Source organism: Parambassis ranga, chromosome 21 (assembly GCF_900634625.1).
Source record: "Parambassis ranga chromosome 21, fParRan2.1, whole genome shotgun sequence".
NCBI lineage: Eukaryota > Metazoa > Chordata > Actinopteri > Ambassidae > Parambassis > Parambassis ranga.
Genome location: NC_041041.1, coordinates 8096856 through 8223748, shown reverse-complemented (window position 1 = coordinate 8223748; position 126893 = coordinate 8096856). Strand labels below are relative to the sequence as shown.

General features: G+C 41.4%; 4 protein-coding genes across 7 annotated transcripts in view; 3 read left to right on the top strand and 1 right to left on the bottom strand.

Moving 5' to 3' along the window:
* The first annotated feature begins 10473 nt into the window (after positions 1 to 10473).
* Positions 10474 to 14186, top strand: abhd13 (abhydrolase domain containing 13). The gene is made up of 2 exons (XM_028394457.1): positions 10474 to 10649; positions 11607 to 14186. The coding sequence occupies exon 2, from the start codon at positions 11641 to 11643 to the stop codon at positions 12694 to 12696; it is 1056 nt and encodes a 351-aa protein (XP_028250258.1). The 5' UTR covers positions 10474 to 10649; positions 11607 to 11640; the 3' UTR covers positions 12697 to 14186.
* A 1316-nt stretch (positions 14187 to 15502) lies between these two features.
* Positions 15503 to 18385, top strand: tnfsf13b (TNF superfamily member 13b). 3 transcript variants are annotated; one of them, XM_028393550.1, is made up of 7 exons: positions 15503 to 15580; positions 15888 to 16171; positions 16255 to 16369; positions 16812 to 16868; positions 17049 to 17173; positions 17465 to 17615; positions 17824 to 18385. In XM_028393550.1, the coding sequence occupies exons 2-7, from the start codon at positions 15938 to 15940 to the stop codon at positions 17934 to 17936; spliced, it is 795 nt and encodes a 264-aa protein (XP_028249351.1). In that variant the 5' UTR covers positions 15503 to 15580; positions 15888 to 15937; the 3' UTR covers positions 17937 to 18385. The 3 variants fall into 3 exon arrangements, with proteins under 3 accessions (XP_028249351.1, XP_028249350.1, XP_028249352.1); XM_028393549.1 differs by lacking the exon at positions 15503 to 15580 and adding an exon at positions 15731 to 15817; XM_028393551.1 differs by lacking the exon at positions 15503 to 15580 and having other exon boundaries at positions 15732 to 16171; positions 17073 to 17173.
* A 4081-nt stretch (positions 18386 to 22466) lies between these two features.
* On the top strand, positions 22467 to 100237 carry myo16 (myosin XVI). 2 transcript variants are annotated; one of them, XM_028393506.1, is made up of 35 exons: positions 22467 to 22593; positions 40362 to 40631; positions 49586 to 49656; positions 49931 to 50074; positions 55358 to 55466; positions 56931 to 57055; positions 57183 to 57308; positions 59632 to 59707; positions 61543 to 61693; positions 61843 to 61993; positions 62265 to 62375; positions 64454 to 64519; positions 65914 to 66041; positions 67373 to 67478; positions 68412 to 68529; positions 69102 to 69249; positions 69759 to 69876; positions 71072 to 71189; positions 71932 to 72003; positions 72234 to 72375; positions 72965 to 73037; positions 75776 to 75928; positions 76278 to 76478; positions 76637 to 76712; positions 77772 to 77968; positions 78924 to 79004; positions 79981 to 80186; positions 84429 to 84531; positions 85267 to 85363; positions 85451 to 85724; positions 87541 to 87923; positions 88046 to 89278; positions 91490 to 91642; positions 92373 to 92458; positions 97362 to 100237. In XM_028393506.1, exons 2-35 carry the CDS (start codon positions 40397 to 40399, stop codon positions 97527 to 97529), a joined length of 5799 nt encoding a protein of 1932 aa, XP_028249307.1. In that variant the 5' UTR covers positions 22467 to 22593; positions 40362 to 40396; the 3' UTR covers positions 97530 to 100237. The 2 variants fall into 2 exon arrangements, with proteins under 2 accessions (XP_028249307.1, XP_028249306.1); XM_028393505.1 differs by lacking the exon at positions 22467 to 22593 and adding an exon at positions 36062 to 36115.
* Positions 100238 to 124840: 24603 nt separating this feature from the next.
* The window catches only part of irs2b (insulin receptor substrate 2b), an 11628-nt gene continuing 9575 nt past the window's right edge, over positions 124841 to 126893 (bottom strand). The window contains exon 2 of the mRNA XM_028394049.1: positions 124841 to 126162. Coding sequence (XP_028249850.1) covers positions 126158 to 126162 — 5 coding nt within the window. The 3' untranslated portion in view covers positions 124841 to 126157. The remainder of the gene's footprint in view (positions 126163 to 126893) is intronic.

Below are 126893 nucleotides of genomic sequence, written 5' to 3'. Positions count from 1 at the left end.
ACCAAAGATCAAGTGGTCATTGGAACTCCTGGAGAATCAGAGCAGTGATGGAGATACAATCATGCAGTTCAAGCACCCACAACAGCCATCACCACCTCTGCTATGCCTTAGGGTTTTTGCTCTCCGGATCGATTGACTCACCCCATTTCCATTCCAGGAATCCCTAAGCAGCTTATCAACGCAACTCACTTTCCCAAGGACACTACCCATTCCCATACCCTCCATAGTGAATTCCTGGCCTATATTCCCATTGTGCAATCTAGATCTCTGCGTTCACCCAGCCTCCACCTTCAAAAGGAGATGTGCATGTCAAGGGAGACAGCTTTTGCCCTGGCAAAGAAACATACAGAATACAAATACACAGTGGAGCGGGCTTGTTTGTCTCAGTCTTTGCATTATTTTAGTGTGTGTATTTTTAGTACTGCATTAACAGGAACACAATCAGACCTCTTTGTCCATGTAATTTATAGTATTGTACAAACCACAATGACTAAAACATAGCATTTGAGAAAACTCTCGATCATAACAGTCTACAGTGGGTTATATGCATAAAAAAACACGAAGGAATATGTGCACAGGATTAAAAATATTTCTCTGTATAAGTGAGCGCATTTCCTCTCTTACCCTGCTGTTACATCACTGATAGCCTCAGACTGTATCCTGATGCTCTCAGAGTCTCTTCACAGTGTTTTACATGGGGAATGAGTGCTCTCTCTCCAGAAAAAGACCAGAAGGTTGTAGAAATGAAAACCACACAGTGGATTTAACACTTCATATTTACGCTTTGGAGCTGTGGATTACAAATTAGAATAGGAAATATTTTGTTTTATCGTTACAAAGAACTTGTGTTAATATTATCTTCTGTATAATATTTGACTTCGATGCACAGATTTAAATGTTTTTACCTTTAGCCATGCTCTGGCCAACAGATTGGCATGTTAAGAACTGTGAGTGTGATCAAATTAGGAATCACATCCAATAAATCTTTTGGTTATTTCATGACATTTTTTTCCATCTATCCATCTATCCATCCATCCATTTTTTACCGCTTATCCAGGGCCGGGTCGCGGGGGCAGCAGTCTAAGACTTCCTCACTAGACACTTCCTCCAGCTCGTCTGGGGGAATCCCGTTCCCAGGCCAGCTGAGAGACATAGTCTCTCCACCACGTCCTGGGACTTCCCCGGGGTCTCCTCCAATTTTTTTCCAGTCCCACCCAAATTGCAGGGAATATTCTTGTAATTAACACATATGTAATAAGGCTTAAATTATTCATAATTAAACACATGTCTGACATGTGAGTGTCATCACCCTTCAACTTTAGCTCCACCAACTTTCCACCTGTTACCATTTTTAGATTTGCTGGGATGTAGTATAAATCAGTCACTGTTTCATACTAAAAATTTTAGTCTCAAAGCCGAGCGCCATAATAGCACCAGCGTCACACTGATATAAATGTTAAAACTTAATAACACATGTCTTGAAGAATTTGCTGTTTGCTGAATAAAGTGATGTAAATATATTACTGAGGAGATCTTAAACTGTAGGAGAGCCTCAGTCAACCTCAAACCCATGGGCCAGATGGAGAGCGCGTGGCCTTTAACATCAGATTTAGCCTAAGTGTAAACAACAGAAGGCAGGGTTTACAGGAACTCCGGGGCTGAGACTGAGACGCCACACTCCAGCTGAGAAAACTCAGGCCCAGCCCACAATGTTTATGTCACCAAGCCTCCCCACTGTCATCGGCATTCTGAGATGACCCAGTACCTCATGTGTCCTCTATTTCTATCTCCTCACATCAGATTCAACTTAGAAAATAAATCCATCTGAAGTGGCCGGTCTTCAGCACCTGCACAGAGCTGAAGGCACAGACTCAGTATTCCTTGTGCACTGTGAGTGAACATACTTTTTTGATATGCTGAATATAATAAGACAACAAATAGAAGACCTCGGATGAACCATTTATTACTGAGGCTTTACCATGCAAAGCGTGGAAAAGGCTCAGTGTGGGAGAAAGGAAAATGAGCCTGGCATTTCTAAATGCATTTTCCCCTCACTAATCTGTGCTGTCAGAGAAAAGCACCTTCTGATGAAAGGGATATGTCTACCTCTGGATCCAACAGGAAAGTGAAAAAGAAGTATATTCCATCCTTTGAAGAACTGGGGGTGAAGTCAAATCCTGGCTAACATGGAATCTGAGTAGCATTCAGTGCAGATATCTGGTCAACCCCCCCTGAATGTTCTCAGGAAAAACCCTAGCTATTACCCAGATTGTGTTAGGGATGGGGCTGGAAGAGGGCCAGTTCAGCTCTGCTCCAATCCCCCCCCGCTTCATCTCTTGTTCCATTTCCTCCCCTCTCATTTGTTTGGGGTGTTTAGTATGCTGAGCCTCAGAGCATCACTGAGCATTGCCACTGTGTTAAAACACAGCTCACAGGGTTAATCACACAGGTCCATACCAATTTCTTCTCGTCAATCTCTGTCTCATTCATGTCATCACTGTCTCACTGTGTAATTGCAAAAAAGATCCAAACTGGAAATTGCTTAAATCAGCTACAATATATCAGCAAAACACGATTTTTGTTTAAAAATAAACGGGCCATTGCAGCTTCTTTTGGCGGCCTTATTGCTTCTTGTATGGCCACTTTAGTTGTCATTGTCGTCCGTGCTAGTGCTGTCCGTCTATCAATCAGTCGGTGGATCGCCACTTTGATCAAAAATAAAACATAATACTATCATTGCCATGAAAAATATATCACACAGAATAAAACAATTTTCTAGTTTTTTCCCATTTCTATCAGCTGTTTAGAGTTTTTACTTCAACATTTATTATGAATTAAATAATAAATGAACAATTCAAATCAATTCCCACGGGGACATCATGACTTCTTCAAGCGGTCTGCATTTTTTATTGTCAAAATTTAGTACATTTGTGTTCTCCACAGGGTAAATCAACATCACCACTAGATACTTATGTCTATTAGATAACCTGTACTATTGTTGGAGCCACTTAGGCATGATGTAGTCCTTAAAGCAGCAGTATAAATGTGTCTGTATGTGATGAAGAGATATGACTTTTACAGTCCTGATAACAAGTAAAAACCTGGGCTTTGTTTGTAGGCAGACAAAAAAAACCCATTCCCTTTGCAGATATTGCACACAGTGGTCTCACTTCATGTTGCTAATCTATATGTTTGTAGCAACAGATGCCATTATGTTATATCTGATGTAGCTCTTTAGTCAATATAAGGGCCGATATCTACCATTTATGATGGATTATGATGGCTCCTGGGGTGGCACGGTGGTGCAGTGGTTAGTGCTGTAGCCTCACTGCAAGAAGGTTTGCGGTTCTAACTGGGGGTGACCTGCCTTTCACCCGTAGATAGCTGGGATAGGCTCCAGCCCCCCTGTGACCCTGCGCTGCAGGACAATGCTGGTTCAGATGATGGATGATGGATCCTTTATTGGGAAAAAGTAGACAAGACATCTTCCTATATATATCTGTTATATTATGATACACACATTATTATACACAATGGCTCACCTTATCTATTTATGCATCTGTTTTGTATTATCCATATTGTTTTCATACCCAAAACTATAATCCTAATTCAGGAAAGTAGGTCTTCCAAGGAGCACATGCATGTACTATAAATCCAGTTTTGGTCATTTGCTTAATACTCAGTGTGTCTCTCTGGTTTGTAAATAAAGCCAGGGTTCAATCGTTATCTCATCTACTATGCAAAGTGTGAAGCCTGGGCCTGTGTGGCACTGTGCTGTACTCAGCCCGGGCCTTTACTCTGCGTCATCTCATCACACAGACTGGCCGACCTCAGATGACTTTGCAGACACACTCTGCAGTCTACCAGTCACGTGCGAATCTCTCTCTCTCTCTCTCTCTCTCTCTCTCTCTCTCTCTCTCTGTCTCTCCCCCTGTGGTGGATTGCTCCACTTCTGATCACAGCACACATCTGTGCCTCTCCTGACAATCTAAAATCTAAGCCTAAGTGAGACAATCAAAGCAGGAGTGCCATCCATTAGCAGCAGTTCACAAGTTGTTTTTTTTAAAGATGCACCATTGTAAATTCAGTTAGCCTGAGGCCATGTTAAATATATAGATTGTGTCACTGTAAATTGTGTTATCTGCCCATTTGCAGCTCTGCAAACTGATCCCTAAAAGCAGCTTAGACGTGAAGGAGGCGAGCGTTTTTTTTCTGGAGCAGTTAAGTCTAAGACACTCATAACTTCCCTCTCCCTAAACCACCCTCCCCTTTGCTCACTTGGACACTTATTCCTCTTTCTCCATCAGTCATGCTCCTTTCTGCGAGTCTCTGTAAATATCTGCCACAGACAGAGTAAAGTTCAAGAAAAGGTCAAAAATGATAAATTCTGTGCTAGCAGGGTCTACTCCGTCTCACTGTAAAACCAGATTTTAAGAACGTGGTCTGTGTTCTACCTCAGTGTATCATGTTTTCAGTAGCTAAGACTTTAAGATGGCAGTAATGTGATTTGTTTATATTTTCCCACACCTTTCTGTGAAGCATGTAAACCATCTCTGTAACCAATAAACAAACCCTCTAAGGCACAATACATGGAAGAACATCAATCCTTCTTGCTGTGCTCCTTTAGGCTCACCACAGCTGTGATGCATTGCACCACAGAGATTTGAAGGGAGAAGACCCAGCCAGCATAAATGATATGCTGAAATTACGTCTGTAGTTACATCAATCAGCTCAAGTAGATCGGCATCATCTGATTTTGCGGGCTCCTATCATACAGTGGGACTAATTTATGGAGGGTCAAAGGGGGGCCGAGGCAGTCGCAGCCGTGATACTGTAATCAAGCCGAGGTCCAGAGAGCTGAAGCTAGGGGGAGATAAATCAGTTGGATGAGCTGTGGGTACACACTGTATATCCTGCTGGGTGGTGAACGAGCACACACATGACGCACACACAATGTGGTACAAATAAGCTGCTGTGACTCATTTAACCAGGTAACACACTCTGCCATCAGGATGCACATGTTCACACACAGATACAGAACAGCCTGCTCTCTGTTAATTCCTCCCATTAACAGTGACATTTAAAGATATCTCCCCAGTGCACCGCTGCCAGTGTAAAGTACCTTTTCATTAAGCTCTTACTGTGTGGGCCCCAGGGGTGAGGAGGGAAGGTGCCTGGGAGTGTGTACCTGCGATGTGTGTGCATGTGTGTGTGTGTGTTAGAGAAACAGAGGAAGAGAGTGGGAGAGATAGCTCGAAACAGACAACAACTAAGAGCCAACTGTGGCGATAAAGAGAGGAGGACGACGAGGAGAGGCAGTGATATATTGTCCAGAATCACAGGTTGAAACTCTTGTCTTTAAATCACAAGGCTGCCCTGCAAGGGCTATTGCACTGACTTACTACAGGGTCATACAACTGAAAGTGGAGAGATATAAGAGGCTGGATTTCACTACTTGTTTGCCGGCACCTCCTCTCGATCATTATCACTCACTCTGTAACACAATCTTTTTTGTACACACTGATTTACACACAGCAGACATGTACATGAGGTAAACATGTTGGGAAATTGCACGTTGTACTGCAGTTTTCCAGCATTCACTTTAAACTGTATGATTTTAAGTGAATGGTTAATTGTAGTGACTGAGAAGGCATGTTTAGTGTTACACTTATTTGCTCCTGATCAGGCTATTAGTCTTTCCTTGTGACACACAGAGCAGCTGGATCTGTTAAGAGCGTAACCTGCTGACACACACAATGATGAATAAGTACCTCCGTCTTCCACTTGCACCACATAAAGCATTGCTTTCAAGGCAATACCACACTTAAGAAAATGACAGTGTATATGTTACTAACAAAAGCCATTATTGTCACAGTGTATGTACAGAAATGTTCTTACAGAGCTCGTAAGCATTTATTCCGGAGTGAAAGTGATGAAAGGAGCTATTTGTGAGAATGTAATTTTAAAAAAAAATCAAAACGTGAACTAAAACTTTCAACAAAAAGAAACAAAATCAGAGCTATGCCAAGAGGGCGGTGTATTGTTTTGCAAGTAGAAGATGCATGTTAACTAACTTCATAACTACCAGAAAATCCTCACAGGATGCTAATATGTCCAGACCAATTGGCCACATACGCATTGCTTGTACAGTGGAATTGTGAGCTAACAAATCTTTGCTACATGGATGCTACATGGATGTGTGAGGCAGCCAGTGTAGCATTTGCTAGCCTGCTGGACAGTTTAAGTGGACTCAGCTCTCTGCAGGGACCAGAGTGGTGTTCCACTGTGCTGCCTTATGCTGGTGGCTAGGAGAGTGCTGTGCGAGGAAGCAGAAGGCCAGAAAAAGGTTGTCCACCCACCATGCCAGAATTGGTTCCCTGGACAATAAACTGGGTAATTTATACCTAGGGGTCTACTACAGGTTGTGGCATCTTCATTTACACAGAGATGGAGCTCAGCATCAGAGTTCTGGGTGCATCCATTTAGACAAATGCAGCTCTGTACTGTAATGCTCACAGTGGCGGTCGATGACCTTAATCAACTCTTCGCTAGTTACTTCTCAGAACCCATAAAAACAATGAGCAAAGATCCCTTCAAAAATCCATTTTGTCCGGCCTTGTTAAGTTCAGTTCTTCTGTTCAGTTTTTGAAAGTTTAAAAACACAACATTTGGGAGATAATATTCACAGTCTCTTTTTAACATTCTATTTTCTTGATAAAAACATGTCAACTCACACACACACACTTATGTATGTATAATGAGAAATGAAAGATGGCCTTTCCATCCCCACAGGATAAAACAGTAACATTTAATCTGGACCACAACCCTGTCTGTTTCTACTGGCGACCAGACTCTACATGTCCTCTGCTATCAGCTTAGTGAGGAGTGATCGCCCAAAACAACTCAAACAATCACTTATTACTGGATTGACTGACCTTCACAAAGTGACTGAGCTTTCCCTAAACTGACTGAATTTGCTCTTTAAGTGAATAGCCATTACTGACATGATCCTGATGCATGCACTCAAAGTCCAACACTTTGTGCCACCTTCAGAAACTTCTTGACTCCACTCAAAACAATGTGGCTGCATTTTTCAAGGACAGTGGATTCTACTTCTCTGCAGAGACTGAAGTCTCCACAGGCAGAATCGAACACTTTGTAATTACAGCATGCCCTTGATATCACACGTTTTCAAAACTGCCTTACTGCCTATACTACTACTTGCTGCTTTCATGGTTTCAGAAAAGATATGGTCCTTCACTGTGAGACATGCTTTTGGTTTTGGTGGTGAAAATATTGGTGATTGGTTATAATGGTGATGAGGACAATGATTACTGGTGTGGTGGCGGCTGCCTTGGAAGAATATTTTTGACATTTCATGGAACATGATTATTTGCCTTCAAGCAGATCAATAGCACTCTCATGTGTGATTAGTTTAACATAAAGGCTTGAAGCAAAGGAAGGAGCGAGCCTATTCAGTGTCTACTAGTGCATCTATCCTTTCCTGTTTAACATCCCAGGTTGTTATCAACCAAAATAATGCAAAAATTATACCACATAAAAATGCATATTGCTGTTTAACACAGTGACATCTGCTTCTCAGAGTGAGACTGCTTTTGTAGACGTGGCTCAGCAACAAAGTTCTGGATGGTACCATTAAGCCTGCTGTGTTTACTCACAAAAATCCTTATTCAACTGAGAGATGACAGACTGACAAAGACAAATGCTGGCATTTTCTTAAATAAATATTAAGGGGGAAAGCATACTGAATTAATAAACTACATGAAGACTGCTCAGCAGCTCTGCTTGGTTATATTTCCACCCTTTCAAGGGTCTGGAGAGGCAAAGAAAGTTTTCTCTCAAAGTCATCTTTTTCTATTTTTGGCACAATCACTAAATGTGCTAATTATCTATTTCTGCCATCAAAAGAAAAAAGGTTGGGCACCAGAACTGTGATGACAGCCCAGATAAAATCATTCACACTTTAAAGATGCTGAAGATTAAATGGTAACCACTTTCCCTTGATGCTCTATTTACGATGGTGAGCATGCAGTAGGCAACAAAACAAAAAACAGCTACAAGAAAAGTTTTCAACTCCACCTCCACCTTAGCAAGGTGAGCACCATATGACACATAGATGCACAAACCTGTAGGGTAATTAGAGTAACACATATTAACAAAGGAATGTGTGGCTCCTATTGAATGTCTACCTCCTAAATGCTGCCTGAGATCTATACAGTCTGCTGCGTACCCACAATTCCAGGTAGGCCTGTCAGTTTCTCCCCTAATCTGTGTTGTGGGTAAAATAGTTGTCTTTATGCAGCTGTCCTCTCTGACTCAAAGCAATGCTCTGTCTCCAAGGTGACAACACATTTACATTGTAGCCATGGATACCACCATCTATCACCTTATGTATGGTATTCAGTGACTTCAGTGACGAGAAACAAAGAGGCATCACTTATGATAAAAACCAACTATGTCTTTCACAGAGGGAAAAAAAAGAGATGGCCAAAACATTTAAAGTGACAGCAGTCATAAAAGGTGCCGGCCAACAGACATATATGTCACATATCAATGGCTGTATACCGGCAGCCATTGATATCAGAGTGCAGTTTCTTAGTTTTCAACATCAAGAATTGTGGCCGTCTTGTATAGGGTCATACTCTGCTGCTTTGGTGTCCCCAGCCCTGGCGTGAGGTGAATGATAAGCATGTCCTTTGGCCTGATGATATGATATTCCCAGCTGGGTCATCACGGCCCCTCCTCATCCTATAGCGGCTCTACTTTCTGTTATTGAGCCTGGGCCCTCCAGCTGTTAAGAGTGCTATATTTCAAATAATTGAGTCACAAGCTACAAGAGTGGAGCCACAGAGTGAGCAAGTGTGTGTGTGTGTGTAATAGATGTTTTGACTGATATGTCAAAGGTAATTGAGTCTTAGGTGGTGGAGAGTGAACTTGCCACCTGTCAGTCTCATATAAGCAGAACCTGTCAGAATGCAGCTCTCCCTATAACCTAAAGAGACACGTGTGAGAGAGCGTGTGCACGAGTGTTTACCACTGTTGCACAATTTGCACTACAATACAGCATCTCCTATTGTATCAGTGCAGGGCTGCATCCTCTCCTTATTTTTGCTACATAATCTAAACAATGAATAGAATCTGAACATGGAAACATATATCTCTTTTAAAGAAGTGTGAATATTTGAAACCAGCCATTTTTCTATTGTCCAAGTGGATTCTTACGAGGCACCCTCACTGTTTCCTTTTTTCATAGATGAAGAAGAAAATCAGCAGTTGTCACTTTTTAAAACATGCTGACTTCCACAAAAAATACCCACTACTGTCTTAGAGTGTAAATATAGAGGAGGATATTGTTGACATTTAGGCAACAAATATATCAATCATCCCTGGTGTTGCATTCAATCTCGTTTTTGATAGCTTATGAAGTTACTATCAACAGAATAGACCAGCATGCTTCATCTAAGGGTTTTGATCCTGACTCGGACAACACAGAAAATCAAATCAACGGACCTCAAGGACACAGCTGAACAGCCAACAGCTGTGCTTGTCGGCACATAATCTGTCTGTCTCCTCCAAGGTCACACTGAGTGTGAGCAAGATGCTAAATACAGTACAGCTAATAGTGAGATAGAGGCTTTATGACTTGTTTTCCAAGATAAACAGGAAGATTGTTTTTAAGTTGACATGCTTCCCGCCTTAACTGTTCTTTCATTGAAGGAGATTTTATGATTATAGGACTTTTCTAACAGCACTTTACACTACCTAATGTTATGGTTGTCACATCATTAATTTGACACACTCTTGTAGACTGTGAGGTTTCCTTATTTGTTTTTTATAGTCTGTAGTTGAGATCACAACAAGCAACCATTTATTTTAAGATCATTTTTATTGTGTGTTATGTAACATACCAGTCTTCACCTCCACCAACAGATTCTCTGTTACAGAAATGCAGTTATTCAGTAGGTATTGATGATTCCTGAAGGACCCCATTTAAAAAAAAAACACAACTTTATCTGATGTACAATATTTTGATTCTACAATTCTATCCTTATGTGTGTACAGGTTATGGGCCATGATCATCAGCAAGCAAAGGAAGCCAGCAACTTTAATTACTTTTAACCTAAAGTAAAAATTTAGCTTATTTTGTTGACTTTTTCATATTATTATCTTTCCAAGAGCACCATCTGCTGGACGAAAAATTGAATAGCACAATAATGATTGGAGAGTTAAAAATCATACCGCTGTTTAAAATAGTTTTGTGTTGCGCATGACACCTTTACATCCATTATTATATCTGTCTTGACATTAGTACGTGCTAGTGCGCATTTTTATTAGTATAATTAACGCGTTACAACACCGTTAAAATGTTTGAGTGTGTACGACTGTTTTACCCGGAACTCTCTTCCTTCTACCCTTCCATCCACACGGACTCTAAATAAGACTACACCAGTAATGCTAACCAGCTGTGCAGCTAGCTTCGCCGGCTGTTGCTGACATTTAGTCACTTAGCTCGCTTCTGTTACTAATTTTCTTAGCTTTCGTAAAGCTGAATGACAGAGGCCGTGGTGTCTATGAATCACTGTTCGGTAAACATTTCATGCAGCTGAGACGTTAAAAATGAGAGAAGGGTGAGTAGGTGGCTGTCTTGCTAACCACTTATAAGATAGCTAGGTGGCTAACTTAAAAAGCTATATGTGACAGCGCTAACTTAGCTTAGGTGATAGCATGCATGTTACGATAGCAGCTAACGTCGGTTTGGATAGTTCAGCATTCTAATAAATAACTTTAATGCTGGCGTGCTCGTATCTTTGAACCTATACTGTGTGGTGACAGTGTCCAACGCCCCACGGTAGTTAACGTTAGCTAGCTTGTTAGACCTCTCAAATCGTGAGTCGTAAGAGTTTTTCATCTGACTGGCAGCAGCTGTCATCATTTCTTGTGGGTGGGGTCGAGGCATTTTTCCATTCTTGTTTGATATTTATAGTGTTAGTTAGCATTTAGTAATGTAATTTACCGTAGTGTTGGGGTCCCGCACCACATAGTCATTGCCTATACTGCCAATTACTGATGAGTTTATTGTCAGCTCATCTGGAGTTGGGTTAGTACACCTGAATTAGCTAATTGTAGACTGGGTCAGCAGCAAAAAGTGGGAAAGGGCAATGCTGTGACTTCACAGAATCAGCCGTGAGCACATATGGGGATTTTTTCACTTGCTTATGATAAGATTGTTAGATAAGAGTATAGTCTAGTATAGTGTGATTAACTAGTCACTCACTATTACTGTTTTTAAAGAATCAGCAGCGCTCCTTCAAAGTTCAGTGACAGAATATAGCCAGTGGCCTGAGGTGGAAGGATATGAGTTATACTGCTTCTGTCAACCTAAGATGGAGGTTGGCTGGAATGATAATAATGCAGAGTCTTTTGTCGTATTGCAAGTCAGGACTGCCTCAGCTATTGATGCAGGAAAAATATTTTGTAATTTACCTATTTCTTTTCCTTAAATAGATCACAGTTCTTTACAGACAGGCTCACTCCAGATTTACTAAAACATTCCCTCTTTCTCCTCTCTGTCTATGTATTTGCAGAGTGTGTGTCTTGTGACTCAGCTCTTGTGTAGCCATGGAGAAGCCCTGGAGACTGTGGGGGGCAATGGAGCGCTGTACGTTGACACTGGCCTCCTGGTCCTGGGGTGCCTGTCGAGTCTCTCTTCTGGCCCTCATCCTCACCTTCCACCTGTATGGAGGATTTTTTCTCCTTGCTCTCATCTTAGCATCTGTGGCGGGTATCCTCTACAAATTTCAGGATGTTCTCCTCTACTTCCCTGACCAGCCCTCCTCCTCTCGCCTTTATGTTCCCATGCCAACAGGAATCCCACATGAGAATGTGTACATTCGCACTAAGGACGGTGTGAAGCTCAACCTCATACTCCTCCGGTACACCGGAGGAGATGCACCTCCTGGAGTCACCTCTAGCAATCAAAGCAGCCCCACTTCCTCTGCTCCACCTACCATCCTTTATTTCCATGGTAATGCAGGTAATATTGGCCACAGGGTGCCAAACGCCCTGTTGATGCTGGTCAATCTAAAAGCTAACGTGGTGCTTGTGGACTACCGTGGCTATGGAAAAAGCGAGGGTGAGCCCAGTGAGGATGGGCTGTACCTGGATGCCGAGGCAACGCTGGACTATGTCATGACCCGCCCTGATCTGGACAAGACAAAGGTGGTGCTCTTTGGTCGCTCATTAGGTGGTGCTGTGGCTGTGCGTTTGGCCTCGGTCAACCCTCACCGTGTAGCTGCCATTATTGTTGAAAACACCTTCCTCAGCATCCCCCACATGGCAGCAACACTCTTCTCCTTCCTGCCCATGCGCCTGCTGCCCTTATGGTGTTATAGGAATCAGTTCCTGTCCTATCGGCAGGTGGCGCTGTGCCGCATGCCTTCACTGTTTGTGTCTGGTCTGTCAGATCAGCTTATCCCACCAGTTATGATGAAGCAACTGTATGAGCTGTCTCCTGCGCGGACTAAACGCCTGGCTATCTTTCCAGAGGGCACACACAATGACACGTGGCAGTGTCAGGGCTACTTCGCTGCTTTGGAGCAGTTCATGAAAGACCTGCTGAAGAGCCATGCCCATGAGGAGAGTGCTCAGCCTTCATCTAGTGTCACCATCATCTAAAACAACAGTCACAGATGGACTGTTGACTGCACATTGTGGGCTGGAGAAGAGATTAATTGGAGGGACTTTATTGGTTTTTGGAAAGAATGTACATTTTTTAAAAGATATTTTGTCTTGAGTTTTTGTTTTAGTTTCTCTTTTTACCTTTCTGTAATTAACATGTTGAAATATTTTCACTTTTTCAAGGTTTTAAGAGAGGCTGACGATGTTCTGCTGGGTTTTTGTGTTGCAGCTATGAATGCATGTATTTATGACCGTTTAATGTATGGAGCCAGAGCACACAGGCCCACAACACAGAACATGTCGCAGCCACAAAAGAATTCGCTGTTATGAGTCAGTTGATACAAATTATAGCCAGTGAGACAGCTTCACAGTTAAGGGCCTATGGCGGTTCAGGAAAAATCAATACTGGAATTGATTTTTCTTGTATACAAAATCAGACACTGATGAAGGATTATACTGTAAATATATACAGATCTTTGTTAATAAATTGCACTTTTCTGTTCAGATTTGTGTAGGCTGACATCTTCTGAGCAATATTTTGAGGAGCATAAGGACACATTTTTCTTTCCCCCCTGAACTGACATTAATATATATGTACAGCATCCTGGCATATTATAATATTGCGGTAAATATTTTGTAATGTTCCCCTGAAAGGTTTGTCCACCACAAAAGCATAAAGCTCACTGTGGAAAAATTATATTCGGTCACAAAAGTGTGTGCTTGTGGTCGGAGAGACAAGGTGACACATTTGATACTTAGGGTGTCAAAATAAATGTCTTCAATCTTGCTTCCAGTCAGACTACTTACATCTCATTGTAGTTTGGATGATCTGTCCTCCCTGTTTTAGTGTCTAAGTGTAAAAACACAACTAGCACACACAGGCGAGGCATTGCTACTTTGACTTCTGTAGTTCTGAAAGGAGTGTTTGCTCTTTGTGTTTTGTTATTTACAGTGTGTCAGGTTTATTCAAAGCTGTCTTAGTATGGTACTGTAATACATGTCAGTGTACTGAAAAAGTTATTGGTTGCTATAAGCATGTCCTTACTGACCATTAGAAGATGCATTCCTTCAGCATTTTGTGAAAAAAGTATCAGAAAGTAAAACTAATAAGGTAACATGGCCTTAATGTCTGAATAAAATAAGTGAAGTGGGCGTTTTCCAAATTATAAGCAGTTTACTAGAAAAGGACGACACTGTCACCATGACAAGATTTACAAAGAAGTGTTGTCTGGTATATAATTTCCTAGAACTGAAAGGCGCTATGAAAGATAGTATCTCTCTATTAATATGAAACTAAAGTTTCACGCACACATTAGGAAGTGGCTTTTGAATGGCCAGTACAGACAGACAGTGAGTCGCTACAGCCAATGGTTCTTTCAGCTTACATATACAGTGGAGGGGTATGTGAGTATTTTACTAAGATGGTTTTGAAACAGTCCAAACCTGCCTTTTAAAAGAAGAATAAAGTGCAAGCTTTTATAATCAAATATTGTGATTATTTATTAGTGTTTATTATCAGCATTGTAATTGCTAATTAGAGGATTGTCTGCCCCATGCTTATGTGACAAAATGGCTTTACTCACTTGGAGGGCTTTTAAATGAGCTAATTAACCTTTCCTGCACGTCTTCCATGGGTGGAGCAGAGCCTGATGATTAAAACACTATTATCTGCTCTCGCTAAATGCAGCACACTGCTCTGCAGTGCTATCAAAGCCATTTGAATACACTCAACAGATCTCCTTAGCCATATTTAAAGCTGTTTGTAAACAGTATGCAGAAAAAAAATATTGACCACCAAAAAGACAATGTGTGTGTCAATGTGATAACATGGAGAAAAAAAAAATGTCTGAAGGCTTCTGTGAATGTAAATGGTGGTCTTGAATTAACATGGTGTGTATTGATAAGTCTTTTCTTCTTTTTGTGTGATTTTGTTTTTCTTCCACTGGTGGCACTGAACAGATTTTTTGTATTATATTAAATCCATATGCTGAGTTAGTCAATCTGAATTCAACCATGTGAATATACACTAATTTTATTCCACAAGCTTTGTTTTGTAGACTCCTGCTGTTAGTTTGCACCATCACTTCATTCAAGAAACAAAATGATGTGATTTATTGTGTTATCAGCTGGCCTAAAACAAATTGAATCATGAAAACAATATTGTTTTTTTTTTTTTAATTTTATCCAAATGCGCTGTAGCTATCAACACCCTGTTCATGAAAAGAATTAAACTGAATGTCTTTTCATATTTTTATATAAATCATAAGCCAGGTACTGTGCAAGTGCACTATGGAAGATCTGTATATGTTCCTATGGTTGTGAATACATTGGAATGCACACTGCTGAAAATGTTCTCATGATTTGGAATTAACTTGGCATGTGATTACACCGAGTCTTACTGTAACAAATCTGCAACAAGTGTTGACTGACTTTGTGTACATCTGTCATGACTCACACACTGAAGAGACTTTGATGGTTATGCTGAGCAGACAGACGTGTGACTGAGCCATCTTTGTCTTCAGTGATTTTCCATTTCTGACTTTCTTTTCTATTTCAAAAGTGTCGACAAATTTTTTTGTAAGCACACATTTTCACTTACTATTTTCTGTACTGTAACATGCAATAAATTGATACATTAAAAATCTTTTTGTTTTTGTTTTGTTGTTTTTAATGCAACAGTTCGCTTGAAATCACTTCACTTTTTTTATTCTGGGAATAGATTGTTTGTTTTGTTATGTTGCTGTTACTTCCTTCTTTCAGTACATGTCAAAGTCATACCACATACTGTCTGTGCCCCACAATGTTTAATCGTTCCATCTGTTTTTCTGTATACAGCTTCAACTCCTGCCTGTGTCCATCCACAGGGACGGCTTGTTAAAAGGTAAGATATGTTTTGTGAGGAGGAAAAGAAATGAAGGAGAGATATGTCAGTGCTGCTGCTGGTCAGGCAGGAAGCAGTGAGTGTGGTTAGCTGAGCGGAACACTAGAGGGGAAGCTGTTTTGCCCTTTTTTGTACTGTATTCGTCCTGCGCAGTCCCTCATTCTGAGCTGGGTCCGGCTACTGAGCGACAAAAGCGAGAGTTAAGGAAGTCTGTTCTGCTTATAAAACAGGAATTAAGTAAGGCTAGAGGCTTTTGATGACAGAGGAAAACCATCCACCTTTGCTGATCTTACTCTGTTTGTCGTAGTTCAGACGTGAGGCTTGTCATGCTGCCAGTGTGAGTTCTCTGGAGATTGCATGGGCCTTACAATGGCAGTTTTGTCAGGTGTGAAGCCCAGGACTGGACAAGGTGCAGGTGAAGGAAGGCTGTCTTGGCCAGTTCTCCTGCTGGCACTCGCAGCTGTCACCTCCTCCTCTCTTTCAGCTTTGTCCCTGTACCAACTGGTGGCTCTCAGTGCTGAGGTGGAGGGACTCAGATCAGACATCTGTCGCAGGAGGGAGGAGGGACAGGAGGTCAGGCACAGAGGCCAGGTAAGAAGAAAAGCCCCCATCGACACTAAGTAAGAAAGACTTACAAAAAACTGTATTTCATGTACTGAGTTGTGTTTATGCAGACTGACAACATCAGCAGCAGGAGAAGCAACCAAGAGCCCCTGCACCAACCGGGGTCTCAACATGCCTCCGCTCTAACAAGGCTGAGGAGAACGGTGCCTGTTACAGAGACGCTAGGTAAGACACGCACCAGCATAACAGGCAGTTGGTAAAATGTAATTATTCTTTCATTTACAAATATGAAGACAAATATACAGTGTGACTGACGACTTCTGTTTCATTTTCTATACTGTTGAGTCACATTTATTATTTATAAGGCTGAAAATCACAAGGTTGCTTCATGGGGCTTTACAGGCCGCAGCAAGAAAAGTTCCAAAAAACATCGTCCACTTTCAAATTGACTAACATGTAATTACTTTATTAACTTTAAGATGACTTTCATTGTACTATGATTTATTAAAAAGAGCAATTTAACAATCCAATAGTTACACCGCTGTTGTAGGCTGACAGTGACAGTAGGCAGAAAAACGGAAGGAACAGGAGGGACAAAATGCAGCCATGAAATAATTAGCTGTATGCTCTGGCCAGTTTTAACTTGTCCAATGTTTTTTTTCCCCAGTTCATCAGTCTTGCATTCAATTGTTGGCAAACAATAGCAGGAAAACCTTCAGCAAAGGTACAGTACCACCCTTTATTGTTTTCATTTGAATTTCATGTAGACGTATCAGTCATCCTGGTGTTTTTACATTTAAAAAAAAGTCTATGCTGCAGATACAAAACAGCAACTTAATTGAAAACCGGATAACTCAGATGTTTAGCTTTGAAATAGTTAATACAATGTTACATCTTGGATCAGAAATTTCCCAAGAACCATACATAGGTATCCCCTGGCAGACCGGGCTGAGGAGAGGTTCCGCCCTGGAGGCAGACGGTGACCGCATATTAGTCAGAGAGGAGGGATACTACTTTGTGTACAGTCAGGTAGGTCGTTGTCATATCCCTGTTTTTTCCACAGGGGGGTGCTGCTAGTCTGCCTGCAACTCACCATTCTGCTCACCATGTGCACCCCCCACCCTCCTCCAAATACACACACACACTTAATGCAGAAAAAAAGGGTGTGCTCAATCCCTGCTTGCAGCTGGTTAAGAGACCTTGGAGGAAGGTCAGATAAAGGGGAAAAATGCAAATTATGCTTGCATACATTAGATGAAGCAGCAAATGCTTTGCCATCCATAGGTCATGGATTTAACCCAGTAATTGTGCTGTGTACAGGTCGACTACAGGGACAGAACCTTTGCAATGGGCCATGTGGTGATCCGGTGGAAGAAGAACGTTGTGGGAGATGAGTCTTCCAACGTGTTCCTGTTCCGCTGCATCCAGAGCATGAACTCTGAGTATTCTTTCAACACCTGCTACACAGGAGGTAGTCTTTGTTGCATCCAGCTATGTTCACCCCTTTACCAGCAGCTCTTATTGAGGTCAATCAGTTTGTCCTCTTGCAAACTATGCAGCATGTGTGTCTGTGGAAAAGATTGTGCATGTGTGTCAGGAACATGGATCGATGCTTGTGGGTTGGGAAAAAAAATGAAAATGTCAGTTCAAGGTCTAAAATGGACATTTGAATCCCTCAGGTATTGTGAAGCTGGAGGTTGGGGACTACTTGGAGCTCCTGATCCCACGGCCCACAGCCAACGTGTCCCTGGAGGGAGACACCACCTTTCTGGGGGCTGTCAAGCTGGTTTAATGTGTGTCACCTCACACCGGACCCCGGGGATGCTGAGGTGACACTGCTGAAGGAGATGCAACAACATGACACACAGTTCTGGTGTCTGAGTGTTTTGTGTCGTGAGAAAAATACAGGAACTAGCCATTTCTGACATCCACTGGCTGAGTGACAGACTATGTGACTGGTAGCTTGTTCTGCCTGAGCTGACACGGAGATGACAATAAGCTAAGGTCTTTACTTCTTACCTTCATTATGTTCATTTAATCACAAACAGGGCATGTCCCAACTCGCTTATAGTGTGTTTCATATTATACACATCAGTAATCTTATATTTCCCTCTGCAGCAGCTTTGTTACATCTTATTCTACTGTAAATACTTTGAGCACAAGAGTGGTGTGTTTAAACTCTTTATGTCTAACCGATGTAAAAATTCAGTTGCAATAAAGTGACAACTCTTGCACAAGAGATTCGTGGGTGAAGGCGGTTGTTCTATTGTTGGCCACAAGGAGGACAGAGAAATCCAAGTCACTGGAAGGTTCAGCAGGAACAAGAAAGATCAAGTATATTTTTAGCTCACAAAACATGATGTAATACAAAATGATTTATGAAATGTTTTCATTTACATACTTGTTGAAAAATACTTAATACTTAATGTCCTCTCAGGCTTTTTCTCTCCATTAGAGGTATTTTGTCAGCATGAATACACTTATGGATCCCTTTTATTGTATAAGTCAGAGTCTTGGACATCCAGAAAGTAGTCTACACCAGCAATGATGGCATCATCACTGACAAAATGGTGACCACTGAGCTCCATCTACATTGTGGAGAAAAGGTCAAGATTGTAGTTCAAATCCAAAAATTCTGGATGTCTTGTATGGGGCCTTTTTTGTGTGAGACTGTGGTAGGAAGTGCTGAAAACATGACAGATTGTCCTTGGATGTTAACTGCTAATTAGGCCATAGATTTACCACCCTAAACATACAAAAACAAGGATTACAGCACAATCTGGCTGCTCCCAACTGGGAATTAAGTGTAAACGCAGAATTTAATGTAGCAAAAATTATTTTTTAGATTTTTTTCAAATTGAAAATGCTCTCAAAGAAATAACATACATTTTATCATTAATATCGGCTGTATTTATCAGTTCTTATCTACCTGCCATGTCTATCTATAACTCTCACACACACTACTGCAGGTTCTCTGTCCGTTGGGGCTCAGAGTCAGACAAAGCCCAGTGGGTGGTCATTTCTTCACCAGGCACTTTGCCCTTAGAGTCATGGCTCCATTTAACTAGAAAAGAATGTCTAAAATAGAAGTCTGGGAAAGAAAGAATTTAAATGGACTTAATGGAAAGCAGAGGCTATTAGTGGAAGAGTGAGTAGAAGCAAAAAGAGAGACCATGATGCTGAAATGCAAAGGAAGAGCAGGCCAGGAACCCGGAGCCACAGAAGTCAGAACAGCCCTTTGATGATCTGGTAAACAGAGCAGGAGGCTGGACAAACAGCAATTGAGAGAAAGAAGAAGAAGGAGGAGGGTATAAGAGAAGAAAAGAATGGAGCACAGACCTCTACTATAAATGTGTCAAGCATGATGCTCACCCCCCCCCTCAGTCTGAGCCAGAAATGTCTTTGTGTGGTGCCATGGTGACGGTTTGTATGTTGGCGGAAGCTGATGTCATTGTGGGCTCGGCTCTCAAAAGAGAAAACCAGCGTCTGACCAGAGAATCAGGAAATGAGACCTGCTGTGTACACATGCTGGCCCTGTGTATGATTCTCACATGCACGTTGCAAGGATACAGAGTTGAAATAATAAATACACAATAAATATCCCAAAAATTTACTAAAAAAAATGATTGACAATTTGACAAAAAAATTCTGCTTTCAAGCCATGAGTTTCAAAGATGATGCTACTCTATGATCAATTTTTCATGTCTGAGCAGTACATAAAAATGAATCTGCATCTAGCTGTAGGCATTTCTATGGCCATGTGTACCATTGCCAGAAACTGCTACAGTCATCAAACAACCGACCTGCATGATGATATACTGGATGAACAGCTTTCTGTGGGAACCATGCTTCCTCTTCTGACCATCAACTGATGTCAGAGGACGCAGAAGTGCTATTAAAAAGAAAGCCTACCAAGTCAGCTCTTCTTTTAATCCAGATCTTCAAAGAGCTGAACACAAACAGCTTCAGCCATCGTTTGCATTTTCTAAATAGACTCACTTCTTCCCACAAAGCGGTATTAAATGATGTCATCAGCTGATTAGCATACTAACTTCAAATTATATCTCTGCAGCACAGTTGCAAGGTCCTGCACAAGGCGGCTGTTGGATGTTAAAGTGCAGTAGCACCTTTTCCCAGTCTAAAGAATTTAAATATCATTTTTAAAGATTTTTTTAAAAAGGATTTGTTCTGATGCAACCAGGTAAACTAAAAAAAAATCTTCCATTTCCACTCTATTGAAGTCTGCTACCTTCACTAGTTTCGCAGGCTAAAACACTCATGAGCATCGCTCTGTATTTTTACTCCAGCTCCAGGACAGGTCTGACTGATGACAGGGTATAAGGTGATCCTTGAATCCTGCTTATGAAACCAAGCACGCTCTGTTTCTGAAATAATAAAAAAAAACATGTTTGTATTCATACTGTGCAGCTTTTGCAGAAACAGCCTACTCACACAGTTTTAGGCACTCATTATGTACTTATGCATCTTCAGTTCTCTAGTATAAATACTGACAAAATATGCAGCGCTCACATTGTCTCAATGTGCTTTAATATACTGCGTGGTTGTTCCATGTAGTATTTGGGGATTACTTCGATCTGCTGCAGTCAGCCCAAAGTAATCAGGCTGATCCAGTACCATCCAGCTGAACTGGCAGCAGTGCTGTGTGGATTTCTCATTTAAGTGAGGATTTGGTTTATCAACACACTGGATCGTGCCATCCGTCCCTCTAAATTCTAAACATCATGTTCTATGCTGTGTTTTTTTATTGATTTAGCTTTAAGAGACTCAAAAAAATTGTTTTTGATCTGAAAAAACGTGACTGACCCAGCAGAATAAGAGGTTTATTTGTTTTTAATGTTGCTACCATTTGATCGGTTTTAGATCTTCTCCCCTGATCTATAATTCATATGTTGCAGCCTTTGGAATAAAATCAAATCATGGCAGCTGTGAAATCTCCATGTGTGAAACGAAAAAGTTGTAACTGCTCAACTTTGTCAGACTTTTCTTAAAGATGAGCCTATTATTACAGAGTAGATTTTAAAAAAAGAGAAGGAGAGACAGAGACAGAGACGGAAGGATTTTGGTTTACTACAGCTCTAGCCTCCTTTAACCTCCACTCTCCATCTCCATTACGATTATCCTTCTGAAATTCTTTGGACAGTTTTATCCTATTTCTCTTCATAATTCATCAATAAATTGCTCGATGCAAAAACAATAGCAAAAGAAATAACCATTACTGAACTTCATTTGAGAAGACAGATGAATACCTTTGTATATTTATCATCTTTTTATAACCATGCTGATTGTGTTTTGTTCTCTCCCTTCCCCCCAGGCATCTGGTAGTTTGGCTTTATTTCACCATTTCTTTTCTTAATCTCATTGTTTGCACATTATTTGGTCAGGCAGACAAATATTCTTGTTACTGCATATTTAAATACAAAAAAAAACTTCAGAAGAGAAAAACACTGTTTATTCTGTAGAGGACATTGCGTTGCTTTGAACTAAACATAAGCATGTTAAAATAAATGAATAAATGAAATAAAATAAAACAGCTTTAACCTGTCACAATTCAGATAAAGGAACAGCTTTTATTGAGTGCTTACGTGCTAAATCAAGATAATGAATAGGGGCAATATTTTAGCTGCAGGCTATAATATAACATTTGTATGGTGCAACACTCCACAATCTACAGCTTGAGTCTGTAGATTCAACTATATAAACTTGGTCACAGGATAAAGCAACATATATTCTGATCAGTCTCTCTCAATCAGTGCACCAGCCGTCCTTTGTCATGTTAATCAGAAACGGTGCAAACAGTGAAGGTTAAACTGAGAGCAGAATGAAGAAGAGGAGAAAAAAAGCAGGGGGAGTCAAAGGGTGCACACCTGCTTCACATTGTTTGTTTTCACTATGGTTTCACTTTCACTCCATTGTTTGAATGTTTGGATCTCCTCCCTTACTTACGCTGTTCAGACACAGAACTAGTGCAGCAGAGAGTAGTGCGCAGCCTATGAAGTCCTGTTTCACTCTATATTCCCACCATCTGCTGATGGGCTCGTGATAAGCAGTTGTAATTAGAGATTTAAACTCCTGTATCACCCGTTTCTCTCTCACACAAACACATGCTCACTGACAAATTCTTAAATCTCTCTCTCTCTTTCTGTCTCTCTGACTCGTGCTCTCTCTTCCTTTCAACTACTCCGCTTTATTCACCCAAACTGGCACACTCCCCCCTCCTTCCTCCTCCTCTCTCCCTCTCTCCCTTTAACTCTCTGTTTCTGTGATGGGATGTCAGTGGAGGATTTTAGCCTGTTGGTGTAGAAGCAGAGGGAGCTGGGAGTTGATTTCTCTCTCTAAGTGTTTCAGATCTTTGCAGGCTCTCTCTGGATTTTATTTCCTAGCTGGAAGGAACACACCAATAAGAGCTGCGGGGGTAATGCTACACTGAGGTATGGCGATAACACTCTTTTGCTTGTCTCCAGCTGTGCGTGAATATGTGAGAGTTTCTTTGCTTCTGTTGGGCCTGATGGTTTGGATTGCTGGGATGTAGCGCTGAAAACATTTTTGAATAATTTATCCTTTTGCAAAAGTGTGTTTCCATAACTGAACAAACAAATCTCTGCCTCGGTCTGCATTCACTTCTGTTTCTGGCTTTTGTTCCCATTGATGTTTTTTTTTCTTCTTGTTTGCTGATGTTCAATGTGTGCAGACTGGCAGTGCGGAAAAAAGGGAAACAGGTTTGTTGGCTTGTTCCATGCACACAAAAACACACAAACACACACACACACACATCTCCAAAAAAAACCTTTAGGGTACTGAATGTCAGTTGGGAATCATCCCAGTTTCTTAGAACCTTGGGCAACTTGTGCTATGTGAGTCCATGTGTCAGTGTTTAGACAAAGTGAGGCGAGGAAAGACAGTAGTGGACAGACAGGAGAATAGATTTTATGGTCTGTGAAGCCTTTGCTTGTGTGTGACAGAACATAGCTGAGTATCCGACAGAACATCACTCTTGGAGTGTCTACCCCCCAAAAAAACTCTGCTTTTGTTTCACAGCAGCTCACAGATGGCCTCATTCAGGCTGAAAGTCAACACACTCCAGTATATGTGTGTGTGTGTGTGTGAGAGAGAGAGAGAGAGAGAGCAAGCACTGCAAGTTGAATTTGCTGGTGTTAATCCCATGGGATGATATATTTCAAAGTTGTGACTGTTGAACAATGTGTAAAAAATCAATCAATGATGTACAGGGAGGATCAACTGTTTCAGTCACTACCTTATTTTCAGCAAGATGTGTGTGTGTGTATGTGTGTGTTACATCCATCTGTCCTCTTGCTCAGCCAGAGTTTGGTCCCCTGTGTCTGGCATCGTTGCATAGATGTATCCCAGCTACAATAATCCCATTTCCAGCTGTTTATCTCTCCTTCTGCTTTTCCTGGGCTTTTTTCCTTTTTGCAGATCTTTGGGTGTAACAAGAAAAAAAGCTCATGTCTGATGTATCTGTAGTCTCTGTAGACGCCCAGTCCCATGCGGTCAGCTGTTGAGCCACATGGTCTCAAGACTTAGTCACCACCCTCACTGATAATTATGGTTTGATTTATGAGTGTGAGAGGATGAAGTGGAGCAGTGGGGGGAAGGAGGGGGACACCATGGCTTTGCATAGGCTTTTCCTTGCAAGAGGGCTTCTTGATGGATCTGTTGCTGTCAGAACTCTGGAGGTATTCAAGGAATACACAGGCTCCACACTGGTTCACTCTTGTAAAACAGCCCACCGGCTGTGTTGTAATGCTCACGGCCTGTGGCTTCGTGAAAGATTTAAACGACACCTTTTCTTGCATGATTAACTAGGGAAATACTTGAGAGCGCTGTGTGGTAGCAAAAGTCAACACAGCATAAAGTGAACATTTTCATCCAGGAGAGACAGTATTAGGCTCTTGTCTGCCTTTGTCTACATTTTTCTGTCTCTAACCCTCTGTCTGTCCACCAGTCGATCTATTCTTAGTTGGGACCACTCTTACTAGATTTCCTTTGCAGCTCCTGTGACAGACAGCCTCCCAATAAGCCCATCAGAAAAAAAACACACACACACACACACACACACACACACACACATATGTACAGAGTCACTGAGTAGACATATACATTTCATGTGCTGCTGGTATGACGTCAGAGGGTAGACAGCTGACTGAGCAGACAAATGAGGGGGGTAGGGTGGGATTAAGAGGGTTACCACCCATCTGGGGAAGCCATAGATTTATCTCACCCTTAAATCTGATTAGCGCAAACTGTAATCCATACCAATATGTGCTATTTATAATTGCTGAACTTTGACTTAAGACAGATGTCTCTAAATCAAGCAAAAGGAGGAGAGGAGTGTTTTAACATCAAAAAAAGGTTGTGCTTAACATCAAAATTGCAAAAACAGAGATTTTTTTTTTCTTCTTCTTCATGCCTACATTTCCCACAACACAACATTGATCTTTGTTATTTATGCACTAGTACTGTGGAGTCCTACAATCACCTGACCTTGCCGAATGGCAGAAATTTAAGATAATACACAACATTTCTCATCTGTCTTCTCAAATGTGTGCATGAGTTGAAAAATGATCTCAAGAATAGCGTAATACTCAGACTATTCCTTTAAGCCAGCCCCTTGGGATTGGTTGGACAGTTGGTGGACTCCAACAGCAGCTAAAGCTAATGACAGGTGGTGGGAGAAGCACTGCTGGCAGCAGCAGCAACAACATGTTATTTGGGAGTGGAACACTTCCAGCAGGCTAAGATTAAATCCAAACCTTTGGATATATCCCCCCTTCATCTGATGAAACAATATCATCAAAGCAGCCTGTGAGGGTTTAATGCTAAACAGGGGGAACAGCTGACATGAAGGTTGACCAAGCCCTATATACGACGTCAGTCAGTGGAGCTGCTCCCTGTGTGACCTCATTTTTCTATAGAAGACTTCCTCATGTTAATGCAAGCATGCTGCTGCTGGTATGTGACTGGCCTTGCAGACTTTGTTTCCCTTCCAAGGCTATTATTGTACGCTGTGTCAGTAAGAGAGTTCAGTGTCAGGGTCAGTCTCAGGGCTTGCCAGGACTTGCCTTGTGCTACACTTGTGTCTGTGTGAACATTGATCGCCTCTCACCTGAACATGAATGACAGAGGAGGAAAGAGAGGAGAGAGCCGTTGTATGGGAAAATAGAGGCATGCTAAACGGTGGAATTCTTCATTGTGGAGAAATGTAAAAATGCCACAAAGGTAATTGAAAGGGTGATATTATTACTGGGTGGGTATGATGGAGCAAAGGGATGGTGGTAAGCAGCGTAGTAAAGCGTAGAAAAGAAGGAGAGGCAGAAAAGATGGAACTTGCGCTGCTCATGGAGCAGCTGGTTCTCTCTCTCTCTCTTTCTGGAATGTGTATGAGGGCAGGTGCATGAAATGTAGCTGCTTCGCTGCACCCATCACTATTAAGCCTCCGCCACAAACACATGCACATGCACACATGGAGCCCCCCACCTTCTCGCACACAAATACTTGTCCACCTATACCAGGTTGCTTTGCCTGTAGCTAGACAGCGTGTATTAGAGTGCTGAGTGTGAGCCCAGCTGCAGAGCCATGCTAATGATTTGAACAGGACCAGTTAAGCATTCCCTTTTAAAAAACGTTGCTTTGATGTGCTCGTGAAGCTGTGGGGCGAGTTTACGCACAGATGAAAGATAACGTCTGGCTGTGATGTTTGTGTGCCTTGTTTCAAACATGTCATCTCTCACATTTAACCCTAATCAAATTAGGCTGCTGCTTAATGGGGCATGATACCCCCCTCTGACAATGCTATGATACATACCTTTTTAGTATTATGCTTATTTCCTGATCCAGCTGTTGTCCACAGGGTGAAAAGACGAGAGGAGACAGTACATGGATGAAAAAGAGTGTGTGAGCCAAATTCTTAAGGAGAAAAGTAGTCCCTAGCTGGATTAATGACAGAATATTGGGAAGTGAAGGAGAGAAGATTTGAGGTGAAGGGTAATATGGTGTGGAGAAAGAGAAGGGGTGGGGGAAGGGATGATAAAAGACTGCCTCTTCATTTCTGTATGTGCAGATAACAGTTCTGTAGCTAAGGATAATGTGCAGGTACAGCAGCATTTTAGGCCATACTGTGGAATTGCTTCATGTTTGGATTATACGTTCCATCTTTTGGTATATATATATATGTGTGTGTGTGTGTGAGTGTGTTTTACTAGTCTGGTAATTTCATGCCCCTGATAGACCTCAATTCTAAGATTTAATACACTCTCACCTCTCAGCCTTTATCCCACCTCTCCTGTTACTTTGTCTCCATCCTCCACCTCCATTTATCCCTTACATTTGTGCTTTGACCTTATAACAGAGTAGTTGGGGGTTTGGCTCAGCTACAGCAGTGGCCACCCTGTGACAGGGCAATAAGTACCGATGTAAAGTGTCGTTTACTGTAGTAAGTTCAAATCGTTACACGTCTGACTCTTCAATGTCAAGTCTGAGTTAATCTCAAGACTAACAGAGCTGAGAGATTAAGGAACATTTTAAAGTAGGCCTAATCTGGTCACTTAAAAAAGCATTAAATTATAGTTTAAGTAAAGTTGTTGTGACCATTGACAGTAAAAACTATGTATGACTTGTAGTAAAATGTGAAAATAAATATGGCAACATCAAAAAATCATTGTAGGAATATTTTCATTTTTTAAAATTATTTTATTCCACATTCATTTATTTATTTTCCGTATTTATTTATTTATTTATATCCAAGCCCCGCCCCCTGATTTGCGTGGTATGTAAATGAGGGGCGGGGCTTTCTTTAGACCGCAGCACCTGTTGCAGCGGTGTCTCGTTCTAGAAGTCCGACAGTAACGTTAGCTAACCTGCTGTGATGGTTTCAACAATAACTACCAGGCAAAAAAGCACAAGAGGTCACGCTTTTTTGCTGCTGGATGTAGTGATGAAGTTTATAGTTAACCAGGGAACGACTGTGGACTTTCAGGCTCTTTCTCTTAAGGCGCGAGTGGTTCATTGGATAGCAGACATGGAACTAGAATGCTCCTGTTAGCCGTAATGGCTAAAAGTCAAGCGCAGCTAGCTTGATGCTCTTCCGTCGACGGTCTGTTGAATTATACCATTTCTTTCCTGTAAGAAGGCCTCTGGGTAAAACTCGAATAATAAGGCTGAAGTGTAAGAAATAACCATCAGCTGTGTCAGAAGAAGCTCAACGTTAAAACGGTGTCTAACAGGTAAAACGTTTTTATTAAACATTTAGCCTAATCTGTGTATTCAGTCATGTACAGTCATGTGGAGCACTGAGGTGATTAGTTTTTAGCATCAGCAGTGAAGGCTCTCTTCTTACTGCCACCAATAAAGTAACCTTAATGTTATTGTTTGAGTAATCCAGAATGTAATCTCTTTACTGTATAGTTTTGTCTTCAAAATCTGATAATAGAGAATACCAACTTGTATTACAACCTTTCCCTGTAATGATGTCAAGTACATTGCAGTAAACTCTGTCTATGCATAAAATATAAGCCTGAGAAGTTATTGGTGTTTGGTGAAGGCCACCAATAATTATGTGAGAAGCATCTGAGAGATTAAGAATGGCAGGCTGAGACTGATGCAGACAGATGGAGAGATTTTCCAGGAGGAAAACACTGGAAGCTAATTAAAATACAGATGATGTGTACAGATAGGCAACAAAGAGGATTTCCCCCCTTATTTTAGAGCCACTCTAATTTATTTCTGTCCTTCTTTTACCACTTCATTGTTTACCTGGTATTTTATATTCACTCTATCACTCCACATAAATAGATGTTTAATTTTTTAACCCATCAATTCATTATCCTTATATGTGTTGTTGAATAGAACACTCTGAAGATGAAAGAAAGTAGGAGATGCAAAAAATAGATTTAAAATATGAAGACAGCTAGATGGAGAGTGAAATGACAAGAGTGAAATGGTTGAAGTAATTAATTGATGAACATGTAAAGCCTGTGGAGGCTGTGAAGAGAGAGGGAGAGAAGGCAGCTTGTAATTGGAACACAAGGTGATAAGGGTGGGTGTTAAGTATGCATCTTTGTTTGATTTTCTCGTGGTGACCACGTTTTCCTCCCCCCCTTTCCAAGGTCAATATAAGCATTATTAGCAGTGAAGTACTGTAGTAATGCTGGTGGTGGTCATTAACTATTCATCACCTCACTTTGTAAGTGGGCAAAATGTTTGAGCTTGTTTGTGTGAGTTCAAGACAAATATGTGAATTTAATCTCTTCTCAGGTTTTCTGTTTCATTGTGTGCAAAAGAGAAATAAGTGATTTTCAGGTAAACTGTTGCAGCTCTGTGTCTTTCGTTTCGAGGCATCGCAGCTTGTCCTACATAAATAGACAAAACTATCCATGCTTTTATGCTACATGAGGTGAACACAGGCACCTCCCACTTTTTTTTTTTCTTCAAAAATCTGCGATTTGATGGCGGAGAAAAGAAAGGGTGGTGGTTGCTTGAGAGGCTGGGGGTGTTAACTGGACCCCTCAGATGGAGTAAGTGGGCTGGGCTCACTAGGATCTGGAGAGGGGGAGGGAAATTAGAGAGAGAGAGAGAGCGAGAGCAAAAATGACAGATGAAAAAGAACAAACGGCTCCAAGCGGCAGAGTTGCCATGGCTACGGAGAAGGGGATGAATGAGTGACATCACAGTGGCGGGGAGGTGAGTGAGTGTGAAATTGATTTGGTGTTGGAGCACGGGGTAGGCGGCACTCGTTTGGTTTTCGTCAGACAGACACATTTCTCTCTCCACTGTACCCGGGTGTTTCCTCACCGGTAAGACTGTTTTCTTTTTTCTCTTTTTACCATGCTTCTTCTAATAGCTAAGGTTGATAACAAGGGTGATGTGAGTTCATGTGGGATTTTCACTTTAACTGTCTCCAGGTCAACACCATGTAATATGAACATAGAGAGAGGACATGTGTATGTGGTAAAGTGCATGGATCTCATGTGTGTGACTGGGAATGAAAGGAAGGGCAGATGTGCCATGCAGTTGTCATGGGACTAAATATACCACAACATGCTTAGTGTTAAAGAATGTTTGTGATTCTTGCTGGGAATGGACAGCTGAGTGCAGGAGAAGGTTTCTGCTACCGTGAAAACAAGTACTTAGGAGCTAGAGTTCAACACAAATGGAATGCCTGTTTTTTAAGAGAGACATGTTGTTGGGGAGCTTGTCTAGCAGCTTGGTACGCTGTTGCTTTCAGTTGTCATGAGTTTTTTATCTCCATACGGAATGTCGTTGTTATCATTTTTATACAGGACATAGTGCTTGCAGCTGATAAATTCTTGCTAAAAGCACTGCGGCACTGTCTGGAGTTCATTGGCAAAGCTACTGGCGTTCACTTGGCTCTGTGATTAATGAGGAAGTTGACCTGCTCTGACCTCTAAGGGAAAAATGGCTAGACTTGAAGGGTCACATCATAGTCAATTAAAATCCTACATTCACTGTCATTTTGCTTTGGTCAGGACCTAGGCAATATGGATGTAGCAGATTACATTAGTGATCAGAAGGGATCAACATTTAGGCGATTTTGGAAAACATAATCTATGGCTCTCAGCTCTAACTGTGGATATGTAGCCTGTCTTATGTTGTGGGGTTGTATCCATATTTTGAACATCTACTGTCTAAACTGTTTTTGTCTTTAAAAGTGAAATTTACAACCATATTTGCATGAAGCCACTTAGCTGTGACCAAAACCACACCATCCTGTTTTAGTCTGTCTCTAGTGTGAGGGTAGTATTGTAACAACAGAGAGGAGAAAAAAGCGTGTAAGAGTGTTAAGTTATAAACACAGCAGGAGAAATATTTTTCTCAGCAGAATCGGCCTGTCTGGGCTCAGCACTGTATGGTAGGCTCAGGGCATCAATTATGAATGGGGAAGGGATGATGAATATACATGAGGCTATTTCTGAGAGTTTAATTTGGAACTGAGAAATCTGTCGCTACCAGGTGTGTATTGTAGGTGTGAGTCACTCTATGTTTCTGTATAAGCAGAACATCCTGGGTTATGTACTGAGAAGTACATAAAAACTAGTGTGGATGTCAGTAGGCTGAAGAGCAAACAATAAAAGCCACACTGGCATGTCTTTTAAGTCACTTTAATAGCTCAGCTGAGTGACTGAGTGAGAGTCTGCCAGCTTTTTGGATGGCATGGTTGGGGGCATAAGTGGGTCAATAGTGGAGAGCTGTGCAGAATCTCTCTCTCTCTCCCTCTCTTTGGTATTCTCTTTCTTTTTACTATGAGAACACAACTTCCCTGTAGCAAAAGTCTCTAATACACTCGTCCCTGTAGAGTGTATTATTTTTTAATTGCCTGAAGCCATGCTGCAGCTTTTTATATGGAAAAGAAAGAGTTTTATTGTTTTTGTTTTATTCTATATCTTGAACTTTGTGCCTGTTGTTCTTTGTTTATGATTTCTGGAAGAGAGACAGCATTTCAAGGAGGTTGCTTGGTGACATGAATTATGCCTCTACCCTCTGAATTTGTGTGTTTTTTTGTGTGTCCTTGTTACTTGTGGTTAAGTGTAATTTTAACACTTATGTTTGAGTTTTAGTATAATTTGTGTGTAGGTTCATTTATAGTTAAAAAAATGTAAGCACCATTTATATTACGTTAATATACTTTATATTTCAGCACATTTTTGTCATCACACAGATGTTTCTGCTTTGCCATAAACAGCTGGTTGAGTGTAATTGCGCATGTTTGGCATAGTGTGCACAGCGTATCATGCATGTTTTTGTGCATATTTGCTCACATGCACAGCAGAAGTCTTAGGGAGCATTACCACTTGAATCTGAACAGCTGTGAGTTTAGCATGATAACATAAGCCGAATGGTTATGTGGGTTAGTTGTTGGAGCCAACTGTGAGTGAGTCACTAATACAGTCTGTGTGTGTGTAAGACTGTGGTCATTGGTTTCATCTTGTAGGTTAGTCATTCAGGAACCTTATAAGGTAAAAAGTGGATTGTATCTTCACTATGCTGCTCCAGTACTGAATTGTGCTATTGTTTTATTTGACTGGTTCGTGATTGTCTCTTGCTGAAGCTTTGCACGCAACCTTTATGTTTCTGTGTGATTCGTTAGCTAGCAGCTTGTTGCTGGGAGCTTGGAGAGCAGATAGTGTGCGGACAAAGCTACAGAGAGAGCTGGACTCTCTTTCAGTTTGAAGAATTTTTGGGTGGATGAGAAGTGGAAAGAGGAAGTAAATTTAAAGAGGGACACAGTATTATAGGCAGAAAGTGCTCTGCTAACAGTGCATGAGAAGAAAGAAACTGACTCATAAGTTCTTAATTGTTATAGCTCATCTTTTGTCTTGTCCACCTTTCTCTTGCGTTAATTTAGTTCATTTGTCTCCCAAATTCTCTAGACTGTACTAATGGCCTTTCATGACACCATCTCGTCTCTTCTGAAGAAGAATCAGTCTGTCAGTCTTACAGCAATCTGAAGACTGACAGTTCATAAAGGCAAGAGAATTACAATGGAAATTAGGGTGCTTTTTTAAATCTGACTCGGCCTCAGCAGGCTCCACATATATATGACACAATTCTGCCTGAATAACTAATTAATGGCCCTCTAAAGCAGACCGGGGGCTCATCGATAACTGGAGGATGAAACAATGAAAAATTCATAATGTGCAAAAGCAATTTTAACATTTGTTTAACACAAATCACATTTATAAAGGTGAAATATGTCATTGTGCAGCCATGGCTGTTTGGTTTGTGGCTGTGGGTTGTTGAAAGCAAAACTTGGCTTATGAACAACTGTCTGTGTCTGAGTCACTCTGGCAAAGCTATGTGCAGATGGACATTGTGGACTGGTTTTGGCCATTCTTACCTTCATCTGTATCCATTGTATGTTGTCACGTGTTTTTACCTTCAATTTGTTAGAATTAACTAATTGCTCTGATTCAACATTGTAACTAAGTTGTGCTATAATTAACTACTAAAAAGAAAGAAAAGGTGCTGCCTGTTTAATTTAGAGTAAGTACTAGTTTTGAGTAACAATGTTAGATCTACTATTTAGCCCACAAAGTGATTTAGCAACGTACAGTGCCTGTAGACCGAAAAAACTTTATCTTTTTTTAATTTTACTTTGTCAATCATTAACTATTAATTCATGTAAAAAATGTCTAAGAAACCTCAAGTGAATTCCAGTACTGCAAATTTCTCCATGCTTTTTTCAGTGTTTGCATGGAAGAACATTGAGAATAATATAGTTACAAAAGTCTGAAACTTTCAGCTTTAGCTGATATTTAAAACCCTTAAATGTATTCTTTATGTGTACAGTAAGATATTCACAAACACAACATGCATGTGGCTTGCACTGTTTATTAACAGGAAGGGATGCACATAATAAATTGACCTTAATCTTGTGGAGCAAACAGGTGTGACATCAGCAAGTGTAGAACTACAACAGTACATGAGTGCCATAACCCTCAACAGCATACACATAACACTGTACAGCAGTCACAAGGTTAGCTTGTTACGACTAAGCAGACCCTGGGACTGAGACATAAGGACAAGTTAAAAATTGCAATGCAAGCTGCAGCCTCTAGGGGCTGAGTTCCCATAGACTCCCACTCCAACATTGCAGCAGAAAAAAACATGTTCACTAAAACTCACCAGGTGTAAGCGATCATGTAGCATCCCTAAGGTTTCACTTTCAAATATTTTCAACAACATATGAAGAAATAACAGCAAGAATGTCTATGGTGTTACAGAGATTACGTTATTATGCCAGCTAGTGCTTTTTAGTACCTCTCCGTTCAGTTTGTGCCATACGAGGCGGTAGTGAGTCAGTGTAGTATCTAGAAGAAGATGTAGCACTGTCCAGGGGGCCCTTTTTCTAATTCTAACCACTTGTCAATTATGTTATTGGAGAATCAGTCAGTAAATGTGAGGGCAACAATAGCTTAAGCTTTTTTCAAACTGCTTACATGTATGATTTCCTCTCTTGCTTGTTGCTGATTGCCAGCAACTAGGAGGGAGGAGTTAAAGACAGAAGGAGGCGGTCATGAGAACATAATCAATAGAAAGGCATTCGATCAGCAGAAGGGTTTTATGTGTGTTTTTCACATTAACATTAACATTGACTGATGGTAAAACTAGTACACAAGATCTTTTTTTGTGTTGCAAAGAAAGTAATTCAGAATTCATACACAGATAATATTCAGATGTTCAAAATTTGGCTGGTAAAATAAATAAATATTTATTTGTGTAAATATATATATCATATTACATTAATAATTAATACAAAGAGGTCCCTTTTCATATATAATGCATCACCCTCAAACATTCCAAGTGCCTTCAGCTTTGTGGTATGTGGGAACATTTCCAGAATTGGGCATCCTGAACCAATAGTATCTGTTAAACATATTGCATTTAAGCATGCATGTGCAAACACTTTGGTTACCACAGGAACTGTGGTTATAGCATGGTCGCAGTATCGATTGACACCTGAAGGTGATGACGGCAGGCTGACAGCTGTGTGAAAGAGAATGGATTTTGTCATCTTCTTTGGGTCAAAAGGTGTTATAGTGAGAATTAGTCGCTGCTGTACTGAAGCAGCGAGGCACAATCTCTACACAACCGATGTCAAACATGTCAAAGAATGAAATCATGCATGTTATGTTGCTTAAACCATTTGTGATACATTAAAATATAGTTGAGGCATCTGCATAATATAGTAGTGTTCTTTGCCCAATCAAAGGTTTTTTCCCTGATGTCTTTTGATTTTTGCAATTTCAAAAAGCTGTCATACATGAAAAAGAGCTTCTCTCTTTATTTTCTTCATGCTAACTGTCTTATGTTTACCTCACTGCCGAGGTACTTGACCTAGTTATTGCTGTAGAGAGGCTCGAATTATCAGTACGTGACTCCATCCCCACTATTCTGTTGCTAGTTCACCAGAGATGATTTGACTTGCCTTCTAGCAGGATGTCTCACATTGAGACCTTGTTTTACCTTTTGTACTAGTGTTCCAGTGTGTCGCTGCTCTCCTTTACAGCATCCTAAATGTCTACACCGCAGGCATAGATAACAAGATTTTATTAACGCTTAATGGCATTTTGATAAAATAGCATGACATTTGGCTGTCAGATCTACTGCTGTGGGGTCTGGATGTTATAAGTAAAGTGTTAATGGGATAGTCGTTGTGTTATCCTTGACCTAAAATACTAGCGAGAGCAGCATATGTGTGAATGTGTCTGTTGTTCATGCAACAGTGTGTTGAATATTTGGTGTAGTGCAATTTTTGGAAACACTTCCACACCGGTGGCATTAATCCATATACACATACACATGCACTCACACACCTGGCATCTTGTTTTACTCAGGTAGATGTTGGAGTAGTTTAGTTTGCAGAAGATGCTGCGAGTAGTTTGTTTGACCTGATTTCCTATGACAGGAATTACTCGAGCATCCAGTCTGACACACATACTCACATCTTACTCCTATTTTTTTCTCTCATTCTCTTTCAAGCGCACTCTACTGCTCCTCCTTATTCAATATCTGACCACATCTGCACAGCATTGTTAAAATAGTAGCTTAAAAAACACACATAAAAGTCATTCTTTGTTACCTGTTATTGTGCAAGCAGCATGCCACAGATTTCTAAATGTGTCACACTCCTCACACACTGCATGCCCTGTTAAAATCTTTCACGCTTGTGTTTTTTTTAAGTTTTTTTCCCTGCCTTTCTCTACCATTTTGCTAGCTCACTTTTTCTCATTCACCCTCACACTCTCGCCCTTCTTGTGCAAATCTTCTTTCATGCAAAGCTTCATAAATGCAAATCAGCCTTAAAACATGGATTCAGAGATTGCCCTACAGACACACTAACGCTGCAAGCACATAGTTCATCTTGCGTCACACGGTGTGATTGTGTGTTGCTGCATGTTGAATGTATTTAAAGCGTATGTGATGATGTTCTTGTCTCATGCCCTGTCGTTCTAGTAAACTGTGCTATCTGTGGTTAATTTGAAGCCAGTTTAAGACGACTGATGAACACTTAACCTGTCACCGCACCAAAAGCCGCACTGCAGCAGCTTCGCCTTGCGTTCTCTTTTTCTCTCTCTCTCTTTTTCTCCCTTTAGCTGTCCTTTAGCTCTGTCAAAATGAACGCTCCCTCTCTCCATATCTTGCTCATTTTTCTTCCTCTTGCTCCCCCTACTGTATCTGCATTTCCTTCATTTTTATTCCTCAGTTTCTTTCTTTATATTTTCTCAAATAACATCCCTTACAATCACTCCTCTGGCTTACTGTTAGGAAAACAAAATAAATGTTCTTTTTTTGGCTAAAAATGTAGAGGACACTTCACAGAAATGTGTATCTGTATGAGTCACTGCATATGTGTGTGCATTTGTGGTAGAAGAAATTGGAGGGGGTGTGTAAGGAGGTAAAGAGCATTGCGTCATTGGGGGTGTGTTGAGCTGAAGGTGGGCTGAGCCGGCTGTCAGTCAGTGACGCCAGCGGAGCACGTGCGTCGGCTATGGCTGGGAAGACGCTGAGCAGCGGTTATCTGGCTGTAGGCGAGGAGAGCAAGAAACAGCCGCAGCTCCCTGTTGCTGACGGGTTGACTGAGGGAGTGTATGTCTGTGTGTGTGTGTGAGTCTGACACTGTGTGCATGTATATGCTGCATGGGCTGCAACCGGAGCTGCTACTGCTGGTGGTCAATTATGCAGACAAGGGAACTGAGTGTGGATAGCATGCAGGGAGCCAGATTAATAATGCATCGAGCCGGTTACAAGCAATGCATTAGTTAGTTTTTCTGAGAACCTGTAGCTACCTACTACCTGCCTGTCTGACTCGTTGACTCTCTGCCTACCTTTTTGCCTGCCCGCCAGCCGTTCTATCTGACTGGTGGACTGTCTGACTTACTCAGAAAATGTCTCACTACCATTTCATCAAGTGTTGTAAGTAGCAACTCTATATTTGTGCATGTAAGTGTACTTGTGTGTGTCTCAGCCATGGGTGAGTGCTGTTGTATTAGCACTTACTATATATATGCTGCTTGTCAGTTTGCATGCATAAGAATTCTGGTCATTTGCTGCAGACACAGCAGCAGAGTCTGAACTTCAAATGGGAATTTGTGTCCACTGTGTGTGTGTGCGTGCAGTAAGTGGGTGTGTAAGCTTGCTGCAGAGAGCTGCTGCAGATGTGTGAAGTTGACCGGTGAATGCGGCAGGTATAGCAGCAAAAAAGAACAAAAGATAAAATGGAGCCATGAAAATACAGATCCCATGAGCGTCTGGCATGTTCATAACTCACTGACAGAAAAGAAAGTCATCACAGTGAGAGGACAGATGGAGAGAAACTGAGGGTGATTTAGAGGAGCATTGGAGAGAGGGAGGGGAATGAAAGGGAGGTGAGGATGGCATGAGTGACATATCAAGAATGCAGCCAAGCGATGCAAAGAGTTATGGACAGATTTAAAGAGGAATTGGAGAGACGCTGAGATGCTGACATTTTAATGACAGCATAAAAGAGGGCAGATAAGTGAGTTCAGTGGCAGAGGTGATGCAGACTGTCAAAGCCTCTCCTTGACTCCTTGAAAACCCCACCTGTCTCCCTTAATCCATTCCCCACTATACCCTGAATATTTATGGTGTGTGCAGTTGTGTATTTGTGTTGAGTGCATGTATATGTGTTCTATTTTCTAATGTACAAGCTCCTGTCAGTAATATTAGCTGACGCCTGCATAGGATGTTCTACATTTGATCAATAACTGATAGCTTGGAGATGAAATGGCTGGAGAAGAAATGCTTTCTATCCCCGTCTCTCTGTCTCTTGCTCTGACTCCATCACTCTCAAACTCATTCAGATCTGCTGTCCTTTCGCACTCTCATTCACATTCCATTTATTTGTGCACCACACAGGAGCAATACTGCTGACATTATACCCTACTGTAATTTCTTCTCTTAAGGCTTTTTTTAAAAATATTTTTAAGGGTAAAAATTAAGGGTAGATGTTATTTTTCTTAGTACTTATCTTTTAATGATTAATTCTATTTCTTTCTTACTGATCATTAATGTTCCTCCTGAAAACCAGAATACAAAGAAAGGCTCTTAGTTATGTTTGTGCAACATATTTTTACATTAACTCTCCATTCAACCTTCTGCATACAGCAGTGTGTGACAAATCAGGAGGGATAGATTTGTTGCAGTCACAACATCACAGCACCACCTCAGGCCGCATGTGAATTGATATGCAGTAATAGTGAACCTTTTGGCACACATGGTTATTTATCTAGACAAATGATTATTAATCATGCCATGTAAATACTTTACTAACAAAATGTATATATTAATATCTTAATTTTATTTACACATATATTACTGTATACTGTATACATTGTCACCTTTCTTGATGTCTGTGATGTTATAGGGGTTTATGTGACTGTAACCTTGAATGTATGTTTAATAAATAAGGGTGACAAATAGTGTGAAGGATATAAGCCGCCAAACCATGGAAACGATAATAGCCGTATTGAGGGCAGAGATGGAGACAGCATTCTTTGAGAGAAAATTACAGCAACTGGCCTTGTGCATTATGTCGACTATTACCAACCAAATATCAAAAGGAAAAGAAAATCATGCCGTTCTCAGGTTAATGGTAGTTGGGAGTTGAAATAATTTGTCAAATAATTAATTTCTTTTAAAAAGCCCTATAGATTATTCAGAAGTTTGGATATTGCCTCTGTCTCAACTTAATTTGTGACCATTTTGTTGTAATCAATTCTTTAAGCAAGGTAATCACATTCTAGATAATATTGGAAATATATTATTAGTGAACATTGTAGTTTTTTTCCCTGAGTTTGTCTTGCTGTGTGCTATATCAGTACACTAACGGCATTTTGAATCAGTGCACCCACTTTAGTAAGTGTCCGCTATGAACACAGGCTGAATACACATCACAGCTGTGTCTGCAAATAACATATCCAAAAAGACTGAGGAGTAGAGAAGCTAAAAGGCAGAAATGTGTGAGTTGAAGAAAACATGAGGCAGAAACAAGGGAGCAAGGATTCTGGACTGCTGAGATATGAAGTGGTACAATATTAGAAAAAGCAATAGACTGACTGTGTTTGCGTTTGTGTGTGTGTCTGCTCAACTGGCAGCCAAGTTCCAAAAATAAAATACAGTTGAAGCACCTGGCATGAACAGTATAATAATGACCCCCCCACCCCCCGGTCTGGAACTTGAGTACAAAAGGACTGTTTTTACATGTCTAACCAGAGCAGATGGCACTGGTGTGTCGTGCAGGAGGTGTGCGTGTATGTGTGGAGGGGGCAGGTGTTTGAATGAATGTAGATGTATATCAAACAGGATAAAAGAACACATAGAAACACACTAGCTCCCTTTGTCTGCTTGGATGTCTTTGTCTCGCCTGATAAAGATCTAGTCTAAACAATCCTCAGCTGTAACAGCTGTATACTGTATAAAGTAGATTCAAAAGTAGCAACCGTACACTGTATCAGTTAAAGAACTGTTGAGGACACCTTGTGTTGCTGTGTTGTTTTTTCACTCTTGAACATTGTTCACAGCAGAGTTGTAAACACACATTTTACACCAGTGCCAGCAAGTCTCTCAGCACCCTTGCCAGACATAATGGCACCTCTCTCTCAAAATGTGTGCATTATCTTAGAAATGTGAAATTCATTTACCATCAGATTTAAGAATATTTGTGAGGATTTTTAGGGTAGAAAGAAATATGAAAATTGGTAGGTCATCTCCTCTATCATGATATGATATGCCAGGTTGAATTTGGAAAAGTCTCAGGCCCCTAGCTCGCCAGACTAACTCTCTTGACAGCTTGTCAGTAGAGGAACTTATTTTTGGGCAAGTATACTTGAAAGTTTTCTCCTCAATGTTTGTTGAGAAAATTTCCACATCCCATGATTGGATTGCCTTTTTGTAACAGTAGTGGTTATTGATATGATATATATGAGCAGGATCTGGAGGCCTCCAAAGGGTATTGCGGATCAACCGAATTTTTGGACATGATGATGTAGTCAGAAAGGAAAAGAGAGTGGTGGACAATAGATAGCATAGCATGTCAAAAGTGTCCCACTAGCAATATGTGTGACATGTGTTCTGTCACCCTGAAAGAGACACAGAGGATAATAGAGAAAAAGAGTGGTGCATTCAAGTAGATCAATGAACAGACAAAAATGCTCCAAGGAAGAGGATTGTAGCAACAAAGGAACAGGAAAGTTGAGTTTGATGAAAGCAGGAATCAGACACAGACAGCAGGGCCAAAGAGACATAGGCTGGTGAGTCACTAAAAAAGAACAGCAAACACTATCTTTGCAAAGACATCCTTGGCTTCATGTTTTGCTCATCCTCTGGGCTTGCTATGACCTAAATTTGTCAAATTATTAGTGCTATCAACACCATATTGCATAGCACACACACATAATCCCTTTTGCGGTGTATGGACTTAAACTTAAAACCTACTTTATGCAATATAATTTGCCCAGAGGTGTTCATCTTTTCTTGATTATTACATGTGCACATTTAGCAGTCTCATTCTTAGCCCACCTACTGCACAATCACTATACATCCTAATCATCCAAGCAGAATATAATAGGTTTAGCAGCTGCCTTGTGATGAGATCTGTTTGGCTAAGTTCCATTGAGAGGCAAAGAGATTATGCACAGTCAGGAGATTTGCTGCAGTATGTAGGGACAAGAGAAACAGCACATAAAATGCTCTGATGCCTCACTCAACCCACCCCAGGGCTAAGCAGACAGAAAAAAACCCTTCACAGTAAATATGCTAAATGTTTTTCCACACACAACTGGGCAAACTGCTGACACAGATATGCAAGTATACAGATGCATGCATGCAAAACAATAACACAGGCTCACCTGTTAAGCCTGGAGGTGAACCTGAAAAAGCATTAGTGTGATTTATCATATGTGCCTTGTCTCTTTATATCATGCTACTGTGGACTGTAGTGTATGTTTTTACAGAGTCTTCCTTAATTTTTCCATGGACTAGAAGGTCAATAAAACATATAAAACATATTATATATATATATATATATATATATATATATATATATATATATATATATAAATAAATGTATATGTTATGCAGCCATATAGCATTCTGCCATGAAACATCATTGTCATTATTTTGTCTCTATTTTTAATCCTAGGTTGTTTCCAGCTATGTAATGTCTTTCGTCAGAACATGGAGATAGACCAGTGTCTGCTGGAGTCTCTTCCCATTGGCCAGCGCCAGCGGCTGGTCAGGCGGATGCGCTGTGACCAAATAAGGGCCTACTACGAAAGGGAAAAGAGCCTCCAGCACCAGCAAGGTGGAATCAAGGTTCGAGCCCCGTCCACCCACCGCAAGAAGCACCACGTCCGCTTCAGCCTTGATGATGTTATACAAGATGCCATCATTCACCGTGATGACAAAGAAGGTGGGTGTATGAGTGTGCATCTCTGACTAGTGTTTAGTGTTGGCAGTGTGCAGAGTAAACTGTTGTCACGCACAAACACACACACTGGCAGTAGGCCAGTCACACAATTTGTTCTGTAGGAAGCCGCCCACCACAAGGAAAACAGTGTGAGGCTTTTATCCTTATACAAACTATTTTGAGGCAAAAAAATACTTTAGCAGAGATGATGATGAGCAAACTGTAATTCCACAGAATGGAAAATACATGTTCTTGAACCCTAGGTACAACAAGCTCACTTTTCTTTTCTTTCTTATGTACTGTTGGGTGTAAACAAATGCTAAAAATATAACTGCTCGCTTTGTTGCTAGAACTGTCTGACACATTTGTGTTTCATATTTGAAAAAAGCAAGCACAAGTAAGGCATCAAACACAGTGTGACAATGCAGAACTGAATGGTTTCAGTCATTTAGTTTTTTCTTTGTCTCTTTCCAATATTGGGTGTATTTGAATGATTTTAGTTACCAGTACATACGGACAAGCAGAGTATTTAAAAAATCGACAAAAACCTTTGTTAGAACATCGGACTGACTGTTATTTTAACTGCCGTTATTGTCATTGTGTGCCTTTCTGTGGCAGAAAATGTATCTTTGTTTCTGTCCGTGTTATCTGTGTGCACATTTGTTCATTTATCTGCTGTCAGTAGAACGAAAGGGACTCTACAAGCTTTTCTCAGAAAGACTATAAATCGTGTCTCCCCTCAGGCCCACAGTGTTAGCAGGATTCCACCCTGGCTTCCAAACACTCTCAAATACTCATGCTGTTTTTATGAGATCATTTAGTCAATAAACTCATAAGATTTAAAGGGACCTCACACCCCACTCTAAAGGTGTCTAACCTTTCTGTTTTTCTTTAGGTTATGACAGCCATTTGCCAGTCATTTACCCAGCTGTCTGGACATATCTGTGCCAGTCCTATGAGTAGTCTTTGCCGGTCAATGTGTTAATCTCTTCTCCCTGGCTGCCAGTGAGATTCAGCTGGGGTCTGTGAGAGCAGCTGGTGTGCCATTGCAACAGCCAGCCTGAAAACATGGTTCCTTGGCTTGGCATGAATCAGATAACCCCCTCTGCCTAATCACCAGACTACAATTTTGCCTAGCTATGCGAATGCCTTCTGACCTTTTTAGTAGTGGTCAAGGCAAGAACTGGATCTAGTTTAAACAAACAGTACACCCATGCACAGAAGTCCCAGCATGAGGGACAGCTTGACTTCTAATGCACTGTGCGAGTTACAGGACTGTTTGAATTCTTTATTTTCTATTTAGTTTGTGTTGTTTTGTGGGTTTAGTGAAACCTGGAGGCTGTTCTGCAATAGAAGAACTAAGGAGTATGTGATGGTTGATTTCCTAGTGATTGGATTATAGTATAATTCAAGCCGTCTCATCGTATCTATATCAGATATGACTACCAGATAAACATGGCAATTTGTTGATCATTTCATGCCTCGAGTTTTATCATTAAATCTTCATTTCATGAAACCCTTGAAGTAAAAAATGAGCCCGAGACTGTGCCAGAACAGCGTAACAGGCCAATAAAAATAAAAGCCATTTAGCTGATAGATAATTATAACTTGAACATTGCTGTTATTTTGAATAAACTGTGCATGTCTGAACTTAATTAGCTATTAATTATCAGCACCATTGTCCACTGTCTTTGTTGACTGTGCAGGAAAGAAGGCAAATTATCAAATAAATCTAGTGATGAAACTGCAAAATAAGGAAAAAGGCTAAGAGGTAGATAGAATGAGGAATACACTGCAACTTAGTGGACGTGTGCTGTCCTAATTAAGATCTTGTCTTTAGTGAACTGGCTTGAGGTTTAGATCCATAGATAGTGCCGAAACATAGTCTGCTGACAAGGCTGCCAGGTAATCAGAGACGAATACAGTCACAAAAGGATTTGTTTTCTTATCGCTTGTCTTGTACAGGAAGTAAGATGAAGCGGAATACGATAAAGAGAAGCTGGGTGAAGAAACCAGGGAGGGGTGAAAAGGGAGAGAAAATGGAAAAAAATGGAAAGTAAAAGAAATTGAGCAGCAGCAAGAATCAAGCATCAGGTTATGGGGGATATTGTAGGGTTAAAGTGAAAAAATACCAATAACGCAGAGATAAGAGGATTCTATACCACCACCATTTCTCCATTTCTATCTGTCATATGCAAACATCTGGCTCACTTGCGTTCTGACATTTGGTGAAATTGCTTTTCCCAAACCAATCTCTTAACTTCATCGAATAGAGACACAAGTGGAACAGCAGCAGCTGTTACCCTTGTAACCATAGATGTGATCAATTTTGATTATGTATTTATTTTTCTACTGACTAACTAATATTTATAACTAATATTTTCTAATATCTTTGTGCAGTATTTGTTAATATTGGTCTAAACCCAACTCTTGTGATGTGGTTCAAAAACCTATTCTGTGCAGGTTATACTCCCACAGCATCTGTGACTGCCTTTAAGGCCGCAGACATGAACAGGTGCACACACCACAGACACTTTGTTGTTATTATACTGCTTGCTAGTGCCACTGCTGGGGGCCTTTCATACGTACAGCATATTGACTTTTTGGGCAGTGTGTTTTCCACACTGATGGATTTTCTTCTTTTCTCAGAGTCTGCAGCTGCCCTTGCACATTTGGTCTTTTTATCTTTTAGAGATTATATGCTAATGTCCTTAAGGTTCCGCTGACTTGTTTTATCAAATACAGTCCTTAAGTCTAACCTTAAATTTGTCCCCAAAGGCAGTAAAGATCACCTCTACTATACAATCATGAGCCTTCATATTCTTTTTAGTGGGGAAACCAATCGAAATGTACACACATAACACACACATTGTACATGTGACTGGAGTGCTTTTTGTGTCGTGTGTCTTTTCATTGCTCACAGGTGTAATTACTCTAATGTGGCACAGTTACTGTGTATGTGCATGCATGTACACACACAAAGAGTTGTCTGAATCTTTCATTATTGATCAAAGTGTACAGATCCATCCTACAGGGTGTGCAGGGACTCAGATTCCAATCTCTCGAAATGGGAGAAGAAGTAGTACTAGCTTTTAGTCTTGTGTAGTGTTTCGAACACCATGTTCTTTTTCTAATATGTGTTGATCCAGATCATAGCAGCAAAGCTTCAAAACAAGGTTTTAATAACCTTGTCAACTTGAGCTCATAGAAATTGATCGGAAAAGGTGGCACTGCTGCTCATCGCTTGTCCTCACTGTTGAACACAATACTTTTGGCACTACATAGAATGGCTTTCTGGCAGAAAGGATTTCTACAATGCAGTTGTCAAAGGGCCTGTCTGGACATTTATTACTGTGAAAAGAACAGTGCAACTAGGATGCTGATACCAGTTTTTCGAAGATAAGTCATCACACAACATTCATCACAACTGTATGTGATTTTGTGGTTTAATGTGCAGTCTCATCTCCCTTCCAAAGCCCACAGGCAGTGGGAGGCAGGTGGCAGTATATGTAACTGCAATCTGACTTATCTCACCTGGATGCAAATACTGCAGATCCTCCAACACTTAACTGCTCCTACAGCGAATGTCTTTACTTCTATCTCTCTAAACACCTGTTGTTGTTCAACTACAAAAATCACGATAAACTGATTTAGTAATGTTGTTCACTGTAGTGGGAACCTCAGGCATCTAGACAGCTAACTTCAAGGTATGTGCATCCACCAGCCATGGCTAATTGTTTAACTTTACTAGAAAAGTAAAGCATTGTGTTCATTCATATTTTATCAGAATTTGGCTGGTGGCTTGACCTCCATCTATCTAAATCTCTCCAGATAATAAAAGTCAAGAGGGCCGGGGAGAGAAATACATGCGAGAAATAAATGTGAATGTCAGAGAATTACAGTATATCTTGTAGAAATACACCATGCTGAGATTAAAAGCATATCAGGCACCTGTCATGTTTTTGACAGGACATAGGCCCATGTTAGAAGAAGATGCCATGATATTTTCTAGCTGTATTTCCATAAACCCTGTGACTTTCCTTTAATGTCAACTTCATCATCAGTCATCAGTGCATCATTTTTTTCATTTGCAGTGATGTCTATCTGGGCCTCTAATATTAAACTTTTGGCTCATATGATGAGTCATCACTGTTCCTTTGGGGCTTTGGCCATACAGGTTAATATTAGAGGGAGCAAAGGATGTGAGAGACTATGAAAAATAAAAGTACTTTATGAACTCATTTCCTTGCTGCAGTGCTTAGATTGAAGTAGAAATTCAATTTAGATGTTTTCCCTGTATGTTTGAGAAATTCAATGTATATGTTTGAGGTGAAAAAAAGTGCACAATGGCACCGTTTCTTCGAATATGACCATCCCAGTGAACTGATTACAACACATTCATGTTCGCCTTGCAGTCCTATACGAGGCACAAATACAATGTTTTATATGCTACAATTTAATATTTATTAATTTAATAGACAGTTTTGTGTTTTAGGGTGTTTACACTCTGAACTTATACTGAATAGGTGTAAACACCATCTGAAAATACAAAACTTAGAGATAACCTTGGAATGAATTATTACGCAAAAATGCATTGCTGCCTGCCTTGTGTGTTGGCATGCATTAAATTATTATAGCCACTCAACTCCATGAAATCAAAGTTTGTCAAGTGGGCAGGAGAGGCCTGCTCCATCTTACAGAACTCATTTTGAAGATAATCTTCATTCAGATTTGAGCATTACTGGAAAACTGTAGTGTATCTTTTTTCTTCAGGGTTGAAACAAAGGAAAATTGTCAAAGCTCATTTTAGAAACATGGGGCAGTGAAGTGAGGCAATCCCTCTTGTGACTATGACTCTGTGATAAGGACCCAAGATCAAGGAGCATGAGGGATTTGAACGCAATCTCATCTGGGGATGCCAAGAAGTGATGCTTTACATGGTGAGGACAGTACAGGAATTTGATCAGATTCATAGAATATCATATTCTGGCAGGATAAAGAAAAGCCAAAGGAAAAAAAAAACGGGATTAGAAAATACATTTAATCTTCTGCAGTATCTGCAGAAAATGGCTGTTCATGAGCATCATATCTATTTCAATAAGTTCAATAAAGGGCTTACTGCGTGGCCTGTTATTGAGGTTGTATTATAGCGGCTCTAAATGTCCTTCTCTTGAGTGGAGAAGTTTTTTTTTAGCTATAGTGCACTCTTTTCAATACTCTGTGTAGGCAAGAACTGAAGAGCTCTAAACACAAAACAAGTTAATGACAGTATCTGAATGAGGTGATGTTATATGGTGTCAAGAATCTGAAAGCCAATAATTAATTTATTGTACATGCTTTTAGCTGTGGTGTTGGCTCCAGGTTCCAGCCATTTGTTATTTGTATCATTTGAGGAATGTCCCCCTTATTTCATAGGAATAATGAAGGCTTGAAGGCTTTTAAGCCTCGAAATATGTTGGTAGTAGGACATCATGTGAATAATTCCTGATTCGTGACTTTGTGAAAAACTATACCTAATTTAGGTTTCTATCTTATTCTCTTCTCTCTCTTTTGCCTATCCACCAGTTTCTATCTGGTTGCCATGGAAACTCCTCATATGTCTCGAACAGCTGTTTTGCAATTTTCTACAAAATGACAGGCGACTTTGCTTTGCACCCACTCCCCATTTCCATGTCAGCAGCCTACTGATGGAGGGGTAACACATGAACAAAGACGTACTTGAGACCAAAGCCTGAGTTCAGCTTAAAATCAAACTCCAACAGACAAAGATTTAACATACAAATTGCTGCTTACTGTTGCTATGGGACAAGCTGTTCTACTGTACCCCAGGAGGAAATCATCCAGAAGACATACATCTCTATGATTTATATTCAGTCTACCTTTCACTTTCAGTTACCTTACAACAGAGATGAACATTGTCATTTTTCACTTAAAAGCTGCGATAGCACCTTATGATACCTTTTCCATTTCAATGAAGAATAAAATGAAACTAAAAGCAGCCTGTCCATGCTTTTTTGGATTATGGTCACAGCTGAAATTTATTTTGAGCCAAACCAAAACCATTCTAGTATTGTCTCCATACATGGCTTTCTCTCTTTATTGGTTAGAAATAGAGCTTGACTATATATATATATATATATATATATATATATATATATATATATATATATATATATATATATATATATATATATATATATATATATATATATATATTTTTATGCATGTATTTCCTTTAATAAACACATGAACACAATCGGCTTCTTAAATTAGGTAATTTTTTCCATGCAAAAGAATTAACATTCACCGTTTGCTCAGATCTCTTAGCTGTCAGCACAGCCCCTCAATAAACTGCCAGTCCACCAATTGGGCTTGGCTCACCTGGCCTTAAGCCTGTGCCAGCTTAACCATTTTTAGCAATAATGGCGTTGCATGCTAAATGATGCTACTCAAGTAATAAAAAATGTCTTGTCATGGATATTTGCCCTCAGAGGAGAATTATTTGGGAATGATTGTTGATGTTATTCATGTGACAAAGGCAGCGTTACCATAGCCAGAATTGAGAGTGCAGTGTCAGTCTGAGGTCTGACAACATGGAGTTATATGGCAGTAATGCAGGGTAATACGGCTGATACCAATAGGTCGGCAAATAGCTCATATCGGTCAATAATTAGTCTAGCTCTAGCTAGTGCTAGCTGTGCTTGTTGGGATTATGGTGTTTTTGAGAATCTGTTTAAACTAAGGCTATGGTTTACAAGATGGGTTTAAGGGGATTCATTTTCTAATCAGTTCTCTTTGCTTGCTGTAATCATTAATTCTGTTAATACAAGCCTTTAAAATGTACAAAAACCACAGTCTTTGTGTTTTGCAAAACTGTACAGTATTTGAAGGATTTTATAAGCTAAATTGAGCTACAGATTAATGAAATTAACTCTGTGTTTGTGCTGAATGAGGTTTGAAAAAGGTTTCTGTGCTGAGTGGAATTGAAGGACTTGTAATATAATATAAATTACACTGACACCTATTTAATTTGCATCAGAGAGGCTGCTAAAATTGTATGTAGGTCTTATCAGAGTTTAAGATGAAGATGTTGAGGTTCTCTTTAGGGGTGACAAGGATTACGGCCCATTTGGTCGGCTGACCAGATTGAGGTGGTTTGAACATGTGCAGAGGAGGGATAGTGGTTATATTGGTAGAAGAATGTTGGAAATGGAGCTGCCAGACAGGAGGTCAAGAGGACGGCCAACAAGGAGATATATGGATGTGCTAAAATGGGACATGAAGTAAGTCGGTGTGAGAGAAGAGGATGCAAAGGTTACAGTTAGGTGGAAACAGATCATTCACTGTGGCCTTACAGGAGCAGCCAAAAGCCATCAAATGAGGTCTTATCTGAGTTTAGCAATGTATCTTTACACAAAGCAATGTCTGTGGAAGGGATTGTTTAATGGCAACTACAGGTACCTGCAGCAAGTATTCAAATGGGGGCCAGATGATAAAAAAGTTAACTTATTCTTGATGTAAACTTACTTAAGTGAAAATAATTTCTAGTATTGCAACACCAATATAAATGGCTTGTTGTTCCTAAGCAGTCTGCCAATAAAACACTGGTACTATTGATTCCTAATGACCATACTACAAGACAAACACAAATGTTTTTTTATCTTTTACTGCCTGAGGGTCAATATGTACCTCTTGACCCTTGACCTCTCTTTAGAAACACTCAATAATGTGTCATAAGAGTCAGACAGGTCCTTCTATTATCTCACACAAACTAGCTCTGACAGATTTACAGACTGGGCACTGTAAATAGTTACCTTAACTGAAAAGCAAATAATAAGATCCCTTACATGCTTAATTGCTTCTCCATGTTCACTAATGAGCAGCCCTGCACTATACTGGTTGATAGACATAGAAAGCAAGAGCATTATCTATTCCCCAGTAACTACTTTAGCATTAGATGTGCATTAATTGGTGCTTTACAGACTTGAGCCCCTATAATATGTTGAGAAGTGAGAAGATAATTGTGCAGATTGGCTTCAAGGTTTTTCCACTTGTTACTTATCATCCATTTAAAGGCCATTAATCACTGAAATCCATTAGAATAAAAACATCTATGTACAGACAGGCATTTGACCTGCTTAGAAATGTATTTGTGCATCTGCAGATCTTGTGTGCAGTCAATTAAGTGAATGCTAAACTAATTATAAACATTGGTTTTCATAAATAATTTTCTTTGATTATTATTACAATTTCAGTTTAAAAAAAGTAAAAATGTTGCTTTTTGATTGGGTGGTGGTGGGGTTCATTATGTAGAATTACTACTTTAGTTTGTCTTCAACAACAAAACAATATGTGTTTATGTCTGTCTCTTTCCCTATTATAAGCCTTCATGGTGTAGTCGTTCATCTAGTGTTTTTGGTGTCACACACCATGTTTCGTTTTGGTTGTACATCATGTTCTCCTTGTTTGTCACACATCCCAGGACACCTTCTCTCTTGGTCTCTCACTGTTTTATGCTGGTTTTTATGTTTTCCATAAAAAATACCTGTATATCAGTTGCTAATAAAATCTCAGTGTGGCCTCCTTTGCCCTTCGACATCTTGCTTGTCTGTTTGTTTACTGGGTGTGTGAACTTGTTTGTAATGGTTTGTATTTTCTTGAGTACATCTGTGTCAATGTGTTAGTGGGCTGTGTGGCCCACTGGAGATAATAGTATGTGATGTGAATGCTTGTAACCCAGAGGCTTTCTGACCTACCACTGAAGCGGGGAGCCACCAAACACGCTCACACAGTCTTAACACTGATCCACACTGACGCATCAAGGACAGTTAGAAGACACTCGACACATATTGGTTTTGATAGTGAGTGGTACAGATCTATGTGTGTGTCTGCCTGAAGCACACTGCCTGTCTTCACATGCAGCAGGTGTTAACATATGGATGTTTATGGTGTTGCAGTGTTGCGTCTCTTGAAGGAGGGAGCAGACCCCAACACTCCAACTTCCTCTGGGGGATCCTTGCTGCACCTGGTAAGTTTAGATTTTACCTAGAAATTATAAACCCCAAAATAAAACATTTTATTTATTTGTCCTCACAGCATGATGTTGTCTCTGCTCCAACATGGTGCTGTAGTAACAATTCTCCATAGTGTCATCATTAGCATTTTGCATATTCCCTGTGGCAGTACAAGAATATAATTATCACCTCTGAGCACAGTCCCATTTTCACATACATTAATTATTATACCGTATACACAGAGCCACTGTTTACAGTTAGCAATATGTCTGTCTTTACGTTCTGCAGTGTGCTCGCCATGACAATGTGTTCGCTGCGGAGCTTCTGATAGAGCGAGGCCTGAATGTCAACCTGCAGGACGAAGACCTGTGGACAGCCCTACATGTTGCGTGTGTGTGTGACCATGCAGACGTGGTGCTGCTCCTGCTGGTGGTAAGAAACACACATAAACATGTAAACGTGTATATTGAAATAAAACTGGGTGTTTTATATAGTCCCACAGCTTCAAACATGAAAGGACAGGCTTTTTGGATGTGGTTACAATTTTCTTGTGGTTGCAAGTGTGTCAGCTACAAATTAGATTAGTGTTTTGTAATTGGATGGCATACAAGCTTCATTTTGTATTAGCTTTGAACTACCCGCTCTATTCACATTAGTCATCAAGAATTTTCTGTCCAAGCAGAGGTTTAGAGTAGGTTTGTATAACTGAGTGTCTGAAGCACATCTTGCCATTCTCTCCAAAAATCCAGCTGAATCTCTAAAAATAAGAACATTTAGAATTCTGCATTAGCATGATATCAAAGAGAGAGCCTATTCTGTAGAGGATGTCTTGACAAGTGCTGTGGTTGTACTGATTAGGTTCATAATGAGAGCAGCACCAGCTGTCAGGGAGGGCATCCACATCCAGCCCAGTCACTCAGTGGGCTGGGTTTGCTGGTGTTGATTAGACCCAGGGAGGGTTCAACGGAGTCTAGAACTCAGAAGAATGGTGTACAGCTCGGTTCTGCTGATTGGCTCCAGAGTGATTGCTGGTGCCTGTGTGCAGGGCAAGCAGGGTGATGGTCCTGTGAGAAATGGATATGTTTGAAGAGCTCCCAGGCAAGGGTGAGCAGTATAAATATGTCAGCCTGCACTGGCTGGGTTCATGTATGTGTGAGTGTTTGAATGCATTTATTTTCCCTCCAAGCAAAGATTCATGCAGGCGGACACATTTGTTGAGAAGGGTGTGATATAGATATGCCACATGCAATTTAATGAAGTGAGTGATGCTTTCATGTGGTAAATACTATTAGAGAGGAAGAGAGAGTGATTTATTACTGCTCCCTGGGAGGCAGTAACTAAATGTCTACCACTTACCATCTAACTAGTTCCTAGTAAGTTACCCCTGTTGACCAGAAATCAGCTGTGCAGGAAGAATGAACAGGATGAAATTAAAGCAAAGTTTACTAGAAGCACAATATTTTTGAGCTTTCATAGCTCTTCTTTGATTATCTTATCTGCTTATGTGTTAGTATACCCTTGTGCATGCGTGTGTGATTATGATAGCATATGTTTAAATGGAATCAAGCTGAGGAAGACGACACTTCAAAGTCTCAGTTTCCAAAATGGTGCAAATGTGCTTGGGTATGTTTTTTGTCTTTAGGGTAAGATAAACACATGAGTTATATTTTTTTTGGTATAATCAGCAGGGAAGATAGCTTCTGAAAGAGGAGCTCTAGGCTCTTCCTGTCTAGTGTGCTAAAAATAGCAACAGTCAAGCCATATTTCCGATAGAGATGTAGTATCCCTTGTCTTCTATTTATTCATTCTGACACCCATCTCCCTGCCAATGCCCAGACTCTGTTCCCAAGCTGCTGCTTCATCAGAGCTGTAAGTGGGAGATCTTCCTTCAGAGTGTAACTGGTTTAAATTTAATGGGAAACAGGACAATGGTCTTGCTAGACGAGCTTGACTGGCACTCTTATCTTTGATTGGCACAGGAGGGAATAGTGCTGCTAATATGCACTAATCTATTGTGTCCTACTTCACAATCTCTTTCTTCATCCCCCCCTCTTCCCCCTGTCCTCTACTTCTCTGTCCTTCATTTCTTGTCTCCAGTTTCTACACAGAGGAATGGTGTTTTTTTTTGCTGACAGAGATGTTACCAAGCTTTTGTTGTGAGGGGAAAGTAGGGGGGGTGATGAGAAGTCTGAGTGCATTGCTGCTCTGCATCCAGATTGGCAGTGATGTTAATTCTCTTATCTCCTGCCTCCAAACATCAGGAGAGCCAGCTATTTCTAAACTCCACCATTCCAACTCTATTCCTAAACCCATTCAGCTCCAGCTCTGTTTAACATTTGTTACTGAGACCCTAGTGGGATTAACAAGCATTTTACAGGCACAGTGGATTGTTAGTTAGGATATAACAACAGCGTGTGTATTCTCTATAAATGCTCACACAAAATATTAGACCTAGACTGTAAAACCAGTCTATCAAACAAAACCTGACCTAACACTTCCACAGAGGTCCCTTGTCTCCATATGTTACACTAGCCAAAGCAAGAGCCCACAAGTTACTTATACGTGTTTTTGTCCTTGTGACTCAATTTTGTCATTCCCATTTTATCTCTCAAATAAACCCAGAAAAAGATATGGCCAGTGTTAATTGCTGATTTGCCTAATTTGGCGAGTCTGCAATTAACAGTTTTCTCTACAGGAAAAGTCAAAATTTGTGTGGGGCTAGATTATAGCTATGTGTTCCAGAGGAAACAGCCTCTCTTCCAAAATGTTTTTCCTATCTTACAGTTCCAAATCCAGCAGGGTTACAGTTGTAAAATTGACCCACTTTCCATGCTTGTAAATGATGAATTTAAAACTCCCAAACTCTGATTCCTTTGAAGTCAAATGATTAACAGCAAGCCCCTGGCTGCACTGAACTCCACTTTTTTGGTTTTGTCTGTTGAAATTAAAACTCTCCCTTCTCCAAATATGATCATGGTTAATTAAGGAATTGTTTTGCATTCCCGCTAGTGCTAAAAATGCAGCAGAAAGAAATAGTAAACAAATAGTAAACAATACTTTAGACAGAAAAATGGTGTGATCATGATATAATGTGGAACATTAGAGGGGAGGATGCCAGGGGCAACCTTTCAGGGTATCCTCCTGTTACTCATACTCACTACAACCATAGCTCTTAACTGAACTCATACAAGTTCAGTTAAGAGCTATGATTGTTAAGAACAGGGACATGCGTTTAGTTCAGCCATACCACGGCAGCAAGCAGGTATATCTCTGGCTATAAAAGACTATTGTTCTGTCAGGCATACACAAGATAGACAACTCAGTGTATGGGAGCGCTTTGTGTGGGTTAGATTTCTGCTGTGAAGGTGTCCAGCTCAGCAGTGACTGCCCTGGGGACAGCTTTCAGCACATATCCACTAGTAGTTATTGATTTTCTAGCAGTCACTCTGTTTAACAACTGCCATTATGAACCACAGGGAGCATGGTATTAACAGATTTCCATCTCTGGCACGTCCTAGGTGGATCCATCATATGATGACTGGGTTGTTTTAGGTTCAGAAGTCAACTTGTTAACCCCTTATTGCCTGTGTGACTGCCATCCAGCCCCAACTCATCTATATCTGTCAGCTCTTATCATGTGAACTGAGACATATGATTTATGTGTCTATTGGCCCGCACCTCATGCTTCCTTCACCGTAATATTTGTGTTGGAGGTTTTGTCCCATAATGGAACACAAATGTATAATACTCCTGTAGTCACAGTTTTCTGTTATTGTTGCATTGTGCATGGCTAGACAGCAAACAGCAAGAAAAGCATTTTGATTTTTATTCATTCAATTTTTTTACAGTGGATTATTCTGCTTTTATTGTCTTGTAACTATTTCTAAAAAACAAATGCCCACTAGGATAAAACGCTAATCTTACAGCACTGCAACTCAGGATTTAAACTGTAAAACTGAGCTATGATTATTCACATCCTTATGATGCTCTTGAATTTCAATGTTTGTCCAATGCTTGTGTTGTGCAGCTGTATGTAAGGGTGGTCAGTGAGTGTGGCCTCCTGACTGATTAAGATGTCTGTCAGCTGATAGCTTGATCCATCCAGGCTCCTGTTGACTTTTACTGGACCTTGAAGTAAATTGTCCAAGTTAGCACACATCCTCACATCACCCACACTATGCAGACCACACTTATGCACACTCATTAAAGGCACCATGAGAGTACCTGTCAGAGGCTGCATTGTGGATTGCAGTTTGTCAGAAAAGCATGTATACTGAATAAGAAATACTGATTTAGCATCCAAATTTGACATCATCATGGCATAATAGCGATTGAGCATGCTGTTTCTGTCACATGTGTGTATGTGCCTGTACTGTATGTGTACTGATAGGCACACAGGCACAATATTGCGCTCATGATATCCTCCCCTTGTGACTCACTCATCATCTCATCTCATGTTATTCAAGCAGCGCTTCACATTGTGATAAGGTTTTTGTTTTTTCATGAATAGTCATGAAGCTGCAGTTGATAGTTATAAATGTTAATTAATTCCCTTTGTTAACCCCTAACTAACCCTCATAAGAGATGGTAAACAGCTCCCACTAGATAACGCAGAAGGGTTTACAATGAAACTGTAAGCCTTGCTGGAAATTATTCTTTGATTACTGGAAATAAAAAAATTGTGTAGTGTAATTGTTTCATTGAAAAGTGTTTCTTCTGAATATCTAGGAATAGAATAGGATATAAAAAGTCTGTTTGAATTATAAATCAGTTAAACAGCTCAAGGTTGATTGGTGTTTTCAGGCAATTGAACATCCTTGTAGTTTTTCTGATTGTTTTTCAGAGCACTAAGGTTAACTGCTTTTTTGGTGTTCTGTCAGCTGGCTCCCTCTCTCTTCTTCACATTTTTTTGCTTTTCCCACCCCTTTCTTCTGTGTCTGCCTAAGGACTAGGTCATAAATCTTATTGCCGCACTGCAACTGGGTCATTAGAATTCTATTAGCTGTAAATATTAAACAAGGACCCTCACTTAAAGTCCTCCACTTCTGTTATCAGCCCTCAGCCAGCTATGATCGTTCAACTGGCTTGTCTTTTATGGTTTAGTCAAACAACAGGAAAAAAAAATTTATGGCTGGATTGCTGACAATTGGCTCTTCTATGTTACTTTCAGTACGTAAACCACAAGGGGGGTTATAAAAATGAAAAGGACAGCAGAAAGGCCTATGTTAGTGTAACAAGGTACAGTACACAGCCTTTTGTTTAAAGTGATGCATCATTTCTCCAAATAATAAGTGTGGAAGAGTTGCTCCTAAGAGAAGCAATATAACTATATTGAGATCAGTGACCATGCTATCGTCACAGTAACGCCATTAAACAAGAAATCCCCTTGTGACACTTCGTGCTATGACAGACAGGCCTTGTTGAACAAACACACATTAATCTTGTCACATACACACTAACCTTAACAGTCCCAGGTAACAATGAGCAGTGCCCTCACTCTTAACAGTGCCTTCCCCCCAGGCAGTTATTTAATGAGTTCTTTAATTCACAGTTTTGTCTGTTAACATCTCTATGGTTCCATTCAGGTATACGCCTCTGGGAAGCCAAGATAATTAGTCCCACTTTATCATCGATTCAACTCTGATGAATGGCCCAAGCCAAATCCCACTTTGTTTATGTCTTCTCTCCCTGTTTTTTCTGCCCTCGGTCTGTAAGGCTGGAGTGAACATATTGCTGCAGGACACCAATGGAAACATTCCTCTCGACTATGCCTTCGAGGGAACAGAGACCAGCTATATCCTCCGAAAATACTTGGAGGAAAATGGTAAAGCTCTAGCCCCTAATTGTTTATTGTTTTAACCTAAACTGATTGTGACTTCAAAAAGCTAATTTCCATGTATTCACTGCCATGTTAGAAAGATTTTTATTATATTTTATGAAGGGAAAAACTGGAAGATGTGAATGGATGATATGTTATACTTGCAGTTACACATTTGGTGTTTTTGTGTGTGTGTGTACTCACTAGTGTGCTCATGTGTATGTGTGTGTATTTGTGTGAAGGTGAAGCCTGTTCTCCAACAAGCCTGCTGATGGCTAACTGTGTGATTGGGGCACTTGTCTCCTCCAGAGTAAGGAGAAGGTCAACAATGGAACGGGGAACAAAAGAGACAAATGCATGGGGAGAGGATAGTGGTAGAGGCAGAGACATACTGCAGAGTGACAGAGGGAGAAGAAAGGATAAATGCTGCAGAAATGCAGGGCAATGCACAGAGAAAGAGGAACCGGAATCATGCTGACAAAGCTAGACAGAAACAGATACAGACAGTGATGGAGGGTTTTCCCTCATCCATCTGCCATTGGCCACACAGGAGCCTGTACTGAATCACATGACAAATGCATGCTCTGGACTACAGACAGCTAACTCATCAAAGCTCAGCCCACCCTATACACACACATTCTTACTCTGTAATTCCCCAGACAATAAATTTTGGAGACTACCAATCCCTGTGGTGATCTCTTTCCTCTTGCCCACCTGCAGCTCCCCTGATACCCTCCCTCCTCTCCACCCATCACACTGGGCTTTGCCACCATGGAACATACTCTTATTCACACTGGCTCTGTTGCTATAGCAACTTGGCTACATGCTCTCTATCCCCCTCAAGTTTGTGTGTTGGTATGAAAAAGACAGCCTGCCCATGTGTCTACATCAGAAGGAAAATCTAATTTGCCACATATAAATCTCCTTTAAATATATTTTCTTCTCACTATCATAGCTACTCCAGTTATTTAATATGAAAGTTTAAACAGTTTGGTAACTGTGGTATTTCTCCAGGTATGGCAACATTTCTACTAATGTGTCTCAAAACCCTGAGGCTCTCATTTGTTTCCAAAGACAAACTTATTGACTGATTCAAACAGTCTATTTGTGAAGTCCCGTTAGTTATTGCCCTAGAGCTTATTTGGGTGAAATATGGATTGATTGATAATCAATCTATGCTATTACAGTTCCACTGTGTGTATAGGATTATAGAGCAGTGCATTGATTGCTATACCTTGCATTAGATGACCTTGCAGACCTCTGTCTGTCTGTGTTAGCCCGGAACTTCAGTTATAATAGCTTTGAATAGTTCAGGTCAGGGGGTTAAGTTCAGTATGAGCAATAGAATCTAACCATTCTGTGGTCCCAGGAGATTTATATCAAAACTCTCATCTTATTCTTGCCTTGAAAGTGAATCTTTTCACAAAATGTCTTTTTCCAAATGTCTAATTCAAGTGTTGGTGTTTTTAGGTGTGGATGTGTCATCCATGTATGCCATAAAGACACAGAGACCCAGCACCATGTTGTCTGATGTTAGACAGCTTGTAGCCACAGGGGGAAGCCTCAACCAGCCGAATGATGATGGGGTTACTCTGGTAAGGGGGTGTTTGGTGTTGATGTCTTTCGACTCTGCTTTGATGGAGAGTTTGTGTTGTTTCTGCAATCTCCTCCTCATTGCCAATAAAACTTTCTCTTCGGTTCTCTCTCTCTCCCACCGTGAAGCTCCACATCGCCTGTGCCAGTGGCTACAGAGAAGTGGTGTCTTTGTTGCTGGTGAATAGGGCTGATCCTCATCCTGCTGACAACAACTTTTGGACTCCTCTTCACCTGGCTGCTAAGTATGGACAGGTAACTAGACTGGCTGCACAGCAATGTGTTAAATAATGTGACACGAATTAAGTGCAACCCCCATGTCATCTGATCTAGCTGTATTAAACATGTGTGATTGCATCCATTAATGAAAAAATGAGGAAATTATTGATGGATTAGCTCCACAGAGAAACTTGCCTTCAGCACACTTTGATGAACTGCTGGCTCAGAGTAGACCTGTATATGCATTTGTAACAGCATTTTAGATTAGCAGTTAATGGTCTCTCTTAGAAGAGAGGAGATTGATTTACAGATACTGTTGGAACAATAGGAGCTGGTGGTTTGGGAGAGGTCCCACTATGAAAAAGGGGAAGTGATCACATTCAGATCTCGCTGACCCATCTAGATATTTAATTACATTTTTGGCTGTATGCTTGCCTGCTGACAAAGAGAATTCATTCATCTGGTATTTGGAGTCACTTTCAAGTTCATCTATCCTCAGGCTATTTTTTTTCCCCTTTCTAGAATTTGTTATAAATTATTTCCTTCCCCTCAGACACCTAGTACTCTTTCTCAGTAATCATCAGATCTAAATGTAAAAATCAAGTCACTAAAACAAAATATTAACCTTGTGTCTCTTGGTTTTAATGCTTTCTGCATATGCAATTACAGTATGTGTGTGTATGTGTCTGTAATATGTAAGTGGATCTGACTTAAGAGTGGCGGTGTAGAGGATTGCAGAATCGATTAGGTTTCCCTTGCAGTGCTAAATCACCTCAGCCATCAGCTCTTCACTGGTGCGAGTGCTTTGCCTCCTGCATACCAACTACTCACTGAACCTTCTTAACATTTACCCTCTGTCACCTTCCTCTTCTTGCTAGACTGACAGTGATGTGTCAGTAATGCACATTGTAGGTCCACGATGTGTCTGTGCATGTAGCTAAGTATCCCACTGGTTCCATTAATAAGATGTTTTTCAAATATGAGGCAGAAGCAAGCTGCCTCTTGCTTGCAAACGTAACACTAGCTGGAATATTAAATCCAAAGACCTCTTCTGCAGCATGGTGTGTGTACTACAGTGACCCCTTAAGAAGATGTATGACCCTATTACTGTAGCTAATTAAGCTTCCCACTATTGGTCTCGTGATAAGTTAGACCTTGTGTCCTGGCTTCACTGGTTTGTGTCAGGGATTTTCAAGTTGTGTTCTCTTGAGAGACAAATTTTAAATAGTTTTGTGTTGGATTTTCAAATAAAAAAAATGACAGGGTATTAAAATACACCACTGCTGGGATTCTGTCTTATAATGAAGTTACACATAAATGCTTGGCGAAGTGACAACTGCAAGACTTATATGGCCTTTAATCTCAAGATTAATTTCCTAACCTGGCTCTTACCCAAAACTGCTTCATCTTGCTGAATAGACATTAACAGTGACGTGGCTTTGTCCCTACTGAACCCCATTTACTGGTGACATTTTCCTGGTCCTCCTCTAAACTTTGACCCACTGAAGAGTTCAGATCTTGTGGTGCTACTGGCATGTTGTCAGTATTTATAGAGTGTGAGTACCACTGATAGGGTTTGTGGTCAGTAAAGAAGCTGTAGACTCACAGCTGAACAGCTGTTGGCATGGATCAGAGCCAGTCTACTGAATGTGCTGAGTAACTTCCCCCTGAACTTCCATGATATCTACATTGTAAAGAATCTCTGATACTTCCAGAGCAGTTTGAACTCAACTTTTTTAAGTCAAATAAGTTGTAAAAATGTACATTTTTTCAATGTCCACATAGTAATTAATCCATGCAAAAATTGTTTATATTCACTGTGTCTTAGGGATTTGATACAGCTAATGCTTTACGGAACCAAAGAGGGGTGGTGAAACAAAAAGTGCAAAAAGATAAAGGACCACTGTGAAGGAAAACCTGTGTTAGTTTAACAGGGAAAACCCTGACAGAACAATAGAAGATGGGGTGACAACCATCACATGTCACTGTGTGTAAAAATGTAGGTAGGCAACTACGGAGTCTTTCACTGTGACGTGATGGAAAATAGACTCATTATTTAAAGACCTCCTCAGTCAGAGGTACCCACTTGTATAAACCTGTCATATGTGACATACCCTGTATACATCATCTGCTTTGTGTTTAAATTCTACAGTAGGTCAATGTCACAGTGAAGTGCTACATTTACGTTATTAGACTTCTTTTCACTGTTAGTTATACACGTGGGAGTAACTTTCAACCTCTCAACATTGAACCGGAGGATATTCAAAAGCAACAAAAAAATCTGCAGTGCAAAGATTTATTATATTTTTTTCTTCTTGTACAGAGATTTTCCTGAATGTTTTTTTCTCATCTCTTACAGACAAGCATTGTTTGTCAGCTCCTAAGGCACGGTGCAAACCCAACTCTGTTGAACTGCAACCAAGACAAGCCCTCCGGTAACAGACTTACAAATGCACACAGATATACAAATGTGCACAAGCACGACAATAGTGTTGCTGGAAAGGGATTTTTTTTTTTTACAAATATGAGGTAAAAAGGCGGAGACGTGAAATTAATGTTGTCTTATTCTTTAACAGATTTAGTTTTAGTTGATTTTTTACCAAACGAAAACATCAACACCTAACATATGTCAGCTGGACATAGTAGTATCAGAGGTTGGTATAAATTATATTATGAGGCATACATACTTCCTTAATCATTCTTTGATGTGTTCAATAATGATGATGTTGATAATACAACAGAGCAGGTCTACATTAAAAAAGATCTACAGTTAGAAATTGAGGCCCACTCTGGGGGTGTCATCATAATTATTGATCCCCTTCAAGTCTTGTGTATTTATTTGTATTAAAAAAAACATACTGTAATTGGTACTGCTGTCTGTAGCTGTATGTTGTATAGCGCTTACTACACAACATATCATGTCATGCTTATATACTGAAGGAGCATAGAAAGTGATAGCAGGGAAACCCAGCACATTTAATTTATGATTACTGCTCCAGTGCTTTCAGCTTGGCGCTGACTGACTACTAGCCTGACTACTAGCCTTCAGTGTAATCTACAATTCAGCTGACAGAACTGTCAGGAACCAGACAGGAGACCATGAACATGACATTTGATTATCTCATTTACTGTGCAGAGATCTGATTGCTTCACCTCTATGATAATGATCACTGACACGGATAATATGCACAAGTCTAGCATCTGTACTGGATGCTCGCCTTTATACATAAAAGAAGGTCAAACAAATCAAAAAAAGAGAAACAAATAACTTGAAACAACTCAAGCTAGACCTGTACGCCAACCTCACAATGTGATGGGGAATGAAACTGGCATTAGCTCAAAGATCAGCCATGTCAGTTCCGATATTGCTTGGTTTCCTGCCATTTTATTGAACAATAATTGAAAATGATAACACTGCTAGAAAGACAGCAGTGTGCCAGCACAACACAGAATGAACAAGACGGAGGAAACAGCGTGTTACTCAGCGTGTTAGCATAGGTTTACAGGACAGCTCCACAGATTCTCAGTGAAATACTCACTCTGGTCGTAGTGTTTAGTTATGTATTTATGTCAATATTTGGGTAGGGTGAAGGCCATATTAAATGACACATTTCTAATTTAAAAGAGATTAGAAGCACTTTTGTTTCTGTGGGATGGTGATGAAATGAATGCAGAGGCTTTCATTTTACCTTCTAACCTCTACATTGTGGCCTAAAATGTCATAGCTGCCTCTAACTATTTGCTCCCACAGTTTAATCACACCCACCCAGATCTTAATCAATAGCACCTCTATCATGTAGACATAGGAAAGATGTGAGACAAGCCCCTAGGGACTGAGGCACTCCCCTTCTTTTTCACATGGCGTTCCACACTCCCCCTTTAGCATCCACACAATGAAAGAAAGATGGAGCAGAGAGATTGGTGTCAAGGGAACTGTCTGTCACTCTGAAATAAAAAGACAGGGTGAAGCCATTCCCTCCCTTGTGTCCTGTTAGCTCTCATTACAGACATGGAGATCTTAACTCCTCCTTCCTGTGAAGCATAGCTGCATTGATCCACAGTGGGGGTCACATTGTGCATCAGTGAAGTAGATTCCACAAGAATTGTCCCACTAATGGGTAACCTGGCGAAAGAACAGATAGATGTACCTGCCTTCATGTAGGGTATTATGGTCTTTTGCTACTAACACACTCTCATCACTGTCTTTTCATTTAGTTTTTATGATAATGATGAATATATCACAACAAATGCTTTTTATTCATATCATTAGACATTGCCGTGTCTGAGCCAATAGCAGATATGCTGCTGAGTGCAGAGGATAGCTGGCTGCAGAGACTGATGGACCCCGCTGTTCCTCTACCTTCCACCGACCAATGCTACGATGGCGGTTCACACGACCTCAACACTCTTGTTAAGAACTTGTGCGTTACCACTTTGAAAAGAACTAAATGTCGTGTTACATGCCCTCTACATATTGTAAACTGTGTTTGTTTGTCTTTTAACCTTCACTTTGCCCCAAACCGGCACACTGTCCCACCATCTACTCCTTTCCATTCCATCTATTATACAGGAACCCCTTAGGTCTCTCTATCTCTAAGCGGGACAGTCTGTTGGAGAAGTGTGCCATGTTTAGAGAGGCAGGCGGAGCACTGAGCCGACAGCCCTCTCAAGATAATGGGTTAGATGGCCCCTTCAGCTCTGGACCCAGTAAATTGGAGCAGGTGCGTTGTCTTTATGCGACCCCCACCCTGCAAAGCAAACATGAGACAGTAGCACACAGAGAATTCTAAATGTCCAGATTAGTGATTCAAACAAACCATATTTTAAACTTTTGCACATCCTTCTATTTCACAAAGCAGTTTCTCTAGTACAAATGGAAGCCAGGCTTAAGAGAATATAGTTGTTTTTTAATAGTGTTTGAAGAGTTGGCTTGGAACAAAATTCTGCAATCTCCATAACTCAAGAGACGATAATTAACTGCCTTTTCCTCAGGTCAAGTTGATGCCTCCAGCACCCAATGATGACCTGGCATCACTCAGCGAGCTGACTGACAGCAGCCTACTCTACGAGATGCAGAAACGCTTTGGCAACGACCAAATCTATGTAAGACTCTACTGCCCCTCTGCCAGTTAGAAAGTGAATCCCACTTAACATTAAAGATGCAGTAGAACTCAGAACATGCACCAGAACACTGAGTAATACACAACATTTTTTTCTCATGGGTACTGGGTACTCAAAGTGTTGGTTTGTAGTTTATGGTCTGGGAATTTCAGGGTGTGATTTTTGGATCACATCTCACGTTCTTTTTTTCTCATGAGCTCAGGTTGCCTTCCAATATATGACATTGTACATCACAAATATTATCTCTCTCTCTCTCCTGAAGACTATGATGTAGATTATATAATGAAGCTATTTGGATGTATTTTGCATATAATATTTTGTACTTTTCTTACAAGCCTAAAGCAAAGACCAAAACAAAACTAACTTGCCCAAAATCCTGTTATAAGTGCATTCCTATGTATGTGACATAGACCAGGATTTCACTGGATGACCTGTGCCTTCGTTGCAAGAAACACAAAGAAGTCTAGTCTCCTTTTCTGTACAAGCCAGCTGGATGGTGTGAGAGTGATACCTCAATGCTAACACACTCACACATATGTACACTGGTGACAATTGGAAAATCAATACCTTTTAAATCGATTGGAAAGAAAAATCTGCAACAATATTCAGCAGTAAAAATGCCTACATCTACAACAATTGGTTCATTTTATACCCTGGGTCTTTTTCCTCATTTCCTCTAAAACCCTGGCTCCATGGGGACAGAGCTCTATAAAGACTGGAACCAGATCAATGTGGAGCTATTGGTGTACTCTCTTCTCTGAGAAGAGGCAGTAATAGTCTGTTATTACAGGAACCCAGATGGGCAACAGACAGTAGGGTTAGTCACAGCAGGAGATAGATAAGGGGATAACAACAAAAGGGTGGTTCAAGAGGTGGATAAAGAAAAGAGAAAAAAAGAAACGATTAGAATTCAGAATAATGAGGGCTGGAGATTGGAGGTGCTGTCTATTTTCAAAAAGTGGCCAAAAGGACATTGAGTTAAAAAAATGTGGCTTCCATGGTGGTATCCGTCTATGCATGGTCTAATGGAGGTGCACCGGATGTATCTGTGCTTTTTAACAAAATCTGAAGATTTTTTTATACTTCTCCATTTTAGCCTTTCCGTTTTGAAAGCTAATGTGCTTGACCTTATGTGCAGAACAGAGTGAATTTTAAGAAAGAGGTGACCAGAACAGAGAAATGGTGAAGGACAGAGAAGGGGGGGAGACAAAAGACCGTGAATGCTCCATATGTTCCCAGCAGGGTGGTTCAGAGATGCAGCTTTGATGAGTGGTCGCTGCCTTCTGCCAGGATAGTAGGACCAGACCACCACTAAATCCCTGAGGAGAGTGAAAAGGATGTCAGCTCTCGATTTAGCAGTGGGGAAGGAAACAACAGAAACACTGATGAAGCCTGGATTATTGACAAGCTTGTCATAATATAAATGGCACTGGCTAAACTCATCTCCAGACAAGTTTATCAGTAAAGGGAAAAGAAGTAGTGTGAATGAATTTTGTTCTGTATCTTGAAGCAGTGGGAATTTGTTCAAGTCATTAACCTTGAGCCAGGGCCTAAGGACAGAGCAGTGTGTTAGCAGAGCAGAATGTTAGCAATGCCAATGCTTTCCCAGGAGACAGAGCTTTGTGCTCTAACAGCCTCCAGGACGCTTTCTGGGGAACAGTTTAAGTGGAAAGGGTCAGAAATTGGAAGTTCGTTATGTTTATCTGAATTGCCTCAGGGTGTTTGTGGGGGATGAAAGATTTGTTTTTAGAGAAAGGTCATTACTGAGGTTATCATTAGGGGTCACTGCAAGACCTTTCTCTCCCATTATTATCATATTGTTATAGCCCTGTTGATAGTGGTGTTAAAGACAGCAGGAGTGGGACAACACTTCTGTTTCCAGGTCAATGTTAGCTTTAGGCAGTCGGTGAGTAATTTTAACCCAGCTTCACCCGGCTCATTTTAAAAATGGCCTGATAAAGGAGAAGTGTGCCACCTTGCGAGAAGAAGACATTTTACAATAATGAATGTACATAGGTGATGATGACTTAATGTAAATGTTTTATTTTTCTCTTTTACAGACTTACATTGGACACATCCTCTTGCTGGTCAATCCAAATAAAGAGCTGCCTATTTATTCCACTTTGGTAAGCATGCCTTTAAATGATTTCACATAAGCCTACAATATAGACTGTGCTTCGCTTGCCTAATGTTGAAATCGCAGGTGTGTGTACGTTATGATCCGAGCCTAATGATGTCCTTGCTGTATAAAAAGCAGGACATGAACAGATGAAATGGACCTAGTGGTTGATAAATAATGCAGCCTTCCTGTCAGTGATACACAGCATAAGGCTGAATGCATCAGCCAGGGAAGAAAGGGATCCATGTTGGATATCACCGCACTGTTATTCATTCACAGACTCTTTTACGCTACACCCCCACTAGAAAGAAATATTTTAAAACAGCACTATATCATATCTAATATATCCAACACCAGGAGGAGCCTGTCCATGCATGATTGACAGGCTCTTATTCTTTATGTTTATTAGTTTAATGCTGTGATATCAATCAGCACCAGTGTGTGTCACCTTAGTTTAAATAGCAGATAAATCATTTGAGATAGCTGAATTAATGCCAGTTAGAAGCTTATACCCAGCAGGCGTTGGATGAAGGAGGAGGAGGAGGAGGAGGTATCTCCTCCCGCCTTGACAGAATGAAGCCAAAACCCCCTCTGGCTTCCCCATCCCTGCCTCTGTCTGGACACCCTCCAGGAATCTAAACCCGATTGAGAGGATGTGTGGACGAGCAGGCAGGAGACGGTGAGAGGAGGACATATGTCACAACATGTGTGATCTGCTGACCGTCTGTCACCCCCCTCTTGCCTGGTTGTCCACAACCAGTCCTCCTTCCCTGTTCCATTATCACAAATACAACACGGGCACACGTCTGCTGGACTGGGCACATCGGGGTGTCGGCTCACAGTTTAGTATGATGGACAACAGATGGTTCTCTCTTCTAATGTTTTAAAAAAAGCTACAACCTCCCTTATTGATTCCTGCTAGAAAAATATTGTGCAGGGATTGGCACATTAATATCTTACAGTTCAAAATCATTCTTAATATTATTTTATAATTATGTGAGACATATTTACATGGTCGATGTATGTCTGTTTTAAATAGACAGAAAATGTTTTAGTAACCGTCTGCAAGTCCCAAAATAAACATTGCCAAACTACTTACTTTTAAGTGACTTGACAGCGTTCTACAGCACAGTTCTAGAGTGTGAGTTGTTCAAGATCTCTGACAACTCGCACAGTTTCTCCCCTTGTAATAATAATGACATTTGGGCCTTAGGACTTGATGTTGTTGTAAACTGATGTCAAGGTTGAATTATATGGCTAGTGTAAGTGTTAAACTACTGACCACACACACATAGGAAGCGATACTCAGCATGGTTTCACTGTTTTGCTGTAACTTTATCCTCTGTGTTGCTCAGGAAGCGTGTATCTGTATTACATAAGGTATGCCTCTCTTTTTTTCAGGTGAGTCAGTTGTACCTGAGCTCCACAGGCCGCCTCTGTTCTTCTCTGCCACCTCACATTTTCTCCTCAGCAGAGAGAGCGTACCACATGCTGCAGCAGGAGAGACGCCCACAGTGTTTCATCTTGAGGTACACCTATTCGACAAATACAAACATGCGCCCTTATTGACTTGTGTGAATAATAGTGGGGAATTATTTAGCTGGCCACCTGGTTTGTCCACACCCCACTGCCACACACCTGTTAAACACTCCCTGAGAGATTAATAGCTCTCAGTCTGAGCAGAGCTGTAGAACTGTACAGAGTTCACGCAGAGATGGATGTTTGCTGTGAGCGTTGCAGCTTTTTGCTTTTTGTCCTCGGCTGGACGGAGGCTGCTCCCTGATTGCAATTAAATCCCGTTCCGGCTCTCCAGTGACATTCCCGCTGAGTCGTAACCAATCTGGCAGAGAGTTAATGCACCCTGGCCAAAAGCTATCCATCTCACTCACACACACATACACACAGAGGCATTGTTCTGTGTGCTCATACATACACACACATGCTCGTTTCTCCTTTAACCTACTTTGTCATTTTTGTGTTTCACTTGTGGTCAAGCTTTTAGTTGTAGTGTGTATCTACTTGCTCTTCAACACACACACACACACATACACACACACTCCTACACGTTTACAGGCAATCAGTGGCCAAGATCCCCTGAGGCATGTGCTCTAACAAAATGCCCTTGAAATCTAATAAAAAACTGGTAAATGAAAAGACAGTGAAAAGACCTTTGGACTTCACACTCAGCAGGGCTGTTTGTAGGAAATATAGCTACACACATGCACTCAAACAAACAGCACAGTACAGCATACTGCAGTCATTAGTAAGGGCCTCTGACCTTCCAAAGCCATCTGCTTGGTGTTACTACACAGGTCTCAACTCTCTGCATGTCGGTGAGTGTCAGTGCATGTACTGTAGAGGTACCTTATGTCACACTTAATATCCACACAATAGAAAATTAAAAATGGCAGTACACTGCCAGATAAGTTTCAACAGTGTGTGAAAAGTGGTGGTCAGCAGCGCAGTATTATTGGCATTCATCGGGAAGGGATAGATTGTGGGAGGAGGGCGTCCCTGAAGGGGTGATGTCAGGTAGGTGGAGACATTTGGATGATGTGACAGATGTAGGAACACCCTGTGATGACAAATATCTCACACCTATTCTCTTGAGACACAAGCATGTTTTGTTGCTTATTGCATGTTGTATCCTTTCTGTAGTTCTGTATTTTTCATGTGTGCCTCGAAATCTGAAGAAAATAAACATACAAGCATGGATATGAAGGAAAATACACATACATTAACATTTGAATATATTTGATATGTATATATAGCTTGTAAACTATCGCTTTCTTGTTCACTGTAAAACAATAGTTACACCAACTAAGATACAAATGACAAATCTTTCTCTCTGTCTCTGTAGCGGTGAGAGTGGTTCAGGGAAAACAGAGGCATGTAAGCACATAGTGAGACACCTGACAGCCCGCTCCAGCCCCAAAGGCTTCATGCTGGAGCCAAGAATGAAACATGTAAGTCTGTCTGACAGATACTGTTCTGTTTTATACTTCAAGCAGTCAATAGGCTTGTATGACTTATAAACATGTGCACTGTATAACCTGGGTTCAACCATTGTGTTACTCCCAAATAGCAAAATAATCTTGCACATTTATTGAGATTTTTTTAACATTAATATTTGTGTGTCTCTTGATGCTTTTTCCGTATACCCCCACAATCTCTGTGATCAAAGAAAGAAAATCAGAGTGCACAGTGTGCTGTGAAGCAGTGTTTATGTGCGAATCCATAGTATCACACTGTGTTGCTGTGGTAGGGGAGTGAGTATCGTGTATGGATTATCACAGCAAATGGTATGGAGCCTTTGCCTGTGCTACTCACCATTTTAGCATCAGAGGTTATCATATAGCATTTCCTTGAGTAGATAAGACAGGGAATCATAATATATGCTGACATTTTTACAAAGCAAGTCAGTATTAACCTCCCACCCTCTGAATATGAAAAAAGCAAATGATATCATGTGTGTTGAAAAGCAAATGTCGTTGAGGTCACAGTATATCCCCTTTTTTGTGCTCCCAGTTCAGATTTACTCATGGTGCTTTGCACATTATTCACGTGTACTGAATTCAATCCATTAATCAGTTTGTCTATCAGATCTGGAACAAAGCAGCATGTAGCCTGGAAGTGCTGTGTTTGGATGAAGTCATCGTTATGTAGTCGATATCTGGGTCAACTTGCTCTCTTATCATTCTGGGACACAAAAAATATAGAGTAGGCAGATAATGGATGTACACTGACACCTAGTGGTACCAAGTGGTATAGAAACAGACTCCTTTTTTTTGTCAAGAGAGCTCCTTGTAAATCTAGGTTTGTGTGGTTATTCTTAGGACAGACTAACTCTAAAAGACATTTTAAAGGCATAATGTGTTTTTTTCTGCTGAAATGTGCAGGTGAATTGTATTTTGGAAGCCTTTGGTCATGCAAAGACCCTGAGAAACAACAACTCAAGTCGCTTTATCAAGCTGTTGACCATCCAATACTGTGATAAGAGGAGGACACCGCTCAGAGGTAAATTGCATTTCCATCACTATGGCACTGGATGTGAATTGGTTGTCATTTGTTCAGTTTATACTCTGCAATAAAGACAGGACATTTAGTTGTTGAAGTATACTCTAATACAGGATTATTCACAATCTGTATGTTCTGATCGGTATACTTTTATCAGTCTGGTATACTGATTGAAATCAATATAATATATTATTTATTTCTTGAATAACTGAGTAAGGTTTATGATAATGATATAATGACCACAGACATCAATTATACAATATGTATTAAAAATGTACAGCATAGTACTATGATGATATGCTGAATTTCCCTTCAGGGATCAATAAAGTATCTATCTATCTATCTATAGTACTTTTCTACAATGTGCTGTGCCTGGTAGTGAAGCACCAACAGGGGGCAGTAAAAGCCTATGTTTTGCCCACTGTTAACTTACAATTTTTACTCTTTCTTCTACTCCACTTTAGACAATGAGACAATGTATTAAGAGCTACAGATTAAAGACTGCTATTATAATTAGCACTGTAATTTATACCTTCCTGTCATTAAAATATGTATCTTATTTGCTGTTGAAGCCCATGTGTACACCTACATGCTGGAGAAGTCTCGTCTTGTTCACCTGCCTCCTCAACAACACAACTTCAGGATTTTCTATCTGATGGCTGAAGGCCTTTCAGCTGAAGAGAAGAGTGCACTTTACCTCAACAATGTCCTGGCTCATAGGTATGTGGCTATCTGGTGCTGTATTTACACTAAATTATATTTACACACGTTCATTACATTTCTCAGATGTACATGCCACTTTAAGGCTACAGTGTTGATAAACTACAATGCAGTTTTATGCCATAAAGGCTGCTCCGTGCATGTGCGTGCATACCTTTTTTATTGTATTTGTACTTATGTTGTCCTTCCACTTTTATTTGTAGTGTCACAGTGTGACTGAGTTACTGTGCCAAGAACCCACTGTTCATGTGTACTGTTATTACCACTGTTCTTGGACAGTCTGTTTTGGAGCCTCAGAAGATCGCTAGCCCTCCTGGCATGACACCAAATCATGTGTCTCTACTCAGTGTCTGTGATAGAGTTCTTACAGCCTGTCATGCAAACATTCACATAAATTCCTGCTGGACATATTGGCACATATTTGGCAGATAAAGGCTACATTTCACCTTCTTGTCTATGTTTAACTTCTGGTTGTCAGAGTTGTTGCCATCTTTCTGTTCTTACCTCAGATATCTCAATGGACGACTTCCAGGAGAGAACCCTCCTATAGCAACAGCTTCTACCCAGAGCAGGGAACATCTTAAAGCAGTCAAACAAGCCCTGCGAGCCCTGGGATTCAACAAGCAGGTATTGATTGGTCTTTTGAGCCAAAGGTTACTGACAGCAGTGACAATTAAAAATGTTGATCTCACAGACCAGACCTGGTAGTCACAGGCCACTAATAAGACCATTGATCGATGAGCTTTTACGGCAAATATTTGTTGCCACAGTCTGTTCGCCCTCTGGAATTACAGAGTATATGATTAGTTTTTTTTTTTTTTTAATTTGTAAGATCAGATCATTTCCGCTCAGGAAATTAATACCTATAAATGGCATGGGCACAGGTAATTTCCCAGATTCACACAGTGGGGATTGCCCACACACCATTAATTAATTATCCTATGAATAATGTATTGGGGGATTATAGTATAGCAGTAGATAGCTGCCAAGGACAGTTACGGTGTGTACTCCCAATTCAAGTACAAGAAGCACTAGATCAAGCATCTATCTAAAGACCATATGAAATGCGTGACCAAATGCAAAGGACAATCTTATAATCTGTTGATTTATGCTTACAGCTCGCATGTAGCATGCACTGGTACAGTGTGTCCTGTGCACTACCAGCTGTGCTCCCAGCCCATTATCAAGTTCTATTCTTAGATTGCAAGTCTGCATCTATCAGCAGTGAGTGACCATCATCTCACCTTTTAATACTGTAGCAGGCAATACAGGCAGACAAGGCATAAGGGACAGAGGCATAGAGCAATAGATAGCAGTATTATCAGAGGGTACTTCTGTCCAATGGATAAGAGACCAAGGGACAGAAGAAGGGGTGTGAGTGGGGGTGAGTAGGAGTGGAAGTGATAGACCACCCATTGGTCTCTGTCTAAGCTCTCATCAGGGGACAACTCGCAGTCCAGACCCAAAGGTCAATCGCCATTAGCGCTCCCTATCATTCCTTTTCTCTCCCTCGCTCTCTTTCTTCTCCTCCCTAAGCAGGCGGGGTCTAGCTTTGTATAGAGTGTCAGACAGAGACTAATGCTGGTGTTTATCTGTGAGGTATCAGCTCCAATATCCTGCTTTGAGAGAGTGCACACACAGACATATTCACACACACACATCTGCAAATTGGCTAAATGTAATAAAGCTTTTGCTGCATACACAGGCCTATTTGAGGGATCATTTAGTTAGTAGGATAAGTTTTTGGTCTATTCATAGGATTTGTTGACATCAAGATAAAAAGAGAATATCAATGCTTTTTTTGTCTCTTTCTTTCTTATAGGAGGTTGAATCTGTATTTACACTGCTATCTGCTGTGCTCCATATTGGGGACCTGCGTTTTACAGCACTGACAGATGCTGATACGGCTTTTCCTTCTGACCTGCAACTGCTGGAGAGAGGTTAGTGCCCCCTAACATAACCCGGAACACATTTCCAGACTGTGCGGAGGCAGGATTTGAAGAGGCAGGAGGAGGAGTGGTGCATTACACCGACTCATCTTGTTTACCTCCTCATAGCTCCTCCCCCTTTCTCTCTCATGGAGTTCTGCTTGGCAGCATGCCAAGTAATGGCTAATGGCCAGACAGTCACCTGTTTGGTAAGCCACATTTTCTGCCAAAACGTAACCATAGTGAGGAGAGACTGCTCTTATGCACACTGTCTCCCTCTATTTGGGTGCACTTTTGTCCTCCTCTGTTTTCATTATACAACCACTACATGTGCTCCTGTGACCTCTTGACCTTTTGTGAGACAGTAAACAAATGACATCAGCGCCAGAACGGGAAAGTGCCGGCCGTTGTCAGGGAGATGTGATGTCATGACTACTGACTTCAGCAGTGGGGTTTCTGGGTTGCTGTCACCTGTTTTTGTTGCTTGTTTATGGATTCTGCTCAGAAATCCAGTGATGACTAATCGCTGCCAGCTCCGCTTATGAGTGAAGTGGGAATCAGCTGTGGCAGGGTTCAGCATGTTGTGCTGTCAGCGTGATATCATCGTCTGAGCAGAGCGGATTGAGTTCTGGGATGTTCTCAAGCACTAGCTTACTGTTGCTCTGTTAATGTTTAATGCTGTTTTTTGATCACTGTGTCAGTATCATTTAATCTGTTTCTCCACTCTCCCTCTATGTGCATCTTCTTCATACAGTTGCTGGATTATTGCAGGTGTCCTCCAATGACTTGAGCACTGCCCTAACATCTGATGTTCAGTACTTTAAAGGTATTGACATAACAGAATACTGCCATTAATTTTAGAGTTGTTTATTTACTAGTTTACTGGTGAACTACCTTGCTATAGCCAACCTAGGATAAGAGGCTGAAAATGACTCAGGCCACAAACTTATTAGTCACACACAAGTTTTTAGAGAACCCTGTGTCAAATTGAAGCTTACATTGTCATCTAAATTGTCCAATGCAAGAAATCATGTTTTCATATCCCTGTCGAATCAGGTGATGTTATTACTCGGCGCCACACAGTAGAGATGTCAGAGCAATACCGAGACCAGCTCGCCAAAGCCATCTATGGACGGCTTTTCAGCTGTCTGGTCAACTGCATCAATGACTACCTTCAGGGACAGGATGACAGCATCGGGTAAAGCTGTGTGCATGTGTGTGCATGTGTTTATGTGCTGGGTGTGTTTTTACTGTAAACTTTGAGAAAAGATTCTGTGGCTGTTGATTGATATTTGTTATCATTGCACACGTCACTCATTCAAGGCCTCTGAAGTGCTAATATTGTGGTATGGTTTATGAGGTTTATAATAGTATATATTACATGACATGCATGTTCAAACACATTTGAAAACACATAACAAGGACACACCTAAGGTGGAGGTCTAAAACACACGCAAAAACTTAAGTACACATACACATGCTCCCTGCTGAAGGTCATGGGATCCTTGGCACTGTTGATGTTGTGAAGTCTTATCACACTGACAGATAACCCCAGCTACATCTTCTGGAATGTGTTTGTGTGCTTTGCCTTGTTTACACACCAACCACAGAATGTAATAAATTTGACAACCACACACTCATGGCACACCCACTTCAGACACACACACACTTACTTTACACAGGCATGATAGTTCTTGTCAGAGTGGCACAAGCACACAAGTTCTCATGTTGAAAAAAAATGGTAATATAACAAACAAGGTTTCCATCTTTTTATATATATCTTCCAGAGATCCTGCCTTGGAAATTGGGATCTTGGATATATTTGGGTTTGAAGAATTTCAGAGAAATGGATTTGAGCAGGTGGGACAGTCTTTTTTTAGATTTCATTCAGTTAAATAAAACATCAATGTTCTGTTCCTCTTTCCTACTAACTGACCAGTTATTTCTCCTAATGCATTCCCTGTGGCTGCCCTGAGCTATAAAAAACTCTCTGAATAGTATGTCATACTTTCAAACTGATCTTAATCAAATTGTTAAAATATTTGGAGCCCTTATCTCTCTCAGTCCGGACATTTTTGTCTGTAATCGTAATGAATGAGGTGAGGTTCGTGGCTGACTGTGGCGTGATTTTCAGCTGTCCTCAAATGAACTAACGACTGAGACAATGAATGTCTGTGTGCGACATGTTAGCATAATAGGCAGCTTCAAACCAGTGTGTGTGTGTGTGTGTTATAACTGAGAATGCTGTTTTTACACATTTCAGACAAATTTCACTTCAATTTTTGCAGAAAGAATATTTTTGTTTATCTGAAGTGTGTTCCTCATATCAGCATACAGTATATTACCACTAACATTTCTAATTTTGGTCAAATAAATCAAGTAGCTTAACTCATTCAGTCTACTTCATTCTGACTTTATTTGTTAGTTGTTCTCACCTCTGTGTGTTTTTACACATAGAGGTGCACAGCTTGTCCTCAACATTGTTTTGTTGTTTTCAGTCTGTCCATGTGTGATCATGTTTTATAGAGCACAGAGTGTACAGCTCTGTACAACTCACCTGTTATGGGCTGTAAATCTTCCATGTGCTTGTCAGGCATGCACTGTTAATAGACTACTCCATTGTAAGATCGGTAGGGATCCAGTGAGTCTGTGCGTGTGCGCGTGCTTGCTTGCTTGTGTGTGTGTAAAATTCATTGTAAAAAACAGACTAAGTGTTTCTTCCTGCTACTCAAAGCTTACACTTCCTCCCTGTGGAGCCACTGGTTTCTCCCAGTTTTTATTGGGGACAGTGTGTGGGGATTGCATAACCTTTCCTCTTTAGGGAAGTGCCAGAGGGGTAAAGAGGGCAACAGGGAAACAAAACTAACAAAAAGAAGAAACTATCTCTGGCTTTGCATGCCTCTTTTCTTTTGGCATTTTTTCCAATGAGAACTGCCTATAAATATCATCCTGCACACATTACCTGCCACCCACATAAGAGAGAAGAGGTGGAGTTCGTTTTGTATAAACAAACACAACTACATCTTATGGCCTCAATACTGTGCAGTTTTTAGCAATCTTATAAGACCATTGCATGACACACTATGGGACGTGGATCTAATAAACTTTAGTACCACGTCAAGTTTGATGCATGCAGATTACGCAGGTTACAACGTACGTCAATATGTAACGTCAGCAGCTGTCACACTGAGATCAGTCATTGTAAATTTCTGACACCGGTAGAACTTTTATCTCAGGTTATCTTTGGTCGCAAGACGCTGACAACGGCCACCATTGAACCTCACTCACAGTGCGATGTAAGACTACCGTTTTAGAGCCACAAACAAAGATAGCTCCACAATTCTCCTCTAAACGTCGTCTTTCGTCTGGGTCAGCCCAAAATCGCACATTGTATACCGGCCATTACAGGAGATGTAGCACATCAGTGACAAACAAGCTCAGACATGTTTGTACACACATGTACATATATGCAGAGACATACACAAGCACAGCATGATCAGGGTCATTAGAGCTTGTTAATTAGAACTGTGTTTGTCAGGGATGTGTTGTACCTGCTCAGCACTTTGCTAATGAGCTAACTCAATCAACCACCTGCTGGGACTAAGCCTTTAATGGACTTGACTAGCTTGAAGAGAAGGGTAGACAAACACTGCAAAGGATAACAGGACTGTAACCGGACAACAACTACATAAGCAGTTTTCTGTAAAGGGAGATGGTGTTACGGTACTGTTGTGATCATATGACAGCTCAATCCCTGTTGTGCCCGCAAAGGGTGTTTTTTCCCATTTTTCTGATCTACTTCTGTATTCCCTTACATAAGTATCCCCCTGATCCATGGGAAAAGTTATTCTGTTTGACCACTCCAGTAATTATTTAATGTCAGTTTAGGTACAGAAAGGAGAGATGATGTGATACTTTACATAATATTTTATTGCTCATTAATCCCGTGAAAAGGCCACGCTGTGACAGCATGTAGCTGCTGCCTGCCAGGGTGAGCCAGTTGAAGATGTTGCCGTAAACATGGTTACAGCATTTGTGATTGAAACTGTGGCAGTATGAATGTATTTCTGTGAACTGTACTGTCATTACTCTTTACTACTTCTCTAACAATAACCTGAACAGCATCATTATGCCATAGAGGATTTAAATCTGCCACTTACAGTAGCTTTAAAACAATGTTCTGCCAGCACAATGATGTCAGTGGACTGCAAACAACCCTTTTATGTGGTTATTTTTTATGTGTGTGTATTTTTTCTTACCTCTCCACAAGATCTATATACATATGTGTGACAAACCCGTTTGATTGACTTCTCTCTGTGCTGTGATTGGATGCCTCAGTCCTTGTGTTTCTCAATGGGAACACTTTTACCATAGAGGTGTCCCTGTTAACAGCCCTCATAATTTCGGGGTCAGTTGTGTTACATGTCAGTTTATTTTATGTCCCACTGGCTTCCCCTGGTGCCACAACAGGTAATGTTCAAGGTTGTATTTATGCATTTGTTTGCTTGAAAAACATACGTATCTCTGAGGTACTACATCATGTGCACTGAAGTGTGCTTTTCGTTTACGGGCTTGTTTGTGTGCTGTGTGTTCTCCAGCTGTGTGTGAACATGACCAACGAGCGACTAAGACAGTACGTCTCCGAGGTGCTATTCCAGCAGGAACAGGCTGAGTGTCTGCAGGAGGGCATCACCATGGAGACCCCACGCTCCCCCAGCAACCATCCAGTCATTCTGGACTTCTTTCTCCAGGTACTGTATGTTTCTGGTTGTGACCAGTCCAGTCCAGTTTGATCCCTCTTGAAGTAAATCAACACTGCAAGTGCACCCACAGCTTTGACAAAATAAGTATAATCAAAATTGTAATGATTTCCACAAATGGAGCCAAAGTGGACCTTTGTTCAATTTCACCCTACTGTGTACATTACTTCAATCAATAATAATCCTCTAAAACAAATAACTGTTGGACTGAATTTACGTTAGATGAGAGGTCGGCTATACCCTAATGAGATCAATAAATAAAACAATATATATTGTTTTCAATTGTGCTGTCATTATGAATGACATAAATAATGTGAGTATCTGTTTGCCCATCCTCCAGAAGCCTCAGGGACTGCTGTGTGTGCTAGATGAAGAGAGCCAGAGCCTGCGGCCAGTAGAGCAGACTCTGTACAAGAGACTGTCTGCACAGCTGGAATCCACCCCCACTCAAGGGCTCTCTCTGACTACCAAGGATGGCAACGGAAACCCTCCACCCAAAGACCAAGGCCCAGCCTTTACTGTCAGCCATTATGTTGGACAGGTTTGTATGTAATATACAAATAAAAGGGTTTACATGTATAATACCGTTTAGGTATTATGTGCTAAAACAGAAAGCCAAGAAAAAAGTACCTGTGGAACAAAAATATCAACATTAAAGTATCTGATAAATGCCTGTGTATGATTTTGTTTTTCTTTCAGGTTTCATACGACCTCACAGGATCACTCATAAAAAACAAGGACTCCCTTCCCCAGAATCTCCTGTTTACGCTGAAGTGTAAGTACCCAATGAATAACATGCATATGAGCACATTGTGGTCACAAAGATGCACTCTCACATAAACAAGCGTCACACAGAACTGCTCCTTGTTTAAGTGCGGTTGTGTTTGCGTGTGCGTTTGTTTCCCATATGCAGCAGACAGCTCGGTCTGTGTGTATATTGTCTATAGAAGGTGCCAGATGTAGGGTGTTGTGGTTAGCAGGACACAGGCAGTCGCTGTTTGGCTGCCAGGCTAGCCTCACGTCCAGCAGCCTAATTGCTGCAATTTTCATGATGAGGCTAATCTTCTAAAGGCTAGCCCTTCACTCACACTTGGCCGTTATCCCTCCAACCGACGAGTCATTGCATCGCCGTCTTTCATCTGCACACAGACACAGACTGCGTTGGTATAAATGTGTGCTATCCCTTCTTCACTATAAGTCTTAAAGCTAGTTCGTCTGCATCCGCTTATTACAACTGTAAATAGTTATTTCAGAGTCTGTATGTTGGGATTATTGTCATGCTACATAGCAAAGATAGGACCAGTTTCCCTGATACTTTGCAATATGAATAAGAATCTTAACAAAACCCCAGACTTTTGCACACTGCTGTGAGTCAGTATCCAGGTGCTGTCAGTCATCGCTTTAAATTTTAAGTTCTTTGCTCAGTACGCTTACTGGCCTTCATCCTTTACTCTCTCCCTGCATCTCTCTCTTTCTTTCTCAGCCTTTCAGATAAGAGCCGCACACCCACATTAACACACATGTTTGGCTTTGTGAATGAGCTCATTGTTGTTGTGGACTGTTCCACATGCTGTATGGTCCACCCTCTCTTGTTGTTTGACTGATTGTTTACATGTAGTCTAACTTTATGCACCCCTCCCACCCTCACCCCTCCTCCGATCCCTCTTTCCTTCCTTGTTTACATCCCCTCAACTATGCCTTCTTTCTTCCCTACTTTCATTCTGTTCATCCCACCTCACCTTGTTCTCCTCCACCCCCTTTTTCGACCAATACTGTGGCTTCTTTTGCCCTTATTTTCCTCCCTCTCTGCTTGTATGTGCTTTGTGCCCGGCAGCCAGTGAGAGTGTGTTGCTGCAGCAGCTCTTCCAGTCCAAGCTGACTCAGACTGGTTCTCTGGTGCCAGCAGCCCATGGCCGCATAGGGCTGAGGGGGCCTAAAGCTGCCTTGTTGCTCCACAGGATGCCCTCATCCTCCCTTCTGAATGCCAGCTCTGTCCCCCAACAGCCCCGGAGGTACCACGATCTCACCAAGGTACAATACATTTGTAACAGTGTAGTGTCTGCAAGTGAACTATACCTGTAGCTACTTCAACTAGCAACACACATCTAAGTATCAAGGCAGATGTTAGTCAAAGATTTTCTCTTTGAAAATGTATGTATTGTGGTCCCACATAAGATGTAGGAGTTAGGAACACCATCACTCTTAAGTGACAGTGAAATTGACAGCAGTGGCAGTGAATGGAAAAACAGGAATTTTTTTTTTGGGGGGGGAATCTAATTTGAAGCTACTTCCCACCACACTGCTATATATAAAATAGGGATGGGGTTTGTTTGTAGGACTATGCAAGAGATAAAAACTCAATCATGCATACACATGCACATTAAGTCAAGGAACAAGTGTGCTTGGTAACATACAATCATGTAAGGACAAATGACATGGCTGATAAACAATACATATGATGTACCAGGATTTCTTGTCCAGTGTACATTTGTGCTTTCCTCTCCATGTAGTGTACTTTGGTGTTTTAGAAAATACAGTGTAGTGGTGCACATGTGTGAGCGAAAAAGGCTTGTTGGTTGTGTAACTTTCAGGAGGTCCTGTCTGCTGTCTCTGTGGCTCATTAGCCATAGAGCAAAGACTTACATAAGATGCCTTTCACTTCTCTGATCTGTCCCAACAGCCTTATACGGTAACATTAGGTAATACTGCTGTACAACTGTACACAGGGAGTAAGACTGTATAACACAGTAAATTCCACTGGTCTTGTTGGCCTTTAAAGCATATAAAAACATAATTGGGACTGACTTTTCCAGTGGGTGTAGTGTGTTAGTATAAACACAAACAAACGGCATCAATTTAGTCATACCCGCAAAGTCTAAATTGGATGATAATATTTGTTTATAATGTATTATGTTCCTCAGTGGCTACTTTAAATGAGATGCTCAGCTGTGTGTTTTTTTTCTTCATTATCTTTTCCCCTCTCCAGATTTTGAAGAAGAAAGGCTCAAGCTCATTCCTCCAACGACTGGAGCGTTGTGGACCCAACACAGTGGCTGTCCAGCTCAGGGTATGAGCCATTTGTACTGCAGAATTATCCCAGATGTGAAACCTTGCCCTAAATCAGTTAAAATGCTTAGTATTGGTAATAATCAGTCAAAACCATGTCTCCACTCATATTTGTTGATATTTTATTTGGCGTTCCCTATTAAGGTCAAGCTATGATTTTAGTCACTGTAGTTTTTCCCCTCACAATAAAGTCTCTGTCTTATTCAGGGTTTGGTATTGTGATTTCACAACCATATAAAGCAGCAATAATAGTTTGACAAGAGCCGTTCAGCATCTGCTGCTGACGCAAGGCTGAATTGTGGTTCAGAGAAGCAGCACCTTTGGTTTGAATGAAGCCAGTGTTTGGCACAATCAGAGTTGTGGACTTGTGGTCGACAAGTCCCTCGGGGAATGGAAGGAAAGGAGAGAGTGGGCTGAAGAATGATGCTGTACCAAGCCAAACATGAAGCCCTCTTCATGAATGAATGAATGAACAATGAACAACAGCCACTGTGTGCTGCATACATGTTTGGAGGAAAGATGGCAATGTGAATGCAATGTAGTGGCGTTCAAAGATGAGGAGTGAGGTATTGAGCATTGTACCTAATGGTATGCAGTGTATAGATTGACGTCAGTGTGAGGCAAAAAACACAGATGTCAGTGTTAATGCTCATTTGTCTGTGCGACCTTGAATGCAGCATCTTGATAAAAAAGCTTGTTCGTATTCACTCTGCCTTAGAAAGAGAACAGCACTCATTTAAAGTGTTCTCCAGAGGCAAAATTTCACACCCAAAAATCAGACCACTGTCACAAACAGAATGTGATCTCACTCGAGTCACAAATCAAGTTACATCAAAAGAGGCTGCAGTCACTAAATACAGCCGCAGGGTTCTCCAGACTTGAACACTAATAAATGTAAAGTAGTACAATTGTTTCTCATTCTGTTGTAAAATTACAAGTGTCTTTGATTGTATCTCCTCCTTTTTTTATTCTTTCAGAACACACTGTCAGAGGTCATCAGTAAACTGCAGGCTTGTACTCCTCACTTTGTGGAGTGTGTGCGCCCTAACTCCAGTAGTCAGCCAGACAGTTTTGACAGCTTCCATGTGTCTACCCAGCTGCAATACATTGGCGTGCTTGAGATGGTGCGCATGATTCGTTATGGATACCCTGTGCGCCTGTCCTTCCCTGGCTTTCTCAGCAGGTCAGTGCCACTGTATAATTTTGTAATACACTTTTTTTATCACCCTTCTCTGTCTTTATTTAAGGGGTCTTAAAGATGATTGATTGCTCTGGTTCTTCTTTGTCTGTCTCTCTGATCTTGTTGTTCAGAGGTAGTACGCTCTTAGCAGGTCATTGTGATCTTTTGTGTGACACGTCCAGCAGGTCAAAGTAAGCTGAGAGTTTGACAGCATTCGCTGCTTCTGCAAATGTCTGTACTGTACACAATCACATGCTTGGAACACAGACCAGCAATAAAATGTCACTGCAACCCCTTTCATTGTTAGAAGTGCAGACCTAGACTGTCTTCTCTGAATGGGATTGGAAACTGTTACTGCGGATGTATGCCACAATCACATTTCCCATGTCAGTTGTGTGTAATGTCACTATGTTCTTCACTTGTATTTTTGACACTGTTACTCCCCATCACCTGCTTATTCTGCAAAAAGGTAAATCCCTTTTGCTGATGATTCTATGATTCTATGTCGCTAGGCCTGTTTCAGTGTGTTTGCTTTCACTTTGTAATAAGAATGAGGTGACCATTTTCCCTTATTTTTCACGTTTCCCATCTCTCACATGTTAGCCTATTTGTTGTTCTTTCCCAGTTCTTCAGATTCTAGGAATTCTGAGGATTTATGTTTAAGTCATGCCCTCTCTCTCTCTCTCTCTCTCTCTCTCTCTCTCTCTCTCTCACTCCTCTGTCTTCAGTCTTATTCTCAGTCTCTCTCTCTTTTTTTGAGGATAAAAGGATTAACACAACATTCCTGCCAGATAATAAGAGACGACAAAGCTGGTCACATGATACCCCCAAAAGTTTCCACTATTCTGCTGTAAACATCACATCACCACACACACACACACATGACTTGGCCCCTAAAAAATATTTTTCATCTCTCAATTAAAAGAAGAAATGGTGCATCAAAGTCCTATGTATTACTGTCACTACATAAAAAGCCATCAGACATTTAGCCCACCGATCACAAATATATGTGCCAAACTTCCTGTTCTGGGTATTTAATTTGATTTATATCATACTGTTTTCCCTCTATAAGCTAATTTATAATATATAATCCCTCCATAAACGTCCACAATATCCTTTGTGTTTCTGACAAACCTATACCGCCAACACTCTGATTGTTCAAGCTGCAGTTGAAACATCCCTATTGTTGGCTCTGTTTGTGTGTGTGTGTGAAAGAGCGCGTGCGTGTAAGCATGTGCACGTACAGTATGTGAGTCTGTGAGATTTTAGGCAAGCATGTGTTCTTTTATAATCTCTGTGTTAGCAGTAGGTGTGACCAGCAGATAACTTGCCAACTGGTTGCCAGAAACTAACCGTTGCTCAGAATAATCCAGCATGTGGGGGCTCTGCAGGGTGTGACACTCTTTCGACAAAAATTTGTGTCAACAGCATGTCTGTCTTCCGTGATGTGGTGCGACGTATGAGGAGTAATTGATATGGTTTTGGCTTTGGGCAGAAGAAGATGACACTACATGCACGTGCAGCACTTGAGCGATTATGCTGAAGGTTTGAGGTTAATGACCTTTGTGGGGTTTTCTGTTTGGGGATTTTTAAGACTCATATTGATTCTTGTGCTATTTTGTCTATGTATTTGTGTATTATTGTGTTCATACAAATTGACCTTTTGTGTGTGCTTTTGTCTTGTGTGTGTGTGTCTGTGTCCCTGTTCTGGTGTTTATACATTAAAGCCATGCTTAATTTAGGTGGCTGCCACTCACAAAGACACCAGTCAGCTCAGCCCAAGTGCCATTCATCTCTCCCTCTCTCCCCTCTATGGGGTTTAACACAGGCGGCACCAATGAATGAACACAGCTTTGGCCATGCAAGGAGCTGCAGCAGAGCGGGGGTGGACTACACTGCTGTCTTCACAGAGCTCTTTCTCACTTGATTTCTCATTCTTCCCTCACATGCTCTGCAGCACCATTTGTGTATTTTTTTTCTCTCCCATCCTCCTCCTCCTCCTGCATTCTTCCTAATTCTGATATTTTCTATTTTCTGCCTTTTCTTTCATTGTTACCTTTCTGTATTTCTCTGCCTATTTCTTTCATGTGTACACACTAATTCCTGTTTTGTTTGTCACTCATTCAAAACAGGCCCTGCTGGCCCCTGACTAATCAAATTGACAGGCCAATAAATCTGCAATTTATCTTGATGTTGTTTACTTATATTTTCAAGAGCATAAACAGTGCAGTGTGTGTGTGTACACTGAAGCCATGTTGGCCATTTTTACTCAGTCACAGTGGCTCCCCAAAGCAAATTACATTAGTGTCCTGGAAACCACAGAGATATACGAGGAAATCTATTTTACTGTTTCTTTTATTTATCTTTTATGATACTTTATTTTGTGCCAATGTGTGTCAAAAACAATGTGCCATGTTTTTTTAAATCTGAGCTCTCCATGTGGTGTTATTGTCCTTAGTTCCTAATTGTATTTACAGAGTAGGTCACAACTATAGTTGATAGATATGTAGCTCATACTACTTATATTTTCTGAGAGGGTCCTTACTACCACTCATGGATGGATAACCACACTTTTTTCTATTTACCCACAAAAATATATCCACTGTTCGGTCTGTCCACTGTAAGTAAATATCTGTGACTAAACAACAGCAGGCTCTTAGGGTGCAGCAAATGAGAGTTAGTCTGAGGAGCTGCTTCAGATAGGAAGTGAGGGTTTAAATTACAGATGCATTGCCATTAACCCCCTCTCCGATGCTCATACACAGCGGTCAGTGATGGCCTTTTGGTCACAGTGAACTGTGTTGGCGCTGTATAGCCCACCATTTAAACCCTTATCAAAGGGGTTATTTCACTTCTTTGACTCCGCATGAAAGCCCCCTTGGGTCTTGTAAAAGCAGCAGAGACCATCGATGGTTTTCATATCCTCATAGGAGAGGTCATGCGTTTACAGAGTTCCTTTGTGTTTTATGGGCCTAGGGGGATAGTGTGTGCTGTCTGCAAGACTGGCATTACCATTCAGAGACAGGGTTAGAGAGAGTTCAGACAGACCCCACTTCTGCAAATCAAACATCTCCCACATTCACGTGCACTCACTTCCTCACTATTGACAACACAAGTGGTTTATGTTTCCAGCCATCTGCTGGTTATATTTCCCTCATCAGTGGTGTGACATCATCAGATGGCCTTGTTTCTCTGGGACAACATAGATGGACCACTGACTTTCAAAAAGCAGGAACATGTATACATTTTGATAACATCCACGTTCAAAAACCAAAAGCTGAAATTTTATGCAAAACAAGCTCTACTTGTAATACAGTGTTTCAAAGCTAACGATGGGAGATGCTTAAAAATGACCTACATATTTTGCTCCCTTACCAACGAGGTCAGCTACAAGGTAACACAAGATTCATCAGTTTCCACACAGTTACACCTAACTAAGGCTCCTGGGTTCATGGGCACACAGGATTAAACTCTCTAATCCATACAAAATAACAAGTAAATGGAAATTTTGTAATTAATTGTGACAATTATCCAATTTTTATTCCACCAGAAGTCTCTTTGCATTATACAGCATGACATTAGGACTACATTTTGTAATTAAATTCAGTAGCAATTGATCATTTCTGTATGTTTTAATAGTTTTCAAAAAACTCTAGGGTATGTTGTCATTTTTCTTTATAATTTACCAACATGCCGCAGTAGGAACATTACATCATAGTAATGATGGTTTGGGGGAGGGACCGTGTACCTTTCATCTGAACTTAAATTAATAATATCATCGTATAGTTCTGAGTACTATACAAATAATATTATATACTTCTTCTAATACTAATGTTCTGTATAATTACATGTTAATGAGCAGGAAGGGCCCCTAAAAAAAAAAAAAAAAATTGACAATGTTTTCTTCCACAGTTCTTTCACTTCTTTCAGCCTCAAACTGCTTATGTATATTCTAAATTTAGTACTGTATATATAAACTTTGAATCTTAGGTGTATAAGCAGTTGCATCGTGTTTACTCTGTACTGCTGTCGCTCAGTTCAGCTGACGAACCTTAGCAATGGTTGCCCAGGACAACACCAATGGTGACAGATGCCGTTTGGCTGGTCTGCCATATGACCCGAATGACCTTTGAACCCATTGTTTCCCAAAAAGCGGGTGCCACTACGTCTCGTCTAAATTAAGTATATCTTGGTCATCTTACAGCTCTAATGTTTTTTTTTTGTTTTTTGTTATTTTGCCCCCAGATATAAAGATCTTGCAGTCCCCATTTTGGGAGGCAAAAAGAAGTTATCACCAGAGGAGAGATGTCGCTCAGTCTTGCAGCAGTCCAAACTCCAAGGATGGCAGGTGCGCTTGTCTGCATGTGCTACGTCTTTTTCTGTCTCCATCAGTAACAAAAGATATGTCAAATGACTTAATCCCTGACCCTCTGTTTGAATGATCCCATGGAATCTTGACAACTCGTTCCAGCTGTCCCACCTCATCATAATTCTCCTCACATAGACACACACACAGCAGCATGAACCCATTCACCACCCTCTTTGGCCTGTCTGCGAGACTGCTATTGTGTCTGAGTGTGTGACCGCGCAGGTCACACACGCATACACACTTCTCCACAATAGCCTCTAGACACTATTCTTTTAGTCATGTTTTGCACACACACACACACACACACACACACACACACACACACACACACACACACACACACACACACACACACACACACACACACACACACACACACACTACTCCTACAAGTAGCTTCTGTCAGACTGAATAGTGCTGTCTGTGGAAGTATGTAGCTCTTACGTTCTATGCACCATGTGTGTTTGCGTGACCTCTGCCACCTCCCAGATGCCCTCTAAATCCAGGAAGTGAATACATTGCCAACATGCAAACCCACGCCCTGTCCGCACTCCACACCTACTTATTATCATAAATCATTGCCACATCCCTCTCCATCACTCAGCCTTCAAGCCACACTCGTCTGAGAGCAGCCTCACAGGGTCTGCTGGTGATGATGATGCCAGTGTACTGAATATGTCTGATCAGACTGCTTGTTTTGATGTGTTTATATAGATGGGCAGCAGTAAAGTTTTTCTGAGATACTGGCAGGCAGACCAGCTCAATGACCGCTGCTACCAGTTTCATAAAAAGATCATCACGTGTCAGAAAGGTAATATTGAAGACTTACTTTTTTAGGGTAATCGCTGTCATCCATAGACGCATCTGATGTCTTCTTCTGCTACTTCCCATGTCACAGTGGTCCGTGGTTGGCTGGCTAGACAGCGGGTGCAACGCAAACTTTCATTACAGCACAAGGAGGAGTGCAGTGTGCAGCGTTTCCTTCAGGGGGCAGAAGACATGGGTCTGCGAACTTACGACCAGCTGGTTATCCAAAATGCGTCTGACATCTCAAGAGAGAGCGATCGTATGCGCTGCCATGGCAATAACCTGCTCAGCACCCTCGCCAACGGTCCGCCTCTTGGTGAGAGGCCTGAGCCGGTGGGCAAAGAGGAAGATCAGCCAGCCAGAAGGTACATCAGCAAATCCATAACTTGTACAACATAAACAGATTTGAAAATAAACATGCATGACCAGAAGTATGCAAAAATATTTAATGGTTAAATCTTCTCAGATATGATGAAAAAAATATGCCTTTTTTCAGCAGCTACATTCATCACATTAAATGTGATGACTTCATGGTGACTATAGCATTGTCTAGCCTGGAGGAAAAACAAACAATCTTCAGTAACTGTCATTCACAGGATTTATGACTGCATGAAAGAATCATTTGCCTTTATAAACGTGTGTGTGTGTGTGTGTGTGTGTGTGTGTGTGTGTGTGTGTGTGTGTGTGTGTGTGTGTGTGTGTGTGTGTGTGTGTGTGTGTGTGTGTGTGTGTGTGTGTGTGTGTGTGTGTGTGTGTGTGTGTGTGTGTGTGTGTGTGTGTGTGTGTGTGTGTGTGTGTGTGTGTGTGTGTGTGTGTGCGCATTCAGGCATGTGTGCTTTCCCATATGCTTGTGGCATGTGTGTTTTGTGATTAATGATGTCATTGTATACCTTCGCGCTGCAGACTTTTAATTGTAAGTTTCATGATGGATAGTCAGATAATGAGCTGCATTATCAGATTCTATTCCGCTATGGAACACTATCCTTATCTCTACCTCACCTTAGTGTGATATAGTATATTACACTCAGGAAAAATTGAATAAATCCAGAGGGCTTGGTTAGAAAGTGTAATAAAGGTAATAAGATGTTCTGTAGAGGTGGTGCTAAATTAATGATATTCATACTTGTAAATGATGGGCCTGCATCTGTGTAATATCTATGAATGAGTAATTTCAGCACCAATAGATCCCTAAATGTGTCCATGATCAATACTTTTATGCTTTCAATGGCATGCTGGCATAGTCGGGCCATTTATTATTTATATATAATCTCTTTTTTTTCTCTGCAGTACTGTGTTGTTCATGTTGATTATAGCTGTTATTACATAATAAGGACTTTCATTTCAGACAAAATACTGCTGCCTTCACTTGTATGTTTGAGGTATTATTGGCAGAAATCCTGAGGTTCTGCTTGAAAGTGTAATCGTTCAAAAAAAATGTTAATGGAAAAGATTGTTGCATGCAAAAATTCTTCCTTCATTTTAATGACCAAAAGCTGCAGTTGAACCAAGAAAGTGTGGAAAAATTAGCATGCACAACACAGACTGTGACATCGACTTAAGAAACATTTACACATGATTTCTCTATCCTCTGTGTGTCCTTGTGCATGTAACATCTGCTGTTGGGATAGGAGATGGCAGCACAGGGGGGCTTCTAACAAGAGAAGAACTGTCAGTTGGTGGACTGGGAGAAGAGTCATGCTTGCCTTATTGTAGAGGGGATTAAAAAGCACTTACACAGGCACATTCACCCAAACTTGCCTAATTTCTCTGCAGGTTCTTAAAATGCCTTCTGTGATCACCTCCACTCCCCTTGGCCTTCCCCCCAGTCTGCCTGTAGCTGGGTAACAGATGGCCTTTCCAGATTAGCTAAGGAAATATGAAACTGGATGTTATTTAAAAAACACACACACACACACACACACACACAAGGAGATTATACTTAAAGCTTAAAGAGGGCAATTGGAGGAAAAAGACCAGAGGTAATCTCTGGTCTTTTTCCTCCCATTGCCCTCTTTAAGCTGTATTTGTGGCATGACAGTTGATGCCTGCATGTAATGAATTTTAATTATGTAATTTAATCTGGATTAGAAATAATTGGATGGAAATTAAGCTTGTGCCTTAGTCATATAGCCTACAACAGATTTTAACCATAAATTCCATTTTCCTTGTGTTCATTTTAAGGGTGGCAGAGAAAAACGGCAAAGTGCTCGAGGGCCCGGTCAACGGCGGAAATCGAGTGATTCGCCACTTTCGTTCCAGCTCAGTACCCATTCCACTCGCCATGGAGAACATGGTACTCTCTTGTGGCAGTCCACCCATCAAACCTGCTCTGCAGCAGGTTGTCCATACCAACGAGGACGGAGCAGGCGGGGGAGGTCTCTCCTCTCCCCGCAAGCAACCTCCTCCCAAACCAAAGAGGGACCCCAACACCCGACTGAGTGCATCGTATGAAGCAGTTAGTGCAGGGCTGACGATGGCTGCCAAAGAAAGTTCCACCCCAGAGGGGTATGGTTCACCAGCTGGAAGCCCCCCTAAATCGCAACTGTCCCCCACAGACCCTGCAGGTAAATCACCTCCACTGGTCATTAGAAAAAAAACAACAGATGGTGCTTTTTGATGCCTCATTGAGGTTGCATATTGATTTGACTTTTTCTGCTCTTAATTGCCTATTTTGTAATTTCCTCAGCCTTGTCAAAGCCCCGGCCCCACAGTGATGACTACACAACTATGAGAAAGGTGCCACCCCCTAAACCCAAGCGCAGCCCCAACACTAAGCTGACAGGCTCATATGAGGAGATTAATGCTGTAGCGCCACAATTCCACCAGCTGCGCCCTGCTGATGTAAAGTTGGCCTTGCTTTCTCGTGGTGGAGGATTTGGAGGCTTAATGCAGAGAGCAGCCTCTATAGATGTGCCACAAGGAGTTGCATTGAGTCTATACAAAGGCCAAGATGATGAGGATGTGTACATAGAGATGCTGGGGTCCCAGCCACGGGCCCGGAGCCTCCAGGAGCCCCCTGATAGCCCAGAACTGACTGACTCTGAAGCTGTCTACGAGGAGATGAAGTATCTCCCCAATGAAGATGGTGGAACGGCTGCTGCTGTGGTCACGAAGGCAGCCAAATTGGAAGCCCTAGGCTTGACGCTGGTGGGACTTGGGTCGTCTCCTCCTCAAAACTGTGAGACCAAACGAACAACAGTAGGGCTGTCTGGTGCCATGGACATTGCACAAAACACATCTAGCAGTGGAGCTAACAAAACTGGCAAAGAGGGAAGTTGTGACATTCCTGCCCCTTTCCCCAACTTACTTCCCCACCGCCCTCCTCTCCTGGTTTTTCCCCCCTCCCCTGTCACCTGTTCCCCTGCTTCAGATGAGTCACCCCTTACCCCTCTAGAAGTAAAGAAGCTGCCAGTGTTTGAGACCAATCTAAACTATGCCACTGGCCCTGACAGCCCCCTATCCCCACAGTATGCCCGACAGAGGGCTGACTCTTCTCCTAGCCTCACTGTCCTCATGCCAGAAAAGAAGTCAACACCTCCACTCACTCCTCCACCTCCACCTCCTCCCCCAAGTGCCCCACCACCTCCCTACAGACCTCCTTCACACTTCCCCTTCCCACCTGAGGCCAACTTCTTGGCGCTGACGCGTGCAGCATCTGTCACTGGGAGCTCAGATTCCACCAAAACATCCTCACAGAGGGCAGGTGTGGAACCGCTGGGGAAGCCACCTCCCTACTCTCCTGTGAAGATGTCTCGTCCTGAGCCTCGGAGAGCCCACTCTTGCTCCTCCTCTCCCCTGTTGTTTAACCCAGCCAATGGAAGACCCCTGACCAGCCCATTGGATGAGCTCAACACTCTGTTCAGCTCTGGACGGAGCCTGCTGAGGAAGTCAACATCTGGCCGGAAGATGAGAGATGGAGGTCTGTCAGTAATGCTCATACACATATTCACACACTCACTCCTGTTTTTACACTCGGAGCAGAGAAAAGATGACAACAAATGCAAACTACCAAGTAACTGCTTCACTGTTTTTTTCTGAATTGCTTTAACATTATTGGAATAATTGTCTACAGGCTGTAGAGGCAATCTTGGCCAGACCAAGCATGTTGGATTGGATTTTTTTTAATGTCTTTTTGTAAACAGTGTCACAGCTGTGTGTATGTATGTGTGCACTTATGTGTTCTATCTGCTGTGATAAGTTTATGATCAGATTCTAGTCACTAATGATTTATTGGTACTGAGTGATTACCTTCTGTGCAACAGGAGCAATGTAGGGCTGTAGTTCAGTAATAACCCCCTGTTTTGTTTGTGTGTGTGAGACAAGAGATGCAGCAGTATCCAATTCTACATTTAGAAAACGCTTCACATTAATTCAGGTGTTGTAGCCAGCCACCCTCTTTGGCCTACTTGAGGCAGTCCATTTGTTACAGTCTCATGTGCTGTGCCCTTTGGCTGCTGCAGCTGCCTTCTAACATGTTAGCTAATGAGCTAGCCCATGTAGCCCACTTAGCATCAGGCTGCACTGTAAGTGTGTTTTGGCTGTTTTATCGCATGCTCTAGGTTAGCGCACTTCCATGCGCAGCACATACAGGCCGTGACAGTGATGCAAACATTGACCTTTACAGAAGGAGGACAAACATATTTGTCTCACAAAGCCAGTAAAGTGGGTGGCTCCTGGGGTCAAAGGTGTCAAACTCGGATTACTTTGCAGTGCTCTTATGAAAGCAAATTTTCCACTGATAGAGAAAACCTGTGTTATCCTACTGTGTTTTCATCTGAGTCTCTGTTTCCTCGAAGTGTATTAGTTGTGGCTGGTTTAATAATAGATGAGCAGTAGAACGATGAGGATAGGTATCAAATATTTAACAGCTCACTCATGTTCTGCTGAAGGGAGTGTGACTCCCCTGCAGCAGTGAACAGGACATCCTGGACAATTATCGAGGAGACAAAAAGAAATCAATACGATTAGCTGTTCTTGTTGATAGTCAGCCTGCTTGCTCGAGGCTTACTGCGGATGTTCTTGATTTGTAAAAGAAACTGTGGTCATACTTCTAAAATTGTCACAAGTTCAAGGGGCAGGAGGCCGAACTCCTTATAAGAGACGGTATGGGAGTGCTTACGCATTTACCTCACGTAATGTCTTGCACTTGACTCTTCAGCACCTGGGCCAACACAGGAAAAGCGCTTGCGTCATGGAAATATTGTGTGTGACAGGGGAACTAGGCACTAGGGGTATTTTGAGGGGGCAAAGCAAGGCGGTCCTCTTAGATCTGAGTGCAGAGGGATGCCTATGGGCTTAACAGGACGAATTACTTCCGTTCTCTCTCGACTGTTAAATGACTGAATGTGATACCTAACCCTGTGGGAGTGGCCAGGGGTTACAGTTGCTATCCCAGACATCTCTGTGAAGAACAGCTGACTCTCCACCCCCCCCCCCCCCCACCCCCCCTTCCTTATCTACAGGGAATGAGAAAACCACAGGAATGCCGGGAAAGGGGGCAGGTGGTCTTGGCAGGCCTCAGGAAATCACTGTCATAAGACTTCTTATACTTAATCAACAACATACAAAATTCCCCAAATTCTCTTTTATTACAGACATTAAAGTACAAATCCAAATACGGTCTGTTGTCACGCATCTTTCATAGGTGTGAAACCCTGACAGACACTCTCTCTACCTGGCTTTTTGTACCTCACAAACACACACCTATCCCCTAGGACCTACATACCGTATAGTGGAGTTTGCTATGTTTATATTTAGGCATCTTGTGACCATGGGGGGGAACAGGAGGCACACATTCTCCGTGTGGAACAGCAGCTGATGAATTCCCATTCACGCTGCCACACACATATGTACCCACAGGCACTTACTCATGCAGTCTGTGGAAGCATGTGAGCCCAGAGGAGCAGCAGCAGCACAGGGGCACCATAAGGCCATGTAGAGTCACCTTTCTGCCAGACAATGTTAAATTAATACTAAGAAAGAAGTGATGTGTGTGGAACATTGATGAGAAGTTACAATAAACTAATACACTTCCCAAATTCTATGATGTACTTTAGAAATCAAATACATGATATTTCATTTTTTTGGACTTAAACTCATGTGTGTTGTCCTCTGGTTGTGTTTCTACCAGGATTCAATTCAAATATCAATCTGCCAGGGAGGGAAGAATGTGGCTCTGCTCCCACCTCACCATCTCTGCAGCTTCAAGACAAGAATGCCAACAACCACTCTCCACACTCCCAAAGCCCCGCCCCTGTGGAGAATGGCAACCAAATTTCCAATGGTAACAGAGTTTTTGACAATTCATTGTCAGAGTTTTTATTAATAGTTTTTTAAGACTGGTGGCTTGCCATATGGTCCAAGGAAGTCGTGGCTGAAGTGAAGCTGAGCTGCAGACTCTTCTCTTTTTATCAATGTCACACAATATCTCGAAATGCCTGAGTGCAGTCATCGCAGGCAAAAAAGAAGGAAGCATATTATAAATCAGGGGGCCTAATACTGTATTTTCTATGTGCACTTAATGTGAGTGAGGAGAACATTTCTTATGTGTTGCATAACACATTTCTAATTGGGAAAAAAATGTACAAACTATTGAAATGAACTGGAATCAGTATGGACAGTTTTCTAAGTGCCTGCTATAATAGACACAATAATATGCACGTCATAGATATTTTAACCCTACTGCAAACCAGTTTTTCCTCACCGCTCAAGTGTAAGAAGCTTTTATATAAGACATATAACAAAATCAAATGGTTTTCATGAAATATCAGTCTGAATGAGAACATTCAAGAGCCATGAAAGTTAAAGATCCATTGTTTATTTCTATAGAAAGCATGCATTTCAAACCTGGCAAGTTTTCCAACAGCATGACAAAAGGCTATTTAAAACCCCCTCCATCTGCTTGTGTTTGAAGTGAGGTGTCCTTCAGCCTGTGTGTGTGTATGTCTGTGTGTGTGTGGACTTCCAGTCAGGCTGTTGTGATTTGTAATAGGCTTCTCATATTGTCTGCTCAGGGTCACTGGAGGATGAGAGTCACAGCAAATCTAACTCTTCCAGCAGCACCTCTCTGCACAGACACATGGACAGCCATCATACTCAGGTAAACACATGCTGTCTGGTACTTCAATACATGCATAAATATGAATTTTGTGTGAGATAATATGCATAAATTACCAGTGTGTGTTCAATACATGGCACAGACTGTATCAGGTGCTGTTGGCTTTTACTTTCTGTCACATGATGTGACACACCTGCTCTGTTTCGATCGCAGTTTATTTAAAATGTGAGACCACACATGATTACACACACACACACACAGTCTACAACACATCTATATAAGGTTTGTGCTGTTTAGGTTTCTTGATATTTTGAATGGGGCAGGAAAGTGGCCTCCTTAGAACAGCATGTATTACTCATGACATGCGAGCTTTTTCTGGCTCTGCAAACAGGTGTATGGTTACAGGATTGAATTTATTGTCCTACACACAAGCTCATGCACATGCATACATGCACACAGCTGCATTATATTGAATAGATAAAACTCTGGAAGCCATTCTTGGCCCTTTGAAAGCCAAGGCGTACCTCCAGCTGATAAACATATGCGTTAGAACACTTAATAATTTAAAGATCTAACAGTAAAGGGGCTTACCAGCAAGGTCACACTCCAGTGAAAGACCCAGTATAAACAATGTTTACAAGGAGAGTCCCAGGTGAGGTGTCCCTTACAGCCCTTTTCTTAGATTTTGGATAAATTCAGATATGATTGTGTCACGTCAGTCAGTCACTATTAGACATGCACAACTGTCAGAGATAGTAAAGAAGCAAGATGCTTCACTCCTTAGCAACACCTTTGGAAAACCAATGTTTTGTTCAGCTTCACAAGCATTCTTAATGACCTAACCAACTTATACTTAACAGTTGAATTTATCAGTAAATAATTTTGTTATTTTAGTGTTTTCTCAACTACTTTGATTTTTTGCTGCAGCCCTTACAATCTTGCCCTGTGATTAATAGACAGTTATTATTTATGTTTTCAACTGTCACACTTTGATTGTATCGTATCTCAAAAGCATCACATTTAATTGTGGATATTTCTCGATATTCACTTAAATGTAATTTTAATGATGTGTTTCTTTTGTTTTTGCTGTTGTCTGTGCACATACACAAAACTACTTTTGCATTTGTTATTGAAGTTGAGAAGGAGAAAACTGATGCCAGTTGATGGTCCACCAGCTTCCGTTCAGGATGTTCAGGAGTGTTTTCCTGTTTCTGTCGTCTGATAACGGAACAAATATGAAATTTGATCACAGCTCATAAAACTATGCTGACCAATCATTACGAAGCTGCTGAGCTGCAGATAAAATCATTACTTTCTCATCACAATGTTGTCAGACAAAGGTCTGAGTGCAACATGGATGTTATAGTGCCCGAATTTTGCATTACATGTACATGTGCACACACACTTCTAATCTAATTCTGTAAGCTGCACAGTGAACACAAACTCTAAGTGATTTTCTAAGTTTTTTATAAAAGTGTTTTTTAATCGTTCATGTGTAACTACGTCCCTTATTCTAGGATGCAGATGTTCCATCACAGGGAAACTAATTAAGATTCATCACAGTCTGCATTAGTGACTGCAGACTGAGTGACACTGTCCGTGGTGCATAAGCCACAAGATTGAGCTGAGGACACAGTGTTCCACTTTCAGAGGAGCTCAGGACACAGCACTTATAAGACGACTCAGCTGGAGATGTGAAGGCACGCTGTGTACCCTCTTCACAATCTGCAAGGTTGATGACATGTTGTAAAATTCTGATGTGCCAGTGCGACTCATTTCAGGCCCCCATCCTAAAGTGTTTTTAAAAAAGAAAGTCAGAAGCACATTCCAGCTGCTAATATTACTGTTGGGCTCTTGTCCTGTGCCCACATGACGCCTTTTCTCCCTTTGATTCTTACAAGCTTGGCTCTTACTCTCACTACCTCCTTTATTTTCCAGAGGGGGCATCTCAACTTTTCTCCATTCGGTGCTGGGGCCGCCCTCTAAAACAGCGAGGGTGGGGGCAGGGTGGGGGGGCTCACTGGAAGCCTCGTCCACATGTAGGGATGTGGTGAGTGTATGTCGTGCTACACTGCTCTCCACCCTTAATAGCAGTGTTTTTCATAGACCCAGTGTGCAATAAGGAGTTAAGACATTCATTTATATAAAAAAAATCAGAAGTCTAAATTTAAAACCACCTTAAAAAACTTACCAATTGAAGAAGGCGTCTTATATTCACTATCTGTGGCAGTTTTCATACAAATACTCCAATATTTCAAAAACCTGTGTCATTGGAGAATAGTTCTTGAAAACCACTGCTTCTGCAGTCATCTCAGGTTTACTTCTCACTGTTTACTGTGCTTGTTGACCCAAAAAGTCTGATCATAGTATCAGCAACATTGTTGCTTCCTTTCTTTTCTTTTAAATCCATCATTTCTGGAAGGAAACTGCAGCTCTTGGGTTTGGGCTTGACTTTCCTGCATCCATACATATGTGGATAAAAGGTTCAGCATATGAACACACGTGCAAATAATTTGCATACCAGCATTGATACACACAGAGATTTTACTGCTATATTTGAACATGAGCTGCAGTTTTTGTTGTTGCTTATTCATCTGCTGAAACTTTATGTTGCTGAATCCATCCTTTTTAACCCTTTCTAGCATCATTGTTGTCACCGCTGTTACATCTGATAACCTCAGCAGTCATTCCAGCATCTGTGTATATATATTCTCAATCATGACAAGAGAGACTACTACCTTAACTCTCTGGGAACAATTACTTTGAGTTTGTTTAGGAAACAGGAACAATCCTGGTACACAAAATGCCTTTTAATTAGCTGCATTCCAGACTATGTTTGTGTAGGATTCAAAGATCTAATGAGATAAATAAAAAAGAAAGGATAAGGGGAGAATGATGGGGGTCGTGTAGGAATGGTTTGTTCTTGTTCTCTGTAGGGAGCAGACAACAGAAGTTATGACTAATTGTATACTGCTATTGATGGAATGGTACAAAGATAGATAAATTTGTTTGTCCCCTCAGAGGGTGACTAGGAGGAGTGATGACACTGAGAGGAGAAAAATAGCTCACACGTGGCACAGACCAAAGTGTGTAAAAAAAAAACACCCACAAAGTCCAACTGACCCATCCAGAACCGTTTTGAGGGAAGCACTCATCATCGGAAAGCACCTCACATTTATTAATGTGTGTGTGCACACACTGGAACATGTGTTGTTTTATGGGGGTCTTTGAGTGACAGTTTGGAATGACCACTAGTCATTGTACATTATCATACAATTACCATAACATTACCAATCCATTAACATGGTGGTGTGGATATTGGAACCGTCCTCGTATATGAGGGTGTGGTAAGAGGTTTTCCTATTTAGAAAATATTACAAATAGGAATAAATAGATTTATACAGTTAAGATCTTCACACAATAGATGTGAAAGTGTGAGTTTTTGTTGTAAATTCTAAATCCACAAATGTCATGCTGACATTTTTGAAGTGGGGCATTAAAATACTTTATATTTGTAGGGTTCAAAGCCAAAAACTATGAATCCCTCAAAATTATTGAATCTGATTCTCATTGCTTTGAGTGTGCGTGCATACACGCGTGTGTGTGTGTGTGTGTGTGCCACGCACTGTAGAAGGAACACTGTGTCCTTCTACAGTGTTCCTTCTTGTCTACTGTTCCAGTAGCTGGTGTTCTTGGCTGGCGCCAGTGCAGAGAATAGCCTGGCAGGGAGGTGTAAATTATGGATTAGGGTGTTCAGTATTGTGCTTGTGGAGACTGTATCTATCTGTATGTGCATGTACATATAGATCCTCTGTTCATATGTGTCAGAGTACTGTATGCAGCGGGTGCAATGTGCTTTTATTGTGTGTGTGTCGGCGTCTGTGTGGAGTGCATCTCTAAAGTTACTATATGCTTGGCAAATGCACTGTTTCTTAATGTTTATTTTTAAAGGCAATAATGTTTAACCTGGCCAAATAGAGAGATAGTAACCGTGCAAGTATGGAAAGGCTCCTCCAAGACTGCACTTCAGGTGGATATGACAGTAATATATCAACACACCTGTGGTTTCTTCAGTGCTACAGACATGCCAGGAGAGTCTGAAAGCACTGAAGCTGTGTAACACATATGGGATTTGTTGGGATTTGTAGGAAACATACACAGTGGAATGATGCCACTCACCACTTGAAGCTCATATCTGAGCACCAAGGAGTCATAACAGCCAATCAGCTTCCCCTATTACAACCCCCAGTTTCCAATCTGGTCTGGATCATCAGGGCTCGGTGCTATTTTTGAGGAAGATTGGAATTCCTATCTGATTGATTTACTTGGGTATTGACTCACAGATGACTGATGATGCCTACACAGAGTGTTGTGTGAATGTGTGTGTACATTTGTGTGATTTACCAGAGTGTTTGTGAGAAAATAGGAGAGCCCCTTTGAGGCTCCTGGCTGCACAAGGGTCCCTACTGTAATTTAAAGGGTTTAATATGCTGGCTCCGGAGACAGGGTATGGAAATGAGATGCTGTTAGGACTGTCAGTCAGAGGAAGGGATTCCCCCACCGATGTTTCCTGCTGTATCAACACTCATGATATGGCTGAGTGCCAAGCTCAGGTTCATTTGTGTTATTAGAGTGATTCATGAGAAAAAAATGACCCAGTTAAAGAAGAGAAACTTCTGCCTCTTCTGCCTCATGAAGATGTCCTGTTTTTCTTGCTCTGTAGGTGGAAACGTGATCGGAACATTCTATTTTTATGACCCTTATGCAATGAATGATAAGGTTTAATTTCTTTATATAAAACCACTGTTCATCATCCCCACTCCTCACCAATCATAGCTCATTCATCGGCTTCCTGCCATCAATGTAGGCGAATGATTTAAATGTAGTCACGCTCTATTTATTCCTCAGCTAACTCAAGCTTCCTCTTCCTCCCTCCATGCCTCAGGGGTTCCATCCCCGTCTGTCCAACGGGGATGAGAGCGCCGCCTTGAGGGAGCTCCTGCGATGGCGGCGTGCGCAGTGTGAGGGGCGGAGCGACTGGAAGCACCGCCCTCCTCAGTCCCCACCTCTGCCCCCCACGCTGCTCTGGACCAACAGGAAGGCCTCTCCTTGACAGAGGTTGTGTGATACAATCACATGTATCCACCTGCTCTTAATGTTTTCAAGGAGGGCCAATAACCTCACTGCCCATGGACTATGCTGAAGCTCTAAGCACTAAAGCATGAGCCTAGTCCCTGGGCTGAAGGCCTTGCCTTGGCCCTTTGTACTTGACTGTGGAGGATGTCCCAACCTGTATGATCTCAGAATCTCAGCGCTACGTGGAGGCTAATTTATGATATTTAAAAAATGTGTGACTTTTTATTTTCAGTTCTTCTGAAAATGTATGATGTCCATAAATGGGAGGCTGAATTTGAGCAGCAGTGTCTTCGTGGTGGTCAGACAGTTATTCTGTTTGTATCCTGACCCATCATGATGCACTGCTGCACACCACGGACCTCCGCCCAAAACATTGGTGCTGACTTTACTTGACGCGCTGTCCTGTTCTTCTGTGTGTGCACCCCCCCAAACCCCTCCACCCTTTCTCCCTGAGTCTCGGACCTCTGAAGTTTACAACCAACGCCTTCGGAAACCTCCAGGTTTTGAGCATCAGTGCACATACAGGCTTAGACATGGGAGCTTTTTCAGGTACACAGCTCTTACTTCTTAGCCTCTCGTGTTTGGGCTCTAAGTGCTACTGCAGCCCTGGCACTGAGTGACCAGGGGTCAGGGTAACCTCAGTATTATCCCATGGTGCACTTCTGTCTCTCTCTCTCTCTCTCCCCCACTTGCTACCACCAGCCTTTGAGGAAAGAAAACCCTCTGGCCAAATCCCAGACTACTGCACTTACCTTTACAATGAGATCCGACAAGTGAGCCTGCTTTGGTTTAAAAGGTGTGAAGCTAACAAAGCTTTAGCTGCCAGGTATGTGGTTCATGTTGTGAACATGAAACTCTGTGCCAAAGTGATACAATGTGTGAAAGATAAACTAACCACTATAGTTAAATGTATACAGTAGTCTTCTTATACCTGTGTGTACAGACTGACATAAAAGACCAAATTCCTTACGGTTCAGTGTTGATACTGTGGATCAAAAAATCAAAAATACATGTTTAAAATAGGAAAGAAAACACTTATAAAGTAGCAACTCATCGTGTGTCATGGACACTTGTGTTTGGTGTCGTTCAGGCGACCTCACACAGATCGTTGTACAGATTCCTCCATCGTTGGCGTGTCCTTACAGTCCAACCCTCTCCTCTTCTGCCCCTGCCCTATTGGATCAAACCGGCTTTACGGGTGTTTCCATGGTAACCATAATGTAAATAGTGACTGGTGTTGTACGTTCTAGCTTTTTACTATAGCACAGAAGATGAGAACAGAGGTTGCGTTGACAGATGAGGAAGAATTGGGAAAATACTGTCTATGATGGTGAAACTGAGATTCAAGAATGTCTTGGGTAAGATGCAATGACTGAGGTCAAGAGAAGAGGTTTATTATATAATGTGAATATCTTTTTTTTGCAGAATGACTGTCTATGGCTATGAAATTCTTTATACTGTATTTAATATTATTTGTTTATTCCCCTCTCGACCCTGGTGTTCTGTCCCTCCGATACAAGGCAGATTTAAAGTCCGAAGTGAATATGGATGTTTTCTTTTTTTTTTATTGCACAATGTTTATGTGGTGTTGTTCTGTAATGCGCTGGGTGTGTTGCGACAAGCTCTTTGATCTTTGAAGATCGGTTTGAATTGTTAAGAGCTGCAAAGTATCAATAGCTGTAATTGATTTCTCATTCCCACTGATCACCCACAATGTGTCCGATTGATTCAGCCTTACAAATTATCAGCACCATCACCGGATCGATCCCGGCTGCCATCTGCGCGTGAAGGTGCACAAATATCCAAGAGGAGGAGTTAGAGGAGAATCCTGTGTTTTCGACTGACTGACTGGCTGAATGTATAAATGCAAATTTTTATTCCACTATCTGTGCACATCACTGCATCCCTTTGTATCTTATTACCGGAACATGCGCCTGTAACTAAAGAGTGTTTTTACTTGTAATGTGATTATTGTCTTCAGAAGTTATGTATGCAGCAGCTCTCTCTCTCTCTCTTTTTTTTAAAGCAACTTAATAAGGTATTGATTTGCTCCATGATTCACACACCATTTGCTGTGACTGGGGCTGCATCAAAGAACTATGTCAAACATGTCCACACAAAGATCCAACAGTCTCATATGTGATCGAAATAATGAAGCTAGTCAACATTGCCAGAGAAATAGAATTTCTAGCCTCGTATTCATCCTTCATTATGATCTGGTTAGTTGTGCAGTTTTTTGTGAATAGCCATGTTTACAGAAATCATTAATGAAGACACTTCTTATTGTTATTTAAAGCATATCAGTGCTTTTTACCTTGCATGACCACATGTTGGGCCCTGCCCTCTGTAACATGCTCGTGCTGAACAGATAAAGGCTGTCTAATGTGAAGAACTGCTTCCCGCTGCACTGTGAATCACTACACTGTACCGCTACGTGTCATCTCAGCACTCATCATCTACAGTTAACGGGACTGGCCAACAAACACGTCGCACACCTTAATGAATTAGCTGAGACTGTCGTCAGCGTACCACACTCTGGCAGTCACATTACTGCCAGTCATCTTTGTTAGTCAGGAATCTATCAGTCCTCTGCACTGAGATAAGCTCTCTGGTGCTACAGCCAGTTCCCCAGTCCATGTAAAATTGTTCGGAGAGACACAATGTCTCAGCACTTATAAAGGGGTATCTCACTGCCTTTCATAGTGTTGTTGTTTTGTTTTGTTTTTTTAATTGTAATCTTTCATTTTGTACATGACATACAGTATATTTTAATCTGCATACATGTGTTTGTGGATGAAAAAAGGATTGTGATATTTCATAATTATTATGTTCCCAATGTTTTATAAGTACTGTACCTGTACAGCAATAAAGCACAATTGTGTCAAAGCCAGTCTTTCTGTGTGATTGAAAGGAAGTGAAGAGCATGTCAGTGTAAGTATTAAAGCATATATAATCCATAGACTGTGTGTACAGACTATGTCACCCATACTCATTCTAGATTGCCGTTTTGACAGATCTTGACTGGATAACTATAGAGGTGGATGAGTAAAGGACTGGCAGACTGCAAACATTAGACCTGTCACTCAGCCACCACTATACTTATCCATAACTTTAATACATGTAAAGCAAAAAGAACTGCAGCTTTCGGTTCTTACACGTTAACCCTGAAGATTCTACTGAAGTATAACCCTAAGTAGGTCTGTCGCTACATGGCGTTCATCATGATATCAAACCGCATTATTTATTGTGATGCCTCCTAACAAAAAAATGTTGTCATGTCCAACGCTGTGGCAGATGATATGACATCAGGAAACACCTGCTGTACTTTAAGTTCATCATCTTATCACAAATATTGTTAAAGGTTCTTATCATTATCTCCATTCAGTTTGCATTGGGTTCAGTGCTGTTGCTAGTATAACTGACTGATGATTGGAGCTCTGTGTTACCTGTGTATCGGCTTGTATATGACTGATGTTGTGGCATATGGCCAGTTTTAAGTATGAGTGTGTGCACATATTTGTTTGATCACTGATGATTGTTGCTCACTCTCCACTTGAAGCCATTGTATAGTGGCTAATGTTTGGCTTTGTGTCACTTGTTGTGCATAGTCTATAATTGAGATATAAGGGAGATACAAGCTTCAAGTTTTGAATTTAGTATTAGTACAGTACAGTTATGAGTCACTGCTGGCTTAGTGTATTTGCATGTGTGTGCTTCTTTATTTGCATGAAGCACCTAATCCTCCAAGGAAAAATATTTAGTCAAAAGACTGTGGGAAGTGACATTTCCCAGGACACGAGGCTGCGCTCCCAGGTATTTAACCTGCAGTAGTTTCTGTTTACAGTCAGGTTAAGACAAGTCAGTTATCTATGTCTGCCTTTCTGCATAACTAATGCACTGTAGTAATGTGGAGGAATGTTTCCAAGAATTAGTAGTCACTGGAAGGCTTCACCTCAGAGTGTGGGAGCCTGTGTTTGAAGTGTATGTGTCACAGTAAACAACTTCTACCAAAGGGGAGTGAGTCATGTTCAGCCAGGTGTGCAGCCTACAGTGTGACTGTTATCCAAAACTTGCAGCAAGCCGTCTTGTTTATTGCTACAGATGATGGGATCACAGAACTACAAAATCAGCACAGCATGTAAGCCGCAGGATGACTTAGTGTCAGCTTATTTCTTTTTTAAGCTGGACATCAGTGAACTAGCAGTGACAAAGGCAGCCTTTCCTCACCTGGAAAACATAACATGAGTTTGAGGTTTGAGTCCTGGAAAACGGGCTGCATCTCATGAGGGCAGGGACCCATCATGGTGGTAACTGGAAATGGTGACCACAGAATGGAACAGTTTTCCCTGAAAAATGTGTTTAATGTTATGAATGTGTGTGCTCATGATCTTTATCTTTCCCCTGTTTTTTTAATGTCTAACCTTACCCCTGTAGCTTTTCATGCCCAACTGAAACTGAATATTAAATTAATCAGACACGTGAGTGCAGGTCCACTCCCAGCCCCAGCATACCTCCTACTGCAGAATTTCTGTATCAGTCCCATGACTGGACAACATCAGGCAATACGATGAAGGATACAGACTTTAAATTTAAACACAACAAGTAGTGTGTTCTCCGTCAACAGCGGGCTTCAATTTAAATATGCTCAATGATCATCTGTTTGGAACACAAAAAAAAAGGGAAAAAGGCCCACAGCCAGTGATGGACTGATGCTAAATTGTGCTTATTACACTGATATGTGTGCTCATTTTCTTTGTAAAACATTGAAATTAATAGAGTAGAATTTAGATTTCCCAGCTTTTTAGAAGCAGAATTGTCTCAAGGTGCTGCACAGAAACCCAGAGCCTGAACCCCCTTAAGGGAACAGTGGCAAGATAAAAACATGCTGATAGCCAGCCTGGGTGAAGGAAGAGAAGAAGAGGTCAGAGAGGATGAAAGAGAGAGAGAGAGAGGAACAAACAGGCAGCAAACATCACACATTACAGATAACAAACACGACAGGTTGTTGATGTTGTTAAGCAAGCTGGAATTATTGTGTTTATAGCGGATGTATATATCACGAGTTAATTATAAAACAAGGATAAACAGCAGAGAGTGGTGCACAAAGAACCCATGCTTTACTTCGCCACAGTGCACTGTAACGCACAGAATTGCACAACCCTCTGTATGATATATATAACATCTAATGTTAGTGTAAACACAGGCCTGGTATAAGCATCCCCTCTGAATGTGAACCATCAGTGTAGTAGCAGGGTGCTTTTCTAATTCATCCCCACCAGTGGAAGTGGCAGCAGGGTCATTCTGTCATTTATTCAGGGTTGTCAAGGTCCACCATTACACAGTAGGAGGAGGAGGAGGGGGTAAATGGCCGATAGGTAATTTGGACCAAACTGCCCCCTGATGCTACACAAGTCGTCCCTGAATCAAACACACGGCTCCTTCCCCTCTGACTCCCATTCAGGCCACTAGATGCAGTCACCTTTGGCATACATCCTGTGTTTGTCCTGGATCCCTCTGTTCTCCATCAGTCCCTCAGGGAGCACTTTGTACCTGGTGTGTACTATTAATAGTATGTGTGTGTGTTTTAGGTTAAGCAGCATCATAACGCAGCAGGCCTGTCTCATTTTGGATCAAATTACACCGTTTTTATTAACAGATTGGAGAGTTATTGGCTATGTCAGACTGTTCAGGACTAGAATATCAACCATGTGATGTAGAAAATAGTCTTAAGACAATGTAAATCCACAGCTGCCCTTTTCTGAACATTATTATATATGATTGCTGTAAATGATCATCAAAATCATTTGAAGAAGAAGAAATCCTGAGCATCCAGAGATGCTTTTTCAACTATCTCCTTAAATTAAGTTTTCATTTCATTTTACTCCATTTTGAGTCCGTGTTGGAGGCTCTGACTGTGTCACAGTCCACCAAAACTCCGGATTCAGGCCAAGAGGTGGAGCACGAGGTGAGAAATGCTGAAGCAAGAGGCTTGTATGTTTTTAAATAATTAGTAATGGATCATCATTTTTACTCCTAATATAATTAAAATGATGTGTATGGTTTACATCTGCTGCAAACTTGGCCATTTTAACACCACAGATTGGTTCACTCAGAGCCAGCCAGTGGCTGAAATTCATCACTTCCATCATGTTTTCCACTTGCAGTTGGGGTTAGGCAATAAAAGATGGCTGGCTGTCACTCTGTATAAAAATAATGCATTACATTATGTCACTCTAACAGAATAAAATCTGTTAGTTTGAAATGTGTGCTGCCTGTCTCACACACACACACACAAAGAACGGAAAACTTTACATACAAAATATATATATATGTGTGTGTGTGTGTGTGTGTGTCAGCAGAAAGTTTCCATTCCCATTCACAGGTACAAATAATTGCTTAAGAACAGTTATTTGCATAAAAAGTTTGCATCACCCTGCATGAAACCAGATTGTTATTGTTCCTGGGAAGCACTGAATGGTTGCTTAACATTGTGTGGGAGGGGGAGGGACTGCTGGGAAGGAGATGGCATGTGGCAAGCGCAGAAAAAAAGGAGGAGGCGAAGTATTGATCACACACGCTTGTTGTGGTGTAGGAGCCACCACCGGAGACAAACTGACATACAGTCCTGTTTATTTATGTGTCTATATGTTTGTGTTTGGGAAGAAAGGGGAGCGGATGAAACCTCCATCTGAGATGTTTCAAAGGCCATGAAACACAGGAGTAAACACAATTCCCACCTCTATTGATTAGTTGAGCTCTGGTTGGAGGGTTGGTAGGTTTATGTTGACTTACAAACAGCCGACGGCAAGCCTTCACCAGCTTCATGCTCAGCCATAATTTAGGGTTATTTTTATGATATGGATGAAAAATGGTAGCTCTTTTCCACACATTTAAAGGCCCTGTAATATCCATTTTTCAACCCCACTTAACCCCCCCTCGCTCATGATCTCCTCCTCACCTCCACTTGCCCTCCCTGCTCTTCCTCCCCTTCGTGTGCCCGTTAAGATGATGCTGCTTTGACCCCGCTGTTGTTCCCTTTCTCACCTCCTCGCCCATTGCTCGCAGTGGCCCAGACTTCTATGTACTGCTCTTGTCGAGATTGAGTGTGAAAAGAGAGTGAGAAAATCAATAACATCATCTCAACACTGCCTCAATTTTCAATTAACAACTTTGAGGTCTGTCTCTCCAGACACATCCATCACATCAGGTCCAGACTCTGAAACGTCGGATCAGATGTAAACTCACTCACACACATCACTCACAAAATGCACTTAAAGGGCTGATTGATAAAGTTAACTAAAGAGTTATATAGCTCTCATTACATGTATGTGATATTTATCACATCATCAGTCCTTGTATGTGAATCCAAGTATGATTATAATATCTTTAATATTGTCGGACTGCAGATTTGTGGAAGGCATTTTTTAAATCTTCCACTCCAGCCCCACAAGCAGTGGAAGTTTTGGCCCCTATGGTGAGGTATGTATTGTGAAAAATAGTTCAGCAAACACGCGCACTCCCAACATACCCACCGTGGAAATCCCCCCCCCCCCCCCCCAATCTGAACTTGATAAACATCCAGTTAACCCAAATGTAGAAAACACACAATGATCCGCGTGTGCTTTTAAAAAAGGAAAACAAAGTGATAAATCAGTGACAGCACATCAGTAACACAAGATGAATCTTATCTGCTCCACCCTCCCCGAGTCCGGATGGCAGCTGCTGAAATCTTCCTCCTTCCCTGTTTCCTTTCAGCCAGCAGTCAGCAGAGAATAAGGGTGTCTTTGATGAAGCTAATTACCATGGCAGTTAACAAAGCTGCATACTGCTGACAATGTCAGACAGAACAGGAGCACGCTTTTTCACTCGTATAGGCACGAGGACATTCACCTATACACGCACACACACACACACACACACTGAGGGTACTGAAATTTTCTTCTATACAATTTTCAAAGAGTAAAGCAGCAGGTATACTTGATTCCAATTTGAAGAGGTATTACAAAATAACAGGAAGGTAGGATTCCTGGGAACTCTCTGAAATTATGTCAATAACCTCTGTGTCGTTTCCATAGCAACTGGAGGCCCTGTCAGTGCAGCGTAACCATTGTGCTGCAATGCTGCTTCTCTCCCTTGTGTCGTTCCTCCAAGGACCTTTCTGCGCGTTGTGTGTCATATTTACATTAACAACCCACGCTCCTATAAGCAAACATATGCCACTCTGTGCTGCAGCCTGTGTGCATGTATGGATTGGCAACAGGGAAAAATACACATACCACTGCACCTCATTCTCAGAAAGAAAAGTACCCATCGCTTCCAGTGTATGTTGCGTTGTATGCATGACATTTGTCCTAGTGTGTTTCTGCAGAAATATCTTAGCAATATGCAAACAGTACAAGCTTGGTCAAGAGAGACAACGTAAGATATTTGTCTGCTGCGTCCCACAGGCCTGTAGCCTTTGTGTGGTGACCAGGCTTTCTCCCTTCATTTGTCTCTGCTGTCAGCAATAAAATGAAAGATTAGAGAAAACCCTGCACCATTTATACTCTTAACATCTGAGGGAGACACAATGACAAATGCAGAGAGGGAAACGCCCTGCCATCTCCTTTTCATCTGATACATGTTTGTTTGTCTTTACAGATCCGAGTTCCTCTCGTGCCTCCCCCCCTCCCCCCAAATGTTAATGACAATCAGCACCACATAGAGCGACAGCACTTTTTTGGTTTTTTAAATCAAGCATTAGTTAACTATCTAATCAACCATTTGCCAACTAATTAAATCTCATAATTGCCCTACTTACAGGGTATAAGTAATTTAATTAGCGTGGCTGGCTCCTCTTTATGGGTGAAAGAAGAGCTGCTGAATGGTGCGACAATGAGCTGTCTGTCCCATCCTAATTTACCTTAGAGTCACCTACAGGCCGTCTGCACCCGTCGTCTGTCTGGAAAATGAAGCTTTATGACCAGAAAAGCACACAAAGACACACATTTACATACACACGAATATTGAGATTTCATGTAAAGTAAGGTTGAGTTATGGCTACTGTGAACTATGCTATGAATATGTATGCATATTATTTATTCATCAGCTGGACCTACATTATGTATACAGTAATTATTATTATTATATGGCCAGTATCTGAGGGCTCTTCTGTAGATTTCTTTATGGTACTGTTAAGGAGTTTTCTATTGCTGTGATCATGTAGATATGTGGAACCAGAACTGGAAGACATTTTACTGCTGCTTTAAAATTTTAAGAGCAAAACTCTAAACAAGCTCCAATATGTGGAAAGAGTCCCAGTTTTTTTCCATTGCAGAAATCTACAAGGTGACGGCTACACTGGAAAAAAATGATTTATTATGCTCAGCTCAAAGCTACATACTTTTAGCCAAGCATCAACTCGTCCTTACAAAGATGGTGGAAATATCTGCATGGTAGAAACTGTCTTCTCTTTCTTCTCAGTTCATTGGTCGGATTGGTTGTACCTTATAGTAGCTGGTGATTCATCCATTGCTTGATGACTTCTTGAATGATTTTTCCTGCTAGGTGTCTGTACCAAACCCTCTGGTATGTCACTTTACCATGATAGGCATGTTGCAATAAATAAATAAAATACACATGCAATAACATCTTAAATAATCCACTGCCAGTGGACCCCAATGAAACTCCACCTGCACCTAAAATATGCTGCGATGTTAGCATGCCAGTCTGGGAGATTTTGGATCCTATAAAAAATACAGGAAAAGCTTTTCACCCACCGTCTACCACAGCAGGCAGACAGTTTCAGTCAGCTGAGCTGTAATGTTAAGAGCTTCATCGTGTTGTTAATTTCTCAGGGTGAAGACCTTACATAATTATGCTTTTACTTCTGTATGACAGTGAAGTAGCAGCACTAGCGGACGAGCATCATAGACAGCTTGTTTCCTACGATACTGAATGTAAAAACGGTGTAGTTGCATGGAGCCTGGGACACATTAGTACATGTAGACCTATTCGAAACTCAACATTTTTACATGTGGAAAACAGCATCACACATGTTCTCATTTAACCATTCAGCCATTCACTCATTGACTCTCTCTCTCTCTCTCTTTGCATGTGTGAGTGCTGGCCCATCTCATCACTCCATCCTATCAGAGAGGTCTAATCCAAACAAGGACCCTCTGCTGGATCTGTGTGTTAGTATACAGCAGGCGTAGCACAGGGCTTCTCTGATGAAGACAGGCAGGGGGACACTACATACACACAAGCTCTACACAATCCTCTATCAGCTGATTATGACGCCTGGTCTTTTTGAGGATTGGTTAAAAGTAAAGGCATTAATATTGAGTGTTGGTGTTGGATTTACATATACTGATGATCATAAATCATAATGCAACACTGGTTCTGTGCACAGCTGGACTGTTGCACTTTGCGCTACTCTGTCTTCCACATGGAGGCTGCAAACCAATCTGAGACACTGAATGTGCAATCACTGTTGAGAGGTTTGTTGTTGAACTATTTAATAATTGTAGCACTGAGCATTCCTTCTTTGTGTTTGAAATAGCTCAGCAACTGTGGCCGTGCACGCTCCCTTGCAGAGATAACGATGATGATCTCCTGGTTTCTGGAGAGTCCGAGACATTTTGACAACATCCACCAAACATGAATGAAAATAGGAGCTTATGGAGGCCTCGTCTGATGAACCTGTTTCTGTTTGTTTTTTCTCTTTTGCCCTTGTAGTCAACCTAGAACAATCATGACATTGGGCCAGTGTTTACAAGGAACACAAAGGTGAAGTACGTAATCCTGTAGTTAGAGTTTCCACATTGCGTAACAGGCATAGACACATTTTAACTCAGAGCGCTCCCAACGAGTATAGTCTAAATAATATGTGGTGTTTCCCCCAAAATAATTCATATTAAGGTTGTTAGAGAGAACAGACTGACTAAATCAACCATGAGATAAGATGAATAGTCCACAAATGTGTAAAATGATGCAGAGCCAGAGAAGAATGTCCTACATGGAATGTATCAGGGGAGGAAATCTTGTTGAAGGATGATTAATGTCTCAAGGACGACTTACAGACCAGGCGTGTCTCAACATTCATATATTTTCTAATGTATGGATTTCTTCTTTATGTATTGTGGTGTGTGTTAAATAATGAAAACATGAATCAGCTTCATTTTACCATGAGTTTCAAATATAACAAACTGGTTTCTATATTTTGTTTTGTCTCTGACACCACTGAGCTGACTGAATCTGTGCATTATAAAAAGAAAGGACGCTGCTTTTGGGGTTTTTGTTTTGTAGTTTTTTTTAGAGGTTTAGAGGTTTTTTGTGTCACTGCATTCAATGCAGACACTTACCTGCAGGTCTTTTCATTTTTCTTGTGTGTGCATGGCCTCAGGTTTGCTCGTAATTCCCCTACGGATCACTTTCAAACATACAACGGATCTGATATTAAACTCTGTATTTCTTCATTGTGGCAGTATGATCCTAAGGGGACTTCCATTTATTATACATGAAATAAATGATCCAGCATGCATGTGTGCCATGTGCATAAATGCACCCGAATCTCTCTCTTCCTCTTTGAATAAACGGCAAGCAGTAGCCCTAAGCACAGTGTACTGGATTTGAAGTTACACTTATCACTCCCTCACTATAAAAAAAACAATATGTTGCTAAGATGTTAGCCTCCTCTGTAGCTGTGTGCCTCGTTTTTCCTCTCATCTCCCTGATCCTTCTGTTCTCAGTGTTTAGTCGAGTTATCGCACTTGAGATTATTTTAATTTTTTAGGACGGTGACTTTTTCTTCGCACATCCGGCAGCTTTGTTTCCAAAAAACACTGCTGTGTCCATCTTTGAATCTGTGGACATCATCCACTTTACTTTTCGGCTTGAAACACCTTAATTGTTCACAGCCGAACAATTAAAGCTCAGAGCTGCACAGAGTTTGTCCTCTGCTTCTTTCTCTTGCTGCCTTTTCTTGATGCCTGAAGAGTGAGTGTGTGCTTCATCCTTTGGTTTGAACATGCCACTACACTTCTCTGTTTTGACAGCAGCGATGAAACAGGGCCACAAAGGGGGGGGGGGGGGGGGGGGGGGGGGGCTGAATGTGCCTTTGCACTGGGCCAAAATAGTTGTAGTTGAGTGGTGGGGCTAACTGACAGTCCGTCTTGAGGGCCAGTTGCCTAGTTTGCCTACCAGCTCTGGCTGGGTTAGGGTTAAAAATAAATCATTTTTGTTATTTTTGATAGTGGAATGCTGTGAGTTGTTTAAATTTATATGAAAATGAAAATCGTACGTTTACAAAAAATGATATTGGCCAGATTATAAATGTGTTGGACATGGTGGTTTGTGCCATATTTGGCCCGTGGGCCTTAGGTTTGACACACGTACATTAAGGGGAGGTCCTGCTTTTGTGCATGCTGACATGCTCACTTAGGCACATAGCCATCATTAATACACTTGTGATTTCCCTACTGTGACAAGTCCAAATGCCTGCTGTGAAGAAAAAGCCTGTTCACAGGAAGAAAATGCTCTCAACACTACTTACTGCACAAATGACTGACATGACACTCTCAGGTCACCTTGCTCTCCTCAGAGAAGGTGTTGTGGAGCACTCAAAGTTCTGTCTGACTCTATGCCGGGGGGTGGGGGTGGTGGGGGCTCATCGTTCCCATGTTGGGAACAGAACGTTATGCAGCTGAAGGCAGGTTTAATTTGGACTGCTAAACACCCTGTGTTCTTCAGAGCTGTCAAAGCGAGTATCCCTTCCCCTCAGTCAGCTGAGGAACATGGAGTGAAGCATTCACTGTGCCCAACTTCACACAAAGACAGATTAAACTTAGAGAAAACAGAGTGTTCTTTCAGAAAAAAACAGCACTCCATTCATGACAGGAACGTCTCTGATAAGTGAAGAGGTGTTTTCTATACGCGCTGAGTACTTTGTAGAGGGGAAGAGGAGCTCAGGGCAGACCTGCAAACTTCACAGGGAGAACAAGTGACAGAGAGTGAAGCAGTGTGAGTTGTGTCATACAGAACAACATTTATTAAGGCTCAGGTTGTAATTAGTGAAGCTCATTTAAAAGGAAAAAGTTAAATTGTAACCACAAGGTAAAGCCATAGAAAGCAGAACTCTGGCTAATTGTTGCGCCATGCTGCCTCACTGAATGGGGATGTATGGAAACACTGAGCACTGGTAACTTATTAGGCATTAGCAAGCCTCATAAACACCAGTGGGAAAGGTAAACCCTCTGTGATGTCATAGCATTTAAAAGTCCATGTGGTGGCAATGGCTTCTTAGTATTTCTATATGAATGTCTAAGAGAATTGGTTCACTTTTTGGAGCCAGCCTCCTCTTTCGAACACACCCTATAGGCTATAAATGTGCTTCTTGCCTGAGCTTCTTCAAAATCCATATCTACACAGAGAATGTATCAGAAATTTTTCATGCTTTGCAGCCCTCGGCAGGCAGGCATTACGTCAAAGGTAGAACCAGCAGGTGTAATTCTCTTTGTATAAATATTGAATGTTGACTTTTTTCCCCTCTCTTCTAGACTTCCATTTACACAGCCATGGGCACTGTGGCCATGTGCGCACACACACTGAAACCAATTGTAATACAATTCATGGTCATGTGTTTTCCATAGCTGAGGAGAGTGATAATACACAGCCTTATCTGTAACCATGACAACATACAGAGGGCCCTATGACGCTTGTTCTGAGTCTGAAAAGTGTTGTGAATGGTGTTTAGATAGGAGCAGAGGCCTGCTGCATGTGGGAAGGCTGTTAGATAGCAGGGCCTTTGATAATTCAGGAGATTACACGTTAAAATCACGGGGGATTTTGGGAACACTTTTTTTTCTCTGATGACCTTGGATTGGCTTGTTCTTACTGACCTCCAAATCCTTCAAAATAGAAGCTGATGAATGAGCTGTATGAACTGGGAAAGTCATTCATGATACAGAAAAGGCTAAATGATGTTAATAGTCTTTATCCAGCCGTCAATGTCTGGACCAAAATGAGGCTGCACCCAACCCCCCCACCCCCCACCCTCCGTCTGCTCCACTCTGCAGACAGAAAGGTCAGGCTGAGAGCACCATAAAGAGGCGAACATGGTCATTGAGTTCCTTTAAAGTTCAATCAGATTCAGAGGAGGCCCACCTCTCTCCCTTGGTTCCCTCCCCGTGTTTTTCTATATGTTTGTGTGCCTTACAGAGAGAGATTTTCAGATTGTGTTTAATAAGCAGAGGGGGTGGTGTTGTGGGAGGGAGAGGTACACTGACCCTAAGGCAAAGTGACCCGAGGGTCAAAACAACAGGAAGGAGAGAGAGAAAGAAAGAGAGAGAGAGAGCGAGCGAGTGGGGGGTGGTATGGTGGGGATGCAGACAAACAGAGAGAAGGCAGACACAGAGTGCAGAAGGGGTGGGATCTGCTCTCTTTTCACTCTTGTTTTTCTCTGTCGGTCTGACGCAGGTGTCTGCAGACATGCTTGGCGCCTGTCCAGGTGTGGATTACAACATCAAGACCACTACAGGGAAAACAAGAGGCGGTTAGAGTGAGACAGAGGGAGGGCGACAGACTCAGAAAGAGTCTGAAAGACAGTCTGTCTAATTCATGTTTATATTCCAACAGTGTGAGTCTGTATTTGAGGCATCATCCATAAAAGCCAGAGATAAAGAGAAAATGGAGAAACAGGTGTGGCTGAGTTTCTCCTCTTTTATGAGGGATGTTCAGGTCAAGCGGCAGGATAAGCAGTGGTCATTAATGACATAAGTTATTGGTCCCTCAAGTCTTAACTGAGTGGTAGTGTGATATTGGGTCATATAAACGCAGGTTGTAGGAACAGCTGGTTTATTGGTGTGTTGTTAAACTTTGGCCTTTTCATGTTTCCTGTGTGGGACCTCTCCTTGAGATCATTTACAAAGCGGTCCTACTTTTTCTGTTGGTGAGCATCCGAGCTGATTTCAGCAGACGTTTGGGCAAATTATAAAATGATGCTGATTTTGCAGAAAAAAATCTTGTCTAGGCCTTAATTGCCCCATTAGAAGTGGCAGGATAGGTCAAGAACTGTCATTAGGAATTAATGTAAGTAAGCTGATGATAATTCAGAGCTTGAAAACTTTCTGGGTTGAGGCACGCTCACACTGCACCCGCAGCCAGGAGACCTGAGTTTGGTTCTCTTCTTTTTTTTATTTTCTCAGTTGCTGCTTGCTGCAAAGTGCTGCCTGCAACCCCCTAATCTCTCCAATAGCTTGCAGCACAACCATCCTGTCTGTGTGAGTGTTTGTTTTTTGGGGGTCCCTTGTAATCATTTATCTCCGCTCTTCTTTTCCCCACTGGTCATGCCTCAGTTCACTGTAATGTAAGAAAGATGAGATTCGCTGATGTGTTTTTAATAGTTTGTCACAATGGGGGAAATAAGCAATGGCTTCCTTCTTTGACAATAAACACCTGTTAGTATAGGGTCTACTTGTTGGTGATTTCAGCATTTACTTTTATTGACAATAGTAAAAATGGAGCCAGACCTGACCTTTAAAAGCAGCATCTCCTTCCCTTTTTTAATTTAACAGCTTGTTCATTTCATTAGATTTAAGGCAGCATTGAGCTTGATGTGTCCTCATTTCACCTTTTACTCTCATCATCTCCACTTCTTCCCAGAACAGCCTGTGCCTCAGCCTGTCTCCATCATGTCCCATGCTGTGTGCTGCTTTACAGAATGTGTAGTAGCAGCATTGCATAATAGTTGGATAATTTAGTCTCTTTACTATAAGAGCTTGAGTTGAATCAGGTAGAGTATCAAATCACTGCCTGATGCATGTAATTCTCTATCTTCCAAATGCACTCTGAAATATCTTTGTCATGCAGCCAACCAGCAACTGTTTTTTTTTTAAATCATAGCGTGGTACCATCACCATTTTAAACTAACACCAACTGACATTTAGTGACATTTAGAAATAATGTGCGTGGTATGTGGAATCTCCCAGCCTCTTAGGCAGCAGCTTTGTTTGGGTGTCAGTACAGCTCTGTTCTAGTTTTGCGTATATACCCCGTGGCTGTATTATCTCTCCCTCTCCCTCTCTGTCTACACTGATAGTGATCAGCGGAAGTCTTTATGACTTCCGTTATGGCTGAATAATCATTGTGCTTGGGCTTGCACACACACACGAACGCTTGTGCACATGAGCACACACACACACACACACACACAGGTTCTGCCGCAGGCCACAGCGTCCTCTGTCAGACACAGGAAGGAGATTATTAGCTTCCTGAAGAGCTTGATGGGACTGTCGGTGGCGGCGCAGCAGACACAGAGGAGGACATGAGGAGGAGGTCAAATATTGGATTGGCCAGTTGGAAACACTCAGGTATCAGCACAACTGCAGCATGTTTAGGAACAGAGTTTGTAGTGGACTGATGTGAATGATGGAAAAGGTCAACAAAGAGGGGTTCTTCCAACATCATTTACAGTCAAGCTCGGAGACTGATGGCTACAGCTTAGAGGATGGAGAGTGAAAGTGATATTGTTTCAAGCAGGATGTAGAGGTCAAGAGGTTCTCAGTCCAAGGATACATTACAGGCGAAACAATAAAACATTAACAACTGCCCTGACCTTCAACCTGCCAGCACTGTCACAGACCATTGTTTGCATGGATAATTATCTAGCTTTTACTCCGTGTACGCACACTTGAAAGGTCATCTCCACAACAAACAGTGCAGACATGGAGAGCACCAAAATGTCCAACACACTCCTGTTATCAGCTGTCCAATGATAATTATTGTGTGTACAGTCAAATGTGTGTGCGTGTGTGTAGATGTTTGAATAGCAAAAGTACAAGTAGTCCAAACAAAGTCACACTACACCTGGGGGTGGAGTGGTGCATGAGAAATTTAAAAAATGGCAGAAAAATAGCACGTATTTCCCCCTTCTGTGGTGATGTCACATTCTATTTACTTACGGTAATCGAATAAATGTGTTCTTGTTTCCTGATTGAACTGAGCTGCATTTAACTGCCGCAGAGGTGTGTTGTCTCCCTTTACTGAAGGCCACAAACTTATCAATCACATGTCATTTTGACAGGCTTTCCAGCCGAAGTGGTCCTCGTCAGTCCGTCAACTTATTTTCCTCCAAACATTTGTATTTCAAGTCGTGTGGCTGGGCGGAGGCTGTGATATATTGCGTAGGGGTAAGTTCTTCGCAGTCACTTTACCGCAGCGGAAAACAGAAAACACACATACGCACAGATGTACTTGTAAACACAAACACATCCCTTTCACGGTCTCTTCCACACAAACACATTTTCCCAATCCTGCCCTCAGCACAGCTTTGTTTCAGCCAGCAAGTGGGTTTAAAAACAAATGACGTGCTTGGCCTTTTATTATGTTCCGGACACTGTTTTTCCTAAGGCTGGAATGCGGACAGGAATGTGTTGTTGCTCTGCTAGCGCTCAAAGGGAGAAAAACCTATCATGCTATCATGCTCAAGGAAAAAAGAAGAGAAGAAGAAAGACATGCAGGGGGGGAAACAGGGACTTTAAGAGAAGCAGGGGAAAACAGAACTTGGAGGAAAAACAGCCCATTACCGTTTAGAGTAGACTGGGGGGTAGTGAATTCTCTTCAGAGTGGATGGAGTTGTGATGGAAGGTTTTCATTGGCCTACTCGCTCCCTCTCTCAGTCTGTCTCTGGTTTTCATTACAGCTGTTATGATGCTCTGCACTCAGGCTACGCCAGCACTTGCATAACAGCCTGCCTGGGATTGGGCTGCTAGTCTAAACCTTGCTCCTGTCAGTTTCTATTATGTTATTTTAACATGCAGTTGTACACAGTGAAGTTCAGCAGCAACATTTAAAAGCAAAAGAGAAGAGATTCACCTGAGTTTGACGGGTTACAGCGCACACTTTCACTCTTTAAAGGGGCTGTCTGACACCAGTACTGATGATTTTTGCAGGTAGTTCAATGGTGCTGGTTATGGTTGGCTCTCAAGCTGCCAGGAGAGCCTTTTAGTCTTATTGCCCTCTTTAGTTACTGATGGTTTTGTGAGTGTGAAGTCAGTGGTCAGTAATGGTGCTATTTCTTTGAGATCAGTGTGTGTGTGTGTGTGTTTTGGAGCCTCAACAGGTTGGCGTCACTTAAAGTATTGGTTCATGTACACTATAAGAAGTTATACAGGTGTACAAATCCTTAAAAAAGGCAAAAAAATGTAATATCGATGTTGTTCTGAAGAACTTGTTGGCCTCCTTCAGCATTCACTGCAACAAAGGCCTCACTCAGATCAGGCTGAAGCAGTTCTAATCTGATTTTTCCAGGTCTAAATGTACACACAAATCTGATCATCAATGCTGATTATTGAATCAGACCTGAGTCACTTCAGGAGGTGGTCCTAAATGGGATATACCGCATATCTGTTTTGTGGCCTTATCACATGAATGTGAACAACAATCAAAACAACATCATTAAAAATCTGGATTGCACAGGGTGTCCCGTGATGCTGTGAAGACAATCAATCACTCACAACACAGTATATATAATATACACGTGTCCTGTTTGTGAAAGACTTATGGAAACGTGGGTGTGATGTGACACGTCACATATTTATTTATAAGTAAAAACAGACTATGGTAATGGCTGAAATAATGTGAGCTCTGAGTGCAGCGAGTGTGGATGTATACTGTGTGTGTGTGTGATTGTGTGTATTAATACAACGACTACGCATGACGTCTTGCTAGATCTTAGACAAATCACTTAGTAAAGGTTGCATTTGTATGGAAATGGGTGCTGAGTTTGATTTATCTGAATGTGAGAGTGCATACTTGAAGGCTCAACACAAAGGAATGAGTAAAAAAAGAAGAAGCAGAAGAAAAATAAACGACTGTAAGTGTAACAGGCTCATACGTCATCAGGGGTACTCAGGGACCTATTTGTCCCAGCAGGGAGAGCCAAGTGAGGGATGACTGGTAGGGCCTCCCCCTACCCCCATCCCCTAGTCTGTCTGCAGCACCAAGCAGGGCAGGAACACAAGATGGATGAGAGAGGGGCTAAACGAAAATAGGTGGATCAAAGAGTGGGAGAGACCAGGAGAAGATAGCTGGGAGGACTTGAGGGGGAGATAAGATGAGGGATGGGTGGATGGTCTTTCTTTTGATCCGTCATTGAGTGATGCTCCATTCAGTGTGTTGACTGAGACCACCTGGGGGACTCCGGGGAGGCTGTGTGTTTGTTTATTAGAGCTCAGGGGGAGGGGTATCAGTCTGCAATAGATGGCTGTCAGCCTCACAGCCTTACACATTGGGGTGATTGAAGGAAACTGATGGCACACTTCCAGACAGTGTCAGTGTCTCCGCAGCACTCAGTAAACCTGCTGTGTGATTTCAATGATGGAAAACAGCTTTCGTTACACTGATACAGGAGAAGCCAAACAAGCAAATCTTTTGTATCTCGAGTCCCATTTTGTTATTGTTGTCAATGAAATGAATAATGAAGCAGGGAAATGAATCCATGTCTTCGTTATGAATGCTTTCCCCTCTTCCCTTACTTTGAAACCAAGAACCCCTGTTCTTTTTTTTCAGCTGTGTGTTTTGCTAATTATTTATTTATCTCTACTTTACCACTTCCCAGCTTCAGTCATTCATATAATAATTTAGTAATTCCCAAATGAGACGCCCCATCCCCCTTCACATTCTCTCCCACTCTCCACATGCTTTCTCTCTCTCTCTTTTCTACGCCCATCCTGCTCTGCTGTTTATCACTCACATGTGTATTTTGGTAGAAAACTCTCTCACAAACACACCAGTGACCTCATGCATGGGTCAGCTCGGGCTGTGCATGTCTCTTTGTCTTTTAAACCCGCGGGCGTTTTGAATTAGCATACAATGTAAATAATGGCACCGTTGTCCTTCAGTTTTCACTCCCATTCATACATTACTCTCAAATATAGAAACATTCAAGTTATTCTGAGATTGACTATTCGAGGACATCGCGTAGCATAGAAACTGCATGACCTTCCTCGGCTCTGTGCGTCATACAGAGAGCAGCCGAGATAAGACATGAGCCCTGAGAATTCAGAATATTATCAGAGATAACGAAAAATGTAGTTGGAGGCGACAGAGAGATTAGAAGAAGTGAAACATTTGTGGTCATCAGTTAAGATGACAAAGTACAGGTTAGAAGGCTGTGAATGGAAAGGAGAGAGGTCATGACTGCATGGGTCTAAAGAACCTCAGTGTTTGCTTAGTTTCAGATGTTTGGACAGAGGTAGCTGTCTGAAGGTGACTAGGGCCCATGTCAGACGTCACTACTGCAAACTTGTAGGCTGGAGTGTTGTCCTGGTGGAAGGGCTCTTGTGAGCTTCTCATGGTGAATTGTCTTTATTTTCTCCTGAGTGGTCCACCAGCAGTGCCCCTTCTTAATCCCAGGAAAGAGAGGTCATCGCCTCTGATGCTGACCTCACTCATTTGGCGTTTTGGAGATTCTGGAAGATTCTGCTGTTGTAGTTTTTCTTTCATGTTGTTTTGTCTGATTGTCGATGGAAGAGATCAAGTCCCTCTTGTAGTGAAATTGGCATAATAAATATCTTAAATAAACATGAATTGACATAACCCTGATGAGGGGATTGCAATGCAGAGTAAGCTCAAGCAGACAGCTTCTCTACTGGAGGTTTCTGACACTTTAAAAACAACAGACATACTTGTCCCTTTAACACGCTCACAAATTTAGATTCATCCACTGGAGACACTGAGCATCAAGTAGTCAGTATCATCTGATCTGCTGATATCTGTATATGTCATTTTAAGGCCATCTCATTTTACCTTCCTCTGTTTAGTACATTTTAAGTACTCCAGATCCAGAACACTGTAATTGTGTTTTTTTGGTATTCACCATACTACCAATACCACATTGGTATTATGGTGACCATGAATGTCAGTCAGCTGAAATTTCAAACAAGGTTGACCTTTTCTTAGGGACTGTGTATATTTTGTGATATTTTCTTTTTGAGAGCAGAGAACTATCGTTTGACCCAAACAAGTGACGCTTCACCTTTCTACAAACCGAAGATCTCTGGGTTAATGTGTCATTACTCATATGCTCTCAGCACCTTGAAAGTGATTGCAAAATGACACACACATACACACAGTTCACTGAAACTCAGCAGCCAAAGAAGCAGATGGTGTTTCCTTCTAAGGAGCTGGTGGCTGTCTGCAGGTTGTGCGTTGTCTCCACCAACCACATCCATCACGCGAAGGCAAAAGCAGGGAGGGGAGCAGAAGACTTATAGCAGAAGACTTGTAGCAGGGGCCCACTCCCAAAAAAATCTCTCTCATTCTCTGCTCTCATGGATGTGGTTGCTTTCAAGGCACTGCACAGTCTAAGAGTTTCCAAATTTAAAACCCTTACATCATAGCCTCTGCAGGGCTTTTTACATTTATGCTCCACAGAACTGGTTCTCTCTGCTCCATGGTGCTCATTCTCATTGATCATGCAGGCAAATAAATACTCTACCTGTGCTTGAGAAAACATGTTCAGCAGCACAGTAATGAGGACACACCCTGCACTGACCTGCAGCTGTAAACACACACAGACACACCTGCTAGGTATGAGTCAGCCACGGTGGGCAGGGCCAGGACAGAAGATGAGCTCATCCTGTCAGTTCCTGCACATTCTCCGCTCTTATACTGTACTTTGTGTTTCCACCTCTCTTAACCTGCCTCTTCCTGTTTCTCTGTCTTCTCTCCTCACTTGTGTCCCATCTCATTGTGTGTGTACATGTGTGTGTTTGTTTGTGAGAGTGCTTATTTTCCACTGCCTTTGTTGTTGCTGCTTCTCTATCATCACAGACAGGAAGGGGTGTGTGTATGTTTCAGTGTGTCAGGTGGGTTTTTTTCTTCACCTGGTGGCGAATTAAAAAGGCAGGGCCCTGTGTGTGTGTGTGTGTGTGTGTGTGTGTGTGTGTGTGTGTGTGTGTGTGTGTGTGTTGGTAGGGATTACAGTCAAAGCAGCCAGCGTGAGAAACAGGAGATGCACAAGAAGCGTGAGAACACTACCTGGAAAACAGCTGGGAATGTCTGCCGAACAAGCTGACCAAGCGCACATGTGTACACTTACAAACACACACTGATGCATGCACAGGAGCAACAGGCTCTCCCACACACAAACATATACACATTCCTGTAAAATACACTCAACAACAATATAAACGCAACACTTTTGTTTTTGCTCCCATGTTTCATGAGATGGACTTGAAGATCTAAACTTCATTCCAGATACACAATATTACCATTCCTCTCAAACATTGTTCACAAATCTGTCTAAATGTGTGATAGTGAGCACTTCTGCTTTGCTGAGATAATCCATCCCACCTCACAGGTGTGCCACATCAAGATGCTGATCTGACATCATGATTAGTGCACAGGTGTACCTCAAACTGCCCACAATAAAAGGCCACCCTGAAATGTGCAGTTTTGTCTCACAGCAAAATGCCACAGATGCCACAAGCATTGAGGGAGCGTGCAATTGGCATGCTGACAGCAGGAATGTCAACCAGATCTGTTGCTCGTGCATTGAATGTTCATTTCTCCACCATAAGCCGTCTCCAAAGGCGTTTCAGAGAATATGGCAGTACATCCAACCGGCCTCACAACCGCAGACCACGAGTAACCACACCAGCCCAGGACCTCCACATCCAGCAGGTTCACCTCCGAGATCGTCTGAGACCAGCCACTCAGACAGCTGCTGAAACAATTGGTTTGCATAACCAAACAATTTCTGCACAAACTGTCAGAAACCGTCTCAGGGAAGCTCAACTGCATGCTCGTCGTCCTCATCGGGGTCTTAACCTGACTCCAGATCGTCACCGTAACAGACTTGAGTGGGCAAATGCTCACATTCGATGGCGTCTAGCACGTTGGAGAGGTGTTCTCTTCACGGATGAATCTCGGTTTACATTGTTCAGGGCAGATGGCAGACAGCGTGTGTGGCGTCGTGTGGGTGAGCGCTTTGCTGATGTCAATGTTGTGGATCGAGTGCCCCATGGTGGTGGTGGGGTCATGGTATGGGCAGGCATCTGTTATGGACGAAGAACACAGGTGCATTTTATTGATGGCATTTTGAATGCACAGAGATACCGTGATGAGATCCTGAGGCCCATTGTTGTGCCATACATCCATGAACATCACCTCATGTTTCAGCAAGATAATGCACGGCCCCATGTTGCAAGGATCTGTACACAATTCTTGGAAGCTGAAAATGTCCCAGTTCTTGCATGGCCAGCATACTCACCGGACATGTCACCCATTGAACATGTTTGGGATGTGCTTGACCGGCGTATACGACAGCGTGCACCAGTTCCCACTAATATCCAGCAACTTCGCACAGCCATTGAAGAGGAGTGGACCAACATTCCACAGGCCACAATAGACAATCTGATAAACTCTATGCGAAGAAGATGTGTTGCACTGCATGAGGCAAATGGTGGTCACACCAGATACTGACTGGTTCTGAGTCCCCAGACCGCCAATAAAGCAGAAACAAAATGCACATTTCAGGGTGGCCTTTTATTGTGGGCAGTTTAAGGTACACCTGTGCACTAATCATGATGTCAGATCAGCATCTTGATGTGGCACACCTGTGAGGTGGGATGGATTATCTCAGCAAAGCAGAAGTGCTCACTATCACACATTTAGACAGATTTGTGAACAATGTTTGAGAGGAATGGTAATATTGTGTATCTGGAATGAAGTTTAGATCTTCAAGTCCATCTCATGAAACATGGGAGCAAAAACAAAAGTGTTGCGTTTATATTTTTGTTGAGTGTACATGCTGGGTCAGATCCAAGTGGGACTTCTAGACTGACTCATTTCTCAGTCAGCCTCAATTCAATACAATCAAAATTGTCTCTAGGTGCTTTACAGAAACCCAGAGCATGAACCCCCGAGCAAGCAGACAGTGGCAAGGAAAAACTCCCTTGAGTTTGAGCAGGACCCGGCTCTCAAGGGAGAACCATCCTGCTGATAGTTGGCCGGGTAGAAGAAGAGAAGAGAAGAAGAGGTAGACAGGACAGCGAGGATGAAAGAGAGAAAGAGGGAAAAACACAAACATTTCAGGGGAAATGGAAGAGTGGGTACTCAGAAAGAGCTGGAAGATCTCTTTGAATCAAACATTGTATCAACACCTACCAGCACTACCATGTGACTGCTGACAGAGATGTGTGTGTGTTGTTGTTTGTGCGACGGTTCACATGTGCTTGTAAAGGAGAATGGGAAGAAACAGTTTCTCCATTCTCAGATTTCACTAGAAAGAGGAAGCTGTTTTCTTCTTTTGCTGGCAGATTATGCATCAGTGAAAGAAAGACACAAGTGTGTTAGTGTGTGTGTGTGTATGTGAGGGAGAGAGTGTGTCAGGGAGAGATAAGCGTTGACCAGTGACCATGGTGTAAACTCATACAAATAGGAAGTGCTATTTGAATAGGTGTTCACTGTGAGTAGAATCAGTTAAACACACATAAGAGTGAAATGGGCGGGCCTCAGTTTGCGGTCTGTTTACTCTCTCTCTCGCTCTCTCTCTCTCTCTCTCTCTCTCTCTCTCTCTGTCTCTGTGATCCTGCCATCCATTAACTCCCAAGCTGTATATATACAAATATGGTGAAAATATTCCTGTATGGGAACTAACCTGAATATAGATGAATCCTTGCAGCACCAGGCCATATCTGCAGGCAGACTTTACAGAGAGAGCTTGACAAAAGCCAAATTCTCATCTTGTAAACGTTACAGACTCTTCTTTAAAAGGCTGGGTGAAGAAACACTGAGAATGTTAAGTTTCTCACAGAGGAGCGTTTCTTTTAAAAAGGTCAATTTGAAACAGTTAATAGCTCAAAAACACAAGAAACCATCAGATAACCAGCTTCAAAATCTGAAGAACCCGGTGGATGTTTTACACTGTAGCATTCATTGGTTCATTAGTTGCAGTTGAAGGCACAACTGGTTTCTGTTGCAGTATTTGATGGATAATCTCTCTCCAATGTGCACTGTAAAGCAGAAATATATTGCCGTTAGCCAAGAAGGGTCGCACAAGCCAAGTGATTGTTGTGGGTGACATCGACGAAGTGTGATAGCTTTTAAATTCACACACACACACACACACAGCCACTAATGTAGTGTCGGTGTCCCGGAGAGCTTTCCGGAAGCATGCCATTTCCTGTGGAGCTACTGTAGGTCCCTGTCCATCAGTCTGATGACTCCCCGGGGCCACTGGCCACTTTATGCGACTCATATGGACCTTTCTATTGTTGCACAACCACTCACATGTGCACACATGCATGAATTCATACACACAGACAGATAAGCAAGTTCAGGGAGTTTGCATTATCTTACTGTATTGTGATTTGCATGGTTTTATCTTGAATGTCAGTTTCGCCATATTGAGCCACTGTGTTTGACGTTTTCGACATACATTGATGAAGCTGCACACAGCATAAGGACAGAGAGACTCAGAATGAGATATAAACGTTTAATTAAGCGTTAGGGGCAAGTCTAGCAAGGAGGAGAGCAGGAGGCACTAGCAGAGCAGTGAGATTAGCTGTACAGAGAATATGTCACACTTTGCTGTCTAGGATTTTGTGCTCTCATTAGCCTTCTAGCCTCTAACATATGCTGCTGGGACAAATCTGCGTAATGTATGACATATACATACCTCCAGGCTATCGTTCTGTCTTCACCTAATTTGCTCCATTTCCTTTTAATTCTAACTCCACAGAAACTTCTTCATGCAGAAACCCATCCAGTGACAATTAGACCTATTTCTTAGCATTAATTACTGTTTTAATTAGCAAGGCTGTGAGAATGAATAATCTGATAGCATATGGCAAAGGGTGAAAAATCATTATCCTACCACTGTGTTATTTATCCCCTCCCAGTTTCCAGGGGGCTGTTACAACATGTCGGTCTAATTACTATTGTTGGGGGTGGGGACTGAGAAGCAAGCACAGAAAGAAGGAAAAAAAACAATAACAATGCTAAGGCTGGAGGCAACGCTAGGTTAGACACTCAAATTTTTTGAAGCGCTCTTTGTCAGTAAGGAGTCAGGTTTTACAAACAGTGGGGAAGAAAAAGCAGGAAGTGGAATAAAAGAGTGGCAAAAATCAAATAGCTTTCTTAAACATTATTTATTGCATGTGTCTATAAAGAATCAATACAATCTAAAGCAATGAACTAAGTTTAAATTAACAAAGTCTTATTAGCATCACAATGTGCATGATATATTTACAATGAAAAGACACAGCAAGGTAAGCCATAGCCCATAACTTTTTAGATGCTGAATAAAAACTCGAAACTTTATCGAAATGCAAAAAACACTGCTGGAAACACCAAGATGTTCAATTTGCCAAAAAAAGAACCAAAAAAAATTCCATTCCAAAATTGAAGAAAAAATGTACAAACAGCAAAAATTTTGATTTAACAAATATTATTAACAGTATTTATACATTTGGTACGTTTTTTGTAAACTAATTTTCAAAACTGTAAATATTGCATATATGCCATTTGTGTTGTACCTAAGTATCAAGAATTAATTATGTCAAGATGTCAAGTATTAATCATTTCTCTTTAAAATCATATTTTATTTTATTTTTAGTTTTTTTAAGAATTACAGCATTAGAAAATGTCCTCATAGTGGCATCCATTTTACAAGACTCTCCCATGACAGTTTAAAAAGGAATCAAAGCCAAACCGTACTGGTTAGCATATAACTTAATTAGTGCTTTTGTTGTATCAGAAAAAGGTCACTCAAACACATATTATGTACAGTACAAACAACATAAGTTATTTAACTTAATAACATCTCTCAAAATTTCTCAGCATTTGCTCAGATGTAATTCTCTGTAACATCGTACTATTTACAGTATACAGGCAAAGGTTAAGTACCTGTGAGTTCAGATAAATAATAAAGATACTTCCCCTGGTTTGTTTCTTTTATTCTGCCTGTGTCTGTGCTGTAGTTCCTGTTTAGTACCTCTGCATGTTATGTTGTTGTGGTTGTTGTTGTTGTTGTGTTGGTTGGGTTGTGTGTTCCCCAGCTCAGAACACAGCATGTATACTACATTCAATTTGTCTTGTGTTACAATCTTAAAAAGTTTGTAAATGCAAGACCATGCAGCGGCAGCCGTGGATGCAAGCTAATCGAGCGGCTTTGCTGAACAGCCAGTCAGACTGAGTCCTGCAGTCCTGCATGCGTCACATTGCTCAGTGCCGCCTGGCGTGATGTGACAGAGCGCCGCAATGAGGCTTCAGGTGAGAATATGTGAGATCCTGGGCTGTCCAGTTCACTCTATATAAATAACGTCAAACATTCATGTTTCTGTCCTGTCAGGTCATAACCTCCTGCAGGATGTGTGTGTGTGTATGTATGTATATATGTGTGTGTGCAGGATATCACAAGGTGAGTTGTGCTGAGACTTGGGCTCAGACAGGCCACAGATCTGGTGGTCAGGTCCAGCTAGACCCGGCTCATGCTTTGCACGATGCAATGCAACCATTCCTATAAAGATTCCTCTAGGTTTTATTCCTGTGTGTGTCAATCCTCCATTTCAGGCATATTAATAAATATATTACTCTGGATTATTAATACATAATCTTGTCATATATGTGGGGAGAGAAGGAACTTAATCTCGGAGAGGCTGTCCCTCATTCGGCTCTGATGAACATTCAGTCTCTAGGATGACGGTTAAATCTTTGATATACTGAGTTGTTATAGGTCCAAACTAAAAAAGTCCATCAGATGGGCGCTGATGGCTCGAGTAAGGCTTTGGATCGGTGATTTTTATTTTATTTAAAAAAAAAATGCAAAAAAAAAAACATTCACCTCTGAAAATAAATATTTTATATATATTTCTACTGTGTGACTTGGTGCTGAGGTAGGATTTTTTTTTCTTAAGGAAATGTTACCTTTGACTTTTTAAATATGTTTATAAATGCCGTCTCATTTTTGCAGTACAATCCGTATACAAATTATCACACATTTAATGCATACATACAAGATAAATAAATAAATACATGTAATCTGTATGCATGAAAGGGTTTTTGCATGTATGTGTGTGTGCGTGTGTGTGTGTGTGTGTGATGCATGCATGCTCTCCAGGTTTGGTTCACAGGTTTTCAGGTGGCAACTCTTGGCTGAAGCCATACGAACACCAGTTAAAAGTGTATAATTGGTAATAACAATAATAACAGTAATCAACATAATTATAATAATATACTGCAGAAACGTTTGCAGGACTCCGTACAGGGATACATAGTTACCTATCTATTGTTAGAGATAATAATCTGTTTAGGTTCTTGTTATTATTTTTCTTTAATCTAGCTCTACAGCAGCGTTGGCGCCTGAGTGTTTAGGTGCCAAGAAAAAGGAGGGATTTGGGGCAAGGGTCAAGTGTCCGTGTTTCCATGGTGATGGCCGTCCCCATGACCTCCAGAGGCGGCAAAGGGGTCAGAGGACATCGGCTACAGCGCAAGGTCCAGCTGTCGCTGTGGCGACCTCGTCATCTGGCTGCAGTGAAATCCTACATTCACAGGAGGAGGAGGAGGAAGAGGCAGGAGGCGAGGCGAGGGGGGGGGGGGAGTGGGAAGACTCACCGGCTTTCATTCTGAAAGAAAGAAGAAAAACATAAGTGAGTTCCTTATCATGCAATTTACAGGCATGACACTGAAATCAGATATTTTTAGTCAATATTCTCTTCAGAAATTTAATTTAAGTGTGTACATGCAGTATATGTGATTTATTACACAGGACGGAGCTACAGAGGGGAGGTGAAGGTCAAGCGGACACCCCCACTCTGTTACCAAGTAAGGAATAAGTGCTCTTCAAGGGGCCTGTGTGTGTGTGTTAGTGTGTGTGTGTGTGTGTCTGCACTGGTAGACACTAGAGTGGCAGGTGTTCTCATGGCAGGGAAAAACAGAGTGGCATTTAGCACCGTTCAGCTGAAACAAGGCAGTCTCCAATGGTGACAAAAGTGACAGCAACAATGCTTCCACACACACACACACATAAACACAGACAGACACCGGTGCAGGTATTCCTGCTATTTATTTTCAAACAACCCAAAGTCCTTGGAGTGCTGCTTTTCTTCAAGCGGAAAGCTGCGCTGACCCTTGCCCTTGTGTACATGTTTGTGAGGTTTCATTTGCATGTAGAGCTATCAAATGGGAGCGGAAGTCTTGGCTGACACACACACACATACAGCGGCTGCATTTCTTCCCTCACTTGCTGTCTCCTCTCCCTCTTCCCCAGCCGTGAACAAGAGCTGTTTTCACAAAGTTGGATGTGATCGTCATTCTCTAAAACAAACCTTTCATTCAGAGTCCTCAGAGCACCCCC

Bases quoted from the DNA above. Each gene is read 5' to 3' on its own strand.
- myo16 (XM_028393505.1), top strand. From the start codon at position 36,088: ATGTCTCACTACCATTTCATCAAGTGTT. The intron at 50,075-55,357 runs GTAAGAAACACA...TCGGTCTGTAAG, and splicing joins TGGTGCTGCTCCTGCTGGTG to GCTGGAGTGAACATATTGCT. The intron at 76,713-77,771 runs GTAAGTACCCAA...TGTGCCCGGCAG, and splicing joins TCTCCTGTTTACGCTGAAGT to CCAGTGAGAGTGTGTTGCTG.
- tnfsf13b (XM_028393550.1), top strand. From the start codon at position 15,938: ATGGGCCTTACAATGGCAGTTTTGTCAGGTGTGAAGCCCAGGACTGGA. The intron at 16,370-16,811 runs GTAAGACACGCA...TTTTTTCCCCAG, and splicing joins GCCTGTTACAGAGACGCTAG to TTCATCAGTCTTGCATTCAA. The intron at 17,174-17,464 runs GTAGGTCGTTGT...TGCTGTGTACAG, and splicing joins ACTACTTTGTGTACAGTCAG to GTCGACTACAGGGACAGAAC.
- abhd13 (XM_028394457.1), top strand. From the start codon at position 11,641: ATGGAGAAGCCCTGGAGACTGTGGGGGGCAATGGAGCGCTGTACGTTG.